This window comes from Stegostoma tigrinum, chromosome 9, assembly GCF_030684315.1.
Source record: "Stegostoma tigrinum isolate sSteTig4 chromosome 9, sSteTig4.hap1, whole genome shotgun sequence".
Classification (NCBI taxonomy): domain Eukaryota; kingdom Metazoa; phylum Chordata; class Chondrichthyes; order Orectolobiformes; family Stegostomatidae; genus Stegostoma; species Stegostoma tigrinum.
The window spans coordinates 47,145,104-47,263,714 of NC_081362.1; the positions used below are offsets into that span (position 1 = coordinate 47,145,104).

The 118,611-nt window shown below is 40.5% G+C and overlaps 1 protein-coding gene across 11 annotated transcripts; it reads left to right on the forward strand.

The window, feature by feature from the left end:
• Positions 1 to 23,309: 23,309 nt before the first annotated feature.
• On the forward strand, positions 23,310 to 114,384 carry LOC125454627 (reticulon-4-like). Of its 11 annotated transcripts, none has more exons than XM_048535590.2 (10): positions 23,310 to 23,902; positions 31,691 to 31,726; positions 44,066 to 44,122; positions 50,323 to 53,229; positions 94,720 to 94,927; positions 95,397 to 95,535; positions 101,524 to 101,593; positions 104,500 to 104,546; positions 111,179 to 111,237; positions 113,409 to 114,384. In XM_048535590.2, exons 1-10 carry the CDS (start codon positions 23,572 to 23,574, stop codon positions 113,449 to 113,451), a joined length of 3,897 nt encoding a protein of 1,298 aa, XP_048391547.1. In that variant the 5' UTR covers positions 23,310 to 23,571; the 3' UTR covers positions 113,452 to 114,384. The 11 variants fall into 11 exon arrangements, with proteins under 11 accessions (XP_048391547.1, XP_048391548.1, XP_048391549.1 ...); XM_048535592.2 differs by having other exon boundaries at positions 23,346 to 23,902; positions 53,125 to 53,229; XM_048535591.2 differs by lacking the exon at positions 31,691 to 31,726 and having other exon boundaries at positions 23,311 to 23,902.
• Positions 114,385 to 118,611: the final 4,227 nt, after the last annotated feature.

Genomic DNA, 118,611 nt, shown 5'->3' on the forward strand with positions numbered 1-118,611 from the left:
CCCCCATGGCGAGATTCAAACACAGGTCTGGGGAACATTACCAGGGTGTCTGGAGTAATAATCTAGTGGTAACACCACTAAGCCATCGCCTAACCATCAAAACCCCTGTAGTCTACATCAAGATATATGGCAGAGTTTGGCATCAGGCCCATCGCAATGTTGAGATCATTTCACTCTATTTTTTATGTTTTTCGCATTTGGGCATCGCAAGATTCTTGCTAGCCAGTGGCAAAATGCAAATTGACTGGTATCGATGCTTATTAACCAGCTTGTTAACCCCACAGCTCACCTTATTAACATTTAGACTCCTACCTTATTAAACAAAAAAGCAAGATGTTGATAAAACTTCACAAACAAAGCAGAGCAAGAACCTGGCAGATTCAACTCATGGCATGGTCCAAGTGACGTCCATGTTGGAAACTAAACACCAACACTGCAGACTCCATAGGCACCAGCCATACAACCTCACATTCAGGGACATTGGCTTTCAACGTGTGCTAGTCTCTCAGGACCCTCATGACACATCACTTACAGGAATCTTCTGCATTTCAATGTTACAGCTCAGGCTGAAGTGACAATATTATTGTAACCCTGCAGCAAGGACACTGTGCACTGAGGAACACGTACTTTGGACTGGACTAGGCTGCATCTCTGAGCTCTTTGCTTGCTGTCATAGCATTTACTCACTTTGACTCTACCAAATACTCACAGCGTTCATGCTTTGCATTGCCTTGTCTTTTCATTTTGAATTTTGTCCTGTCAGCCAGAAATACTAGAATCATTTAACTGCAGCCTTGTGGCTTGCCATTTAGTGCAGACACAAAGCCAGGAAGCAGGCCTCAGTACAGTCAAAAGGTATAGCCTACATTCAGGAATCCCACAGGGCAGCCTCCAATACCAGTCTTGGCCCTGCTCAGAGGGTCATGGTCAGGATACCCCTTAAAAGGAGTGAGCAGCCAAATGATGGGCAGCACACCACCTGTCTTGTCCCTTTCTGCACTACTGTTGGGCTACTGTCCTCATTGAATGAAAGAGAGGTAGGTACTACAGGAGATGAAAGTGGGTAGCATAGGTATTGCCGGTGCAGGTTGGGAGGTATCCTGATTGAGAGAGTTTGCATGCAGCGTTAATGGTGACAGGGGTTTGGAGTGGGTGAGGGTGAGTAGGGAACACATTCCAAGTAATTGTGAGAGTGACAGAGCATGAGTTTTGGTGGGAGGTGGATACAGTAGCAGAGATAGAGTGAGAGTGAGGTTTCCAAGAGAAGATGTTGACACTTACGCTGGCAGCGTGGAGAAGGACATTGACCTTCTTCTTATAGTGCTGGGCATTCCTCCAGACAGCTGAGTCTGCTTAAACCAGGTTGGCAACCATGGACCAGGCTGGCAGGTGTCCTCTGCTGCTGGTCATGAAGCAAGAAGTCCGGCATGTGAATGACTCTTCCAGCATGACCTCCAGGTTCCTGCCCACACAATGGGGCACCAATTTCCCCCTGTCTGCTATGGCAATGCAAATGTCTGCAACTCTGCAGGGCAACTCCTAACTGACAATGCTTGTCCAGGTGTACAATAGGCTTTCAAAGATCACATGGGTACAAGGGATGCCAGTGAATTCTGGGATACTCACTGAGTGGGAGTTGTTCTGAGAATGGTGGGGCAAGATGGGGTGGAAATAGATTTGAAAGAGGTCATCGGCACAGGTAGATAATTAATGAAGTGCGTCTGGTAAGATAACATGAGAAAACGCACGAGGCCTCGTGGCAAGAAACACTCCAAAAGCCGCTAAAGAAGTCAGACTTAGACAAACAAACATAAGATTTAGCCTATTGTCCTCAGTCCCACCCCTTCCCAAGCTTCTGATTCTATTGGCTTCTTGGACCACTGTCTTAGGCTGAAATAAATTGTTTAAAAGAGATAATAGGAACTGCACTTGCTGGAGAATCCGACATAACAAGGTGTGGAGTTGGTGACCTGCTGTGTTCATCCAGCTCCACACCTTGCTATCTTAAATTGTTTAAAATCTCGGATATCCTCTCCACTATAAACAATGTGTACTTTCACTTTTGGAACAAGCCTTTCTCTGTCTCTACTTCAGATGCTGAAACTCTCATCCTGGGGAGTGTTTTTGAACAGAGAAACTTAGGAGTGAGGGTACATAGTTCCTGGAAAGTGGCATCAGAGGTAGACAGGGTGGTGAAGAATAACTTAGCACGCTTGCCTTCATCAGTCAGAGCAGTGAGTACAGGAGTTGCAGGTATACAAAACATTGGTGAGGCCACATTTGGAGTACTGTGTACAATTCTGGTTGCCCTGCTATAAGACGGACGTTTTAAAACGGGAAACAGTGCAGCAAAGATTTACAAGGATGTTATCGAAAATGGAGGGTTTGAGTTATAAGGAAAGGCTGCAGATGCTGGGACTTCTTCCCCTGAAGTGTAGGAGGCTGAGTGGTGACCTTGTAAAGGTTTATAAAATCATGAGGGACATAAATAAGGTGAACAGCCAAGGTCTTTTCCCCAGGGTAGGGGAGTCCAAAGCTAGAGGGCATAGGTTTAAGGTGAGAGGGGTAAGATTTAAAAGGGACCTGAGGGGCAACTTTTTTTATGCAGAAGTTGGTGTGTAAGTAGAAACAGCTGCCATAGGAAGTGGTAGAGGCAAATACAATTACAACATTTAAAAGACTTTTGGATGAGTATATGGATAGGAGGGGTTTAGATGGATCTAGGCCATATGCAAGCAAATGGGACTAATTCAGTTTAGGAAACTTGGTTGGCATGGGTGAGTTGGGCCAAAAGGTCTATTTCCATGCAGTATGATTCTATGACTTCAACACTCTAAGACTATCTGACACAAATAAACTGCATCCACTTTTTCAATGTTCTCCTGGCCACCTAACTATATTCTATTCAATAATTTTGACCTAAACCAAAATTCTGCTGCCCTATTCTAACAAAGGCCCTTTCGCTCATCTCCAAACCCAGCCACTGTTTGCTGATCCATATTCGCTTCAGTCCAACAAAATATTTCCCACTTTGCATTCCCCACTTCTAGCCTCTTGTGCATATTCAATTTGGTCTTCTGTGGATTGCTATACCTTAATACCTAACTTTCTAACCTTCCACCTCTTCATTTCACTTTCATCCTTTAACATGTAAATTGTATCCAATCTCTTTAAATACTAAGAATGTAAGTAGTAAGAGCAGGAGTAGATGATACAGTCTCTTGAGCCTATTCCGCTATTTTATCACGTTCATTTATCCTCCACCCCCACTCTGTGTCCCTGCCTGCTCCTATTCCCTTTGACTCTGTTAGTCTTAAATGTATTCAACAATGCAGAATCCACAATCCTCTGGGATAGGAAATTCCAAAAGACTCCAGATCCTTTGAATAAAGATATTTATCATTTCAAACTCTTACGTTGAGCCTGTGTTCCCTTGTTCTATACTTCACCCAGGGGAAGCACTCTCTTTATGTTTACCCTATTGAGCTTCTTCTGAATATTGTATACTTCATTGAGATCACTTCTTGTTCTTTTAAACTCCAGAGGATAAACACCCAAGGTACTCAACCTCTTATCATAGGAGAAGTCTCTTACTTCAGAAGGAAAAAATAATTTAGGAACGAAAACAAAGTGGCTGGAAAAGTTCAGCAGGTCTGGCAGCATCTGCGGAGGAGAAAACAGAGTTAACGTTTCAGGTCCGGTGACCCTTCCTCAGAACAGTTCTGACGAAGGGTTACTGGACCTGAAACGTTAACTCTGTTTTCTCCTCCACAGATGCTGCCAGACCTGCTGAGCTTTTCCAGCAACTTTGTTTTGGTTCCTGATTTACAGATGAGCTGTTCTTTTGGTTCTGAGAAAATAATTTAAATGGATTGGTGAAAATAATTGCTGAGCAGTATGTAAGAGCAGTTGGGCACCGTCGATCCTAGTTGCCGAACAAGAATGGTTTCTGCCATTTGGACATGGTCAACATTGGTTGTGCCTGGTCAAATAAAAATCAAAACAATTGCAGAGGCTGGAAATCAGAATAAAAACAGAAATTCCTGGAAAAGCTATTGGAAATTGTTGTTGCTGGTTGTGTTCAGTCAGCGATTACAGTTGGTAACAACTGATAATGGTTGGCTTTTCCAGGCCAAAAAAAATTGCCTTGTCTTTTGTGCTTTTCTACTACTCTGGTTGAATGCAATTTATTAAAAAGGGAATCAGTGAACTCACCATTAACGAATTCAGGCCTTGTTTATCAGCGTAACACATTATCCTGAAAAATCTAGTTAAAAAGCCAAAAGGAACATCAACTGTAGGTGTGATCAACACGTCTTTCACAAAATCTACATACAACCCGACTGATCTCCAGGAAAATGAAATGTGAGGCTGGATGAACACAGCAGGCCCAGCCTCACATTTCATTATTTTGGATTCTCCAGCATCTGCAGTTCCCATTATCACTGATCTCCAGGAAACTTTATTTCTTGGTGATAATGTGTTTTATTATAGAAACAGAATTCTCTTTACCTCTGTTGTTGCATTCTTTACGTTTACATCCTGGGTGCTAAAATGATAGATGAAGAATATGGTGAGTAGAGAGAAGAAAAGAATAAAACAATGGTCTACTGAATTTGTCCAGCAAAGCAAAAATGGCATTCCAACAAAATTGAAGACCAATCTCAACTGAACCTAGGTAAACCAGTAAAGCAAAAGCATATTTGTCACTGAAATTAACTACTGTCAATAGCTCCTTACTCTGCATTTCTCCACAAATTTCTACAAAGAAAATCAAAGAAAATAAAAATAAGTTCCTTAAAATGCCTAATAATTACTTGTCTGCAAAACCTTAATGGGTTGTTAACTGCAGAATGAAATTTCTATCATTTTAGTAAATAAACAATGATGGCTTAGACAGACCCTGTTGGAGCACTGTATCAAACAAAAAGATAAAAAGATCAAGACATCATGCTCAATCCCAGAAGTAGATCCATGAGGAGGTCTTATAACCTGCCTATCCCTGTCGACAGGGACTACCTATTGGGCTCAAGCTCATCCAAAATTTTAAAAACAACTCCTTTAAATAGCTAAATAGGGACTGGTATTGGAAATAGTCTACGTAACTATGAAACACTGTTTTCTCCAGGCCACATAACCTATATGTGGCCCAGATACCAGTGAATCTACTTAAATCATTAAAGAAACTCCTCCACACAATTTTAAAGGGCTCTAAGGAAATTTCCTCAAGATGGCTCAAATTGGGAGGCACCAGATCCTAAGGGATAGTTCAGTCTCCCGGGGCCAAAGCCAAATTCTAGACAGATGGAAGTCAGTTCTTCCAAAAGATCACTGCAGGCTTAAGCCACTTCAATCCCTATATATTCTCAAGTACCAGAGTCAGGAGGTTCCAGTTGGCTTTGGTAACATGCTAGATTTTAACTTAAGGCATAATGGCTATTTGCACCAACATCATTCAACATGCTTCTCTGCCAGTCAACACATCCCTGAGTCTGATCACTCCAGTATCCCGAGCTCTCTCTTCTGCCAACCACTCAAAAACTCATTGACAGAAGTCCCCACTTTTGAGCAGTGGTTCCCTTAAAACATATACCACCCCTAACAGGCTCCCCTCCAATGTGAGGTGGCCATGTAAATTGTGAACAGGTCCATGCCCAGTCTCAATAAGACAACATTTGGAGCATCTTGTACAGCATCCTCAGTGAGTGGTTGATTTGGCTTCCATCCCTTAGCAGAGCAAATACAGAAGAGATGAATGGTATTCCATGTGAAGTACCTACGTTCTTCTGACAAAGGGTCTGTGTGCAGAGATTAGAAACTCAGAACATATATTTCAATTGACTCTTGCTGTGTATGTTATAGAATAGATTTCTTGGCATTTGCACATCCTCTAGATGTCAGCTGGGCCCTATGACATAAGGAGCACATCATTAGTGTCAGCCAAAAGGATTATCTCTGTGCCTGGCCCATGCAGAACCAAACCTGACAACTTCTTACATAAGAGATGCAGGAATATTGGGAAAATAGAGGGAAAGACATGAGAATTTAAAGAGTCAAAGTCTAAACCTGCCAGATTAATAGAGGTCAGGTAGAACTCACAGGAACTTACAAGGTGAGGAAAGAGTCTATAGAATTGAAAATTCTCACTGTGGACCCAAGGAGACAGCCCAGAGAAGCTGCACTTATCAAAATAGTTTTAACAGAGTTCTGCAGGTTGCAGAACCCTGGAAATTGTTCAGAAACCCTGCAGGAGGTAAAGGAAACTATGAAGGCTCAGATGTCTCAGGGGAAGCTATATAAATGTAAATAGTCTGAAATCAAGAAGAAATAAAAGAGGTCAAGAAAAGACCTGTAAATTTCAGAGATGAAGTGAGTGAGCCAAAATTTGAATGCAAACAGCTTCCCAGCTGAAGTAAACAGGAAACGAGACAGCTCCCATGCAGGTGAACAGATTGTGAAAGAGATATTCTGGAGTTGGGAATACATCAGACAGAAGATCTGATCAATTCATTTCAAAATTACCCCTCCCCTGTCTTGTAAGTTGCCTTTATTTGGATATTAAAATCCCCACCCATAGCGATCTAGCCAACATTCATCCCTCAAATAAATCAACTGCACCAAAATTTATTATATTTCCTTTTGCTCATTCATTTTCTGTTTGTGAGGCCTTGGTATTCAGGAAATAAATATGACATTTCTTAAACAACAATGAAAAAATGATGAAGATAAATTAATTGTGTACAAAGCACTTTGGAGGATTCTGAATATATGTGAAATGAGTTTAGTCAGAGCCATTTGCTTTAATTCCACATGAGCTTTTAAACAGGCACCATTTGCTAGGTCAGATCCACTTATCCAAATTTGGCAATACATTTCACTTGAAGTGAAAGCAGCTGATGTGCGATATAAGGGAAATCATTTTGGAGCGGTGATATTGCAATTTATTGCAGTGACCACATCACCATCTCACCGGAGGAACTTGATCAAGCTTTTCTGCCATGGCTGTTCGCTCTGGAATCAGCCTGGATAACCTCTTTTCTCTTCACACAGCAACCGTTGAAAGACTATTAAGGATATGCAAGAATGTAGAGTTGAGGTTAAAATCAGATCAACCATGATCTTATTGAATGACAGAGCGGGCTCAAAGAGCCTTGAGGCAGGGTGACACTGGCATCAGCTGCCCACACAGCAAAGGCAGATAGCTAATTATCAGCACTGCTCACTTGAGGGCAACTGATTGATGCTATCAGAATCTCAACAGCAGCAAATGTACTTCCTTGCAGCTAAAACCCAGCTGATGACCAGAGGCAGCATCCCAAAACTAGGCTGGGAAGTCAACAAGGCTTCTTTATGTTCTGAGATAACAAAGTGCAGAGCTGGATGAACACAGTAGGCCAAGCAGCATCATAGGAGCAGGAAGGCTGATGTTTCGGGCCTAGATTCTTCATCAGAAATGGGGGAGGGGAAGGGGGCTCTGAAATAAATAGGGAGAGAGCGGGAGATGGATTTAAGGTGGATAGAGGAGAAGATAGGTAGCGAAGAGACAGACAAGTCAAAGAGGCGAGGATGGGGCCAGTAAAGGTGAGTGTAGGTGGGGAGGTAGGGAGGAGATAGGGCAGTCTAGAGAGGAGTAAGTTGATGTGGCTGTAGAACCTGGTTTGCTTCAGGACATGGTCGAGCAGTTTCAAGGCCAAGGACATTGCAAGACAGTTGTCGTGGGAGATCTATACCTTGTTATCTTGGATTGTCCAGCATCTACAGTTCCTATTATCTCTTCTTTTTATTCCACTCCAATCTCTGTTTCATAGGTGTCAGAGGGCCATAACTGCAGACACAGGGCTGAGAGGCTTCTCCCCACTCTGATGGCCTGCTAGCTACACTTTTAAGTAATTAAAAGCCTTCAGAGATTTCCAACATACCGTCCACCAACAGTGACAGCATCAACTCCTCTCCCAGGCCCTAAGCGCTTATAATGGCTGAGAAGACTCCTTACTGTCCCTCATTGGAACGGTTTCCTGGAGACAGTCTGTTAATTAGTTGCCTCTGGCAAGACTGAACTGGGGGACAGACTTCAGACCCATTGGGATCAAGACCTGGAAACTAAAGTGGTAATATTCTGCCCTTTCAAAGCTTACTGTTCTTCTTCAAATAATGCCATAGGATCTTAGGTCTGCCTGGACAATGTAACACTTCAGGCAAAAGACAGCAATTCTAACAATATAGTATTTTGCTTGGTGGTTGTTGCGACAAATTTTGTTTTCTTTCAGATAAGGCTTGAGATAAAAATATATCCACTATCCCATTTGGATGTAAAATATACTATGGTTAAATTGATAAATGAGGAGGGCAATCTCCCAGTGTCCTGCTCTTATTTATCTCTCAATCAATCATGCGATCTGATTATTTAAATTTATGACATTACCATGTTCCCTGCACTTCAGTTCCTGTTAAGTCAAAGTCATAGGAATTTTAAGCACAGCCACTTCTTACTCCACTATGGAACATTTTATAAATATACAGTCAAATTAAAGCTAAAAGTTTTATTTTAAAAATCTTAACAACCTAATCAATGTGAGAAGAGTAGAATTAAAGATAAAACTGAAACAAAAGCTTATTCTGTTAAGTTTGTGCTTCAATATTTTGCCAAGAAGTCGGATGTAACTGTTTTAATTCAATTTTTCCAAATGCTTCTGATCTCAGTATACTATCAGAATGAAACACTGAAGGTTGACACATGCCAGACTTCTCTCAGAAATGTGACTCAAGATGGAAATAGCAGATGGCTGAAGCAGTTATTTCATTATCTAGAAAATGACGAATGGTGTGAAGGAACACGAGAAGTAAGGTTAAGGGCCAATGAAAATCCACACTGAAAAATTCAGACTCTTATTAGCTGCAAGTACAATCCATATGAGAAATGGTTCTGTTATGCTCTATTACTTCACTTCTAGATAAACTTACAAGAGGCTGTTGCTGTTTTGGAATGTTAAGGGCCCTATGGTATGTTAAAGTATAGCAAAACTATTATCTGCAACAAATTAATGGACTGTACGGGCTAAGTTTTTAAGCTACTGATTAGACATAAAAATGTAATAAATTTAGTACAACAGTACCTTATTTAGTTTCCAAGATTTTGTAAACAGTCATGCATGCTTTTATAAAATGCTGCTTTCAATAAAAAAAACTTACATTGTCTACTATTTATTACATGTATATTGTGTTACAAATGATAAAAACATCTTTTCAAAATGACCTTTCTTGAAATCCCTTCAGGAAATATTTATTTATTTTGAATTTCAAAACTATAGTAATACTAAATTGTTCAGAAATAAGCTACAAATATTACATTTCTATGTATGGTGAAAATATCTTTTTATCCAATATCTCTGATTTGTAATATATCAAGAAAAGAAAAATAAATTTATGTATATAGCAACATAAGGTGACTTGGAAACAGTTAAATTTTGGAATACCTTTATTGCCGTTATTTTGTAATTAAAATGTTTATGTAATTGGGTGAATTGAAATATATACAATAGCGATACTTTTTATCCTATTACCTTTCAGACCATTAGACAAAAACTGGCAGCAGCTGAAGTTGGGACACTGACTGAGAACCTATAACTATCAATATGTGACTTGGCTTATCTGCATGGCTTTTAGCATGACATAATTCCTCAAAGATGATGATACTGACTTTTCTGGCAGTGGCATTCTGGGTCATTTTCCTTTACGTTGAAGTTAAAGTATTAATGGTAACATTAATTATGATGAACTAATTTGATGTATGGATGCTTTTAGTTATCTCTGCATGACATTACATTTGGGATCATGGAAAACCTTTCCACTATTGGCAACCTGTTTTGCCAAGAAATTGTTAACAAGGCATGAATTTGTGAGCAATTCCAGGAACCTGACTGCGGCAATAGGCAGACACTGCAGGCTCAATACGAAAATTGTGTCAATTTAATGCACAAATCGAATATCTCTATTATGTGGTATTCAAAAATCAAAAATGTATTATGAGGTTAAGATTTCATGCGATGAGTACTGTGTATAAATTGATTTAAATGGAAGGGACAAATTTGAAGTAAAATATAAATCTTACCTTTTTCAGATTCTGGTTTTTGAAGGCATTCTTGCCATGAGACCCAGCAAGATCTTTCACTATATCTAACCAAATGTGCCAACACCCAAACGATGTCTCTTACGTCTGACTTTCTCTCCATCTTACCACACATTGTTACACAACAATTCACAATTTGCTGGATAGCCACCAAGTAATCAGCTTACTTAGTGGCTGCAAAATCTTTAAAGACCTGTTGGTCACCTGTACAAGCACAAACCAGTCCAGAGTTGACAAGCATGGTTTCTGACATTTGCCCTGAATGTGGCAAACAGGGACAAATTTATGCCGTGCTTTGCAGGCAGGGAGTTGGAGATCCTGCAGGATGGGAAGGGGTAGTCCCATGACCAGCAGCGGAGAAACCACAACACCAGGCCTTGTCAGCTTGGAGCTGAAGCTGCCACTGTACCCACCTCCAATCAAGGACCATGCTTCAGAGCACTCTCTGTTGCATGCAATATCTTTCCCATTCACTCTCACCCACACTAACTGGCAGTATGAAGCCTGCATGCCCTCTGTACTGCCTACTGACTCACTTGGGACATTTCCCCAACCGCACCAAAAGCTGTGCCACCCACTTTCATCTCCTGTAATTCCTGCCTCTCTCATTCTGGGATGAAAACAGCCCACAATAGGGCATCCTGACTCCAATCACCCTGAGTGGCTGACTGAGTGTGTCCAAGCCCCTGGGCTGGTGTCAGAGTCCGGTCTTGACTTACTGTGCTAACACCCTCTGTGAGAACACTACTTCCCTTGACTGACTGGGTCTGCTGCCATCCATGACTTCCATCTTGTGAATTCTTGATGTCCAGCTTGTTTGGCATGTTTAGTAAGAAAGGAAGCTGAATATTAATGAGGATGACAACCTTGAACTGGCAATCAAACCAGAAGTTTGTACAAAGGGCAACAGGTTCAATGTTTAGGGCTCTTTTCATAGCCCACATTCTCCTAAACACAGCACAGCACCAACATTTCTAAACCACTCTCTTGGCTAAATCACAATAAAGCATATGATTATAGAAATTAGAACACCACAGGAGGCTATTTGATTCCCAACACTGCTAATGTATTGAAATGGAATTCCCCCGATCTTTTGTTTTCATTTTAAAATATTAATCACTTTTTAAAATAAATTTGTCCTAGTCCCTACCCCTCAATAACCACGTGGTGAAGAACCATATGGCTTACTAGCAAAGTATCTTTATCTTCCATTTCCTGTTGACCTTTCCACTGAAAGTCCTTGTATTTATTTCCTGAGTTCCTCATTCACCCGTCAGTGGAAATATCTTTTGCAGTTTGCCCACAGGTAAAACACAAGGTTTTATTTACCTCTTAGCGGCTTAGCTTCTATCAGTGCCATTACTACTTACCATGGTGTTGCTGCTGCTCTGTATCCTGCAGAAAATGTTGATCATTCCCATCCTGTTTGAGCCCCAATCTCTTCTTGTTCACAAGTTTTCAATTCCCTGAGCTCAACCTGCCTTCCTGTCTCCTGGAGTCCTATTCATAAGTCTCTACCTCTTTTTGGAGTTCCCTTTGTGTGACTGGGCAGACCTTCAAAAAGGGGGGCTCTTGTGGCACAATGGTAGTGTTCCTGCTCTGGGCCAGGAGGCCTAAGGTCATTACCCACCTGCTCCGGAAGTGTGTCTGAACAGGTTGATTATCTATCACCATTTCGTTCCCCTTATTATAGTTATCCAACTTAAACACATCAATGCAATTTACCTCAACTATTCAATGAGGTATGTATATTTTTTAAGTAAATAGATTTCTCCCAACTTCTTTAAATGTAAGCAGGAGGATACTGAGGTACCCCACCAAGTGTTCAATCACTCCTATTTAGAAAGCTGTTGCCTCAATAAATTAGAATATCTGAACTGAGAGATGGTGCAATGATTCAAAATCACCAACATATTGTGTTTCTGATTATTTTCTGGGGTCAGAAAAAAATGTTGCAAGATATCAGTCCATTCTTGAGCAGCTGAAGTGGTCCCAGATAATTTTTGTGAAGCATGTAGTTCTGTTCCTCTGTGACTTACAGAAAATATGCATTACTTACCTTTTGGTTGCTCTTGGCAGCAATGGCAGCTGAAATTATGTTGAGTATGTGTGACATATCCTAGACCCAGAGTAGATTGGTTAGCTCAGCTCTGGGTGATTAGTTTGTGGTGCAGAGTGATGCCAATACAGTAATTCCTGTACCAGCTGAGGCTACCATGAAGGTCCTGCCTTCCCAATCTTGCTTCTCACTTGAGGCACAATGACCTTCAGGCTAAACTCACCACCAGTGGTCTCTCTTTACGAGAGAGCAGCCTGATGGTTCTCTGGGACTATGGCTACTTACACACATTTGAACTCTAAAATGCCAACGTCAGTCCAATGAAACAGTGCTATTTGCAGAATCAGAGGAGACCTACAAAATATTGTAGATCAAAAAAAATATATAAACTGAGAACATGGATAATGAACATCAAAAAGACAGAAACAATCGTAGTTAAAATTAATATTAGAAGAAACTAGAGTGAAGATTAAAGTCAATGGTGTCACACTATCTATTTGTCTATTTAAGACAAAGAGTAAAGACAATGGCTGACCTAATGAAAAATTAAAAGGACAGAGATAAAAAGAACTAATTTTGTGAAGATGAAAGGTGTGTTAACAACAAGAAAAATCATGGTTTTAATAAGGAAAATACTCATAAAATGCTAGCATTATGGAGGGGGGAAAAGTCGGTTAAACACCCATTGATAATTAAACTAAAATAGAAGCTCCAATCTGTTATGATGGAAGCAGAGATTCTCTTCTAATAATTAACCCTGAAACACCCAGAGGAGCTTGCCTTCCCCCTCGTAATCTCTTAAAAGTGATTAAAAGAAAGAAAATCTCTGATCCGCTTTATACATAATAAGAAACAATTTATTTATTTAACCCTAACAATGAACAAATTAACAGAATTATTAAAAACCAAACAATTCCCCCCAGTCTAACTACTCCCTAACTGGCCTAAATTCTATTGGAATGCTGTTCAAATAAACACAAGTCCCACTTGTATAAATCCAATTAATAAGACAACCATAACTTGAAACTTAATCTCTCCAAATTCACATAGACTATGTTTTCTGAATGCTCTGCATTCTCCATTACTCCACAAGTGCCTTTCTTCTGCTGATTCTGTTGTCAGGAATGTTTTCTCTGCAATTGCTTCTGAGGACTTTTGGCTAGAAATGCTGTGGTACCTTTTTAGGAACGATTGTGCTTTCTCTAATACATAGATGACTGTGTGAGCCAAGTTCTCTCTTTCATGAGAGCTAAGGGCTGTTAACCTGGGCAAATGGTGGTTAGCTCTGAGGCCTCTGTCCAACTGACTCCTTCTTTATACCTGTGATGACATTGCAATATTTCTTATGTAAGATTGGTTCGATGTTGTCAACACTATCAGATTTAAATTTGATAGGCTTTAGTATGTAAGGGTTTGGTTTAAATTGATTTGCTAAATTTGAAAACTATTGTCTTGGTGAAAAAATGCTGCTTCACCTTTCAAAATAAATAGATTAATTTTGGGTACGTTCTGTACTGGCAACTTCTAACTGCTGCTCACAGACATACATTTTAAAAGTCTCTAAGCATAGAAAAAACACCTCACCTCTTGAAGAGACCAGGCACTCTTTCTCCCTTACTATTTTGACAAACACATTCTAGCTTCCTCCCATCCAATGAAAGCAGGTACAGCAGGCAGTGAAGAAAGCTAATAGCGTGCTGGCTTTCATAACAAGAGGAATTGAGTATAGGAGCAAAGAGGTCCTTCTGCAGCTGTACAGGGCCCTGGTGAGACTGCACCTGGAGTATTGTGTGCAGTTTTGGTCTCCAAATTTGAGGAACAACATTCTTGCTATTGAGGGAGTGCAGCGCAGGTTCACGAGGTCAATTCCCGGAATGGCAGGACTATCATATGTTGAAAGATTGGAGCGACTGGGCTTGTATACACTTCAGTTTAGAAGGATGAGAGGGGATCTGATTGAGGCGTATAAGATTATTAAGGGATTGGACACTCTGGAGGCAGGAAGCATGTTTCCGCTGATGGGTTAGTCCAGAACCAGAGGACACAGTTTAAACATAAGGGGTAGGCCATTATAACACAGAGTTGAGGAAAAACTTCTACACCCAAAGAGTGGTGGATATATGGAATGCTCTGCCCCAGAAGGCAGTGGAGGCCAACTCTCTGGACACTTTCAAGAAAGAGATAGATAGAGCTCTTAAAGATAGTGGAATCAAGGGTTATGGGGATAAGGCAGGAACAGGATACTGATTGTGGATGATCAGCCATGATCATAATGAATGGTGGTGCTGGCTCGAAGGGCCAAATGGCCTACTCCAGCACCTATTGTCTATTGTCTAATTCATGGCTAAGCTACACAATTTTGTAACACTATGTTCTATTAACATTCCTGTATGCCTCACAAACTCAGACAATAAGTAAAGATCTGAGGAAGTAAACAAAGGCCTCTTAAATGTGGATACTAAGACATATGTTAAAAATTATTTATGCAGACCATAAGAAAACTGAAATGAAGTTCATATTGAAAGTACAAAATAAAAAGTGACATCCAGAAAAGAAAATGTCAGTATTTCGGCTATTTGGCCAAAACGGAAAAGATACAGACATCTCTTCTGAATGACAAAGTAGAGGTCAGTAGAAAGAGGCATTGGCCTCAGTGTAGATGGATGAAAGATGCCCTTTGATACCAATTTTGAGAAATTGAAATAAAAAAAAATTGTAATGGGCTGCATGAAAAGCTTCAAAACAAGGTCGGGTTTTGTGGTATAGGGTCGACAGATTCTAAGTTGGATCAATAGCTGACTGCACTACAAGGAATGAACAGTTACCAATGGCAGAGAGCATGTGCAGGAAGTGGACACTGCAAGCATGTTGCTCTTTGCCATTTATATCAGTAATCTGCATATAATGATCAGAAGAATTAACCATGTTAATGACACTGTGATAAGTGCATGTATGTTTGCAAGACCTCAACTGCAAACTAAATAAACTGCAGGCATATCTGGATGGAATAGAAGAATTGACTGTGACTCCGCTTATTTTAGCATGCAGAACTCTACAGTTTGTATATGTGTGTGGAGAACTAGAAACATACATATCCCATACATGATTGAGTGCTCAAGGCTATTTTCTTATCCTCAGCCACTCAGGTTATATAGTCTTTGCTTCTAATCCTACTCTATGCACTAATCAGATGCTCAGGGGAGTTGATACTTGATGTAAAGAGATAAGACACTTCTTATCAATTTCTGTGCATAGCTTTTTCTGGTGCTTAGGCCTTGTTTTGACCAATGATTAGTTTACCAACTGCATGATCAACTCCATGTATGGTCAAACATGATATCACTCCTTGTGTTAAAGTCCCTTTTCTGGGCTGATACTGTCACATTCGGACAGGATCCCCTTTGGGTTATTACAAGAGCTCATAATGAGGTACATCCTGTAAATGTTTTGATTATACGCATCCAGGAAATCTATTATCAGGGCATTATCATCAGATTACTTTCAGAAACACAATCTGGTGAGCACTTTGCTAACATATGTCTGCAGTCGCTGAAAGAAGAAGTTGCTGAGATTTCTGACTCTCAGTGTTGTATATGAATTTACGAATTAGTTGCAGAAACAGATGATTGGCCCTTCAAACAACTCTGTCATTATAATAAGATGGTGGTTGATTTGAATGTATTTCAAATCCAAATGCCTTCGACCCCGATAATCCTTGAATTCCTTGCCTATCAATTATCTAGCTATGTCTGCCTTAAAAATATTCAATGGCTTTGCCTCCATCCGAAAGAATTCTCATCTCTGTCCTAAAAGGGTGATGTCTAATTTTAAAGTGCCCCTAGATCTGGAATCACTCACAAGGAAACATTCTTTCCATGTCTAACTTGTTCAGGATTTTTATACACTTCAATCTAGATACCCTTCACTCTTCTAAACTCCAGTAGAAACAAACACAGTTTGTCTAATCTTTCCTCATAAAACAACTCACTCTTTCCAAGTATCAATAGAGAAAATCTTGCCTGAGCCACCTTTAATGCATTTACAATCTTTCTTCAATAAGATCACCAAAACTACACACGATATTCAAGGGATAGTCTTATCGATACCCTGCATAACCAAAGCAAGGGATCCTTACTTTTACAAAAACAAAGTTGCTGGAAAAGCTCAACAGATCTGGCAGCATCCGTGAAGGAGAAAACAGAGTTAACGTTTCGGGTCCGATGACCTTCCCTTTTTATTTATCCTTACTTTTACATCCACCATTTGTCATAAAAATGGACAGCATTCCATTAGCTTTTTTTGTTACTTGCTATACCTGCTTTTCAACATTCTATAACTCACACACTAGAATACCTACATCCCTCTTCAGCTGGAATTCCGCAGTCATTCTCTATTTAAGTATTATCCTAGTGAACTGACAGATTTTTGCCTACCCACTCAGCCTATGTTAGTCTGCAACCTTAATTTGTTCTCTTCATAACATACTTTCCTACCTACTTTTGTGTCATCTGCAAATTTAGCTACTATGCCATTATGCTTATCTTCAAATAACCCATTAATTTAAAATGTAATAAGTTGATGCCCTACCACATACCTCTGTGAGACCTGACTTTTGACACCCACTATTAACTCCCAATCCCACTATCTAAAGGATCAACACTCACTTTACTAACTTTTTTCCTTTCAGAAAGCTGTGGAAATGTTTGCTTTTTCTTCAGTTGTAGCTAGCTTACCCTCATACTCTAACTTCATTCTCCTGGTGAATCTTTAAATCATTCTCATCCATTCTTTTTATTCTGATCATTCATCTGAGCTGCATCTTACAGACAAAAAAAAAGTGACGGGCATGAACAACTAAAGAGATAAGCGACAGCGTTAAACTAAAAGAAAGGGCTTACAAAAATACAAAGAAATCACAGATCCTGCTGACTGGGAGAGATATAATCACGAGCAAAGGGCCACAAAGCAGCTTAAGAGCTACTGAAGGGGATTATGAAAAGAAACTTGCAAGGGACATCGAAATCAACAAAAAGAAATGTTGTTGTAACATAAATGGTCAGGAGCAATGTTGGCTGACTAAATATTAAGAGTGGGGATATTGTCAATGACTTTGGGGAAATGGCAGACATGTTGAATAATTCCTTAGTTTCAGTATTTACAGCAGAAAAGTAGGACAGCTTGCTAGAAGTCCTGAAGAAATTAATAGTAAATTGGAAACAGAGGCTGAATAAAATTAATGTAAATAAAACATAGATAATGAGGAAATTAATAGAATTAAAGAGTGACAGATCACCAGGACCTGACAGTTTCCATTTGAGGGTGTTAAAGGAAATAGAACACTTTGTAGATGCCCTAACACCAACTTTTCAGTTTTCCCTTGGGATTGGAAAACTGCATTTCTCACTCTGCTTTTTAGGAAGTGTGAAAGAGGAAAACCATATCATTACAGACCAGCTAGCCTAAAGTCATTGGTGGGGAAATTATTGGAGTCTATAATAAAGAATGGGGTGACTGATAACCTTGAAAATTTTCAGTTAATTAGGGACAGCCAGCATAGATTCATGGCAGATAATTCCTGCCAAATGTCAATGAATTTTTTTGAAGTGGTGACTGAGGTAGTGGACAGAGGGGTATATATGGATATTGTTTATATGGACTTCCACAAGGCATTTGATAAAGTCCCACATAAGATACTGTTACCTAAGGTAGAAATCCACAGAGTTGAGGGCAAATTACTAACATGCTGGAGATTTGGTCAAACGGCAGGTGCCAGAAAGTAGGAATAATGGGTAGGTACTAAAATTGACAGGATGGGACCTATGATGTCCCACAAAGATCTGTGTTCGGGCCTCAATTATTCACATTATTTACTAATGATTTGGATAATGGTGTAGAAAGTCACACATCCAAATTTGCTGATAATACAAAGATAGGCAACATTGTAGACAGTTTAGAGGACAGCATAAAATTACAAAGGGCTATTGAACGGCTAAGTGAATGGGCAAAACTGTGACAGATGCAGTTCAAAGTAAGCAAGTGTGAGGTCATCCATTTTGGACTGAAAAAGGATAGATCAGAATACTTTCTAGATGGTATGAATTTAAATACTGTGGATGTTCAGACAGACATGGAGCTTCAGGTGCAAAGATCTCTAAAATATAATGAACAGGTGCAGAAAATAATGTAGAAAGCTAATTGAACACAGGCATTTATATGTGGAGGACTGGAATATAACGATATAGAAGTTACGCTGCATCTATGCAAAACCCTAGTTAGACCTCACCCGGAGTACAGTGAGCAGATCTGGGCACACCATCAAAAGAAGGATATATTGGCCTTAGAGGGAAGATACAGGTTTACAAGAATGATACCTGAACTTTAGGGATTACATTATAAGGACACACTACACAAATTAGGCCTGTTTTCTCTAGAATTTAGAAGGTTAAAGAGCCAGCTGATAGAAGTCTTCAAGATAAGACAAGGAGAAGACGATGTATTCTTGTTTTCAAACTGGGTGTGAATTTCAATCACAGATAACAACGTGTGGAGCTGGATGAACACAGCAGGCCAAGCAGCATCTTAGGAGCACAAAAGCTGACGTTTCGGGCCTAGACCCTTTTGTTTCACTGCTACCTAAAGGATCCTTTACTCTGAGATCTTTAATTAATCCTATCTTAATACCAAGTCTAGTATAACCCATGCCCTTGTTGACTTCAGAATGTGTCACTCTAAGAAATTATTTTAAAAGCATTCTATGAATTTTTCATCCAAATTATCATTGACAATCTGATTTGTCCATTTATGTATAAGCTAAAGTCATCCATGACAATTTCCCTTTATTATAAACACACAAGTATTTTTGCTAGTATATTTTGCAGTTACATTAGAGGAACTGAAGACCACTCCCATTAATTACTCCTTTTGCCTGCCACTCCCCATTTCGGTCCAAGCTGATCTCTTCAACCAAACTCTAACGATTATACCAGTGCTATCTTTGATTGAGCGCTATCCTTCCACCTTTGCTGAATTTCCTATTCTTCTTGAAAGCTTTATAATATTTTGGACTTAATCTTGTCATCCTGCAACCACTCTCTGTAATAGCTATCAGATCATTTTTATTCACTTCAGTGTGTGCGATTTTCTTTATTGTGAATTCTGCATGCATTCAGATAAAGTGCTTTTAGTTTTGTTTTCTTGTTATGCTTGTAACATTTAGCCTTTACTGTTAATGCATTCAAAATACATAATGACTGTCAGTGCATTCCAGAGACCTGGCACATGCTAATCCCAAGTAAACAATTTACTTCAGTACTTGGCCATAACCAACATATTCAATCAAAACATAGAATGTCAGGTAGCGACACCAGAGGCCCTCACTAGGCTGGATGAAGATGGAGGAGTTCATCTGTCTTCTGTGCTTGCTCTGGCATATGAACAAGGGGCTTCCTCAATGAAAAAGTTGGCAGATGCTTTGGCACATTGACAGCAGAATGTTCAGTGGCTGCTGAAAATTCATTTGGACTTGCAATGCCTTTGGATACTTAATATCAATGACAAGACGATGGCATGATAAATCACCTCAATCTCATTCCAGATTTCCTGTCCTCTTAAGGAGATAGGATGGTGCCAGCAGGCACCCACAAGGAGACGACACCCAGGAACTCCAGGAGCTTCAGTCACAACACTTCGGAAGAGTCCTGCCCCTTCCTCTCCCCTTTGTCAGTTAACAGAATTGCCTATAACAGCACTAGCCAAAGAGGATACACCTGCATTTCTGTAGGAGATTGTCAGCAGGATGCCCTGATCTTCCTGGAGATGCCTGTCAAATTCTTCAAGGTTACCAGTACAAATGACTCAGCAGGCTCTTTCCACCCCAGTTGTGGAGTCAGGGCTGTGCCAATAGGAAGTAGGAAGCAGAGAAAGGGAAGAATAAATATTTGAAGGCACTTCGGTGGCGTAGACATTTCACCACTGTATGTATATGCAATTGACACATGTAAATATATACTCAATTGCACTGTTCTAACAGCTACATTGATCTCATATCCTACTAGATGCTTACATGTTTGGTTGACGTGAAAGCAGTGTACCATCTCCACCATTACAAGAAGATGCTGTTCTTCCATCAGGGCACTTTCGATTGTATCACAGCAACAGGAATGTGTGTATCTCCAGTGTCTCTCATGACCCAGCAAACTACAGACCTAGAATTTGGGCAGTACAGTCAAAGCTCCAGAAGTAGCATTCAGAAATGTACATTTTGTCCAGTCAGATCGATGGAAGAATATTGTGCTGGAAACAGCCACGTAGTGGACTTTGAACAGGCAGTTAATGGGCGTGACGCAGGGAAGTGACTGGCGTCTATAGAGTGCAGGAAGCAGTCTTTTTTCCCCTAGCTGGAGTGTCATAGCCAGGATAAGCGATTTCAGCTTTTGAGGTACACAATGCATACCTGAGAGATGACTCTTCATATTTCTTAGTGGGGAATAGTAACACAGTGTTTCCATGCATTTACATAGATCATAGTAGTGGAAGCTCATTCCCGGAGAATGATCAGTCATTGCAATAGTAAGGTGTAGGATTTTAACATTCTACGGGACAGTAGGGATGATGAGGCAAGTGAATAATGACATTAGGTAGGATATCACAGAACTGAGGATCTTTCTCCAGGGTGAAAATTCCCTGTTCTGCCTCCTTGATGGAGGAGTAGGCTAGAATAAGGTTGTCCTCCATGAATATGTATTAGCTGGGTGTAGCTACTGTGAAGCAGCTGCGGGTGCATGCGGTTACTGAAAACCCTATGTTTCTCACTTAAGCTTCCATTTCAGGAATAGGTCACATATCATATGTGATGAAAAGTAAGAACACAGCCTTTATTACAAAAAATACTGCAAAACAAAACCTTTCTCAGTCAACGAGGCGTCTTGAATCAAGCAACAGTGGCCTTCCAGCTAGCTGGTCCATAATAAACAGAACATTCAAAGAAACATATCCATGTAGCTCTGCACTACTGAGGTTTGAGGCTATGAGGTTTTTCACACTTCTCCGGCTTGTCAGATCATAACTCTTTCATTTTGACATCTATGACAGCCTTCTTGGGCTATCTCAGGATCTCCACCTTTGCAGAAGCATAGGATATAGGAGCAGACATAGGCCATTCAACCCTTTGTGGCTGCTCTGCCAGTTGATATGATCCTGGCTGCTCATCAAGTTCACTGCCAAAATCCAACCCTCTCCAATATCCCTTGATTCCTTTAGCCATAAGAACTAGCCACTTTTCTTTAAGCCTGTTGAATTCATTTTTCTTCCATTCTCAAGTTATCATGAAGAGTCTAGAGGGAAACATGAACTTACTTTATAAAATCATAGAAACTCTACAGCATGGAAAGAAGCCACTTAGCCCATCGAGTCTGCACCAACCCTCTGAAGAGCATACCACCCCAACTCAGCTTCTCCACCCTCTCCCTTTAACGTCACATTTACTGTGACCAATCCACCTAACCCGCATATCTCTGGACACTACACGGCAATTTGCCTTGGCCAAATGATCTAACCTGCACATCTTTGGATTGTGGGAGGAAACTAGAGCATTCAGAGGAAATCCACAAGACATGGGGAGAAAATGCAAACTCCACTCCAGATTACCAGGAGACCCTCTGCACCTTCACAGAGCATCTCTTTAGTTGTTTACAAATGAGACCTTTATAGAATAATTACAGCATCGAAGGCCATTTGGCCCATTAAATCTCTGTTGACTCTCTAAATGAACATCTCACAAAGGAGCACTCTCCTGCCTTCCCCTGTCATCCTTCACATTGTTCCTATTCAAATAATCGCTCTGTCGAATGCCTTGATTAAGCGCACCAGCCTTTCATTCTCCAAAGAGAATGGTTCTGACTTCTCCAATCAAACTGATCACCAACATTTCTCATCCCTACAATCATTTCATAAACATCTTCTGTACTCCGTCTATTAGCCTCTTCATCCTAAAGTGCAGCTTTCAGCTTCGGTCGCAATATTCTGGTTCAATCTAACATAACCTCCTGACATTTGTACTGCATTTTACAATTACAATTCCCCTATCAATAAAGGCTAGGGGCCATATCTTGTAAATGTTTGTTGCCGATGGAGAGATCTAGAATGTTTTGGGTAGTTTCACTGTCACTGATCTTTCTTGCTGGCACAGGTGCTTGTTACTGTCACCAAGTAGGCCAGGATGGCCACCTGCACTCTCCATTAGAATAGGCTCAATCTTGATGAACAAAAAATAGGTTTTTTTCAATGCCTATTACTTAGTAGCTATTTAGATTAAATACATATTACTCTTTAAGCTAATTGCTGCTAGCACTAACAATTAATGCATAACTCATTGGACTTATAATTTTAACGAACTCCTCCAAGGCGCAGTCCCTTACATCCCGATGGTGCACCTTATTGAATGTTAATTATCCCTTTCAGGTATAAATGTCTTGGAGAACACTGCATATTTCATTAAATACTGTCTCAATTTGTCCAGTAACTCTGCTCTTGTAATCCTATTTCAGTCGTAACTTCATCATATATTGTCGGTGTATGTTCTTCTTCCCAAAGTGCACGACCTCACAATTTACGTGCATTGAACTTCAAGCAGCTATCTAACCTCTCCAGCAATTTGTCAATGTCTGAGGCCTCAATTCTCACTAAGACGTAAAATGAGGTTTTCCAAATTTCGTTTCTACAAAATAAAATCTCAACAAATTTGACAAGAGTTTAAAATTTAAAAACATAGCTTATTGAGAAACATACGTTTGTTTCCCTTAAAGCGGACGTGATACTTTTCTTCCAAACTACTCACTGAACTGCCTATTTTTTTGAGTGATGTGCATTGATTATGATGATTTGCTGACCCTTTTGCACCTTAAACTGCGGAGCAAAGTAATCCTCTTCAATTATGGCGCAGGATAAGACTTTGCGGACAACAGTGACAAGTCTAACCAATCAGATTATAACCTCAAAAACCTTGATCTTCATTGGTCCAGACTGTTCCAGCGGCGCCAAGTCTGACGGCCGCCCGCTTCGTTGATTGGCTGCGCACCACATCATTCAGTTCATTCACCACCTCAAGGTTGGGCTGGTCTCCGGAGTTGGCGGCGTCAGGTTTCTATGAATCACGGCAACGCCATTTTCTATTATTATAATCACCGCGCAAGGGGAGTGGGCACGGAGGGCTGGTCTCTTGCCTCCTTACTCAATAGTATCCGCCTCTGTCTGGTGGCGCACTTCTCAACCTTTCAAACAGGCATCAGCGACGCTTCTGCGTTTTAAGTCCGTTAGGTGGGAGAAGACAAATAGTTAAATTTGTTTTAAAAATAAAGCCCGACGACTTCAAAAGAATTAAGTCAGAACCATGACAGACCCCGAGTGGCAGTCTCCCTCTGTCTCATCCTCGGCTCGCTTAGACGACATTGTTGATCGTACCGCCGAAGGTACAGAGAAAATACTGGATGATTCGGATCCTCTCAAGCCCGGGGCAGGCGACGCACCCATCTTTGTTCCTTCGGTCTCTGTACCTGCGGCTCCAGGCGCCTTCGAGCCGGCAGAAGGCACGACCGTCGGACACGAGGATCCCCAGCACCCTGCGCCTCTGCCCGCCAGAAGCCGGCCCGAACCGGACTCCACCTCGGAGTCGGCGCCTGCTACATCCACCGTGTCCGCCAAGACTCGCCCAGAATCTGTTGGTAAGTTTTAGGATTACCAGCTTCACCCATCACGGTTGCTTATAACAAGATGTTCTGGTGACCAACTCAACCAGGGAGGATGCGGCTCTACAACGTTGCCCTGCTTTTAGTTCGGCATTCTTGCGATTTTAACTAGAATTTGCATTTGAAAGTAAGTTAACACGTCCGGTACATTCCTTTCGGCCAGAAGTGAACAAGCAGATCGTTGTGTGGTGTATTAGACATTTTGTATTTAAGTTACGCAGAATTAAGTAACTGGCTAAAGGAGAATGAAGCCAGTGAGTCACGATCTTCGAAACACTTAAAAGGGCGGTGGTTGCAGATCCAATAACTTAGGGAAATTTACAGGACACAAAACAAAGGAGTTAGAACCGGCAAAGGCCAGACATGATGGACTGAATGCCGCCGCCCACCTTTTTTAAAAGGTTTGGGTGTTTAGACTTTAAGGTTTAAAATAGTGAGAATGCTTCAGTCGGGATGATGTAACTGCTGTTCTCGGTGGGTGTTAGACAGCCTGAGAAAGGGAAGTCAGCCGGCGGGCCCTTTCCTACCGGTTTCATTGACTGTCGCCGGGGCCCCTCCGGTGATTGGTCAGAGCCAGTGCCATTCACAAAGGTAGTGCCGGTTGTAGCTCCAATCACGATTTGTGAGGGCGGGCATTGTCAGGCGCGGCTGGGCTGTGCAGCATGATGTCTGTTGTGAAGAAGGATCACTAGACCCGAAACGTTAACTCTGATTTCTCTTCACAGAAGTTGCGACACCTGAGATTTTCCAGCAGTTTGTTTTTGTTTCAGACTGATGCCACCTGTGTCTGTTATGTGATCCAGTTCACACAATGGAATGTTCATTTTAAAAAAAAATTCACAAGGAGGCCAAGTTAATTAAACGTGGGCAAGAATTGGTTCATTAATAATAGCAACTGTTGACTGCTGAAGTATTAGGTCACTTTTTTTCCTTTTGATCTGCTTTGTAGTCCCTTTAATTTCTGGAAACGATATGGGAGCAGTGACTGCGGCTGACTTAAAACCAAAATGCTGCATTATGCCCTGTTAGTGCCATTCTGCAACATAATGTTTGAAAACTGGTTCCACTTGAAGTAATTGCTTCCTTACAGGTGCCAGGAGAAAGATCTATTAAGTACAAATTGAATTTTAACCTCTTGCCTCTGGTTCATGAGCTCTTCACACATAAACTTTCCAACCAGAGGTGAAACAGGGATAGTGGTATTTATGACAACTAATTGATACTGCCTAGGCTGCCAGAGTGAGTGTGTTTTGGAAAAACTTCCAAGTGACCTATATATCTCATGTTGCTCCTTAGGCATTCTGAAGTTTTGCTATGTTCAGCGACCAACCTGCCTGTCCCTTTTAAGTCACAGCTCAAGTGGTCTAAATGGATAAATCAGTGTTGAACACATGTAAGGTTCCTTGGGTTAATCATTGAGGAGTTGTGGCTGATTCATGGAAACATGGCAAGTTTTACAATAATCTTAAAGTAACTCATTAATTTGATGGCACAGAGCTTCAGAAGCTGAATACTGTGATTCTATCTTTGACTCTTAGATTCTCCACTAACACCATTCATGATGGATCTTTTTAAATCTGTGGATACTGTCTTTAATTTTTGAATCTTATACTTGGGGTCCCTGTTGTTTAGGCCAATATCTGAGATCACTACTACTTATGAGATATTACTACTTATTTATCTTCTATGTTTTGGACCTAATGTCTTTGTCCAGTCACATGGTCTGTCACCCTTGACTTGATCATCTTTAAAGTTGTTAACAGGATATGTGTTTATTACTTCACTCTTCTTTTTCCCGTCTTATGGGAGATGTTTGCTGCTACGCGGTCATCTGTGCTTGACGCCCTGCCTACAAGTCAGCTTTGGGTGATGTTTGTTCTTTTCCTACTGATTTTGTTACTATGCACGTGTATAGAATGCAATTCAGTGTTTTTTTTTGTTTTGCCTCTTGCAGATTAGAGTTTGCAAAATTTTAACCTCAGCTGCTGCTGGCTCTTCTATAGCTGTACCAATTTGTTTCATGACCATGAATATTCTTATGACAGATGTTTCAGTGGCTCTTTTCACTTGGGGCTCAGAAAGCACATAAGTGTTGCTTATTTTACCTCTTTCTTTTAATATGAAGCACTTGAAAAGGAGCCTCAATGAGTCAGTGAGTAAAAATTAAAATAGCAGATAAACATCGCAATACTTTAGACACTAAGCTTTCCATGAGCAGGGTAATAGGGGATGGCAAAAATTCACTAACGTGCAAAGCAAACCTACAACCACATTAGATACGATTATTAAAGTTTAAATGTTTGATCCATGGGCCGTGTTGTAGGTATCAGATGGCTATGTAAGTTATAATTCCTTATGATAAGATAAATGAATAATGAAATTGACAGTGTGATATCTTTGACCCTTTCATTGGAAAACCTCTGCACCTCTGTTTTGGTGAATAATAATTGCTTTAAAAAGTGCCTTCAGCAAACAAACTTTTCCCAAATATACTGGAACTGATATTGCAAAGAGTTGTGATCTTTTGCAAGTGTAGTTCATTTTTTAGTCTCGAGATGACTATGGAATGTGACGTTTGTAAATATTGGATTTCAGTATCTTAGCTTCTGTATGTAACAATTGGATTAATAGCATTGTTTAACTAAGCCACTGCTTACCACTGTAACATGGTACAACTCCATTGCAATATAATTGTGTCAAATGGCAGATTTCCACTTTTTGGTTTGGTGGGGGTGACTACCCCTGCTTGTTGACAAATTAGTTGAAAGGAGCAGTTATTCTTGGAGATGAGATGATTGCAAATTTGGGAAGAACTGCTTGAAGGAGAACATACTGATGAATCTAGTTGTCATTTTGATGCTTATTCATAATTTGAAGACACCAGATTGGGGGAGAATGGCTTTAACAGGTACGTGAAAAGACTTGTTGAATGTGGGTGTAATTGGTAAATGACCTTTTTAATATTAGGTAAGTGAAGTTTTTATTAACACTTTTGAGGAAGAATACGTAGCTAACAGTTGGAAGGTAAATGTCTAACATTGGTAGAGGAGCATTGGGGTCTAATAATTCAGATACACAAAGAAACATAGAATGTAGGAGCAGGAGTAGGCCAAATAATCTTTTGACCCTGACCCATCATTCAGTATGGTCATGGTTGATCATCCACCTCTGCCCTTTCCATGCTTTCTCCCCATACCCTTAGATATAGCCCCTAGGGGTAAAGGGATCAAACTCCTTGGAAACATCAAGTTTTGGTCTCAGTTGCTTACTGTCGGAGAGAGTCCCTCTGGCTGAAGACATTTCTCCTCACCTCAATCCTAAGTGGCTTACTCCATTGTTTCTAAACCTCGACTTCTGGTTCTAGATGTCGGGAACATCATTCCTGCATTTACCCTGTCTAGTCCTGTTAGAATTTTAGAGCTTTCTATGATACTCCACCCCATCAGTGGATATGATCCGAACTGATCCAGCCTCTCTATATGTCAGTCCTATCAGTCTGGTAAACTTTGCACTTCCTCCATAACCCGAACATCCATCCTCTGACAAGGAGGCCAAAACTACATAAATGCTACTCTTAGATACAGTTGCAGCAACACATCTTTGCTCCTGTACTCAAATCCTCTTCCTATGAAGGCCAACATACCATTTGCCTTCTTTGCTGCCTGGGTCACCTGCATGCTTGCTTTTAAGTAAACAATAGGTGCTGGAGTAGCCATTTGGCCCTTCGAGCCAGCACCGCCATTCATTGTGGATGAACAGCCATGATCATAATCAGTATCCTGTTCCTGCCTTATCCCCATAACCCTTGATTCCACTATCTTTAAGAGCTCTATCTATCTCTTTCTTGAAAGTGTCCAGAGAGTTGGCCTCCACTGCCTTCTGGGGCAGAGCATTCCATATATCCACCACTCTCTGGGTGAAGAGGTTTTTCCTCAACCCTGTGTTATAAATGGCCTGCCCCTTATTTTTAAACTGTGTCCTCTGGTTCTGGACTCAGCCATCAGCGGAAACATGCTTCCTGCCTCCAGAGTGTCCAATCTCTTAATAATCTTATATGCCTCAATCAGATCCCGTCTCATCCTTCTAAACTGAAGTGTATACAAGCCCAGTCGCTCCAATCTTTCAACATATGATAGTTCCGCCATTCTGGGAATTGACCTCGTGAACCTGCGCTGCACTCCCTCAATAACAAGAATGTCGTTCCTCAAATTTGGAGACCAAAACTGCACACAATACTCCAGGTGCAGTCTCACCAGGGCCCTGTACAGCTGCAGAAGGACCTCTTTGCTCCTGTACTCAATTCCTCTTGTTATGAAAGCCAGCACGCTATTAGCTTTCTTCACTGCCTGCTGTACCTGCATGCTTGTTTTCATTGACCGATGTACAAGAATACCTAGATCTCGTTGTGCTTCCCCTTTACCTAACTTGACTCCATTGAGATAGTAATCTGCCTTCCTGTTCTTGCCACCAAAGTGTATAACTGCTCATTTATCCACATTAAACTGCATCTGCCATGCATCCGTCCACTCACCTAGTCTGTCCAAGTTACCCTGTATTCTCATAACATCCTCCTCACGTTTCACATTGCCACCCAACTTTGTGTCATCGGCAGATTTGCTAATGTTACTTTTAATGCCTTTTGTCTATATCATTAATATGTCGTAAACAGCTGCGGTCCCAGCACCGAACCTTGTGGTACCCCACAGGTCACTGCCTGCCATTTCGAAAGGGACCTGTTTATCACTACTCTTTGCTTCAGTGAACAATGATCAGTCACCCAGGTCTTGTTGCACCTGAGAGAATGGGAACTGCAGATGCTGGAGAATCCAAGATAATAAAATGTGAGGTTCTCCTTTGCCAATTTCTTGCCATTCAGATAATCTGCCTTCCTGATTTTAAGACCCAAAGTGGATAACCTCACATTTATCCACATTTACTTCATCTGCCATGAATTGTTCACTCACTCGGATTGTGCAAATCGCACTGAATCATCTTTGCATCCTCCTCACGCGCACCCTCCCACCCAGCTTTATGTTGTCTGCAAACCTGTAGCCATTGGCTTAGCTTCCTTCTCTAAATTGTTATTATATATTCTGAGTAGCTCCGATCCAAGTACTTTATTTGAGCTTTATTTTTACATGCTAATTTCTTACATGAGACCTTATCAAAAGGCTTCTGAAAGTCTATTAAACCATTTCTGTTGGTTCTCCATTATCAACTCTGCTAGTTTGTGTTGCAAAATTCTGGTAGATTTGACAGTCCATACTGACTCTGTCTGATCTCGTCATTGCTTTTCAAGTGCTTTGCTATTAAATATTTTTAAATGGCCTTGTAGCATTTTCCCCACTGCCAATGTCAGGCTACAGGTATATAGAACTTAGAACAGTACAGCACAGTACAGGCCCTTTGGCCTGCAATGTTGTGCTGACCTATTATCCTACTCTAAGGTCAAACTACCCTGCATACCCTACATTTTACTATCCTCCATGTGCCAATCCAAGGGTCACATAAATGTACCTAATGTATCTGACTCCACTAGCACAGCCGGCAGTGCATTCCATCACCCCCCGACTCTGTGTAAAGAACTACCTCTGACATCTCCTCCGTATCTTCCTCCAATCACTTTAATATTATGCCCCTCATCTCACCATTGCCAAGGATTAGTGTTTGATTCCAGCCTTGGGCAACTGTGTAGAGTTGCGCATTCTCCCTGTGTCTGCATGGGTTTTCTCCCACCATTGAATGATGTGAGGTTTTGGTGGACTGGCGTGCTAAATTGCCCATAAATGTCCAGGATTTGTCATAGAAAATACAGGGTTGTAGGAAAGGGGGCATGGGTCTGGGTGGGATGCTCTTGCAGGTTGGTATGGACTCGAAGGGCTGAATGGCCTGCTGCTACACGAGGGATTCCATGACACTGCTGTACTAAACTAACCTTTTTATTAAGAGCTAACCACCATCTTTCCCATAACTCCCACCTTTTCTGAAATATCAAATGCTGTTAAATAGTCAGGTCCCAGCTCTGGTCTCTGTGATCACGATAATTACATTTCTTAATGTTGTCAGTTTATCTGTTGTGTGAATGCTGTGTGTTCAGGTAGAGCTTCTAATTGTATTTCTATTATTCTTCCACACTGCTCTACCTGCTGGTGTGTTATTGTATTGCATGCTGTACTTCTGTTGTTATTGCACTGATTACATTTTGCTGTATTGCCTTGTCCTTTCTTGTTAACTTGCCAAATCTCCTGTCATGATTCCCTTGCTAACCCTGTCCCTAAAGCCCTCTCTCTAAGATTAGACACAAATTGTGTTTTTGGGTTTGTTTTAGTCCCTAAATACTGCTCATCCCTGTTTGGAACCTCCTTTTTCTATTTCTATTTATGTTGCAACCACTTGATACATTTCTTCCCTCTGCATGTTCCTCTTCAACCCCAAGCAGATGAGTATTGGGTAGGCAACTTATACTCAGCTGCAGAAAACAGTGCACATCCCATTAACCATACTGCCTTCTACAACTGAATTCCTTTGTTACTCCCTCTATTTGAATGGCTGTTTGCACTCGTGTCCTGTTCAGTTTGCTCACCCACTCTGCAGCCCTGACAGTTGGCCAGTCAAACTGCAAGAGCCTCACACCTCTTAAACAAGAGCAAGGCTCCTTCTCTTCAAATTCCTTGATCCCCCATGTGTGCCTTGTGGGCCGTCTGATATCAACTTGAACATGGGTCAATCTGAAGAACTAGCCGAAGTGTTGTGATCGTCTCATGAAACTGTGTGCGCGTAACATTTACCATCCCTAAAGTATCAATTGCAGTACCCTCAGCTTTGACTGAATTGAGTTGAAATTGCTTGAGCTGCAAACACAACTGCAGATGTCGCTGTGGGTCATGTTGGCCTCCACTGCTTCCACATGCTTTATCATCTGCCCTTCTTTGTAATTATGTTTTATTTAACCAATTAAGGTTCAAATATTCTTAATTTTGTAGCTCTTCACTCAAACAAAAGAGAAAAAAAGTACTCAAGGGGTCAACTTGCCTGTTTGTCATGGTTTGACCTTTTTTAAAAGAACATTGGTCTGCTCTGAATCTATAGATCGAATCCTTGTTAAGATTTGCTGTTTTTCTAGAAGATGGGCCTAATGAGAGACAAGTCAATAATATAAAGCATTTTTAAAAAATATTAATTAGTCCACATTGGGAATCCTAGGAACAATTCTGGTGTCCTGTTATGCAATAGATATAGAAGAACTGGAGATTAAAGATATTTACTATAATGATACCAGAGTTGGGAGGCATATTCTGAATGGATCTCTTGCTTTTTTCATTAAAGTGAAGACTAAGGGATAACCTCAAAACTTACAGAAGTTTATGAAAAGATTTAACGTAGATGCAGAGATTTCAAGGACTGGGTGAAGTTGACGAGAGCGTTATGTTCTAATCCCTGTCTGACAAACACCCAACAGGATGTTAGTGACCATCTTTGATTTTCTCCCAGTCACAGAAATATCATCTCTGCATCTACATTAAATCCTTTTATAACCTCAAGTCACTTGGAAGTTTATCTCCTTTACTGATGTTAGGCAAAGGGAGAAGTTCGTGTAGAGTGTGAAAACCTTTTGGTGTGAATGGCATAATCATGTAACTGAATTGAGTGTGAAAATAGATATTTTCCCTATTTGGTTTGATAATTCTTTGTTTTTCTCAATGTTTGGCTTTTGATGTAGTTTGGAACTGATCACCATTTTTTTCCTCCCTGCTCTGCTTGCAGGTTACACTTTCCTAGAGCAGAAGCTAGATCCAAAAGGTAACAACACAGTGTGGTATTTGTTATTTTGGCCTTAAATCATTAATTGGTTACTTTTGATTTTAAAAGTATTTTTAAACACTAAATCACTTTGAAATTGTCTTTTACCTTAATCATCAATATTATTGGGGTGGAGTGATTGATTTATATTTATGTAGTGCAGGAACAGTTTTAAACCATATTGCAGAGGGATCTCTTGTATAGTGGTAATGTCCCAGGAGGACTGGGCTCAAGTTGCGTCTGTCCTAGAGTTGTAGTAGCATGTCTGAGCAAATTGATTGAATGCATTGTGCGTTGATTAAATGAAATTAATGATATAAATTTGGTTGTTTATTTAAACCTAATTTCCTGAATGTGTGCTACATTTTAAAAAAACTTTTAAAAGAAACCACAACACACGTTAACGAAATGTAGAATATTTTGAAATTTCTGTGATAGAATTTAACTTTCCATGTTGGTTTCACTGGTAGAAATAAAAACTGATTATTGTTTGTAATGTTTTCTTCTGGTATTGGGGAACTGAAGAAACTTTCAGATACTAAACAGTCTTCTATAAATGATACTTTATAACTTAACACTATTGACTGTTGCATGTATGGTGTGGAATGATTTTGTAACTGCCTTGAGTTCAAGCATTGCATAATTGATTCTGAAACTCAAAGTACTTGATGTTTTATTTCAACAAGAATGCCAAGATATTGCTCTCGATAACAGAAATTGCTGGAGGAATTCAGCATGTATGGCTCCTTCTGTGGAGAGAGAAGTTAATGTTTTGAATCTGGTGAGTTCTGAAGAAGACTCACTAGATTAAAAAAAATAAACTCTGTTTTCTCCCCACAAATGCTACCGGTCCTGTTGCGTTTCTCTGGTAATTTCTGTTTATATCTCAGATCTCCAGCACCCACTGATCGTTGTTTATTTGTGGCAGTGCTCACAATTGTTTTGTCCAAAAATATTTCTAACAGGGTTGTTACTAGATTTTTTTTTATTTGCATCAAATGCAGTGAATATTTTATTCTGATTTCTTTCTTTGTTTTCTGTGAATTTATATTAGTTTACCAAGTAATCATCATCACACGAAGGTTTTGTTTGGGGAAGCTGTTCCACGCGTGACGGATGCCTTGTTTCTATATCTGAGTGACTGATCATGTATTAGTTGATTTGAATATGGGAGAATAGAAGCAAGGATCAACCTTTTGCCCTCTGGAAAGTCAGAAAGGTCAGTAGGGACTGGTATGATGGACAAATGGAACTTGGTTTGAGACAGGAAGGAAAATATTCTTTTATTTTGTGCCTTTCATGAACCAGGATGCCCCAAAGAACTGTACAGTGAGTGCAATACTGAAGTTAATTTTCTAATATAGTGTAGGCTGTGCACAGCCAGCTTCAATGTGGTACGTTCCACGGACAGCAAAATAAGTGACCAGATCATCTCTCTCGGATATTGTCGACTGAAATGCTGAACTCCTTTGCTGCTCAATTGGGTTCACAAAACAGGAACTTCTAACTCACCGCTCACCATCAGACTGCAGGTAGTTCATTGAATACCACAACAATTATCTCCAGTGTGACGACATCTGCATCCAGTGTATTTCTGGTGTTGCATTTGCAGTCTGTTTCCCATTGGGAAATTTTAAAAGGGAGCCATGCTATAGACAGCTGTACCTGTGAAGGTAATTAGGAATACAAAAAGTGAAATGAGAATAGCTAAAAAGAATATAAAATAATATTAATGGCTAACGTTAAAAGGAATCAGTAAGTGCCTTTATAAGCATATTTAAAAGTAAGATAATTGGAGAATGTTGGATTTCAGCCTGACTGACACAATTCAGTATTGTAGTTGTGTTAGACAACAGTGAAAATGGTGTCAAGAAGAAATTGTGGAACTGATGCTTGAGGTATCTGAAGTAAAGGAATTTATTTTGAAAAATAGGACTGTTGCTGCACATTCCAAAATATGGAAAGTTGGAAGCACTAGTTGCAATTTTAAAATCCTCCCTGAATAAGCAAATACATAATCCTGATTTCAAGAAGAAGGGAATATGTCTTGAAAATATACCAGTTAATCTAATGAGTATTGTAATTAATTAAGATGTGGAGGTGCTGGTGTTGGACTGGGGTGACAAAATCAGAAGTCACACGATTCTAGGTTATAGACCAATAGGTGTATTTGAAGTCTCAAACTTTCAGAGCGTAGCCCTTTGTCAAGCGAAGTGACGAAGGGGCTATGCTTGAAAGTTTGATTTCAAATGAACCTGGTCTCCTGTGGCTTCTGATGTAATTAGTTAAATTAGCTTTGTAAAAACTACAGATCAGGCAAGGGATAGTTAGCATCTTTTTGTTAAAGACTAGTCATAGATGGAGAATGTTGTGAATGAAGAGTGAGATTTTTTTGGAGAAAACATGTAATATATGAGGATATGGGCTGACTGGCACAACAGTCTGGCTAAGACATATGTGGTCAGATAGTGGTGGGGGGAAAAAAATGTTTAACAATAAACTGGGGATTTTGTACATAGTAAGAATTTTAAAGAATTTCATGAAGACAAATGGTTTGAGTATTCATCTGGTAGGCAATTTAATATTGGTATGTTTGAGATTATACATCTTGGAAGGGCAATTGTGGAATCGGGGAATTAAATCAACAGTTTGAAAGATTCCTGACAGCTGATTGACAAAGTGAACTGTGCAATTTGATATTTAGCTAGCTGGCCATGCTTTCAAGCCAACAATGTTTTTAAGCTGGAGTACAGAACCTATGCAGATGAAAGTGGGTGTGGGCCATCTTTGTTATTGAAAAATTGAGCATACTAGAGTTAATGTCTACTCTTAAATGAACCCTGCTTGTTGAAGGTTTATTTGACTCGTACACGTTCAAAAAATATTTCTTTTTAATTTCTAACTTTCTTTTCTAAAACTGACTTACTCTTCAGGGTTAAACTATACAAACTTGACTTCTGGCTGGATGAAACTAGGTCTTATTACTCCAGATTCTCTGGGCTTTTGAAGCTGTGCCTTGGAAACTAATGGAACGATCATATTTCTTGTTGCCCTACAGTGTAGAAGATGGCCATTCAGCTAATTGCACTTGTGTCTACTGTGTCAAGTACTGAATCTTGTTACCACGTTTAATCCTTCTCCATGCTGTTTTAGAATAATTTATCAACTACGTGTCATAATATGCAGTGTGGTTTCTGCTCTTTTGAAACTAACCAAAAATTATGTTGTCCTTCAGCTATCAATGCTTTAGCTAATGGAAGTGCTTTGATTTAATGCTCTCTATTTTGAATATGTCTATTAGATCTATCTTTGACATTTTCTCTAGCAAAAGTCATTCCTAATGCCATGTAACAAATTTTGAGGGTGGACCTGGCTCAATTGACAGTGCTGAGTTGTGAAGTTCTGGTTTCAAGTCCTACTCCAGGGATTTGAGGAAAAAAATCCAAGCTAATTGCAAGAGTGAGAATGTACTGAATTTAGTAATTCAACTGAGACTGTACACTAATTCCATTTGCCAGTTTGTTTGGATGTAAAAGATTGTATTGTACTCGTTTGACAATGAACACAGCATTTATGAAGTATCCTTGCTAATATTTATCTTGATTACTATCTCAAATAATCTGGTCATTGTTACACTGATGTTTGTGGGAGTTAGGCATAAATTATCTGTCACGTTTTCCTACCTTGCAGCACTGGCTGTAAAGTGCTTTGAGATACCTGCCCCTAAATAGATGCACATCTGTTTGTAACTTTTATACTCTTTTTGTGGTTTTTTATTTTGAAAGGAAGAAAGTGAAAACTAGGCACACTGCCAATTTGCAAGGTTTGTTAAAAGTAGTGGCCAAGGAGATAAAACTAGGGAATTAAACAGATGGCTAAAGGAATGGTGTGGGAAAGAGGGGTTCTATTTGTGGGACACTGGCATCAGTGTTGGTATAGAAGGGATTTGTACTGTCAAGATGGTCTTCACCTGGATTGATCTTGGGACCAGGATCCTGGTGGTTACAGGGATTTTAAACTAGTTTAAAGGGATGGGAGCTCAAGAGTTGTTGAAGTTTCCAAAACAAATAATAATACACTGTATGGAAATGGTCAGGAATCTAACTTCAGGCACAGCATATAACGGGACTGGTGAAAAGGGGACGTGGCCAATGCAGGACAGAGGGGGGTGTTCTTAAATGCATGCAGTAAACAAAACAAGGTAAATGAGCTCGTAGCACACATTGAAATTGGATGTGATGTTGTAAGCATCACAGATGTGGCTGCAAGGGGTTCAGGGCTGGGAATTGCAGGATGTTCTGATATAACATGATTGTTCCATTCTTGTGCAATCTCTCATAAGAAAATTGCGCAGTAATTGAAGTGATGTGGATGACATCAGGTTATCAACAATACAAGTAAGGACAGTTTGCATTCTATAATTCTTCAATCACATTAAAACCAATTTGTGTTGAAGTTCTGATATAACTTGTACTGACTGTAAAAATTGAAACACATGTGCCCTATTGAAAGGGCTTGAGATTACCTTTTTATCAGTAAGAAATAAAATTTAATAGATTGCAAGAAGTGATGCAGGATTGGAAAGCTTTGAATTTGTGTTGCTGGAATTGAGAAACTAGAAAGAGAAATGCTCTGATGGGAATTATGTACATGGCCCTAACAGAAGTCAGGATGTGAGGCAGAAAATAAATAGAAAATAGAAAAAGCATGTAAGAAAGGTACTATGTAGTAATCCTGGGGGATCTTCAGTATGGAGGTGGACTGGGATAATCAAGTTCCTACTAGATCCTAAGAAAAGGAGTTGTGGAATGTTTGAGATGGGTTTTGCTTTGGAACGGATTTGTGATGGAGCTTACTGGGGAACAGATAATTTGGATTTGGTGTAATGATGATGATGTATAATGAGGTAGCCTTAATTTAAAGTGAAGCAACTCCCAGGGGATTGTGACCATCATATTGATAGAGTTCACCCTACAGCTTGATGTGGGGAAGCGGGAGTTGGATGTAGTTATATGACAAAAATATGAGGACTTTTAGTGAGATCTGATTGAAAGGGAAGATGGTGGAGCAGCAATGGCAGGAGGTACTCTGGTAATTCAGGAGGTACAGGAGAAATTCATGCCAAGGAAGAAGAAGAAACATATTAAGGGGAGAATAAGGCAACCATGGCTGACGAGGGAAATCAAGGACAGCATAAAAGCCAACAAAAAAAAGTGAAGATTAGTGGGTAACCTTTAAAAACAACAGTGGACAACTACAAAAGAGCAACAAATGGGAAGAAGATGAAACATAAGCATAAGCGTAAGCTAGCTGGTAATGTAAATGAAGTTTAAGTATCTAAAAGGTAGAAGAGAGGCAAGAGTGGACATTGCCACTTCTCCAGCTTCATTTTCCAGCAGTCTAATGGGGAATGAAGAAATAATTAAGGGACCAAATAGGTACTTTGCATCAGTCTTCATGGTGTAAAGCACCAGTAGCATACCAGAACTTTGAGCGTTGGGACTGAAGTGAGTGTAATGACGGTTGCCAAGGAGAATGAGTTAGGGAAGCTGATATTTATCCAGCCTGGAGGCCTGACCTGAATGGGATGGATGACACCCTGGATCCTGAAGAAGATGGTTGAGATTGTTTATCTTTTAAGAATCCTTCAAGTTAGGGAGAATCCCAATGGACTGGAAAATGATTAAAATAACATCCCTGTTTAAGAAGGGAAGGAGGCAAAGATGGGAAATTGTGGGCTGGTTAGCTTGACCTCAAGTGTTTGTAAGATTTTATAGTCCATTATTAAGTATTAGATTGAAGAGTACTTAAAGGTACCTGGTAAAATAGGGTGAGTTAGCACAGTTTTGTCAAGGGAAGGTCAAGCCTAATGCGTTTATTAGAAATCCTGGAAGTAACACGCATGCTCGGCAAAGAGCTAGTAGACATGATCTATTTGGATTTCCAGAAGGCCTTTTGCCTAGGAGGATGCTAAATAAGATAAGAGCCCATGGTGTTATGATGAAGGAACTGGGCATGGATAGAGTCTGACTGGCAGAAGGCAGAGAGGGGTACAAATAGGTTGTTTTTTCAGGATGACAGTCGTTGACTAGTGGAGTTCTGTAATCTATTGTGTTGGGACCACAACTATTTACGTTATACATTAAGGATTTGGACGCAGGGCCTTGTTGCTAAGCTTGTAGATGATGCAAGGGTAGATGGGGGAGGCAGGTATTGTTGAGGTAATGGAGACTATTAGAAGGACAGACTAGGAGAGTGAGCAGGGAAGTGGCAAGTAGAATACAGTGGGAAAAGGAGGTTATACACGTAGGAAGAACAGAAGTGTGGACTATTTTCTAAATGGGGGGGGGGGGGGGGGGGGAAGCTTCAGAAACCTGAAGCACAAAGGGTTGTAGAAGTCCTGGTCATCGTTCTCTTAAGGTTAACATGTATGTTCAGGTTGCAGTTAGGAAGGCAAATGCAATGTTAGCATTCATTTTGAGAGGACAAGAACAGTTGAGCAGGGATGTGCTGCTGAGACCACATTTGAAATACTGTGAGCGGTTTATGGCCACAAATCCAAGAGAAGATGTGCTAGCCTTGGAGGGGGCCCAGGGGAGGTTCAGAAGAACGATCTGGGGAATGAAGGGCTCTCTGTACTCTGGAGTTTAAAAGAATGATGTGAGGGTGGGGGGTGGTAGGGGGGTAGTGGTCGCAGGGGAGTCTTTGAAACTTACAGAATTCTGAAAAGCCTGTATACAGTGGACGTGGAGATTTTTTAGGAGTCGAGACTAGGACACAAGGGCGCAGTCTCCAAATGAAAGGGTAGTGCTTTAGAACTGAGATGAAGAGGAATTTCTTCACTCTGTGTGTGAATCTGTGGAAGGCTATGGAGGCTATGGAGTGTCTTTTAAGACTGGGCAAGTTTCTTGAATAGTGAGGGGATCAACAGTTATGGGGAGAAGGCAGAAGGAATGGGCTTGAGAAACACATCAACCCCTGTGAATAGTGAAGCAGATTCGATAGCCCACATCGTTTAATTCTGCACCTGTATCCTTGGCCTTTATTAAACAAATGAATGAAGTTTTTTTAAATTTAACGTTGAGTATTGAAACTCCTCAAATCTCATCAGTTCCTGTGTTTAGAGAAGTTAAAACAGAAAGTAATGCAACTGAGAAAAAATTCGGATGGAAAGTTTTAAACAGGAAATGCAAAGAGTATGAAAACAGACTGGCAGCAAGTGAAAAAGAGACCAAGTAATATATAAAAGGAATATAAATGTGCTTATATAGGCATGTAAATAGTGAAAAAAGGATTGGATCACTTAAAGATTGAAAAGGGGATTTATTTGAGAGCCCAACTGACCTGTTTACTGAGACCCATGATTCCACTTGGCTCATAGAAGGTGTCAGTGTAGTAATTGTGAAAGATTAGATGGTCAATGTAGTAGATGTAAAACAAGATAGGCTATCTGTGCTAATACATCAGGGACTGAAGCGATGCAGCTAAAGACAAGGTCGGATGTAAACGTAGAAACTGGAGGCACTGACCCTAATCTTCCAATCCTGCTTGGATGCAGAGGACTGGAGAATTGTATATATTTAAATCTTTGTACAGTAACTGTAGGTCTGTGACTTGGAAAGCTTTGATTGATGTCAAAATAATTTGAGACAAGGTTGAGTCACTTGGACATATGTGGATTAATTGACGAATACCAGCATGGTCTTATTAAGGACTAATGATAAACTTTGCTTTTCATTATTGGGAATGTAATGAAGGTCTTAGTTCATGTAGTATACATGGATTTTTTTTAAGGTATTTGCTAAAGTTTCATTGCACAGCTGAAGCCCTTAGGTTAAGAGGGGTGCTGGCAGTCTAGATATGATGTTAGATGTGACAAGCAATAATAGTGGTGAACAGTTGTTTAATGGTTTGGAAGGTTGCATGTAGTGGACTTCCCAAGGGTTGGTATTAGGATCATTGCTATCGTTAATTTATATTGTATTAATGGCACAAAAACTAAAATGTAGACTGCAGCTCCTCTGGCTCCTTCAGTAACACCTTCCAAACATGTGACCTGAACTCCCCAGAAGGAATAGAGCAGCAGATGCATGGGAACATTTGACACCTTCAAATTCCCCTGTGAACCACGCACAACATTGTACTGGAACAATATTGTCATTTTTTTCACTGCTGGGACAAAATTCTGAGTCTGAAATTCCCTTCACTGTATATACAGTAGTGTTTCTAGAAGGCAGTTCACAATCAGTTTTTCAGGGACAATAAGTATGGGCAGTAAATGCTAGCCTATTCAGTCATGATAACATCTTATGAATGAATGTTCAATATGTGTGTTTAGGAGTCGACAAAATTGATCAGATGTTTGCATAGTAGTCAAGGCATGATAGTTTGAGAAAAATGTTGATACAGGATCTTGGCCTTTATAAATATGGGAATAGAGACTATAAAAAGCAAGAAATTTGTGCTGAAGGTATATAAAAACCCTAGTTCAGCCTCAGCTGCACCATTTTTGACTTCTAATGGCAAAGCAATTCAGGAAGGAATCATAGAATCCTTACAGTGTGGAAGCAGGCCATTCAGCCCATCAAGTCCACACTGACCCTCTGAAGAGCATCCCATCCCTTATCTTATCCCTGCACTTTGCACCTTAGACACTATGGGCAGTTTAGCATAGCAATCCGCCTCAAATGCACATCTTTGGACTGTGGGAGGAAACTGGAGTACCTGAATGAAACCAACACAGACAAGGGGAGAATGTGAAAACTCCACACAGTCGACCAAGGCTGCAACTGAAACTGGGTCCTAGGCTGTCTGAGGCAGCAGTGCCAACTACTGAGCCATCGTGCTGCCCCAAATCAGATTATTTGATCATTCAAAGAACTCCTACAATGTGGAAACAGGCCATATTACCCAACAAATCTACACTGACCATCTGAAGTGCATCCCACCCAGACCCATCCCCATCCCCATCCGTTTACCCTATCCCTGTATTTCCCATGGCTAACACATCTAACCTACCCATCCCTGAACACTGGGTACTTTAGCATGGCCAACCCACCTAACTTGCACATCTTTGAACTGTGGGAGGAATATGTGAATCCACACAGTCACTTGAGGTTGGAATCAAACCTGGATCCCTGATGCTATGAGGCAGCAGTGCTAACCACTGTGCTGCCGTAAGGAGTTACAGGCTTTAGAATGGTTGCCGGAAACATTCATAGGAATAGTGCTAGGGATAAGAAACTTCAGCTACAAGGATACTTTGGAGATGATGGGGATATTTTAGTTTCTGATGATAAGAATTTGGAGCATGTTTGGAGGTATTATGAAATCATGTTACGAAATAAAATTATGAAAGATCTGGACAAAGTAGATTGGGAGAAACCATTCCTGTTGGTAGAAGGGTTGAAAACAAGTATACATCAATGCAAGATGATGAAGAGAATTAATATACAGTATGTGGTTAGGATCTGAAATACTCTGCTTAAGCATCTGTTAAGGCAGATTCAGCCAAAGCCCTCAAATGAAAATTGGATAACATGGGAATACAAAATTGATGTTGCAAAAGGCAAATATGAAATACTGTAGGTTTAGTTGAAGTAGGGGAATAGCAGTGACTTGGAATATTGGTCCCTTTTATGTTAGAATTGAGGGCTGACTGTGAGGACATCTTTAAGATTATGAAAAGTTCTATTGCAGTAAATACTTAAGTTTTTCTCCCCACTGTTTGCTTTGTGGGTAACAAGGATGAACATAGTGAAGAGTTGAAGGTTAAAAATATTTCTACTCATATTTGTGGTTAGAATAGCATTCTCTGCCAGAAACCTTTGAAGTTGACTCCATCGGTATATTTGTTAATTTTTGTTGAACGCCCTTTTGTATCAAGCCGTTAGATTTCTTAGACTGCACAAAGCCTATTCAGTAACTTTGACTCTTGTGACTGTTTTGAGGCATTTTTGCTAAAATAATTGAAATTCCCTTTAAGCGAAATTGAAATTGGTATGTTTAAAAAAAAAACTGGCATTCATTAAGTACTAAACCTTCTACCTGTGTTCTAGCATGTTAGCATCTTCCAGCTGCAGCTCTTTTATGAACTATAATATCGTTGGTATATTTCCTTAGACTTTAGACTGTAGGAATGTGGGAAATTGGAGCAGGAGTAGACCATTTGGTGTTTTTTTTTTTCCAAGCCTGCTCCAGCAATCAGCTAGGCCATGGTTGAATTTTTTTTTGCATACGTACCACAATGCCATTTTATACCACTGTATCCTCACTCCTTGATGCCATTGTCTAAAATCTATCAATCTCTATCTTGAAAGTACTCAGTGACCAAATCTCCATAGTAGGAGTAGGAAACTCTAAAGATTCACCACCCTTTATTCTCAGACTATGCCCACTGATTGTAGAACTAGCTATGGGAAGCATCCATTTTTCATCAACCCTATTGAACCCTTTTAAAAATAGATTCCACGAAAGTACCTCTCATTTGCCTAAACACTATCCTGAATAAGTTTGACTTTTCCAAAAATCTTGCCATATCCTAACCAAATGCAATTTTAGCTTCTTCTGACTGTCTTTGCTTGGGCTATGTTCCTGTGAAGGGCTGTATTGGATGTTTATCATCAGTTTGAAGGCTTGGGGACATGGAATAGATCTGATGTTATTATGTAACAGATACGTTGTAATTGAGTTAATTTCAAATGTGGCTAAGGAAAAGCTTATGTACAGGTGCTGCTTGATTTATGTAAGAAATGAAAGTTATTGTGGCTTGTTTGTAGTGTTTGGATTTTGAATGTTCTTGGCAGAAGCGCTTTAAGTGTTATGATTTTTAAAGACGTAGATCTTTGTTCAAAAACCAATGCCATAGGTAAAATTTTAAGGGTTCCCAAGTATAATCTTGCATCTTCCTATCTTGCAGTACAGCTGGGAGTGATGACTGGCTGGGGCAGGGTTCAGTTGTTTGACTGAGTGGTTTTTATTTAAACGACACCTAACTTCCCATAAGGTTTTTGGGGATGGGGTTCAGGTCTACAGATTGGGCAGTTAGTCTACACCACTAGTTAAAAAGGCCATACAGATATTAGTAATTGGTTGCAAATCCACAGCAGCTTTTGCAGTCCCAAAAGTTCGATGGACAGCTCCACTGGGCATCTCAACCCATGGTTTAGGAAGCTGTCTTGTAAACCTTTTGAATTTGTAATTGTTTGCTCAGTGGAAATGTTTCATGAAAGTTATAATTCTTCAGTAATGTTAAACCTCTGCGGAAGTATGGTACTTCTGAAGTTAAAAATAACCATTCTCAAAATTTTTTATTAAAAATTCAACTAATTTAGGCTGTTGAGATTCTTTGCCTCTTTAAACTTATATAACTAATTTTGAATTATCCCTGACAGTATTGTCATGCGTTTGCATTAAATCCAATTCAGTTTGCACAATACTACTGTTTGGTTTAATTTGCTGTTTTTATCAAGGTTGCACTTAGCAGTTGGTGTCTGAGTAATTTCTTGCATTTGGAATACTGTTTTAAAGTATAGGAAAATGCTGAGGGACTATTGTCAGATTTACAATCTTCGTGTTAATTTTTTTTTTGTTTTTTTTGTGCTACAATCTTCTTTCCTCTTCCCTCTTTCCTGTCTCCTCAACCAGAAGGAATTTATTGGTGCGGGTGTATACTCTTAAGGTGCTGAATTCACTATGTATGATACCTTGTCCTTTTGGGCTAATTCTTTCTGAACCTGCTGTTTTGCTGAAATCTTTCACAGCTTTGCCTGTTCACAAGCAGGCTTTCCACTAGAAGTATACTTAGACAAATGGTGAGCAGCAAATGATTCCCCCCGCCCATCCCCTATATGAAGAGATCAAACTTCAGGATGCATTTTTTTTAAATAACCGATTCTATATACGGGTCCTTTTCCCTCCTGAGTAGCATCTTAGTTAGGCCTTGCCAGGGTAGATGATGGGACCCCATGAGAGGTTGTGAGCTCAAAAGCACCACATAGCTTGGTCATTTTTCTCTCACTATCTCAGATGTTACACCTCCTGCCCTCAGATCTCTGAGGGTTGTGACAATTTTCAAACCCCCAAAATCAGTAGCAGTGGGAAAAGATTTGGACAACATTGATCTAAATATTGTGATTGATCTACATTGACATTTGGACGAGACTAAAATTGCAGATTGTGAATTCATTTCATGGTCACTTGCTTAATTTTGATATTTTAAGATCAAAATATTGCTTAAAATCTTTTGTTTACTAGATTTGAAGGACTTTATTTGAGCCATCTGATATCACTTAGCTAAATTGCTTTCCCTGCTGAGGTCCTGTCGTATTTGTTTTTCAGACGAATCCTTTCTTTCTCCTTCCGTTGCACCTGAATGTGTGATGCAGTCCTCTGCAGGCAAGTTCCTTCAGCTTTCCTTTTATTCTTATCTGCATCTTGTGAATCTAATCAATTGCTTAAAATAATTTGACTTTTGATTTTATTCTGGTCACTTGTTATAGGCTTAATTACCAGATGATATGCTGGCTTCCTGTTTCAAAGTATTCCTATATCAAAGTCTTACATTAGTACAGAGTGTGACTCTCAGAGCTGATTGCAAAATTTTTGGTTCTGAAGTAAAAATTGTTAAAGCAATATAAAGTTCACATTTCATCCATGGTTAATGCTGAGATTGTTGCCTGTGATGTGAAGAACTGTTTGGCAGTTTCCAAAGGGCGCACTTCCTGATCGCATGATTATTGCACTTCAAATAGGAATGTGTTTAATTTGGAAACAGTAAATTATGATGGCCTTCATAGACTGATAATCTGCATTATCTATTTGCATTAGATTCTGGAAATTGACTGCTGTCTGTTGAGAGAGTCAACATACTCAGCAGTAGATAGAGATAAAATAAGAATAATATAATTGCTAAAATATGTAGACATTGAACTAATTAATATGTCATACTCTGCACTTGACAGCATCTTATTATCTTTTTCTTGCAGTAGCTGGCCTTTGTTAGTTGCTAACAAAACTGTACAATGTAGAAAATACTGTTCTCTGTAATATACTTTTTTAATCCCCTTATTTTGTCTCTGGCTTCTTTATTTGTATGTAATATCTCTTCTTTATCCTTTCTATTTTATTTGTCCAGATTCTGTAGCTACACTTCATCCGTTTCCTAAATGCAAACTAATTTTCCACTAGTAAAGGGACAATCTTCATATTCAAGGACCACTCTGGAGTACCTGAATGACCTTTTTTGTTCTAAGAACGTAAAACATGCTCAAAGTCATGAGAGCTTTTGAGGGGGTGGGGGGAAGCTTTTAAAGTACTTTACTCACAATAAATGAGGGGCAAATATCCAGAAAGTTCCAAAGGGTTGCTTTACGTTGTCAACTTTGGTATTAATTATTATGCTGTCTTGGTTTTACCTTGTGGGAAGAAAATCCAGCCAGAAGGGGGATACATACTTTAGGAGTATAACATATTGACAAGGAAGGGATGGGTGTGTCCATTGAAATGTTTGAAGGTTGGTGTGTTCTTGACTTCTGTTTGGGAGGGGGGAGCAATTTGTTAAAGATGGGAAGCTTGACACTAATTTGAAGCTGGAGAGCCAGAACCCTTTCATAGAATCGCTAGACTATGGAAGCAGGCCATGGGGTCCATCAAGTCCACACTGACCCTAAAGAGAATCGTACCCTATCCTTGTAATTCTGCATTTCCCATGGCCAATCTGCCTAACCCGCACATCTTTGTTATTTTCGGAGGAAGAGCACCCAGAAGAAACCTCTGCAGATGTGGAAGAGAATGTGTGATCTCCACATAGCCAGTTGCTCAAGGATGGAATCGAACCTGGACCCCGGCAGTGCTAACCATTGAACCATTGTACTGCCCTTTTGTCATAAATTTTTTTTCTAAATATATACCTATTTTGTCATAAATATTTTGAGGTTTGGGCAGTCTTAATATTTTGAGTGTTATATTTGTTTAGTCTGCCCTTAGCGGTGTGAAAGTATGATTTAACAACCTTGAAGATAACACAATCAATATAATTGAGCCTAAGGACGTTGTCATACATTAAGTTAATAAATAACAGCAACTGGCCTACTGCCTTGGAAATTAAGATCCAGAATTTTAGCGTATTAATACTGTATCCAGAAGAAATCATTCTGGAGTTTGACGCATGACAGAAATTCCCCAAAAAGTATTTGAATTTAGATACCCAACAGGTTAGGCAAAGTGTCTGCCAAGTGCATGTCACATCTCTCAGAATTGTCAGTTGGTACTTTTATAATTAAACAGTCACATTCATTTCTCAACATTTATGTACATTTACATATTTGACCTTTGCATACTGAACAAATGAGTGATATTGTTTCTAGAAATTGCATAAAATTATTTGGAAATATTTCAAGTGTCCATCCCATCCAAAAACATTCACTTATGCTGTTTACTTTCCATGTTATGTGTTTAAACCCCAGCTTGAGAGAATCTTTCTCATTCTATTCTCTACTTGTTGTAACAGCGTTGTTCTTTTGGTCTTCCGAGTCATCAAAAATTCAATCTATTTTAAATTGGAAGTCTAAATTTCATTTTAGTGTGATGTCTTAGATTCATAAGCATTACCATTTCAATGTTGGTAACTTTTTCCCTCTGACTTTTTGTTCAAGCTGTATATTTTGAGGGAGCATCCAGAGGCCAAAGGGAGAAAATTCTTAGCTTTGTTTTCTCAGTAATTTTCAAAGTTGTGTTTTGAATGGGCAGGATTCTTTGAGTCTAAATATTTGTCAATGAAAAATTGACCATGGCTGATGAATTGCAGTGGAAATTACTAAGATCCTTTTCTTCTCTTCATGGTGTTAGGCTTCTTGGGGAAAGTCATAAATCTTGCTTTTCTTTATTTCCCTCTTCCAATTGTTCAATTCATATAAAAGCTCTGGATTTGGATGTGTTTTGTCCATGACCACCTTGTGGATGAATAATCACAAAATACTTTATTAGGTGCTTGTTCACATCAATATTGCTTGATGACATTTGAGTTCAACCTAAATTTTGTTGATTTGCTGTTTGTTTGAATAGGAGCACCCTTTGCCATCCCTAATATTGAAAAGGAGCCAAGTGGAATTTTGACTAAAGGGATTGAGTATAAAACTAGGAGTGTTGCTGCAACTGTACAAAGCATTAGTGAGACAACATCTGAAGTTTTTTTTACAGTTTTGGCTCCCTTACTTGTGGAGGGGCGTAGTTGCGTTGCAGGCAGTACAGAGGAGATTCAGTAGATATTGGTTCTAGAGGTTGAGGGGTTTGTCTCATGAAGAGAGATTGAGCAGTTTAGGTCTGATATGGACAACTTCGACACACTGTTCTGATTTTAAAATCTGTGCAATCATCTATCCTGTCTGGTAACTGACCAGAATTGCCAATACTTCTGTTGTTTGCTGCTTCGTGTGGAATATACTCATTTCTCGTCCAGGTCTGGACAAAGGAATGGAAGAGATTAAGACTGTTTAGGAGAACACACATTATTCTAGTTTCAGTGAACGTTATTCACCCTGAAGGCTTCACAGCTGGGCAGGTACCGTTCAGTGTCCAAGCCAGGAAATATTTAGTGTTAAATTCGGTCATTTACAGTGCTTGCAAACACTGGCCAGGGTGCAGTCATCAGTTTGTACTAGTAGAAATTGGTAACTCTGTAATGGTCAAGGTTTGAATCTAAACACTGAAGCAGAATGTAATATCTGCTAAAGTTGTTTGCTAGATTTCTGGATTATGATTTAATAAGAAAATCTGAGAAGAATTTAGGATTATCCTGAGCATTTGTCCTTCATGTTTCTGAGCAAGCGTGTGGGATTTAGAAACAGTAAAGGCAATACATCTTCCACCTTTAAATTTCATTAGATTTTGCAGAATTTTTTTAAAACATTGGAACTGGTCAAGACTATTGCTCTCCCTTTCTTATTATATAAAGGTTGTTGGGATATGAACAATAATTGCTTTGAAGTGAGAGATGATTAACTACTGTGACTCACTACAGTCTTTGTGGTGATTCTATAGTTAATCTGGCAATAAACAGCGAATTCCTGGATTTTAAGCCAGAAACGAAAGGAAGCCCGTTTTGGGATGAAAATGAAATGAAAGACTTGAAGTGCCTGTTAGTGATATTCCCATTATATTGGTGAAAGGAATGGAGCTGGGAGGTATAGTAAAGCGAGGTTAAGAGCTTTCTGCACTCCCGTAGAGAATAGAGCCATATGACTATTTTGTTCTGGATGGTGTTGAATTTCTGGAGTGAAGTGATTGTACCACCCTATCAGTATGCCATCATTGTTATTTTAAGATTGCTGCAGTCTGATCTCTTAGTAAGCTGTTAACAATTGGTTTAAAGCAGTCATTTGGCATGTCTGCTATTGTCATCTTTCCATCGGCCACATCATTATTGGCTCTTTGGTAAAGATAATGTTGCTATGATGACCCTTCATCCTGATTTGCATTGCAGAGGACTTTGCTGTTGCTTTTCATATGTCTTGTAAGGTTCTTTTCAATCTCTTCTTGCATTTCTGCTGTGTGTCTTGTTAACCTTTTGTAGCTCCATCTTTCTCATGTTCCAGTGTCTGCATTTTTGTATTTTACATGCATTGTCTTTGTGTTATGGTTTTACTTACCTATTCTGTTCTCTATGGTAGCCTTTTGTCTGTTTTTCTGCCATTTGTAGGTTTAAAAAAATCAGTTTTTCAATCTTATGAAATGCTTTTTTGAACATCTCACTAATTTTCTGTTGTTTTATCCACTAAGAGATTGTCCAGTATACCACGTGCATACTTTGTCTTATCCCATTCAAGTCAGCATTCCCTAAATGTAGAAATCTAATAAAGCCTCTCCCTTCTTCATTCTATGACATTTGTTACAGAAAATGATCTAAGGAACATTCAAGAGAGCCAGTAGCTTTCTGACTTGCTAACCTGTTTATCTCCATGTGTAGAGATAAAAGTTCCCACCACTTAAGTTGCAGTGCCATTGTTATAGATATTTTCTAATCACTCTGTTCAAAGATGTTATTACATAGCTCTGGAACTATGGGGCAACCTAGGCCCCCTAGTCTAGGTGCACTGTCACTGCACCACCAGCCTTTAGCTCTAATTGTGAATTCTTTTCTGTTTAGTTTTATTGTCCTGGACGAATTGAGTTGTAAAACTCATCTCATCTCTTCCATGTTTTGACCAGCTGTGTGCGAGCAGATTGTTCTATTTTCTTTTTACAAAACAGTGGGGAACTTTTTCCCACATTGGGTTCTGACTTTTCAAGGACTGCAATTGTGATGCGACTTAAACCCCACTTCTGGGTTTTATTTCAAATGCTTTGAAATGGAGACGGGGTGGAGGTAGAATGTTTCTCAACATGAGTCTGCATACAGGCGCACTGAGAACAGCAATAAGGATGGAGGGACTATTCAATTGGCCTTTAGTACAAAGGAGAGCAGCAGTGGGATACCAGTTTGACAATGTTCTCATTTTACATTGAGTTCAAAGTCCAACTCCAACATTGATCTTGGCAGTTTGGAATTTCTTTTGCAGGGTGGTTGTTTAGATGGCTGGTGGTTGAGGAGATGTAGGCAATCTTTTCCATTATCTTTTGCATTCGAACTCCAGTCCCAGACTGGTTTGTCAGTCATGTGACAGTCATGGTGAATAGGCTCCTTTTGTCTTGGTGTCATTATCCCATAAAATTGAAACCAAACCCCCTCAACTCAGCATTCCTTTAGCCACATGTTCATCCACCTAATCTGATCTCTGTGCCTGTTTGCGTGGGGCACAGGTAGCAATCTAGAGATTATAATTCTCTGAGCTGTCTTTAGTTTAGCACTGTACCAGGAGCAAAATCAGAACAAAATCTGCCAACTTGTTTTTTTCGTCCCAACATAGATCACGGTTGATAAAACAAAACTCTTGTTTGCTATTCTGTTAAGTTCATTTGAGACGTTCATCCATCTGGCAACAGAACCACTTCAAATTTTATTGGATGCCATCTGTTCTTCCTAATTATCTGATAAAGGTTTACTTGTAATATATTTGACATGACCCAGTGAAGTTTTCAGTAGAATTTAGAAATGAAACTTGAGTCATGTAGCAGGTGAGAATGTTGGAAATGTATGTTTATGCAATTTCAGTGAAAAACTCAAGGCATGCAAAAATTAGGGAATTGAAGATAGTGTGCTTAACTGTGTAGAGACAGTACATTCACCAGTTGCTCAAATTGAAATGTACAAGCATGATTTCAAATGGATGCATGGAAGATTTAGATACAAACACTATTTGTTGGAATTTCTTCTTTAGAAGCTGATGGGGCAAGTGAGTGGAAATGCTCATTTTTAATTGATTCCAAATTAAATGACTTAGTAATTACATGCAGTTTTACCATTTGAAAGGAAATGAGTAGAAATAACAATGAAATCATTCAGGTATGTTTGAGTGGTCCTTTTTAGTCTGCTTTAAAATGATGAGAATTGCTTTTATATTAAATTTGTATATGAATATTTGTGTGTGTGTGTGTGTGTATGGCATTCAATTAAAACAAAGACTTGACTTTTCTCATTTCCTTTCTATCCATGATCACAGACTTTTCTGTCAACTTGAAAGATCAGCCAGCTAGTGCCGAACCTGTGGGCCCACAGGATGCTGCACCTATGCATGTTGAACCTGTTCCTGTCTCCTCTTTGCCCCCCTTTTCTTCTGATTCTGTAACTGAATTAACAGTGTCCACAAAATCAGTCCACAGTGATGATCTAATACAGACTGAAGTTCCTGTTCCTTTAAACACAGAATTGCAAACAACCCTTGGCTTTGCGGAAAATGCAATGGACAAACCAGTAGCAGAGCACTTAGAAAAAGCTTATTCTGTTGGTGAAAAGGCACGAGTAAAGCCAGCACTTATAGAATCATCAGAGATAGACAATCTAAATTTTGTTGATGGAAGTCCATTTCAAGCCACAGTTGATCAGTGTGTAGCGCCAAATCGAAATGAATTTAAAGGGACTACACTCTTCATTGAAGAAACCATGCCAGAACAAGTCATTGCAGATATGGGAGAACTGAAGATTAGTGAGGTCATGAGAATAGAAAATGTTCACTTACCAGAGGACCGCAAAGTTGAAATGGAAACAAATAACTTAGGATTCATTAGTGAGTATGCTGGTGCATTAGGGACTGATACGTTTCCCCTAGGCAGAGTTGTTGAGGAGGAGGAGTCCATCCAGAATACATTGGATTCTATTGATCAAACTATAAAACCAGAGGACAGTGGTCTTAACTTTTGTTATGGGGATATTTTGGAAGTAAAGGAGAAAAATGAACTAATGAGTTCTGATCCAACAATTAATCAGATGGCTGTTATTGATTCTAATATCAGAGATGCCATTAATGTAACTGATAAGCTTGAGGAAGATGTGTTTCAAGATCAAGAAGCATCAAAGACACTATGTGAAATTGAAGAATCAACTGTGGCCAGAACTACTGGAATGCTAGATTATGCAGACTTGGAGGACCATGTAGAGCGGTCCTCTGAACAAGATGACAAACTGTCTGCAACTGATGAAGCCTACTTTGCTGTTTCGCAAGTTCTAGTTGTAAGTGAATCTCAAGCATGCATGACCTATGCTACATTTGATTCTTACAACATGTTGGAGTTTGATTCCTCCAACACTAATGAAATGGCTCCTAAAAATGAAGAAATCACAAAAGGAAAGATTGAGCTCAAAGAAACATCGATACCATTGCAAGTAGCTGCTGTTGAGTTAGAACTAAGCGATAAGGTTGAGGATCCAGAAATAAAACCTGAGGCACCAGTATTTGCAGAAAGTAAACTACCTATTAATATAGATGCAACATCGATTTCTGAAATGAATCCACAACTGCTTAGTAGTTTTGCAATCCATCCAAATCAGAGTGCACAATCTGACTATTTGAATGAAATCATTAATTCAAATTGGACTAGGCAAAATTTTGCCCCATACCATATGCAAAGCACCTCTGAAATCACATCCCCGGGCTTAACACAGGTAGAAATGACTGAATGTGTATTTGATACAGAAATAAGGACATCTCCTCAAGAATCTCTTGATCAGTGCAAACCACTACTTCGCACATCTGAAGAGTGTGTTTTAGGCAAATCTGATGTACAAGATTTAATAGACACTATTGTGACGGCGCCAACTTTCATAGGGAGTGAGCTCGTTACAAATCTCTCGGATCCTGATTGTACTCCATATGTTGCTAAAGAGAAAATTGCATATGCCCTTCAAGAACCACTTACTGCTGGCAGTGGTATTCCAGAGTTAACAAAAACACAGTCTTTCCTTGAAGAACAAAAGGCTATTACAAAGAAAGGAATTGTGGAAGAAACTGTAAATGTTTCGGAGGATGTTCTGGTTTCTGGTAAGGGTAATATGCTGGAGAGCACATTAGATTCTGTTATAGGAGTAGAAGATAATAGTAAAGATTTATGTGTACGCTTGGGGCACAGTGAGCTTGGTGTCTCTGAAAAAATAAACAAGCTTGTTGATCAATCCAGGAAAGAAGAATCATTGCCAAGTAAGACTGTGGAAGAAACAAGTTGTTCTACGTTGCTTTATCAAAAACCAGACGTAATGGCTGATAGTTCAGTGACAGCAATGAGCCTAGATGTGATTACATGCAAAGAAGTTGCCATCAGTAAATCTGAACCAATTTTGGGAACACGGGGAGCTGCTACAATTGGAATGAAACCTGTTGAAAGGATTTTAGCTGATTACAAACATGTTGAGCAGTGTTCACTTCCTCCACTTTCACTCCAAGATGAAACTGAAATCCCACCACTGACTAAAAATATAACTGACGATGTGCTGACTGACCTATTAAACGTCAGAGAGAAAGATGTACCGGAAATTAGTTTGTGTTATCAGGAAACTTCTGAGGAAGTACTGTCTAGTGCAACAATAAGTGAAAAGTATGCTGCAAAACAATCTAACTCTGTTTTGATTGCTGACAGAGGATTTGGTTCACAAGTCTTGGCTGAAGAGACTAATTTGACTGCTTCCCAGTCAGTTGCTGGTGATGTTGCTCCGTCTTTGCAGAATACATTTCCAGACAATTATTTGGAAGAATTTGATGAAATGAAAACCAGAATTGATGACCATTCTGAAAATTTGGAGACTGTGCAGGCACAGATGAAGACCCAAAATGATGCTTCATTTCCCATAAATGAAGAAGTAACTAAGGCTTCAAAAGAAGTGGTTACAAAAATTTTAGAAACCAGTGTTGCTCTAGCAGAAGTTTTGGGAGGGAAGGAAGGAACAATAGCACAATCCATATCTCAGCAAGAAACAGATGTAATATTTCCTTCCACTGTTGGAGAAGATGTAAGCAAAAAAATTTTTCCTATAGAAGCCCTGGTGCCAGAATTGCTTCCTGTGGCTGAGAGCACTAAAACATCTAAAGATGCTGCTGCTGGTGTTGAAGATTTTTCTGTAAAACCGGACAAAAAATCAGGTAAAAATGTATACATCGTTACTTCAGAAATGCACCTTGACCTGCAGATAGTTTTATCACATCCTATGTAAATTGAAAGCATGCTTATATTTGTTAGCTTTTAGTGTCTTAAATGCATGACTGCTTAATCTTTACGATATTTTGTCTTTACAAATGCTTTTTAGTCTAAAGTTCAAGTCCCTCAGTCTAATTCCCAAGTAATACTGGTGAATGCTCGATTATGCCATGATTTTTGATATTTTAGTGCATTTTCAAATGACCTATAAAATTTAAATCTAGGGATTTAAGGTAAGATTAAGATACATTTCCTTAGGGTGTGCATGCAAGTTTAGATACTGCACAAATTTGTGAAACAATCCTTTGCAAAATTATTTGGTTAAGGATATTTTGATTCAGCTCGTACCTGGTGGAAAAGCTGTCAGGTTTACTCCTTTTGAATTGGTAAATCATAGAACTAGATAGCTAACATTGCTGGAATAAACGCTTTTCTGCAGTCCGAAACCATTTAAAAAACATTCCTTCTAGAAATGCAACCACTTAATTTATATTAACATATGCTGTTCAAATTGACTATTGGAAAATTTGAGTCCTTTGTGACTTTCAAAACAAAAGTATATTTTTCCTTGCATGGGTGGTACGGTGGCTCAATGGTTAGCACTGCTACCTCTCAGCGCCAGGCTTCGATTCCACCCTCGGGCAACTGTGGAGTTTGCACATTCTCCCCTTGTCTGTGTGGGTTTCCTCCGGTTTTGTCCCACAGTCCAAAGATGGGCAGGCTAGGTGGATTGGCCACACTAAATTGCCCATAGTGTTCAGGGATGTGTAGATTAGGTGGGTTTGTAGTGGAATGGGTCTCGGTGGGATGCTCTGTGGGTCGGTGTGGGCTTATTCGGCCGAAGGACCTGTTTCCACACTATTAGGGATTCTGTGATACTTATTTCTAAATTCAGTTTTAAAACTTTTCTTATATAAATTTGAATTGTTCAACACAGATGTTGAACTCATGAAAATTGAAATAATATTTTGTTCTTTGTCTCCTTGAAATGTGTGTACAGTATATGTAAACCTCCTGGGGGAGGAAATACAATTTGAGCTGTTACTGATGAGATCAAAAACCTATTTGTTTGGTTAGAACCTTGCATATTCTCTTCCTGCCACTTATTACCTCATCTTCCTAGGCACTGTCCTACTTCTTATATTCTATATGTCACCAGATATCTAATCAGGCTCCCTGTGTACACCCTTGCCTTGTTTGTCCTTTTTTTTGCTGTTGAACAGCCTGTTGGACATTCAGTATCTGATTAAGCTGTAATTTCCACTAGTAAGGGTTTGAGTCCAAGGAATACATGCTTGAATTTTTGTTTATGCCAGACATTTGAACTCTCTTTCTTTTTTTTTTCGCTGTTCCTTTCCAAGTCTGGCTGGAGCACATAGAACGGAACAGGTCCTGAAGCTCCCAAACTGCTCATTGTCAAATTGTCATAGAATGTAAAGATAATCTGATTTTATTTTTACCCCCCCCCCCATACAAATTATTATTTAAACATTCAGCTTGTCTGTGTTATTTTTTGAAAGCCTGAAAGACCACCGAAGATTTATGATCATTTGTTCAGCTGTCGTTACCTTTGCTTCGCCAGATTCCCTTGCCAAACACTTTCAGTGGCTCTCCTTTATGCTATCTCCAAACTTGCATCTTGCATTTCTCTTCCCATTTCCTGTCATGCCCTCTCCAAGTTTATCTTGATGAACCCCACCACCTGCTGCCTCAACATTATTTCTACTAAACTGTGAAATCAGTTCCCTTCTTCATGTCCATTTTAGCTGATACTAACAATTCTCTCTCCTTTGAATTCAGACTTTGTCTCTTTCAAACTTGCAGTCATTGTTTCCCTCTTCCTAAATAGTATCTTGACCCCTCTGCTCATATGCCACCTTCTCTCCAGTCTCCTGTTTCCTGTCAAGTATTCGAATATGTCATCAACCAACTGCCCATCTTCCTTGTAATTCTTATTTGAAACTTTCCGTTCAATTTTTGCTCCCCTGACAATACTGAAATGGTACGAACTAAAATCACAAATGATATCCTCTGACTTGAGACCCTGCCAATTTAACTGTCCTTACCCTTCATTGTGCACTTGCAACTCTATTACCTTGGATAATCACATGATCTTCCTCTGTATACTCTTCCTTCCAGCTAAGATGGACTGTCCTCGGTTGTTTCTGGTCTAATCTATGTAGCCGTAGCTAGAGAAGCACATGCATCAGCTTCTCTTCCTGTTTGCTCATTTATCTCCTGATATACTCTAAGGATCTTTCCAGGACTACTTTGTTTTTCATCTGTGTGCTGCTTCGTGGTGACCTAATGTGAAAAAACAGCAGTGCATTCTGCACGTTCTGATGAAGAATCATTGGACTCAAAACATTAACTCTGCTTTCTTCTGACAGATGTTGCGAGTTTCTCCAGAAATTTTTGTTTCAGTAGTTTTTCTTATCTCCTGCATTGTCAATTCTTTGATTTATATTATGTTCTGCATGTATGCTGACTTAATCTGTTTCATAACCGCCCGTCTTGACATTGATGTTTGATTTGTCATACTGTTTATTTGATATGCAGTCCAACGACATGGTCCCCATTACAAGCTCCGTGAATGTTGCCCTCTTACCTCACTCTATACACTCTGAGGCTGAACCAGACTTTTCAAAGCCTTAGTGTTAAATTTGACCCCAAGATTTGATGCTGAGTGTGCTATTTTGCCATCAAAGCTACCTACCTAAATCACTGTTGTCATTGTCTAAAGTTGCTGGGCTTCAGCTTATTACCAAAACACTTATCGAAGTCTTTTTAATCCCTAGATTGACTATTCCACTGCTCTCCTGGTCAGTCAATCGACTACCCACAATAAATCGGAATTTATCTAAAGCTCTCCTTGAGTTAAGACAAAGGTGGCAAAGTTCTCTGCCTGTCACCCGTGTAGCCTGACCCCACTGGCTTCGTCTGAAAATACCTTTTCCAATTAACAGCTTTGTTTTTATATCTCTACGTGGCCTAACCCCTCTTGGCTTCTATGCAGTCATATAGCAAGATATCTGTTCCTCCAGTTCTGGGACCTTTTTTGTTTTGTCCCTGATTTTTGATTTAGCCACCATTGGTGGTCATAGCTTCAGCTGTTTGGGCTCTAACGTTGGCATTCCCTTCCCATTCCACTTCACATTTTAATTCTCTTCCTTTTAAGACATTGAACCTTATTTGACTAAGCTTTTAGCCGTTAGTTCTAATATAGTGCTGTATTTATTTAGGAATCTCTCTGTGGAAGGACCTTGAGAATGCCTTACAAATGGCTGACTATAAATGCAATATGTTTTATGATCCTTTGTATCTTTATGGTTTCTTTTAGTGTTTTACCTCAAATGAAACTGTCAGCAAGAGCCACGTGGCAACCACTTATGGGTTATGTTAATAATAGAGGGATAAAGGGTAGGTTACATCTGGCTTCCACCCTCCTCCATTGGAAGTTCTCAAGTTTCCCAACTGCACAATGAAAAGAGAGAAGCTTTATGAAAAGATGAGTTAAACTTACTAGGTTTAAATTTAGGTCGCTTGGATGCCTTTTTGCTAAATCTGTCAGTGGCAAAAAATTCAGCTGCACTGTTGTTTTTTATTAATTCCCCTCACTTTTCTGCCAGGTGGCACGCCTACATCAAGAATACCTGTGGTAATGTATGCTCATGGCTAAGCATCTGAATTCCATTCCCAATTCCTCTGCCTCTGCCGCATCTGCTCCCACGATGAGGCATTCCACTCCCTCACATCCCAGATGTCCAAGTTCTTCAAGGACCGCAACTTTCCCCCCACAGTGGTCGAGAACGCCCTTGACTGCGTCTCCTGCATTTCCCGCTACACATCCCACACACCCTGCCCCCGCCACAACCGCCCCAAGAGGATCCCCCTCGTTCTCTCACACAACCCCACCAACCTCCGGATACAATGCATCATCCTCCAACACTTCCGCCACCTACAATCCGACCCCACCACCCAAGACATTTTCCGTCCCCACCCTTGTTTGCTTTCCGGAGAGACCACACTCTCCGTGACTCCCTTGTTCGCTCCATACTGCCCTCCAACCCCACCACACCTGGCACCTTCCCCTGCAACCGCAGGAAGTGCTACACTTGCCCCCACACCACCTCCCTCACCCCTATCCCAGGCCCCAAGATGGCTTTCCATATTAAGCAGATGTTCACCTGCACATCTGCCAATGTGGTATACTGTATCCATTGTACCCGGTGTGGCTTTCTCTACATTGGGGAAACGAAGCGGAGGCTTGGGGACCGCTTTGCAGAACACCTCCGCTCGATTTTGCAATAAACAACTGCACCTCCCAGTCGCGAACCATTTCAACTCCGCCTCCCATTCTTTTAGATGACATGTCCATCATGGGCCTCCTGCAGTGTCACAATGATGCCACCCAAAGGTTGCAGGAACAGCAACTCATATTCCGCTTGGGAACCCTGCAGCCTAATGGTATCAATGTGGACTTCACCCCCTTCAAAATCTCCCCTCCCCCCCACCGCATCCCCAAACCAGTCCAGTTTGTCCGCTCCCCCCATTGCACCACACAACCAGCCCAGCTCTTCCCCTCCCCCCACTGCATCCCAAAACCAGCCCAGCCTGTCTCTGCCTCCCTAACCTGTTCTTCCTCTCACCCATCCCTTCCTCCCACCCCAAGCCGCACCTCCATTTCCTACCTACTAACCTCATCCCACCTCCTTGACCTGTCTGTCTTCCCTGGACTGACCTATCCCCTCCCTACCTCCCCACCTATACTCTCCTCTCCTATCTTCTTTTCTCTCCATCTTCGGTCTGAAGGGTCTAGGCCTGAAACGTCAGCTTTTGTGCTCCTGAGATGCTGCTTGGCTTGCTGTGTTCATCCTGCTTCACACTTTATTATCTGACTTGTTCTTGTTGAGCACTGGATGGAGTGTGACTAGAAAATGCTCACTCATTGTTAAAAGCATTGCACTGCAGCTGGTAATGCTATACGTTTCTCAATAAGTGATTGCTGTTGATACTAACATTGTCTAGCTCTGAAGTTATATTGTCAATGTGTTACAGAAAAAGAAAATTCTCTCAACTTGTATTAAGGATTATGTAAAATAGATATGGCAAGAGATTATGCTATATGATTTCAGCCAGCCACTTGGACTTGATGGGCAACTGACCCATTCGTTCAGTAAGTTTTTGGTTGAGGAGGAGAGAGGGCAAAATGTAGACAGTTATACCACTCGAGCATGAGTCATATTACCAGATGACTAAGAATACAAATCTAAGCATGGAATAAGACCTAGCTACAATAAATGGTGGAATTTGTGGCATTTAGTAGCAGCGTAGTGCCTCACGTTTTTCTTTCTTGCGTTGAACAAGATCAAATTTACATTCCTTTCTGAAGACAACTATGCCATGAAGAATAGTTGAGCCTTTTACATACCTTCAAACCATATCATTAAAACTAGTGAAGTGACTATTAAATGTTCATATTGATCATAATTTTTCTCTGAACTGAATTTGGCAGAAATCAGGTGGAAGAATTTGTATTTAAGAGCAAGGTGAGAGGTCAAGTTGAGAGAAAATGAGCATGTGTGAGAGTTTTAGCAGACCGGATGAATTGTTAAGACTGATAACTTCATGAAGGTGGTGGTAGACTGTCTTTGTGATGGAGAGGCTATGTGCTGAAAACTTGTCTCTGGCTAATTAGGATCCCTGTGGCTTGAGGGGTCTGGATCAATTTTAGACAATGGTGTTAAAAAGGAGTATAGTCGATCAGCTGTAAGGCAGTGGAGTTCAACTGTGGTCTATTGGCCTTGGTCATTGCAATATTTAATTCAATACTGTTTTTGTTCTTCAGCACTGGTTATTAGATAAGCTGTGTGAAGTTCCTGTTATTGAAAATATTGTCATATTATTGTACAGCTGGAAATATTCAGGATGAGGAACTCCAAGCTCAAGCATGCCAAGGTGAAACTGCCTCAGACTTTCTCATATTTAGGAATTGAACAAAGCATTACCAGCAACTTGAGCGTGGATGTTTTGAAGTGCCATAAGTGATATAAATTGGAGCAGGAAGTTGCAAAAGGGCATATTTAAATGAGCTGGTAAAAATTTAGCAAATGAAGTTCATTGTAGATGTTTGACTTTGCAGTGGAGAGAGATAAATTGGAGAGTTTTCTTAATGCTGCTAAACTGGGATTGCAGAGGAGCAAGGATGCAAATAATTAAAAGTTGGATTAGTTGAAAAGTACTAATGGGAATGTTGACGTTAGCCTTACAGAGACTGAAATATTGAAGGGAAAGAACCACACTTGAATTATGTAGCGTCTTGTTCAGGCTGTAACAGCATGAGTTCTTTTGGTTTAAGTGCAGTACCTCAGAATTGTTACAGCACGGGGGAGGCTTTTTGCCCGTTGCCCCTGCGTCATTTTTATTAGCTAGTGCCAATAATCTTAAGACCACAAGACATAGGAACAGAAGTAGACCATACAGCCCAGTGAGTCTATTCTGCTATTCATTGACACCATGGGTGAGAGAACCCTTCATTGTGGAAGGAGGCCATTCTTCCCATCGAATCTGCGTTGACCCTCTGAAGAGCACCTGACCCAGACTCAGCTCCTACCCTATCCATGTAACTCTGCATTCCCCAAGGCTTACCCACGCAACCTGCTCATCCTTGGACATTGAGCAGTTTCGTGTGGCCAGTCCACCTAACTTGTGCATTTTTGGACAGTGCAAAGAAACCAGAGCACTCAGGGGAAACCCACACAGACATTTGGAGAATGTGGACATTCCACACAGGCAGTCGCCCGAGGCTGGAATCAAACCCTGGTCCCTGAAGCTGTGAGGCAGCAATGTTAACCACTGAGTCACTGTGCTGCCTTTGTTAGTCTGCTAACCTTAAACTCCACTTTCCAACTTTTATCCCATAACCTTTGATTTCCTAAATGATTAAAAATCTCTCAGCCTTGAATATACTTGATGATGAAGCTTTGACTGTCCTCTGTGATAAAGAATTACATTCTCTACTCCCTTGGAAGAAATTCCGGCTCATCTCTCAATTAAAATAGGTGCACCCTCACTTTGAAATTATGCTGTTTGATCCTAGACTACTGCCAGGGGAAACCACCTTTCTGCCTCTATCTTGTCATGTCTTCTCAGCATCCTGCATGTTTGGTTAAGGTCACCTCTCATTCTTCTAAACTCCAGCAAGGACAGGTCTCCTGCCTTTTCCCCATATCCCTGAATGCCATTGCTATATAAATAAGCTGCTGCCCTCTCAAATGTTTTAATTGGTCGTGCCTCCATTGGATTTCTAGGCAGTGCATTCCATAACCTAACTACTTGGCTGAAAGATTTTTTCCTCACATCACACTTACTTTATTTGCACATCATTTTAAATTTACACGCTCTGTACTCTGTCCATTGCATTTGTCTCATGTCTGTAATGTAGTCCCCACAACTGCGCGCAGTACTTCAACTAAGATCTGCCGAGTGTTTTATACAAGAATAACATCACCTTGGTGTTGTACTATGTGTTCGTATTAATATGTTGAAGACATTGTGGACTTTATTAATTGTTGTCCTGCAACCTTCAATGATCTGTGCATGTGTATACCCGGGTCCCACTGCTCTTGCACTCATTTTTGAATTGTACTCTCTATTTTGTGTTGTCTTTCAATGTTCTTCCTACCAAAATGCACCACCTTGCACGTCCTCGCCACTGTTTGTCCACTCCAATTTGACAGTGCCCTTTTTGGAATTTCAAACTGACCTCCAAAAGCTTACAGTTCTTTCAAATTTAGTGTCATCTGCATCACTTCAATTAATATAATAGAACATAGAACAGTACAGCACAGAACAGGTCCTTCAGCCCACAATGTTGTACTGACCATTGATCCTCATGTGTGCACCCTCAAATTTCTGTGACCATATGCATGTCCAGCAGTCTCTTAAATGACCCCAATGACCTTGCTTCCACAACTGCTGCTGGCAACGCATTTCATGCTCTCACAACTCTGTGTAAAGAACCCGCCTCTGACATCCCCTCTATACTTTCCACCATCCAGCTTAAAACTATGACCCCTCGTGCTAGCCATTTCTGCCCTGGGAATTAGTCTCTGGCTATCAACTCTATCTATGCCTCTCATTATCTTGTATACCTCAATTAGGTCCCCTCTCCTCCTTTTCTCCAACGAAAAGAGACCAAGCTCAGTCAACCTCTCTTCATAAGATAAGCCCTCCAGTCCAGGCAGCATCCTGGTAAACCTCCTCTGAACCCTCTCCAAAGCATCCACATCTTTCCTATAATTGGGCGACCAGAACTGGACGCAGTATTCCAAGTGCGGTCTAACCAAAGCTTTATAGAGCTGCAACAAGATCTCACGACTCCTAAACTCAATCCCCCTGTTAATGAAAGCCAAAACACCATATGCTTTCTTAACAACCCTGTCCACTTGGGTGGCCATTTTAAGGGATCTATGTATCTGCACACCAAGATCCCTCTGTTCCTCCACACTGCCAAGAATCCTATCCTTAATCCTGTACTCAGCTTTCAAATTTGACCTTCCAAAATGCATCACCTCGCATTTATCCAGATTGAACTCCATCTGCCATCTCTCAGCCCATCTCTGCATCCTGTCAATGTCCCGCTGCAGCCTACAACAGCCCTCTATACTGACAATGACACCTCTGACATTTGTGTCGTCTGCCAACTTGCTGACCCATCCTTCAATCCCCTCATCCAAGTCATTAATAAAAATTACAAACAGTAGAGGCCCAAGGACAGAGCCCTGTGGAAGCCCACTCACCACTGACTTCCAGGCAGAATATTTTCCTTCTACTACCACTCGCTGTCTTCTGTTGGCCAGCCAATTCTGTATCCAAGCAGCTAAGGTCCCCTGTATCCCATTCCTCCTGACCTTCTGAATGAGCCTACCATGGGGAACCTTATCAAATGCCTTACTGAAGTCCATATACACCACATCCACAGCTCGACCCTCATCAACTTTTCTAGTCACATCCTCAAAAAACTCTAAGGTTTGTGAGGCATGACTTACCCCCCCCTCAAAGCCGTGTTGACTGTATTTGATCAAGCCATGCTCCTCCAGATGGTCATAAATCCTATCCCTCAGAATCCTTTCTAACACCTTGCAGACGACAGACGTGAGACTTACTGGTCTGTAATTGCCGGGGATTTCCCTATTTCCTTTCTTGAAGAGAGGAATTACATTTGCCTCTCTCCAGTCCTCAGGTACGACTCCAGTAGAGAGCGAGGATGCAAAGATCTTCGCAAGTGGCGAAGCAATTTCATTTCTCGCTTCCCAAAGTAGCCGAGGACAAATCTGGTCCGGGCCTGGCGACTTGTCAATCTTAATGTTTGACAAAATTTTCAGCACATCAGCTTCGTCTATCTCTATCCATTCCAGCATGCACACCTGCTCTTCAAAGGTTTCATTCACTACAAAGTTCGTTTCTTTCGTAAAGACAGAAGCAAAAAACTCATTTAGGGCTTCCCCTACCTCCTCAGACTCCACACACAAGTTTCCTATGCTATCCCTGATCGGCCCTACTCTTTCTTTGACCATTCTCTTATTCCTCACATAAGTGTAAAATGCCTTTGTGTTTTCCTTGATTCCTTCTGCCAAGCCTTTCTCGTGCCCCCTCCTGGCTCTCCTCAGACCTTTTTTGAGCTCCTTCCTTGCCTGCGAGTAATCCTCTTTAGCTGAACTTGACCCTAGCTTCCTCCACCTTATGTAAGCTACCTTCTTCCTTTTCACAAGAAGCTCCACAGCTCTCGTCATCCAAGGTTCCTTTATCTTACCCCTTCTTGCCTGTCTCAGAGGGACATATTTACTCATCACTCGCAACAACTGTTCCTTAAACAGTCTCCACATGTCTATAGTTCCCTTCCCATGGAACAATTGCTCCCAGTCCATGCTTCCTAACTCGTGTCTAATCGCGTCATAGTTTCCTCTTCCCCAATTAAATATCCTCCCATTTTGCCTAATCCTCTCCTTCTCCATAGCTATGTAGAATGTGAGGCAGTTATGGTCACTATCACCAAAATGCTCTCCCACCACAAGATCTGATACCTGCCCCGGCTCGTTTCCGAGCACCAAGTCTAGAATGGCCTCTCCCCCTCGTCGGCCTGTCAACGTACTGCGTTAGGAAACCCTCCTGAACACACCTTACAAATACAGCTCCATTCAAATCTTCTGCTCGAAGCAGGTTCCAATCAATATTAGGAAAGTTAAAGTCACCCATTACAACAACCCTACTGCGACCACACTTTTCCAAAATCTGTCGACCTATGCTTTCTTCAATCTCCCTGCTGCTATTGGGGGGCCTGTAGTAAATCCCTAACGAGGTGACTGCTCCCTTGCTGTTCCTAATTTCCACCCATACTGACTCGGTAGGCAGATCTTCCTCGACAATGGAAGCTTCTGTAGCTGTGATACCCTCTCTGATTAGTAGTGCTACACCCCCTCCTCTTTTGTCCCCCCTCCCTATTCTCTTTAAATGTTCTAAACCCTGGAACATCCAGCAACCATTCCTGCCCATGAGAAACCCACGTCTCTGTTATGGCCACAACATCATAGCACCAGGTACGGATCCATGCTCTAAGTTCATCACTTTTATTCCTGATACTCCTTGCATTAAAGCAAACAGACTTTAACCGATCCCTTGGTTCCTTCCCACTAGCTGGTCTAATGATGTGGGATGGGGATTGCCGGAAATACATCAGAATGTCAGGGCTTTGAATGGCCAGTGGTGAGAACAGGTAGAAAAAACTTGACTTGTAGTCCTTCAAATATAACATTGGTATTTGCGTATTATCAAGGTGTTTAAAATGGTTTGGTAGACTGGATATGGAGGTGAGAAAATGTCGTAATCTGCTGTGGTTATAATCTTCAGACTTACAATTAATGCATTCGGTTGTGATATCAGATATACTTTTTGCATGTTTTGCCAATCTAAAATTCTTCCTTCTTCCTGTTGTACCCACCACATGTACACCAACATGTGTACTCAACAAGGATAAAGATGATCGCAGGCAAGTTGTTGGAGCTGCAGTCTCTCAAGACCCTGTGTGCTAATGACTTTCCTTCTAGGTTTAAAAGAAGTTATTAATGAAATAGGTAATAAAATGTGAGGCTGGATGAACACAACAGGCCAAGCAGCATCTCAGGAGCACAAAAGCTGACGTTTCAGGCCTAGACCCTTCATCAGAGAGGGGGATGGGGTGAGGGTTCTGGAATAAATAGGGAGAGAGGGGGAGGCGGACCGAAGATGGAGAGAAAAGAAGATAGGTGGAGAGAGTATAGGTGGGGAGGTAGGGAGGGGATAGGTCAGGCCAGGGAAGACGGCCAGGTCAAGGAGGCGGGATGAGGTTAGTAGGTAGATGGGGGTGCGGCTTGGGGTGGGAGGAAGGGATGGGTGAGAGGAAGAACAGGTTAGGGAGGCAGAGACAGGTTGGACTGGTTTTGGGATGCAGTGGGTGGAGGGGAAGAGCTGGGCTGGTTTTGGGATGCGGTGGGGGAAAGGGGAGATTTTGAAACTGGTGAAGTCCACATTGATACCATTAGGCTGCAGGGTTCCCAGGCGGAATATGAGTTGCTGTTCCTGCAATCTTCGGGTGGCCTCATTGTGGCACTGCAGGAGGCCAATGATGGACATGTCATGTAAAGAATGGGAGGGGGAGTGGAAATGGTTTGCGACTGGGAGGTGCAGTTGTTTGTTGCGAACCGTGCGGAGGTGTTCTGCAAAGCGGTCCCCAAGCCTCTGCTTGGTTTCCCCAATGTAGAGGAAGCCACACTGGGTACAGTGGATGCAGTAAACCACATTGGCAGATGTGCAGGTGAACCTCTGCTTAATGTGGAATGTCATCTTTGGGGCCTGGGATAAGGGTGAGGGAGGAGGTGTGGGGGCAAGTTTAGCATTTCCTGCGGTTGCAGGGGAAGGTGCCGGGTGTGGTGGGGTTGGAGGGCAGTGTGGAGCGAACAAGGGAATCACGGAGAGAGTGGTCTCTCCGGAAAGCAGACAGGGGTGGGATGGAAAAATGTCTTGGGTGGTGGGGTTGGATTGTAGACGGCGGAAGTGTCGGAGGATGATGCGTTGTATCCGGAGGTTGGTAGGGTGATGTGTGAGAACGAGGAGGATCCTCTTTGGACGGTTGTGGTGGGAGCGGGGTGTGAGGGATGTGTTGCGGGAAATGAGGGAGACGCGGTCAAGGGCATTCTCGATCACTGGGGGGAAAGTTGCGGTCCTTGAAGAACTTGGACATCTGGAATGTGCGGGAGTGGAATGTCTTATCGTGGGAGCAGATGCGGCGGAGGCGGAGGAATTGGGAATAGGGGATGGAATTTTTGCAGGAGGGTGGGTGGGTGGAGGTGTATTCTAGGTAGCTGTGGGAGTCGGTGGGCTTGAAATGGACATCAGTAACAAGCTGGTTGCCTGAGATGGAGACTGAGAGGTCCAGGAAGGTGAGGGATGTGCTGGAAAAGGCCCAGGTGAACTGAAGGTTGGGGTGGAAGGTGTTGGTGAAGTGGATGAACTGTTCGAGCTCCTCTGGGGAGCACGAGGCGGTGCCGGTACAGTCATCAATGTACCGGAGGAAGAGGTGGGGTTTGGGGCCTGTGTAGGTGCGCAAGAGGGACTGTTCCACGTAACCTACAAAGAGGCAGGCATAGCTGGGGCCCAGGTGGGTGCCCATGGCCACCCCCTTAGTCTGTAGGAAGTGGGAGGAGTCAAAAGAGAAGTTGTTGAGGGTGAGGACGAGTTCGGCTAGGCGGATGAGGGTGTTGGTGGAGGGGGCTGGTCGGGCCTGTGGGACAGGAAGAAGTGGAGGGCCTTGAGGCCATCTGCATGCGGAATTCAGGTATATAGGGACTGGACGTCCATGATGAAGATGAGGTGTTGGGGGCCAGGGAATTGGAAGTCCTGGAGGAGGTGGAGGGCGTGGGTGGTGTCACGGACGTAGGTAGGGAGTTCCTGGACCAAAGGTGAGAAAATGGAGTCCAGATAGGTGGAGATGAGTTTGGTGGGGCAGGAGCAGGCTGAGACGATGGGTCGACCAGGGCAGGCAGGTTTGTGGACTTTGGGAAGGAGATAGAAACGGGCCGTGCGTGGTTGGGGAACAATGAGGTTGGAGGCCCCCTGAGGTGATGAGGTCATGAATGGTGTTGGAGATGATGGTTTGGTGCTCGGATGTGGGGTCATGATCGAGGGGGCGGTAGGAGGTGGTGTCGGAGAGTTGGTGTCTGGCCTCGGCGATGTAGAGGTCAGTGTTCCTGACTACAACTGCGCCACCCTTGTCTGCGGGTTTGATGGTGAGGTTGGGGTTGGAGCGGAGGGAGCGGAGGGCTGCCCGTTCTGCAGGGGAGAGGTTGGAGTGGGTGAGAGGGGTGGAGAGGTTGAGGTGGTTAATGTCTCGACCGCCGTGGGAGATGAAGAGGTCGAGGGAGGGTAGGAGGCCTGGGGGTGGTGTCCAGGAGGAGGACTTGTGTTGGAAGCGGGTGAAGGGGCCAGTAGAGGGAGGGTTAGGCTCCCGGTTGAAGAAGTAGGCATGGAGGCGAAGACGGCGGAAAAACTGCTCTATGTCCAATCGTGACTGGTATTTGTTGATGTGTGGTTGTAGGGGGACAAAGGTGAGCCCCTTACTAAGGACTGACCGCTTGTCCTCAGTCAGTGGGAGGTCTGGGGGGATGGTGAAGATGCGGCAGGGCTCAATGTGGCTGTCTCCTCTGGGGTTGCTGGCTGTTGAGGCTGTGGGCGGGGTTCCGTCGGCGGTTAGATAATCGGGGTGGGCTGCAGCAGCTGCGGTGAGGGTGGTGTGTGAGGTGTTGTACCTGGAACGTATGTTGTACCTTGAACCTGGAATTGCCCGCAACACATCCCTCACACCCTGCCTCCGCCACAACTGTCCAAAGAGGATCCCCCTCATTCTCACACATTACCCCACCAACCTCCGGATACAACGCATCATACTCCGACAGTTCCGCCATCTACAATCCGACCCCACCACCCAAGACATTTTTCCATCGCCACCCCTGTCTGCTTTCCGGAGAGACCACTCTCTCCGTGACTCCCTTGTTCGCTCCACACTGCCCTCCAACCCCACCACACCCGGCACCTTCCCCTGCAACCGCAGGAAATGCTACACTTGCCCCCACACCACCTCCCTCACCCCTATCCCAGGCCCCAAGATGACTTTCCACATTAAGCAGAGGTTCACCTGCACATCTGCCAATGTGGTTTACTGCATCCACTGTACCCGGTGTGGCTTCCTCTACATTGGGGAAACCAAGCAGAGGCTTGGGGACCGCTTTGCAGAACACCTCCGCTCGGTTCGCAACAAACAACTGCACCTCCCAGTCGCAAACCATTTCCAGTCCCCCTCCCATTCTTTAGATGACATGTCCATCATGGGCCTCCTGCAGTGCCACAATGAGGCCACCCGAAGGTTGCAGGAACAGCAACTCATATTCCGCCTGGGAACCCTGCAGCCTAATGGTATCAATGTTGACTTCACCAGTTTCAAAATCTCCCCTTCCCCGACCGCATCCCTGAACCCGCCCAGTTCGTCCCCCCCCCCCCCCCCACTGCACCACACAACCAGCCCAGCTCTTCCCCTCCACCCACTGCATCCCAAAACCAGTCCAACCTGTCTCTGCCTCCCTAACCTGTTCTTCCTCTCACCCATCCCTTCCTCCCACCTCAAGCTGCATCCCCATCTACCTACTAACCTCATCCCACCTCCTTGACCTGTCCGTCTTCCCTGGACTGACCTATCCCCTCCCTACCTCCCCACCTATACTCTCTCCACCTATCTTCTTTTCTCTCCATCTTCGGTCCGCCTCCCCCTCTCTCCCTATTTATTCCAGAACCCTCTCCTCCTCCCCATCTCTGATGAAGGGTCTCGGCCCGAAACGTCAGCTTTTGTGCTCCTGAGATGCTGCTTGGCCTGCTGTGTTCATCCAGCCTCACGTTTTATTATCTTGGATTCTCCAGCATCTGCAGTTCCCATTATCTCTCATTAATGAAATAGGTGACGTGTTGATTTTTAAATTTTCAAAATTTTCTAGATTAGGGAAAAGTTACATTAGATTCAAAAGTAGTTAATTTTTCCAAAAAGGGAAGGTGACAACAAGCAGGAAATGAATTGACTTAACATCTGTTGTAGGGAATTCATTGGAAGCTATTATTAATGATGTGAAAATAGGTCATTTCGATAAATTTCAGGGTATTCAGTCAGAGTCAACATGGTTTTGTGGGAGGGAAATCATGTTAAACCCGTTCTATTGGTGCTGTTTGAAGAATTACCATGTACTGGCATAAGGTGGAACCATTGGATTTATATTGTAATTTCTAGAAGGCATTGGGTGGGGTGCCGCCTCAAAGGTTATTGTGGAAAATAACTCGTGTTGGGGTAAGGTTCTGGTATGGATAGGACTTCGCTTAATTATCAAGAAACAGTGCGGATGTTGAGTTATTTTCTGGCAAAATGAAACAGATGTTGTGCCATAGGGATTAGTGCTGGGGCTTTGCTTCTTTACAGGTTTCGGAAATAATTTGAATTTTGGAACCAAGGCATGGTTACTAAATTTGTTGGTGCAAAGATAAATAAGGGTGTGAGGTGTAGCCTCTTTTATATCCTTTTGTGAGCAAGTCACAAGTCTAGTAGATAGGCAAAGATCTGGCAAATGGAGTACAATTTGGGAAAATGTTCATTTTGACACAAAAGTCTCTCACATTCAGAGAGTAGAACTCTGAGATGCAGAGGGATCTGGGCATCCAAGAGCATGAAATTCAAGAGGTCAGCTTGAAAATACAAATAATTAGAAAAGCCAGTAGAATTTTATTTATTGAATGAAATGGAGTACAAAAGTTGTGAGGTTATGCTTTATTTGAATAGGGCGCTGGTGACAACACATTTTGGAGTACTGCATACTTTATAGATTTCTCTATTTAAGGAAGCATGTAACTGTTGAAGTTCAGAGAAGTTTTGCTGGATTAACACCTGGAATAGGTATGTCATCTTGAGGAAAGGCTTTAGGCTTGTATCATTGGAGTTTAGAAGAGTATGAGATGACTTGTTTGAAATATGCAAGATCCTCAGGGAGGCTTGACAGGGTGGAAAGGATGTTTCTTCCGATAGGACAACTTAGAAATGGCTATTTTAAAGAAATGAGTCATTCATTTAAAACTTGAAATAAAGCCAAATCTCCTCTGAAGGTCATGTGCTTTGGAACTATTCCATCAAGGTGATGGAGGCAGAATCTTTGAATATTTTTAATGCAAAAATTGGTAGGCTGTAATATGGATTTGAGTTTAAAATCAGACCAACCTTGTCCTTTTAAATCGTGGAGCAAGCTTGAAGGTCAAAAATACCCTACTGCCGTTCCATATGTTCATACGTGTGATCATTAAACTTATAAGACTGGGTTTTGTTTTTGTTAGATTTTTGTACTGGGGACAAAAGACCAGTAAAGAGATCCAAAACTCATCACTATATCGTGATCTAATTGAATTGTGGCACAGCCTTGATTTGAGTAACTTGCTTCTCATATCTTAATACTCGTATCTTTTTAGATGCTAACATTTGAGTTTCTTGGCATGAGGCCTATTTCTCTACCATTTGGAACCTTCAGTTATAGCCTTAAATAGTTTTGTTGTTATTATAGTCTCTTAACAATTATTTGCACCAAAGGCAATTTTTTGTAACAGATCATGGTTCCTTGATAGGTGTGTCTTGCAACCTTGAGAATGATATGCATGGTATACTGTGCTGTAGGACTAACCCTGACATAGGATGCACAACACAGAAACGGACTACTTGACCCAACTAGTCCTTGCTAATATTTATGCTCCTATCTTGTTTTCTCGCTCATTTGTTTTTCTAAATCTTATCTCTGCAATGCTTTAATTCCATCTCCCTTGTGTTGTCAGGTCTCCCTTAAATATAGCTTTACTATTCACTTCAATCCCATCCCTTCATCAGAATGTTATCAACCTGAAAAATTAACTTTCTCCACAGGTTATGCCACATTGATTAATTAGTGTTTTGTATTTTATATTATTGATCTTCAAATCCTCCTTGTTTAAGTGTAAAGTAGGATTTAAAAATGCAGAAGTTTTCACTGTTGGCCTGATTTACAATTTATATAGATGATTTGGAGTTGGGGACCACATGTAGGGTGTCAAAGTTTGCAGATGACACTAAGCTGAGTGTCGGAACAAAGTGTGCAGAGGACTGAAACTTTGCAGAGAAACATAGATACGTTGAGTGAGTGGGCAAAGGTCTGGCAGATGGAATACAGTGTGAATAAATGTGAAGTCATACATTTTGATAGGAGTAATAGTAAAAGGGATTATTACTTGAATGGCAAAAAGTTACAACACGCTGCTATGCAGAGGGACCTGGGTGTCCTTGTCCATGAATCACAAGGTTGGACTTCAGGTACCACAAGTAATTAGGAAGGCAAATGGAATTTTGCCCTTCATTGCTAAAGGGATTGTGTTTAAAAGCGGAGAGGTTGTGCTGCAGCTGTACAAGGTGCTGGTGAGGCCACACCTGGAGTACTGTATCCAGTTTTGGTCTCCTTACTTGAGAAAGGATGTACTGGCATTGGAGCGGGTGCAGAGCAGGTTCACTAGGTTCGTTCCGGAGTTGAGGGAGTTGGTTTATGAAGAGACACTGAGTAGATTGGGATTATATTCTTTGAAATTCAGAAGATTGAGGGGGTATCTTTATAGAAACATATAAAATTATGAAGGGAATAGATAAGATAGAAGTAGAGTAGATGTTCCCACTGGCAGGTGAAGCTACGACAAGAGGGCGTAGCCTCAAGATTAGATGGGGCAGGTTTAGGACTGAATTGAGAAGGAACTTCTTCACTCAGGGTTGTTAATCTGTAGAATTCCTTGCCCAGTGAAGTAGTTGACGTTACTTCAGTAAATGTTTTTAAAACTAAGGTAGATTTTTTTTGAATGATAAAGGAATTAAGGGATACGGTGAGAACGTGGGTAAGTGGATCTGAGTCCACAAAAAGATCAGCTATGATCTTATTGAATAGCGGAGCAGGCTCAAAGGGCCAAAGAGCCGCCGCCTCCTAGTTCCCATGTTCTTATGATCTAAATCTGCCTTATTGATTTCGAGTGTCTTCATATGATTTATCTTTTTCTTTAATTTGCAATTGCAAGCTTAATTTTAAAGTGTTTTCTCATAACATCTTAACTTTTCAGACTTCACATTCTCAACTTTTTTGGTGATATCCATTTAATTCATGTGAATGTTTGTTTTTTCTATGGCCAAATGCCCTGTATCACTGATTTACTCATCTGTTCATTGAACTTCTTGAAATGATCCTTTTTTTTGTTGTACTTGGTCTCTTGCAGTTTTTTGGGATGCTCGCCACATATTATTTTTTCTTGCTTTTATAGGAAGTGGGTATCGCTGTCTAGGGCAGCATTTCTTGCCTATCTCTCTTGTTACCCTTGAGAAAGTAATGGTGAACTGCATCCTTAAACTGCAGCTGTTCACTTGCTGCTTGTATACTCATAATTGCATCAAGGTGGGAGTTCCAACACTTTTGATCCAGTGACACAGAAAGAAACATATCATCCTATGTTAGGATGGTGATTGGCTTGGGGAATTTGCAGGGGGTGATGTTCCCTTGCATTTGCTGCCCATGTTCCTTTAGATGGTAGTGGTTGTAGGTTTGGAAGGTGCTCTTGAAGGAGACTTGGAGGATTTCTTCAGTATATCTTGTACATGCTGCTACAGTGAGCATTATGATGGAGGGATGTGGTGTCACATGACTGGGCTACTTTGTCCTGAATGATGCCAAACCTCTGTTGTTTGAACTGCACTTATCTAGGCAAGTTGGGTTTACTGTGTCACATTCTTGACTTGTGCATTGTAGATGGCAAATAGGTTTTAAGGGGTGAGTTTACTAGCTGCAGGATTCCTGAACTCTAACCTGACAAACTTGATTGTGTTATTTAATAAAGTGATTGGAGTGGTGATGATGCATATATGGTGGTGGACTATAGACTTTGCAAAACTGAAATCTCTGGGATTTGAGGCCAGTAGAGCTAGGGATGTGAAATCGGCTAAGATGCAGAAAACAAAACTAATATTTTAGGAAAGAAAGTGGCAAACTTGAGGGTGAAGAATGGTAAGATGGGCAGTTACCTATCATGAAGTTTAATGCAAAATGTTGTGACACTATGCATTTTGAAAGTCAGACTGAGGCTACGTAAATTTTGAAGGGGTACAGAGGGATCAAAAACCTAAGTATTTGGGGCTAGGAGAAGTTGATCAGGCTTAAAAAGCATGGGATCCTCGTCCTTATGCACACAGCTATAAGAGTCTAAAAGCAAAGCAAAAAATTGCACCAATATTTGTAATTCACTGGTTACTGAATTACTGCCCTTTGGGAAGGATGTTAAACAAGGCCTTGAAGAGCAAGTCATGCGAAGAGATGCTGGCATTTGCCAGGGCACCGTACAGCTGCTTTGCCATTAGAGAGAAATGACTGGTGGTTTAAACAGAGGATGATCACACCTCAAACAAGAGGGTGTTTGAGAGGCCGGATCTTCACGCAGACCTCAGTCAGTATGGTAATTGAACTCTGGTATCACACTGCATTGCAAATTAGCCGTTCAGCTAACCAACCCCAAACGTGTTAAGGGAGTCATTTAATAAAGGTGATAAATGTGAGGACAAACTGTTTCTACTGGTAAATTGATCAATAGCCAGACAGCAGAAACTTCTTTGCAAAAGAACCAAAGGGAAATGAGAAGTGGTGGAGTGAGCAGTAAATTTCTGGAGAATTGCATAATCTTACGAACTTATTTGGATAACTACAAAAATGCATCGGTCTGGTGAAAGAGCTTGGAATGTAACTAATTGGCAAGCATAAACATCGTGGACAAAGGGCATCATGCATGCTGTATAATTTTATAAAATTAATAATTGTTCTCTCTACCCCCCCCCTCTCTGTTTCATCCCTGTTCATATCCCCCCCATAAAGTTTTGAATGATTGTAAGCTACTCCAGCTGTGGCTTATGTTTGAGTCAGAAAATTACCAGGTTTTTGGTGTTTTTCTCTTTTTTTTGCATCTTTTGTAAACCTCTGGTATTATTGAACAGGCAAATCTGATTGTTAAACTTCATTTTTCTTGCTTGTTGTCCTGACACATCATAGATCTGATCTAACTACGAATTAAAGTAATTCATCAGTACTGTTCATTTGTAGACTGCCGCCTGTATATTCATCACATTGATTACTTGTATGGTTTTTGGATGTTGATTGGAAAAAGTAATGCTATTTGTGAGTATCATGTAAATGAGCTGTTTCTTTTTAATTTTTAGGCAAATTTTGCCAGAGCAGTGGAGTATGCTCGAGAAGGAAATAGAGTAACAGGGCTACCAAGTTCTAACAAAGTCAAAGGATGGTACCAACCGATGCTGTGAACCCTGGATACAGGGGATATACAGGATTGGATAAAGAGAAAAAGGGAGGCTTATGACAGATACCAAGGGCTCAAAACAGCAGAAGCCTTAAAGGAGTACAGAATATGAAAGAGGAAACTTAGAAAAAGGAAATTAGGAGAGCAAAAAAGGGGGCATGAAAGAATAATGGTAGGTAAAATAAAGGAAAATCCTAAGTTGTTTACAAGTTCATTAAGGATAAAAGGATAACTAGGGAAAAGAGTAGGGCCCATTAAGGGACCATAGTGGTGTTTTGTGGTTGAGGATGTTAGTATGGTTCGAAATGAAGTGTTGTTGTTAGATCAACTGGCTTGCAGTTTCCTGGTTTAACCCTTGCTCCTTTCTTAAATAACAGTAGGACATTGGCTGTACTCCAGTCCTCTTGTGCCTCACCTGTGGCAAGAGAACAAATGAAAGTTATTGCCAGTGCCCCTGCTATTTCCTCCCTACTCTGCTATTGTGACACTACTATTCAAGTAGGAAGCCAGGGATAAACCAGGAAACTAAAGAATTGTTTCCCGACTGGCCTTAGGCACAGAATTAATCGTTATTTGGAGAGGCAGAGATTAATCAAAAATAGTCAGCATGGTTTTGTTAAGGTGGAGGTCATATCTGACCACTTGATTACCTTTTTGAAAAATTAATCAGGTTTGTGAATGAGGGAAGTGCATTTGACCTTGTGGACTTAGACTTCAGGTGGAACCTTGTCGGAAGCCTTGCAGATGAACAAAAGGACCCTGTGGGGATAAAATGAGGATCAGAGGGACCTTGGTATATATGACCAGCAGTCCCTTAAGGTAGTGGGACAGGTAGATAATGGTTAAGAAGGTATATGACAAACTTGTTTTCCTTAGCTGAGGCTTACAGTTTGAGCAAGATGATTATGCTGGAACTTAAATGGTTGGTTAGGTCACAGCTAGAATATTGTGTGCAGTTCTGGAATCCATTTCATCGGAGGGATGTGATTATATTGGAGAGGGTACGAAGGCGATTTACTAGTATATGATAATGGTCTGGAAAGTTTTAGTTATGAAGAGTGATTGGTTGTTCTGATGTCGCTTTCCTTACAGTAGAGTGAATTGATTTGAGATGTGTAAGATTGAGGGGCAAGAACCTCTCCTTTGAAGGAAGGGGCAATGTCTGTGATCATTATTTAATTTAAGGTAAGGAGTGGGAGACTTCGAGGGTATATGAGGTGGGGAGAAAGGTCCATTGAGAGTAGAACTCGCTGCTCGTAAGAGTAGTAGTGGCAGAAATGGTCGGTGTTTAAGAAATATTTAGATGTGCTTTTGTGATGTCTAGGCATACAAAGATGTGGGCCAGGTGTTGCAAACTGGGATTAGAATACTTGGGTCATTTTGTTTTTGACCAGCACAGAGTCAGTGAGCTGAAAAGACCAATTTCTGTACTGTAGACCTCTGATTCTAATGCTGTGGGAGTTTTCATATCTACCTGTACAGCTAAAAGAGAGAGTATACCTGTGAGAACATCAACTGGTTGTACATAACCCAACATATTTGGAATTTGCAAAATATTTTCAAAAATTATCCTACCTGGACAATTTAACTAGGCATTGCATGTCATTGGACTTGTCTGTTCTGCCAAACTCTGCAAAGGCATTAGTCCGAACATTGTGATTTTTGTGTGCCTGTATTAAGCTAGTTTGTGTGCAAACTCTAAAATGAGTTCAAACATTAGTGCATACAATAACTAGGCCTGTTTAGGCTTGGTGAGCACCCAACGTATAACTTCAATGAGAACTGAAATCTGTGCAGCTTTAAATTTGAATATTACCATTCAGTTGGCAACCTGTTCATTGATAGCAACTCAGTATTTTCAAATGTAATTCAGGCTTCAAGCTTGATATGTACAACTCTAAATCATTTTCAAAAATCTACCCAAGATGGTTATGTTACTTTCAATGATTAATCATCATGTTTTAAAGCTGTAAAATGTTTGGTCAGAAGGTGGATCTATGAATTTGTTTTGATTCTTGAAAGCACACGTGCAAAGCCAATGAGTTGCAAATGGAATGTAAGTTTCATGCCATGGAATCTGTAATATCTGATGAAATGAAGATGTTTGGACAGGTACATAAAAAGGAAAGGTTTACAGGGAACGAAAAAAAGAAGTTGCTGAGACATCTCTGGTCTGGCAGCATCTGTGAAGAAAAAAATCTGTTAATGTTTCGGGTCCACTGACCCTTCCTCAGAACTGTTGAGGAAGGGTCACCTGACCTAAACGTTAACTGATTTTTTGTTTTTCTTCAGATGCTGCCAGACCTGAGCTTTTCCAGAAACTTTGTTTTTGTTCCTGATTTACAGATCCACAGTTCTTTGAGGTTTTTATCAAGATTTAGAGGGATATGGGCCAAATGCAGACAATGGGGCTAGTTTGGTTTGGAAAGCTGAGATGGACCAAAAGGTCTGTTTCAGTGCTGTATGATAGTGCACAGCACCTATGTTGCACAATGTAAGCTTGACTTTTTTTGGTTTTTGTTTTAGCATGGTTCAAAAAAATATATATACTTTGGTGCTTTATGCATTCAAGGGATGTAGGTGTTGACTGGGGCACCATTTATTGTCCATCCTAGTTGTCCAAGAAAGTGGTGAGCTGTCACCTTGAACCGTTGCAATTCATTTGCTGTAGCTTTACCCTCTGCTACTGGGGAGAGTTTGAGGATTTTGACCAGGTGATTTTAATGATGTCAAGGGCAATCATTCGCATCCCATTTTAATACTGCATGATTCAGTTCGAACTTTTTAAAATCACTTAATTTTTTGTGTAAAATCTCCTTTAAATAATTGGCCTTGTCTGCATTCGATACATTGTTCCATACAAACATGGAATTGCTACTGTGCGGAAGGAGGCCAATTGGCCCATTGGGTCTACACCAACCCCCTGAAGAGTAGCCCACCTGTGCATTCCTGAACACTGAATAATTTCAGTAGGCCGACTTACTTAATCTGCATACCTTTGAATATACTACATAACTAAATCAGGTTGGTTTTGGCTTGTGGCTGCCAATTGTGTCTACAGTCTTATCAGTATCCTTCCAACTTTGAAAAATACTTGCTCTGTTGATGAATTGGACTGATGCCTGCTGCAGGCAAAGTCTTCAAATTTATTTCAAGTTAGTGAGTACTGATATGTAGGGGTTTCATTAGGCTGTCCAGAACAGCTTGTTGAGAACATTTCTTCATTTATGAAAGAAATAACTGATCTTGTGTAAAGAAGAGAGACAGAGTATGCAGAAGATTGACTGGAAACAATTGTTTGGAGTTAAAGGGTGTTACTTGGATGGAAGAATCGTCAAAAACAGTGCACTCTGCACTCCATGCTGAGTGCTTTCATCTTATGCTGAAGGGAAGGTAGTTTGAAATAGCCTAAGATTCTTTGGTCAAATACTTTATTGAACTATTGCAATGATATCCTGGAACTGAGTTAATCAGTTTGTTAACTGTAGCCATATTTCTTTGCATCATCTGTGATTCCTGCGTGAGAGAAATTGAAATGTGCCCTCCCCTTGCACAAAGGTTGGACAATCATGTAGCAGGTCAATGAGAGTATTACAGAATGTGTATGATAGTGATCTAAAATCAGAAGGATTTCATCATAAAACAGATTGACCTGAGTTAAGGAAATCAAGATGAAGCAGCAGTTTGCTTAGAAATGAAATGAAAAAGGCAAGAAATCTCATGGGGAAGTGGTGCCTACACGGTAGGATGGAATAAAAAGGAAGAAAGGTGATTTGAGGGATTTTGATTTGCATATCAACTGGAAAAATTAGACAAGTATAGGCAGCTGATTAGAGTATTGTTTTCCAGGTAATTTCTTCGAACAGCATGTTCTGGACCCACCCAGAGAGCAGGCAATTCTTAGACTTGGCATTGTGCAGTGCAAAACTATTTATTAATCACCTTACAGTGAAGGCACCCTAGGTGGCCGCAACTATAACACCATAGCATTATATGTTTGGTTTGAAGGGGGAGAAGAGTAGACCTGAGACTATTGTTGTAAAGTAGGGGCCTGCTGTGTAAATTTCAGATGTATGAGGTTTTACACAACAGCAAACATGAATATTTGTAGAAATTGTAGAAAATTCCAAAGCAATAAATTAATAACTTAAATGAGTAGTTAATAAAAGTGAGTTTAAAAACCAAAAGACCTCAGGATGCTGTAAATCAGGAACAAAAACCAGGTTGCTGGAAAAGCTCAGCAGGCCTGGCAGCATCTGTGAAGGAAAAAGTTAACATTTTAGGTCCGGTGACCCTTCATCGGAACGGTCATTGGACCCGAAATGTTTACTCTGTTTTTTCCAAAAAATGGGTTAGTGTCACATTTTAAAGCTAACATTTCAGTTAAGCAGGATGAGAGAGCGAGAGAGAATGCAAACATGAAAGCAGAGCCAGCTAAAATGAACCAGCAAATTAAGTTGAGATAGGTCAATAGAGGTTGTTTCAAGATATGTAGAATAGATGCATTCTAACAGAATAAAATTCTGAAGAGGGAGCCACCATTTATGGTTAACTTTTCTTAAAAAACAAAAAAAGCAGTTTTAAGCTTAACAGAAAAAGCATATTATTGGGCAAAATGAGTGGCATGTCAAAGATTAGATATTATTTACTGTTTTTTATTATGTTCAAAATAACACGAGGGAAATATTTAATTGAGTGCCAACAAGGAATATAAAAACAAATTTTCCATAAGTATTTTAAAAATAATAACTATTTTCTCCCAATATATTTATGGACACATTGTTTTTATAATCCTATTTGCATTCTCTCAATGTAAGTGTTAGTCATATAGAAAGTGAATTTGCAGAAGTTCATAATTATTGAATCCCTATAGCATAGAAGCAGATCATTTGGTCTACCTAGAGCACACTGATCCTCAAGACAATTCCACTTAGAACCACGTCCCTACCATATCATTGTCACCTTGCATTCCCTATTGCTAATCCACCTAACCGGACATCCTTGATAATGGGAACCGCAGATGCTGGAGAATCCAAGATAATAAAATGTGAGGCTGGATGAACACAGCAGGCCCAGCAGCATCTCGGGAGCACAAAAGCTGACGTTTTCGGCCTAGACCCTTCATCAGAGAGGGGGATGGGGTGAGGGTTCTGGAATAAATAGGGAGAGAGGGGGAGGCGGACTGAAAGATGGAGAGAAAAGAAGATAGGTGGAGAGGAGAGTGTAGGTTGGGAGGTAGGGAGGGGATAGGTCAGTCCAGGGAAGACGGACAGGTCAAGGAGGTGGGATGAGGTTAGTAGGTAGGAGATGGAGGTGCGGCTTGGGGTGGGAGGAAGGGATGGGTGTGTGTTATACTGCATCCATTGTACCCGGTGTGGCCTCCTGTACATTGGGGAAACCAAGCGGAGGCTTGGGGACCACTTTGCAGAACACCTCCGCTCGGTTCGCAATAAACAACTGCACCTCCCAGTCGCAAGCCATTTCCAGACCCCCTCCCAGTCTTTAGATGACATGTCCATCATAGGCCTCCTGCAGTGTCACAATGATGCCACCTGAAGGTTGCAGGAACAGCAACTCATAATTCCGCTTGGGAACCCTGCAGCCCAATGGTATCAATGTGGACTTCACCAGCTTCAAAATCTCCCCTTTCCCCCACCGCATCCCAAAACCAGCCCAGTTCGTCCCCCCCCCCCACTGCACCACACAACCAGCCCAGCTCTTCCCCTCCACCCACTGCATCCCAAAACCAGTCCAACCTGTCTCTGCCTCCCTAACCTGTTCTTCCCCTCACTCATCCCTTCCTCCCACCCTAAGCTGCACCTCTATCTCCTACCTACTAAACTCATCCTACCTCCTTGACCTGTCCGTCTTCCCTGGACTGACCTATCCCCTCCCTACCTCCCCACTTATACTCTCCACCTATCTTCTTTTCTCTCCATCTTCCCCCTCCCCCCCCACCCCCTCCCCCTCCCAAATTTATTCCGGAACCCTGACATCCTTGGGCACTATATGGGAAATTTAGTATGGCCAATCAACTTAACTTGCACATCTTTGGACTGTAGGAGGAAACCCATGCAGACACTGGGAGAATGTGCAGATTCCACGCAGACAGTTGCCAGAGGATGGAATCGAACCTGTGTCCTTGGTGTTGTAATGCACAATGGTAATCACTGAGCTACTGTGCAACCCAAGAGTGTGGAAAATATGGTGATGTAGATTAATTGTCTATCTCTGTTCACACCAAAACACACAGATTCATTACCTTATTACTTACAAGAATTTTTACAAAAGCTCCCTAAAAACAATCTACTTCAAAAGGATTGACTTCTCAGGCTAAGGTCATATAATTAAACGTATTGGTTGAATGAAGAATATAAGATGAGGACAATTGAAATAGGTTGAGAAAATAATTCCTGTTGCATTGGCGCCGAAGGCGTAATGGTCCAAGTGACTTTGCTTTCGGTGTTACAACTTTTGTTTAAGACAACAGACAAAACATGTCTGTCAGTGTGAATTCTGCAAGGCTAAACCGTTCTTAACAACTGAATTTGTTGGAAGTAACGGAATGGTCAAGTATAATGTAGTAGATGTCCTATGTTAGATTTTCAAAGGACCTTTACAATACCACAGACTTGAGAGAAATTTTGACATGTGAGAAGTAATGGCATAATTTGCTAAGTAGATAGCATTATTGGGAATGAACATTTATATTTAAGGACTAAGTCAAAAACTGAGGGATTTGGACCTGTTTGGAGTTTCGTGGATTGAAAATTTACCATGTGATTTCTTGGAATTTAAGTCAACAGTTTAGTATGTTCTCTGGTTTACCTGCTGTTTACTGAAAGTCAAATGGTTTTTGAGAAAAGATGAGCAACATTTGGAGAGAAATTCCATATAGGGTTCATGGTAATTGTTGGAAAAACTTGTGGATCTTCAATGCTAATGGTTGCCCCAGCAGCAGTTTCTGGACTTGTTTCTGCTTTCTAAACTTCAGTGGTTAGTAAGGAGGAAACACCAGGAATTGGAGGTATCTCCTGCTGTCAGTAGAAATTCTGGGAGCCTGATGAAGGTTCCAAATATCAGGATGTATGGTTATCTTAAACCCTGAGAAGCTGAGCTGTTGCCACCTTTCTGAAGTCTCTGATCCAGCTGAACATCTTCCATCAATTTTGTCGCTAGGAAATGAGGTGAAATGTGAGAAGTCATTGAATTTTCTTCTTTGGTTTTCAGACCCTTGGCCAATAGTGTTCTTTTCTCTTTGCCTTTTCTTAAGTGTCATCTCTGAACCCTGTTGTGTTTTTGTGCCCGAGTGTGTCTGCTTTTGGGATTAAGGCATTGTCCCAATTTCCAGATTGAAATTCATGTTTTGACCAGGTTTTGTGTCCTCTTTCAAGAATAAGGTTGATGTTTTAGTAAACAGATTATATTAAGTTCATTAAAGACACCAGCTGAAAGACTGTAACTCTGGATACCATTCCTGCTACGAAAGAGAATCAGTTGGCCATTTTTTGTGATTCAATCAATGGTGTGACTGGAGTATTGAGGCTTTGTTGTCAGTGCATTCTCCCACACTCATTCCTCCCATTACAGCTGCAATGTAAAAATATCTGAAAATAGATACAAAGGGCAGCTATTCAGATTAAGTGTTTAAGATATTCTGAGTAATACAGCAAAGGGTGTTCCATAGTATTCATAATGTAAGTTCATAGTTTGGAATTTGGGGGAAAATAAATCTACTAAATAGCAGATAATAGCAAATTGGAGGGTATAATTCATAAAGAAAAAAGCTGTAGCTTAATACAAAATGATGTTAGATAACTGTCCCCAAATTTATGGCAAATGAACTTGAACTTGTAATGAAAATGAGATAGATGATGTACTCAGGTAATGCTTCTACTTTTCATACCAATCGTTTAAAAATGAAACTGACATAGCTGAGCAAAGTGCTTTTAAATGTGTGAGTGAACATTTCATTGAAGGCAGTATTTCAGGTACGAAAGTGTTTCACAAGCATTTCTGAATCATGAAATTTATTTCTGGGGGAAGTTGATTCAAAAGTGATGTTTTCTAAACTTATACAAGACACTAATCAGGTTGCACTTTTAAGAATTACAGCAATCTGGAACGATTGAATAGGTTGGACCTTTTTCCTAAAAAGAAATCTTGGAGGTGACTGAATAAAAGATTTTTATGAATGGCTTAACAGGACAAATATTCAGAGAAATTTTTTCCGCTTGAGATAACCGAAAACTAGGAGACTATAAATATATATTGGTTTTTAATAAACCAATTAGGGAAAGGTGAAAACTATTTACTTAAGTATCTACCACCTACAAACTGGCATTTACTTCAGTTGTTTTCAAAATGAAATCTGACAGGAGGGAATTGAAAGATATATGCTGAGATGTTTTTCTCTTGACCTAACAGTACAGGCCAAGGGCAGGCCCTTTAATCCACCGTGTGTACACCAGCCATGATGCCACTTTAAACCAATCACATCTGCCTGCATGTTGTTCCTGTGCGCCTCTTCCCTGCCTGTCAATATTTGTCTAAATGCTTCTTAAGTGTTGCTATCTTTATCTGCTTCTACCGCCTCCCCTGGCAGTGTGTTCCAGGCACCTACCACCTCTTTTTTTTCTTAAACAATATGCCTCGCGAGTTGAAACATTTTTTGAAAACCACCTCCCTTTCACCTTAAACCTGTGGCCCCAGGTATTTGATATTTCCACCTTGGAGAAAGACATTGACTACCCACCCTATCCAAACCATCTCTAATTTTATACAGAGATAGTAGGAACTGCCGATGCTGCAGATAATACTGTGTGAAGCTGGATGAACATAGCGGGCCAAGCAGCATCGGAGGAGCAGGAAAGCTTGACGTTTCTGGTCAGGACCCTTCTTCAGACCCTTTTTCTGAAGAAGTGTCCTGACCCGAAACGTCAAGCTTTCCTGCTCTTGCTGCTTGACCTGCTGTGTTCATCCAGCTCCACACCATTTTATCTCTGTAATTTTATATACTTTTGTCAGGTTGTGCTCCAGCAAAAACAGTCTAAGCGTTCCCAGTAATCTCTTCTCTAGCTTGCCAAAAGTTCTGGGAAACATCCGATCAGGTCCTGGGGATTTATCTACCTTTTAATGTGTTTTAAGAACTCGACACCTGCTCTTCTGTAATATGAACTCTGTTCAAAACATCACTATTTATTTCCCTGCATTCCCTAGCTTTTGTGGTTCCACATGTTGATGGCCACTTTGATCTTTAAGGGGCCATATTGTCTCCTGAGTTGCTTTTTTGCCCGTAATGTACTTAAGGAGAATTCAAAGTCACTCTCTAACTCTATTTGCTGAGGCTATCTAGGGTTTCTGTTTTGCCCTCCTGATTTCCTTCAGGTATACTCCTATTGCCCTTGCACTCTTGGGATTTGCTCAATCCCAGCTACTTATAGCTCTTTTTTTTTCCTCGATCAGTCTCTGTTTCAATGGGTCATCCTGCCTCCAGCTTTGTCCTTCCAAGCTAACAGGATCATCGTATCTCTGAATTCTCATTGTCTCATTTTGAAAGGCCTCCCACTTCCCAATCTTCCCTTTTATCGGTAAATAGCCTCCCCCAATCAACAAGTTTCTGAAACCATCAAAATTGGCCTTCCTTCAGTTTCGAACTTTAAGTTCTTGGTTAGTTCTAACCTTTCCACATGATCACTTTGACCCAATGAGCTCCCCCACTGATACTTCAGTCACTAGCCCTGCCTTTATTTCCCAAGAGAAGGTCAAGTGTCGCTCCTTCGAGCAGGTACGTCCACATACTAAATAAGAGTTTTCTAGTATACACAGAAAATTCCTTCCCATCCAAGCCCTTAACAGTATGATGGTCCCAGTCTACATTTGGAAAGTTAAAATCCCCACCATTTATAACCCTGTTATTCTTTCAGATATGTGAGATCGCTTTACCTATTTGCTTCTTAATTTCCTGCCGACTAATAAGGGGCTGTATAATACAGTCCCAAAAAGGTGATTATCCCTTTCTTATTTCTCAGTTCCAACCATCTAATTTTACTGGATGATCTCCCAGGAGTATCCTTCCTAATTACAGCTGTATTGTTATCCCTGATCAAAATCACCATTCCCCCTCTTGCATCCCTTTCTATCCTTCCTATAGCATCTATATCCTAGAATATTTAAGCTGCTAGTTCTGTTCATTCCTGAGCCACATTTCTGTAGTAGCTTTTATATCCCAGTCCCATGTTCCTAACTATGGCCTAAGTTCATCTGCCTTATCTGTAGGACGTCTTTCACTGAAGTAAATGCAGTTAAATTTCTCAATCTTATCTTGTTGTCTGCCTTGACTATTTGACTTGCTCCCCTTATCTACAGTACCAGCCTCAGCCCTTTCCTACTATTGCTTTTGCCTATCACCACCACCCCCCGCCCCCTGCCCCCCCGGAAAAAAAAAACACACGCACACGGTTTAAAGGCTCCCAAATGGCATTAGCAAATCTCTTTAAGGCTACTGGTCCCTTTCCATTCAGGTGGAACCCATCCCTCTTGTACAGTTCCCAGTGGCCCAAAAATGTGAATCCTTGCCCTCTGTCCAGATATTATTACCCTCAAAGACCTACTTTTTAATCACCTATTTTCCTCCAAGTTTTCTAATTGATCCAAATCCTTCTGTAACCTTTTGAAAACATTCTGCACTATCCACTACTCCACCAACTTTTCCCTTCTGCAAACTTCCTAATCCTACCACAGACACTTTCATCCTACAAATTATGAACAACACAGGTACCAGCACTGATCCTTATGGAACACCATTAGTCACAAACCACCGGTCAGAAAAATACTTTGTGAGCTCTTTATTTTGTGACCGTGCTAATTTTGTATCCAACTTTCCAGCTCACTGGATCTGCATTGTTTAATCTTCTAGACTGGCCAACCATGAGGAACCTTGTCAAACGCTTTACTAAAGTCCATGTTGACATTTATTACCCTACTTGCTTCAATCATCTTTGTCTTTCCTCAAAACACTCAAATCAAATTTGAGACATGATCTCCCTGGGATAAAGCCATGCTGACTATCCCTAACAAGTCCATTCTTTTCCAAAAGTGAGTAAATCCTGCCCCTAAGAATCATATTCAGTACTTTCCCCATACTGAGGCTCGCCAGCCTATTGTTTCTTAGATTATCCCTGTTGCCCCCCCACCTTAAACAAAACAACACCATTGTCTATTCTCCAGTTTTCTAGGACCTTGCCTGTGGCTGAAGAGGACACAATCTCAGTCAAGGTTCCAGCAAACTCCTCCCTTGTCTCCCTCAGTATCCTGAGAGATCCCATCAGGCCATGGGATTTATTGTTTTTAATGTTTTTCATGACATCCAACACTACAACCTCCTTTAATATTGACATGCCCTGGAATATCAATATACCCCTTGTTAATCTTACCATCATCCATGACTAACTCCTCGGTTAAAACTAATGCAAAGTAATTGAGTCCACGCATGCTATGCTTTCCCTAGCTATCCTCCTGTTTCAAATATATGTATAAGATGCCTTGGGATTCTCCTTTAATCCTACTTGTCAGGACGTTTCATGGCTTCTTTTTAGACTTTCTAATTCCTAATTTAGTTTATATTTATCAACAACCTTGACCGATTTCAGGTTTCTAAACCTTAGGGATGTTTCGCCCTCCGTTTTGACTAAACCTTCAATATCTCCTGTTATCTAGGATTCTGGAATCTTGCTGTTTATATCTTTTACATCCTCGCAGGAACATGCTTGTTCTGAATTCTGACCAACTGGTCTTTAAAAGACTCCCACATGTCATGTGTGGGTTTGGCCTTTGTTGTAATTAGCATTTCCCCAATTTAGCACTTTCGCCTGAAGACCAGTCTTATCCTTACCAATAACTATCTTAAACCTGTGGAAGTATGATCATTGTCCCCAAAGGCCTGGTAAGACACCTTGCCCACTTGGCCTGACTACATATTGTTTCAAGGAGCTCTCCTGGATGCACCTAACAAATTCTACCCATCCGAGTCCCTGACAGAGTCAAATTGGGAAATAACTCACTAGAACAAATCTGCCATTTTACATCCTTCCCTGATCTGTCTACTTATCTGTTCCTCTATCTCTTGTTGGCAATTGGCAGGCCCATAGTATAACCGTATTATTGTGATTGCACCTTTTACTTTTTCCTGAGTTCTGTTCATATGGCTTTGCTGGACGTGCCCTTCAAGATGTTCTTTCCTGATGCAGTTGTGATGTTCTGCTTAATCAGTAATGCAACTCACCTACTCCTTTGCATGGTGCCCAACCATGCCTGAAACATTTAAACCCTGTTGAGCTGCCAGCCCTGCCCTCTCCTCTTTCAACCAAGTTTCTGTAATGGCTGCAACATAATTCCATGTACTAATCCCAGCTCTAAGTTTATGTGCATTACCTGTTAGACTACTCGCACTACAATAAATACTCTTCACTTTAAAACACCAACCTCACCTGTGTTCAGTGACCTGGCCCTCCCTAGTTCTTCATAGTAGACTTATGTGCCTTAATGTCTGCAATCACAGCATGTGCTGACTTCTTACTTTGGTTCCCACTCCCTTGCCACACTAATTGAACCCGTTCTCTCCCACCTCCCCCCCCACCCCCCCCAAAAAAAAAATGAACATCCTTGCAAGGATATTGGTGCAACTTGTTATCCTGTACCATGGAAGTTACAAAGATACACACAAATAAGGCAATGGAGGTACCTGAAAATAAGAGTGAGAATTTCAAAATCGGATTGCTTGATTGAGAACATAGGTCAGCCCACAAAGGTTGGTAATCAGACTAATTAGACAAAAAATAGGTTATTTAATGCCTTTAATGCAACTCTATGCAAATTTGAATGCTAAAAGCATTTTCACTTTTGGAAATTTTGAGATTTGTATAAATATCCTCTGTGAACTGGAAACTTAGAGGTGTAAGTATATTGATTATCTTGTTTTGGAATTCATAAAATCTAAACTTCTTTGGTGTATGAGAAATTATTTTCATCCTATTAAAAACCTGAGTCTAAAAAGCTTGAATTGATCAACATGTTTACAGCTCAGAGGGTCTAGGCCTGAAACATCAGCTTTTGTGCTCTTAAGATGCTGCTTGGCCTGCTGTGTTCATCCAGCCCCACACTTTGTTTACAGCTCAACTACTTTGATAGATTGTATATTACAACCAATGCCTGGTATTAAAATGGTCAGGTGACTTCATTCGTTGTACCAATCCCTTGTCTTTGCAGTTAACCGTTTTGGACTTGATATTTTAGTTAAGCCTCCATGCAGTTGCCTCCAGTGTCTGAATTTGAAGGCCCTCAATATCTGTCTCTGGACTAGAATTTGTAATTGAGAGCAGCTGTAGGTTGAATTGCTTTTGTGTTGGGAAATGGAGTGTTGGAGTAGCAACTGGAAGAACAAGGGTATTTACTGTTTAAGACTTTTGTTCAGTTAAAGTCACATCCTCCTATTGATGAATTTCTCCTTTTGTCTATTTTTTCTCAGTTGATTTTCATCCCCCTCGGTGCTGTCTTGTGTGCTGTTGCATTGGATTGAATCAGTCAAGTCAGAAATTTTGGTTAGGTAGTTGTCTTTCATCTAATCACTCTTTGTTTATTTTTGTTTTTACCCTTGTAGCAAATACAAACCATAATATTCCTTAATCTTGTCTGTAGCAAATATATTGGAAATATGGACATTACTAAAATCTTAATTCTCAGGTTTCGGGCATTTTTATGTTGCACAAGTTCCTAAACAGTCATTGATTTGTTGTAGATTTCAGTTGCGCAGTCAAATACTGCACAAAGACTAGATCTGCTATTTGTGCAATGACACAGCAGACGGCTACGTATGTAATTTAACCTCTATACGACCTAGCAGGAAGTAAAAGGTTGTAATCAGCTGTGCCGGAGCTCAGTGCATGTGAGCAGCTTCAAGATGGATGCCAAAATGGGTTTGTAATTCTTTAAATTATTTTCATATGCTTCAGTTGAGATCTTTTCCCCTGGTTTGATTTCAACAGAATGTGTCATCTCTGCTTTATTTTGATTTTGAAAATCGGTGTCTGAATTGCAGTTCACTATTATGGGCAGAAGGACAAATGAGGTCAGATTGTGCACATTCTGGAAAGATTACATAAAAGGTAATGAGTATTTTCAGCATGAGAATACTTCAGTATTAAACATTCTTGTTTTAAAATCTAGAGTGGTTTGAGATAGATTGGTTAAAGGTGGAGGGTTGTAATTGGATGAGATCAGCATGCTTGTTGCAGCTTATACTATTTTTAGGCATGGCAGATGCCAGCAGTTGCATACCAAACATTGCAGTATTTTATATGGTCTGCTCAAAGTTTACACTGTTGCACGGCTTTGAACTGATTCTAAGTCTCGGATACGAGAAACCAAGCCTTTAATTTGGAATATTACCACAAGTAACAAGTGAGAATGAGTCATTGGCAGTATTGTAGATCTTTAACTGCTTCTGAACTGAACAATTGAGGTCTGTTTGGAAAAAAGCAATTTTCTTGTCTTCACACCCAAAATGCACCTTTCATTAAAGTAATGCGTCTAATGTTTTTAGATTTATTATTTTGTAGGTACATATCAAAAAGGTAGAACAATACGAAGCTTAACTAATGCCCTAAAGCTGTGTTTCAGAAATTCCAAATCTCATTGTTGATCATGTTTTTAAAAAGTATTGGTTTGGCAGTTTCAAGTCTTAACCCACAGAATGTGGTTATTTAATACAACATTTTAGATATGTTTAGTGTCTGGCCTGTAGTATTTTTAAAGCAAAATGAATATCTGGAGACATGAACAATTATAATCAAGTTATAGGTGAGTGAATTGGAATTACCACTTGGGCATCTTTATAAAAAGGAAATATTAACTAGAGCATTAAATATGATCTGTTTAAAAGAAGAAAAGCAATCAGGGTTGAGCTAGGAAATCCATTAAAACAAAAGAGCTGATAATTGAAGTTCAGCGCAATATTTTCATTGATAAAAATCCTAGTGGGTCGGAATAAATAGACTGGTGGGCAAAAAAGAAGCAAACAGGCCTTGAGCTATATGTGTATCTCCAAAAAAAGTTACAATTTTTCTCTCTTTTTAGATGCATTTTGGGGAGAAAAAGACACTAAATCTAGTTCTAGTTGCTTGTATATTTGTGTTGTATGACCTTTGGCTGTTAATAGATTTACAGTCACTTTATATGGGATTCTTGCGAATGATCCTTTTGGAGGTGGTGTGGATAACCAGTGTACTAAGTGCACAGTAGTCTAATCTCAAAACTTGAACTGACGACCTAGAGATGTGGGATTGAAAACCCCAAAACTAGTATCAATCATGAAGCTAATAGATGGTTAAGGATCTGTCTCATTCACAAATGTCTTTTAAGGAACAAATTTGCTGCTTTACAATGATATGGCTGACGCATATCTCCAGCAATATAGTTGACTGAATCACTCACTAAGATGACCTAGCAAACAACTCAGTTGATTGAGAGCTCCAGCAAAATTGATTTAAGAATAAAATTGGATGGACCACTCATTAACAGTTTAACTGGCAGAAATAACAAAAACATCCCGCCCAGTAGCCCATATAAAATTTCCCTTGGTAATGTTTAAATATATTGCAAAATTGGGAAAGCTGTTCCACAGACTAATCAAGCAATGACCTGACATTGACAGTAAAATACGAATCAGTGAGTGAGTCCTTTTTAATACAATACCTGGGAGTTCTCCATTTTGACTACAGCTCTGAGGTTTTGTGACATTAGGTTGAATATGAGCAAGGAAGCCTGCAGATTATCTGGCACAGGCATGGTGGCATAGTGGTTAGCATAGCTACTTCACAGTGCCAGGGTCCCAGGTTCGATTCCAGCTTCTGGTGGCTGCCTGTGCGGAGTTTCTGCTTTCTCCCTGGCTGTGTGGGTTTCCTCCCACATGCCAAAAATGTGCAGATTATGTGGGTTGGCCATGCTGATTTGCCTATAGTATGCCGGGATGTGTATGCTAAGTGGGTTGGCCATTGAAATGTGGGCTTGCAAGGTTAGGGTAGGGGGTTGGGCCTGGGTGGGATACTGTTCGGAGGGTCAGTGTGGACTAGATGGGCCAAATGGTCTGCTTCCACGCTGCAGGGATTCTGTGATTCTATGATGATTATCTGACTTCGGGTGATAAATCTTGAGTGCTTCTTCTGTACAAGCTCTTCCTTTTATGTTGAATACTACTTGAAAAAACACTGAGCTTGGATACAGAGATTCTGAGTTGGGCACCGACAGCAAGTGGCTCAGTAGCACCACTGAGTGAGCTCGCCAGGTTCTGAAGGACATATTTTCTTGATTAGGCAATGTGAGGCTGAGACAGAAACAAGTTGTTAAAACCTACTTGACATTGTTTTCACTTATCTGCATGACAGGTGTATTTGTCTATCAGCATATTGTCAGGAGTGACACATGTATGATCCAAATGGAGATTAAGACTTTGGTCTTGGTGTTCAAGTTAAATCTGTGCTCCTGTAGTTTTGCTGAATATGTCAATTATCAGTTATAGTTGCAGCCTGACAGGAGTGCTCTTACTAGTTAACTATTCCATTCTTAACTGAGGCAAAGGGTAAATTGGTGTTTGTAGCTTTAACTAAGCATATCTTTTCACATTTCTTCTGCTCACCTGCTAGGGGAAACAGTGAGAAAATATGCCCCAAGTATTGCCAGCTTTACTCTAAACCTGCCTGAAAACAGTTATGTCCAACTCAATTAACAATCACCTGGTTGGTTGACAAAAGTAATCGGTGAAGGATCTTAGGATATGAGGACAAGAATCAATAACTCAAGGAATCAAGAAGCGGTCAACAACTGTAGCTCGCTGAGTTCACATGTGCCAATAAATTGTGAGAAGACCATAAGTCTAAGTCAACTTTGTTGTCAAAAATGAATTCCTGATGGAATTGACATTATTTTAAAGCAGTAAGTTTTTTTTAACCTTTTTGTGATTGTTATAAATTTACTGTAGACTGAGGCCAAATTGAAGAAAAATCCTTTTATTCAAACTTGGGCATAGCTTTACTAGCTGTAGAATTCTACTCGAATATTTTAATTCCAAGGAGAGGGGTAACCCCATTTTTTTTTTAATGAAAAGAAAGGTTAAAAAGTGTGACAGCAGATCCTAGGGATTAACTTTTACTGGGAAACTCAACTGAATCAGTAACAACAAGAGGTCAGAAGCTAGAAGTACTGTGGTGTGCAAATCAGGATTGTGTTGGGATACTCATACTCATCCAGACAAATAATCTCCAATAGTACTTAAGCTCATGGTCAGTTGGACCAAAACAGTCCTCTTGATCGATTCAACATCTGCTTAATCATTAATGCCCTCCTCTACTGTAAATTGGCAGTAATGTGAGACCTCTATAAGATGCACTGCAATGATTTGCTAAACCTCCTTTGAGAGCATCTTTCAAATTTGTAACTATCATCTAAATGATCGAGAACAGGAGAGATTTTTGATAGGGGGCTTACAGGAAAGTAAAATCATAATTATTACAACAGAATACAGCCTTTAGGCTCATGATTACACTGGCTTTCTGAATGACCATGTCTCTCTGTGCCAGTCTCTTGACTTTTTTCTGTAAGCCTGCAAATATTCTGAAAATAAACATTTCAATTCCCTTTTGAAATTATTCAGTTGAACCACCTTTTACCACTGGCTCTGGCAGAGCATTCCAGACCATGACTACATGCTGAGTGTAAAAGTACTTTTTCTTCCAACGTTTTTGCCTATTACTTTAATTATCTTGATATGAAACATGTTACTTCCCACTCTTTCTTAATCTTATTGGATGATAGAGCAGGCTGAAACTGTTAAAAAGACTACTTGTAATTCCTGGTTCCTAGATGCATGGGAACATCACTGCTTTGCTTTGCAAGGTTCTCTCCACATCCCATGCCATCTTAATTTGGAACTATATCATCTGCTGTTGCTGGATCAAAAACTGGAACACTCTTACTAACGTTGTGGGTGTAGCAAACCATGTGAACTGTAGTGGTTGAAGAATGTGGCTTGCCATTAGCTAATGGGGCAGTTACAGGAATGCACAGATTGATCTAGCCAACTGCTCACATTCCACAAACAGAATGGTATTCACATCTTTTGGAAACAATGAAATTCAGTAGTTATGGGGGTCACTGCCACAAGAATGCTATCATTTTTGAAGAGTTATTTCAGGTATGTTTCCATTGTTAGTCTGAATCTCTTCTTTCCCCACCCCCTCTAAAAACGGGAGCATGAAATGCGTCTACAAATATAAAAAGTGGGCTTTAAGAAGTTTGCAACTGCCTGGTCTTACTGAGGCACTGTCAATTAATCATAACTTTTAGTTTGCCAACTGTCAAAATTTAATTGCTATTAACACATGGAGAAGAAATGTTTTAAGTTGTTTTTGTAAGGTTGCCTTCTGAAAAGCTATGGAACAGTAGCTTCTGGGATCTCTGGCATCTGAGATTAAGTGATTATTGCACATAAGCAATTCACACTTATATAGTGCATTTAAAAAGAACATAGTTTCAAGATGTTTATTGTGATGCCTTTTTATAAAGGAGATACCTGGGTTGGACACTAAACTCTGGATCAGTTGCAACACTGAACAGCCTGTTTCAGTTTCTTTGCCTGGCTAGCAAGATGGAAATGATGGCACAGATATAGAATTTTAGCATGGCAGTAGAAGCTGTTGACATCAGTGGAGTTGGTGCATACCTCTTTGAAGCTGACCTCGTACCTTGAAATGATGCCTATTTGATTTTGTAAAAGAAACAAATATGTAAATGGTGTTTTTACATTTTTTGAAAAGTGTTGTCAACTGTGTTGGATGGTGATTTCCTCCTCCATTTAAGAACTTACTGGATCATCTGCCATTTAGCATGTTCAGAGTTGACAGGCTATTCCTGGTGACAACAGGCGGCAGCGAGAACAAACCTAGGTATCTTTGTACCTAAGATGGTTCCCTAAGTGGCGACTTCATTAATTGTCACTGCACTCGTGCATACATGTGACAATAAACCTGATACAGCTCCTGTTGGAAGCCTTCACAATGGTGATGAGTTGCCAGCAGCTTTCTGCCAATCAGAGGTCAGCAGTCTGTGGTAGCTTACTCTTCACCCCTGGATCTCCTGAGAAAGTAAGATTTTATTCCTCTTCCTGCAGGCAGAGACAGCCCAGGGAGTAAGAGGCCAGGGCAAGAGCTGGCTTATGGAGGATCCCGGTCCTGCCCACTAGTCATTTTGCTTTCTGATTAGGGATCAGGCGAGTTAAAACCTTTTAGATGTCTTTTAATTGACTGCCTCAGGGCCTCAGTTGCTGGTGAGTTGAGAAAATCACCCATGAACTTGCTCACTCAATAATAAATTGGCGTGGCACAGTGGCTTAATGGTTCTCACTGCTGCCTCGGTGTCAGAAACCCGGATTCGATTCCAACTTCTGGCAACTGTCTGTGTGGAGTTTGCATGTTCTCTGTGTGGGTTTCCTCCCACAGTCCAAAAATGTGCAGGCTAGGTGGATTGACCCTGCTAAATTGCCCATAGTGCTCAGGGATGTGTAGATGGGTTTATAGAAGGATGGGTCTGAGTCGGATGCTCAGCGGGTTGGTGTGGACTTTATTGGGCCGAAGGGCCTATTTCCATACTGTAGGGATTCTATGAACCTGTCTAACTCTCTATGAAATTGCGGAGTTGGTGAGGAGGTACATTTTCATTTCATTCCAGGGCGTCGTCTCATTCTTTCTCCTTGCCACCTCTTGGGTAGGGGGGAGTGGTGATCATTCCCATGGTTTCAATATTTGTTTTGATTTTGTTATGACTGGGGACAAAGAACATCAATGTTAATTTTAGGAAACTATAAATTCTTGTTTTAAATGGAAATTGTCATGTTTCCATTATTTAAATCTGGAGATGTGGGCTGACTGATATAGACAGTAAACATCCATTTTTAATGATTCATTTGTTTTCTGTCTGGCTTTACAAATACCTTTGATTTTGGTTATGTATTTTAAAAGCATTTTATTTATGATCTTCATGCTGTAGTAATAGCTGCAGTGCATTTATCGACAATAGCTCTATTAGAATAAGCTTGTTGATCTGTTATCAAGCGGCAACCATTCAACATGGTTAATATGTTCTTTGTGTAGAATGGACCAAAAAATAAATCAATAACAGATTGATAGAATTGTCTTATTGAGCTTTAGGAAAATTGTAACTTTAAATAGGTTCCACAAATTCATTTTAATTGGCAGACAGTTTGTGGGCTTACTAAAATTTTTGTGCAGTTTAATATTCTTCCCAAAATGGAGACTTTTAAAAGATTTGATATTCACCATTATTGTCCTTCAACATGCCTTTCACTAGATTGTGTGAATTTTCCAGCTATTCAGTGAATGGCTGAGGGCAGTGCTACTGATGGTGAAATTGGCAGGTCTAGTCGTGCTATGCCCTTCTGTCCTTCATCTCTTTTTCCCATCTTCCAAAACCGAACACTTTTAGCAGCAAATAAAGCTGGTTTACTGATTTCTTGGGCCATCTAGTAATTTTAAATTACATTTTAAAGTTAAGTGTCCATAATACAGTTTAGCAGTTTTGTTGGATTTGTAATTTTGTGTCTTAGTTTGATTTACTGATGTGGCGAAGAAGAGCACACCTGAGAGCTAGTAACCACAAGATCTGGGTATTGGCTTGTCAGGGTGTGTGTTTTAACACCTACCCAGCACAGTTTGCAAATGATGTTTACACATTAATTTGCAGTTCTGTTCCAAATACAATTGTTGAACATAGTTACTGACTTGATTTTAAGGTAATCAATAACTACATGACACATTACATTGGATTATGCTGCATGTTATGCAATGAAAATAGTTGACGTGATGTGCTAACTCATAGTTCTCCCCCTTTAATTCTGGCAGTGGTGGACTTAATCTACTGGCGTGATATTAAGAAGACTGGATTGGTGTTTGGTGCGAGCCTGTTCTTGCTGCTGTCTATGACAATTTTCAGCATTGTCAGTGTAATTGCATACCTTGCCCTGGCACTGCTTTCAGTTACCATTAGTTTCAGGATATACAGAGGTATTCTGCAAGCAGTGCAGAAGTCTGACGAAGGGCACCCGTTCAAGTAAGTATGATTTAAATGATTGGAGTTACTTAACCCTGACGCGTATTGTCATATTAATCTATAATATGAAACATTAAGAGCGTGTGAAGAAATTGAGCAATCGTTCTCGACATTAGTGCATTTCTTTTTGCATGTAACTCAAAACAAGACGTATTACCACTTTAAGGTGAAATTGTTATCCTGCATTATTTTGTGGGCATTTCATTGTTTTTAGAAATTTTCTTGACTAACTTAAAAGCTGTTATAATGAACTGCATTTGTATCTTTAGCAAAAATTAATATTTTTACAAGGCATGCTGCCATTCCCATTCTGTAGTGTTGGAAGTTATCATAATTAGCATTTAAGATAAAGGCAAAAAGTATAACTTAGATGGTTTTTAGTTTATCAATATAGCTAGTTCACAGCAGGATTCCAATTAGTTGGTAAATTCCTGTTTTAGTTTTGTACACTGCCATAATTTTTTTTTAGGGCCTGTTTGGAGACAGACATTGCTGTATCTGATGAACTAGTGCGCAAGTATAGTGATGTTGGGCTAAGCCATATCAACCATGTGATTACTGAGCTAAGACGACTGTTCCTTGTTGAAGACCTGGTAGATTCTTTGAAGGCAAGTAGTTGTTATTTATCTTGTCTTAAATGTTACCATTTTGCTAATACAATATTGCAAAAGTAGGATTTGAGATTTTGGGTTTTGTGAAAGCTTTTGCAACATTTGAGTGCTAATATTCAAGGAGATTTGTTTAATAAATGACTTTTTTTTTAACATGCAAACAAAGAGCTTTTACCAAAGCCAAATTTCACAAATGGATGTTAATGAAATTTTGGGCAGGGTGAATAAAAGCTTGACCAGGAGTGGGTTTTGGGGAGGATGAGGGGAAAGTGTGTTTAAGTTCTATTTCTGGTCACCAATAGCAATATTTGAGTTTTGAGTTCTGAAATGCAGGATGGTTGATCTCGAAAGTCAACATGCAGCTTCATTTCTATCTGCAGAATGTGATCTACCCATTTTCTGTTTGCACTAGTATGGCACACTATAAGTGTACAGACAATTGAAAGAATAGTTAAACCCATGTCAGGAAAAGTTCCTGGATATTCTGAAGGCAGATAATCTACAGGCAACCATCTCAACGACTATTCATTTTTGCATTACTTTTGCTGTTCTTTTGATACTGTCTGTGGATTTAAAGTAATCTTATTTTTCCGTTTGCCTCCAATTGTCCAGAAATCCAGTTGAGTCAATAACGTTGCTGCATGTAGGCCAAGGACGGCACATTTACTTCCCTGAAGATATTAGTGAATCCCTCCGTTGTTCTCTCACTCTCCCACTCGTCCTGTCCCCACCCCAACTTCACCAGTCATAAGCAGAGATTCAAAATAAATTAGTGCCTCAATACATTGTTCTCCTGTGACTTTCCTGCCCACCCACTCAGGATACCTTTTGGCACAAAAAACATTACCTTTGCAACATCTAGTAAAATGTAGGAATAATATGAAGTTCATTTCCTCACATCAAACTGATTTAATTGAGACTGTCAATCTGTGAAACCCAATGCATTGGATGGTTTTCATAAACTCCCTGCAGATTGATCTTTATAACAATGTATTGAGGCAGTGGTCTCAGACCCTTTGTTCTTGTGCTAGAGAGTTTGTGAATTTAATTGACAGCAGGTGTTGATTTTGAGTGTCAATATCCTGGGAAAAAAGCTAATCTTATTTTGTTCTAATTACTCATGCTTTATTTATTGCTAAGATGGCTTTAAAGTAAACATTCAAGGAAAGTTATTGGTGCTGGAATGTTTCAATAGAATGTTTCAATAACTTGAAATTCAAACATAATTTCCTGTCTTTTGCTAGGTGCATTAGATCTTTACGTTTGCAAATGTTTTAATGCAAACAAGTTCAGATACTTGAATCTTAAATCCATGTTTGTACAAAATGTTGGCAAAATTCTCTTTAGTTCTTTGCACAAATTGATACCTCAAAAAGAACGTTTACTGTTTTTAGAATATTCAATCCAAACTTTGTACTATTTTGCTTTGAATTTAGATTCATAAAAAGAAAATTGTTTGAAAGCAATGTCATCATGACTGCGAGTGATTTATTTATTTGTTGCGTAATATGTTCAGTTAATTTTGCATGCTAGCTAGAGATGTTTTAGTCATACAATTTATGTGTCAGTTTTATTTTACTATCCAAACAGATTTGACACCTATGCCATTGATATTTTGTACTAATCGTACTTCAAAACTTACTATAGACTGGTATAGCTAACTGGTCATTTTGCTTTGAAATTGGGAGGAGGATGAGTACTGTTAATTCGAAATGGTCTCCTAATTAGAACTCAAGAGCAGGTGAATGGCAAAATTTGTGGTGTTGAACTTGAACCAGACAACTGCTGTGCTGACAGACAACAAAGTGTGAAGCTGGATGAACACAGCAGGCCAAGCAGCATCTCGGGAGCACAAAAGCTGACGTTTCGGGCCTAGACCCTCCTTCAGAGAGGGTCTAGGCCCGAAACGTCAGCGTTTGTGCTCCTGAGATGCTGCTTGGCCTGCTGTGTTCATCCAGCTTCACACTTTGTTGTCTTGGATTCTCCAGCATCTGCCGTTCCCATTATCATTGCTGTGCTGACAGCACTTCTGTGCTTTTGCGCTATAAAATGGTTCACTGCTTAGAACAGACTTTGGGAGAATAGAGTTATTTAGGATGATTCGAGTATGATTTGTCTAGACTTATTTACATTTACAGTTTCTACCATTGTAGATTTTAGTTTATTTTGTTTGTTTTTGCTCCTCCAATGCAATCCTGTCTGCATTCACATGTCAGGTGAAGAAATAAATTGTTCAAGCAAAATTATAAGCAATGCCAGGAGTTTTTGAATGCCCTGGTGATCTTTGGCGTAATTTTGAAGTGATTTTACAAACTTAGCTAAATTGGATTATGAGTATTTTACTGGTCATTTCTGATGGCAGAATTCAAGTTAGTCAGTTTTACAGACACTTAATTTTGGGTTTGTAAGATTTAGACAACCACCCCACAGGAGAAGCTAGCCAAGAGTGTTACTGTCATCCAAATAACCTTTAGCTAAATCATATGCTGTAAATTTCCTAGATATTTTAAGGCTCTCTTCAGAAAACTAATTTCCCTACTTGAGGAAATGCGTAGGATATTGGTGTTTGTTCCAGTTTTTACAAAATCTGAAATGAGACTATATTTATGAATTTTACAATATTATTAACTAAAATTAAGGCAGAGCTTTTCCTTAAAACCCCAAGCAAGTTCAGTATCTTTCCTGTTTGGAGAGTGTTTTTTGGGAGGTATTATGAACGTTTCTAATATGTGAGGTTTCGGTGAAATGATCTTTTTAAAATATTCTTTTGGGTTTCCTGTGCTTTGCAAATATGGGTGTCAACTCTTCATGGATTTCCTCACAATATCACATGGAAATGGATAATTTAACATTATTCTTTAATTGGAAGATTCCTTTATGAAGTTGAACTACTACCTAGTCAGTATGATCATTTGTACTCCTTTCATCCCTTACTTATCATTTTAATCTGAAGAGAATTCTTTAAAGGTTTGTCTGTCAAGATGTTTTATTTTATCTGTCTTTGAATGTTGTTTTATCCTAGTTTCTAATGATATTCATTTGATAAGAATCTTTGGATTTCTCATCAGTCGGATGATTCTAATAGGTCTCCTGTAATCAATATTATTGTTATGTCCAGGTGTGATTCTTTTTTGCTCTTCCCAGGCCTTATTGTTCAAACATTTTTGTTGTTTCACCTGAACAGTAATTTAATTGTTAGCGTATAAAATTGCTGAAGAACTTCAGGACTGTGTACCTGTGGTGACAAAACAAGGTTAACATTGAGCCTAGTGACCCTTCTTCAGAACATGATGTGGAAGTGCAGGTGTTGGACTGGGGTGGACAAGGTCAGAAATCTCTCAACACCAGGTTATGGTCCAACAGGTTTATTTGAAAAATTCGAAGCTGAAGAAGGATATTTTAAATAAGCATGTTGCACTGTAACGTGGTGTATGTGATTTCTGAACTTCTTCAGAACTGATAGTTAAGAAGGAGTGTTATTTTATGCTGATGATAGGGGTAAGGGGTGCCGAAAAGGAGTGAGCAGAGTGTTGGAGAGAGAGCCCAGAGAGATTGTTCAGTCTGTAAAACTGACTCCGAGCTTAGAGTTGCCTGCCAACTCAACACATCAGCATTGCTGTGCCAGCATTTCTGACTTGGCCTGCAGCAAGACTCAATGCATTCGAGAAGAGTGACACCTTGTGGTTGGTGCCATACCTGACGACAAAGGAAGATGGTCATGGATGTTGGAGGTCAGTCATCTCAGCTCCAGGACACATTTGCATCACTGAATCCCTCGCTATCAATGTCCTGGGGCTGTCATTGGCCAGAAACTCAACTGGACTCACCACATATGCACAGTGACTGCAAGTGCAGGTCAGCAGTTAGGAGTACTGCAGTGGATAACTCACCACCCGAATTCTCAAAGCCTGTCCACTACCATCTACAAGGCACACATCAGGATTTTGATGGAATACTCCACTACCCTGGATGAGTGCAGCTCCAACAACACTTGAAGCTTGACACGATCCAAGACAAAGCAGCCCACTTGATTGGCACTATGTCCAAAAGCATCCACTCCCTCCACCATCGTCGTGTAGTAGCAGCACTGTATTATCTGCAAGATGCACTGCAGAAATTCACCAAAGATCCTCAGCCAACATCTTCCAAACCCATGACCACTTTGATCTAGAAGGACAAAGGCAGCAGATATACAGGAACACTGCTACCTTCAAGTTGCCCTCCAAATCAGTCACCATCCTGACTTGAAACTTTATTGCAGTTCCTTCATTGTTGCTGGGTCAAAATTGTAGAACTCATTCCCTAATGGCATTGTGGGCAAAACCACAGCAGGTGGACTACAGTTCAAGGAGGCACTCACCACGACCTTCCAAAGAGCAACTTGAGACTGGCAATAAATGTTGGCTGGTCAGCCAGCAATGCCCATGTCCCACAAAATGAGTTTTAAAAACAAACCTTCACCTTCTGCTTGGGGACCTTTGCAACCCTCAGGGCTCAATATTGTGTTTAACAGTTTGAGTATGACCATCTCCTAGGTTTATTATTCACCTCCACTCCCTAGATCTTGTCATAACATTGGTTGCTTTCAGCGCAGCCAAACCATTTTCATCTACTCACTACTCATTATAATATGTCGAGCTTCTCTTCTTCCCTGGCTTACTGTCAACAATCCCTTTTTGTGTGGTTAATCTTTCTCCCTGTCTAACTCTTAATTTTCCTCTGGGCTCCCTTTCCACCTATCTATTCCCTCATCCCAATCCCAACCCCACTCCATCAGCATAAATAATACTACTTCCTAGCTGCTTCTGTCAGTTATGAAGTCACCGGGCTTGAAGTGTTCAGTCTGCTTTCTCTGTACAAGTGTTGCTAGAGTTTCTCCAGCAATTTCTGTTTTTGTGTGTTTTGAATCTTCAGCACCAAAAGTTCTTTGTTTTATTTTAGGTGTTAGTATATGTGTTATTTCTGTGGCCCCTTTTAGAGATAACCTGTACATTCCAGCTGCAGTTTGAGTTGTTCATGATTAATGATGAATCTGCATGTATCTTTTAATTATAAATGTTTTTAATGTCTATGTGCATTGTACAAACTTATTTCTCATTCGAGCTTTATTTCCAACCCGATACCTTACAATTCCGGGGGTTGTATAAATAAATTGCCAAAGAGTAAACACCATTTGGGGCGGCACAGTGGCCCAGGGACCCGGGTTCGATTCCAGCCTTGGGCAACCGTGCGGAGTTTGCACGTTCTCCATGTCTGCGTGGGTTTTCTCCACGCACTCCGGTTTCCTCCCATAGTCCAAAGATGTGCAGGCTGGGTGGATCGGCCATGCTAAATTACCTGTAGTGTTCCGGGGTGTGTGGGTTGTAGGGGGATGGGTCTGGGTGGGATGCTGCAAGGGGCGGTGTGGACTTGTTAGGCCCTTCAGCCCAACGTTTCCACACTGTAGGGAATCTAAACTAATCTAATCTAAAAGATGCTGCTTGGCCTGCTGTGTTCATCCAGCCCCACACTTTGTTATCTTGGATTCTCCAGCATCTGCAGTTCCCATTATCTCTAAAGTACTGTAGTTACTATGTTTAATCTTAAAGATTGCCCCACTATGCTATATACAGGGTAAATCATTATTCCTGCTGAAGCATGTAGGCCTTTTACTTAGATCAGATTGGCATGTGGAATATAATTTTTTGCCCAGTTTACAGTTGGCACTCATTTACCCTTTTGATCTTAATTTATCATTGTCTTGGTAAACAAAAGAACAGAATGATTATAATTTTGAATTCTTTCCCTCTATTGTTAGGAATCATTTGAGGACTTGCCTGAAATAGTTTCCTTTACTTGGTTTTACTTTTATGGATTAGGCAATTAATTTGCCATTTTTGGGGACTTAATGATTTATAAAAGACTCATGGGGGGGAGAAAAGGTTGCTCAGTGTAATTCAAAACGTGAGCTTTGAGTTGTATTTCAATTCATGTTCCTTTTACTAGTTTTCAGTGCTGATGTGGCTGCTCACTTACGTTGGTGCCTTGTTTAACGGACTGTCCCTGCTGATAATAGGTAAGTGTAAAAAAGACTCTGGTTTGTATTCCTGTTCCATTCACGATTTGCACTAACTTGTAACTTGCATTTTTAAAAAATCTTACATTGATGAATATATGCATGTTAAAATTCTTGGCTGGCACGTTGACTTCAGTTCTGTTCCACTTTTACTGGACCTGTCTACTGACCTGTAGATCTGGGTTACATCTACTTGAGACGTATGTCGAAGTATTTTATTTAGTTAGCCATATGTTCCTCCTTTCAAAGATGCATTCTCAAAATTTTGCAGAAACCTCAAGATATGGTTATTTGGATATTGCAACGCCATTTTAAGAATGGTCCCAGAATGAAAGCTGAAATAGTTTTAAAAAATGCAATATTTTGACACCTGCCTGTCAAATTTATAGAAGTGATACACCCATAGAGAGCAATTAACTTTTGAAAATACATTTGAATGCTAAATGATGGGATTGCATGACAGCGTTTCAAGTTTGTCTTGTACTGTACCATGCCAAATTTAATATTGACTAAGCTCAATGTACAACTAACATTGCAACTGCAGTCTTCTCTCTGCACCAGCTGCAGCCTTTGCCACTGTGTAGTCTCTCCTTAACAAAAAGGTGACAGTCCAGCCCAGTTGCTCCTTCCTTTGTCTTCAGTGCGAGAACATTTTGCAACTTGCTGTTCAGTAGGTTTCAGTCCGGGCCCCTAGTCTCCATAGTAACCAAGCTCTGCAAGTTAGTTGCCTAACAGAGCTCATAGGAGATCAAACTCTTTGTTCTTCAGTTATATGTTGAATTAGAGATCATCAAAACTGTAATTTTCTCTAAAAAATACTTTCTAATCAACCTGTTCAGAGGTGTTATTTACGTACCTCTGAGCAGATGGGACTTGAAACTAGGTGTCCTAAAAAGTCAGTAAAACAAGGATTGAGACTAACTCCCCTTGACATTATGGCTGCATTTGAGTGAATATGGCATGAGACAATAAGACATAGGAGTGGAAGTAAGGCCATTCGGCCCATCGAGTCCACTTCGCCATTTAATCATCTAAGATCCTTAATTAATTTGAAGATAATCGGATTCAAAGTATAACTTTTCGGTGGCTGCAGTCTGTGGCTGAACAAGTTTAAATATAGCATGAAAGAAAAGCATATAATTGTTGATCGGAAGATGTAGGAGCACCATTCAGGGAGATCATGGCTGATCCACAACTTTCCTATTCTTAATGCTAGGTTCCCTTTCTGATTATCACCTCTGTGATGATTCCACAGATTCCTCGTCATCACTGTCCTAACTGGCTGGCTGACTGACTTAGTCTAAGACTATATGTTGTCGTGTCCTAAACTCTCCCATAAAGCAAAACAACTTCTCAGCATCAACCTTGTCAAGGCCCTTAAAAATCTTTAAAAGCAAAACACTGTAGATGCTGCTGATCTTAAATAAAAACAGTGCAGGAGAAACTCTGGCAGTATGTTGTCTTATGTTTCAATATAACCACCTCTCATTCTTCTGATCTGACAGCATACGCACAACCTATACAATCTTGCCTTGTAACAAAGTTCTTTAATGCCTGGGATCAACTCGTGAACCTTCTGAACCTTCTGACCTTCCTCCAATGCCAGTATCTTCCCTTGAGTAAAAGACTGAAACTGTTTACAGTATTCTAGATGTGGTCCAACTGGTACCTTGTATGGTCTTGGCACAACTTTTCAATTATTATATTCCATTCGCCTTGAAATAAAGGCCAACATTACATTTTTCTGTTGTTTGTTGAACTTGTATGCTAGCAGCTTATACGTAAGGACCCTCAAATACTCCTACAGGCTTCTGCAGACTTCATCTGTTCAAACAATATTCAGCTCCTCTATTCTTCCTACCAAAGTGCTTAACTTCACATTTTCCATACCATATTTTACCTTGTCAAGTTTTTGCCTACTCTCTTAACCTGTCTATATCTTCTGCAGATTATCACTCTCATCAATTACCTCCATCTATTTTTGTCATCTGCAAACTTGGTGATAATATATTTACTTTCCTCATTCAAGTCATTATTATCTATATTCTAAATGATTGTGGCCCTAGCACTGATCCTGCTGGTTACAGGTCGTCATCCTGAAAATGGCCTCTTTATTTTACCTCTGTCTTTGACTGTTGCCCAATTCTATCAGTGTTAACATACTGCCCCCAACACCATTGGCCCTTATCTTAAGTAATCTTATGTCCAGTTCCTTACTGAATGAATGCTTTCGACATCTAGATTTTACGTCCGCTGGAGGTTCTTTGTATTGCTTGTTATCTCTGCAAAGAGTTAAAATAAATTTTGAGGCATGATTGCCCCTTCATGAAGCCATGCTGAGTCTGATTATATTAGGATTTTAGCCCCAAGGACAGATGTTAATCAAACCGACCTACAGTTGCTTGTTTCTTGCTGGTTTTCCTTTTGAATAAAGCTGTACTAATGGCAGTGTTCCAGTCTGCCAGGACGTTTCCAGAATCTGAAGATTCTTGGAATCGTGTTGTCGATACATCCGTAGTCTTCGTAGCTGCTTCCTTTAATATCCTGAGATGCAGCCCATCAAGTCCCAGGGCCTGTTGTGATACTTTGAATTGGCGACAGTTTAAGACCACTCAATATGTCTTGGGTTGAAGCTCATGTTCCCACTTCCTTGGCCAATGCTCCACTCTTCTTCTGGAGAGACTAAACTGAACAAGGGAATCCTCTCCAAATTATTACTCCAGCATGTCTTTTCAAGGAGCTGTTTGTATAATTTGTGCATCTAAATTACACTACACTTTTTTTAATATAAAAATCTCAGGTGAGGGCAGGAATTACTGTGGATCAGAAAGAGTTGATTATTTTGTCATAAGAAATGTTTTCTGAATCATTTTGACTTTAACTTTTAATATGTTTACGTTTTGTAGCTCTGGTAGCAGTTTTCAGCATCCCTGTGGTTTATGAAAGACACCAGGTAAGTGCTAATCCTGGGCTGTACTTTGTGCCCCTCCCTTGCTCTCTCTCATGCTGTTTCTCTGCCCCCCCCCCCCCCACACCAACCCCAAACACCCACCATTCCACACAAGAAGAATGAATCAGCAATTTGAATTTGTAAGTTTGCCATATTGATGTCCTAACACTGGGTGGGAAAGTAATATTTTTAAAAATTCTTCACAATTGGGAATGTGGCGATTGCTGGCTGGGCCTGCATTTATTGCCCTTCCCCAGTTGCCCTCAAAGGTGACGGTGAGCTGTCTACTTGAACCTGCGGGACAAATGCAGAAACATTTCTTCACTTGAGTGGCCAACCTATGGAATTCACTACTACAAAAGGCTATGGAGGCAGTGATACAGAGTATATTCAAGAAACATTATAATAGTCAAGAAATTAACTTGTATCCTGGGGTCTGGAAAGAATGCAGGAGCAGAGTTGAGATGGAGGATCAACAACAATCTTATTGAATGGCAGAACAAGCTCAAGGGCCAAAAGGCATGGTCTTGCTCCTAATTTCTATAGATGTCTTTGATTTATCAATTAAAAGTCACATTCAGCTAGTTATTTAGATACAATGCAAATCATCATCGTTAGCTGTTCCTTGGTTCAAAGATTACATATGCTCAGTGTTCATGTTTCTGACATGGATCTTCATGTAACTGAGCAGGCAGTCTTGGCTCATTGAGCAAATGGGGCAAGGCATTCCATGAGTGAAGGTATCTGGAATGGCAAGATTCACTTTTTTTTGTCACCACTGTGCTTCATCATTAAAATATTCTTATTTAATGTAATCCAACTTGATGGACAAGTTGTTACCATTCTGAACACTTTTCAAACTCCTCCCAGTCTTTAATAACCAAAGAAACAAAGAAACCTACAGCACAGGAACAGGCCCTTCGGCCCTCCAAGCCTGTGCCGATCAAGATCCTCTGTCTAACCTGTCATCTGTTTTCTAATGGTCTGTGTCCATTTGCTCCCTGCCCATCCATGTACCTGTCCAAATATATCTTAAAAGATGCTAACGTGTCTGCGTCTACCACCTCTGCTGGCAACACGTTCCAGGCACCCACCACCCTCTGTGTAAAGAACTTTCCACGCATATGTCCCTTAAACTTTCCTCCTCTCTCTTTGAACTCATGACCCCGAGTAATTGAGTCCCCCACTCTGGGAAAAAGCTTTTTGCTATCCACCCTGTCTATACCCCTCATGATTTTGTAGACCTCAATCAGGTCCCCCCTCAATCTCTGTCTTTCTAATGAAAATAAACCTAATCTATTCAACCTCTCTTCATAGCCAGCACCCTCCATACCAGGCAACGTCCTGGTGAACCTCCTCTGCGCCCTCTCCAAAGCATCTACATCCTTTTGGTAATGTGGCGACCAGAGCTGCACATAGTACTCAAAATGTGGCCGAACCAAAATTCTACACAACTGCAACATGAACTGCCAACTCTTGTACTCAATACCCCGCCCAATGAAGGAAAGCATGCCATATACCTTCTTGACCACCCTATTGACCTGCGTTGTCACCTGGGTGTTCAGGTCCATTGTTCCCTGAAGATCTCTGTTCATCAATTTTCCCTAGGACTTTTCCATTTACTGCATAGTTTGCCCTTGAATTTGATCGTCCAAAATGCATCACCTTGCATTTGCCCGGATTGAACTCCATCTGCCATTTGTCTGCCCAACTCTCCAGTCTATCTATATTCTGCTGTAATTTCTGACAGTCCCCTTCACTATCAGCTACTCCACCAATCTTAGTGTCATCAGCAAGCTTGCTGATCAGACCACTTACACCTTCCTCCAGATCATTTACATATATCACAAACAACAGTGGTCCCAGCTCAGATCCCTGTGGAACACCACTGGTCACAGGTCTCCAATTTGAGAAACTCCCTTCTACTACTACCGTCTGTCTCCTGTTGCCCAGCCAGTTTTTTATCCATCTAGCTAGCACACCCTGGACTCCATGTGACTTCACTTTCTCCATTAGCCTGCCATGGGGAACCTTATCAAACACCTTACTGAAGTCCATGTATATGACATCTACAGCCTTTCCCTCATCAATCAACTTTGTCACGTCCTCAAAGAATTCTATTAAGTTGGCAAGACATGACCTTCCCTGTACAAAACCATGTTGCCTATCGCTGATAAGCCCATTTTCTTCCAAATGGGAATAGATCCTATCCCTCAGTATCTTCTCCAGTAGCTTCCCTACCACTGATGTAGGCTCACCGGTCGATAATTACCTGGATTATCCTTGCTGCCTTTTTTAAACAAGGGGACAACATTGGCAAGTCTCCAGTCCTCTGGGACCTCACCCGTGTCTAAGGACGCTGCAGAGATATCTGTTAGGGCCCCGGCTATTTCCTCTCTTGCTTCCCTCAGTAACCTGGGATAGATCCCATACGGACCGGGGGACTTGAGCACCTTTAATGTCTTTTAGGATACCTAACACTTCCTCTTTCCTTATGTCAACTTGACCTAGACTAAGCAAACATCTATCCCTAACCCATCAGTCATGTCCCTCTCCTTGGTGAATACCAATGCAAAATACTGGTTAAGAATGTCACCCATTTTCTCTCACTCAGCGCATAACTTTCTTTCTTTGTCCTTAAGTGGGCCAATCCTTTCTCTAGTTACCCTCTTGCTCTTTATATATGAATAAAAGGCTTTGGGATTTTCCTTAACCATGTTTGCCAGCAATATCTCATGTCCTCTCTTAGCCCTCTTAATCCCTCGTTTCAGATTCGCTCTACATTCCCGATATTCTTGCAAAGCTTCGTCTGTCTTCAGTTGCCTAGACCTCATGTATGCTTCCTTTTTTCTCTTGTCTAGTCTCTCAATTTCACCTGTCATCCATGGCTCCCCAATCTTGCCTTTTCTATTCCTCATTTTCACAGGAACATGTCTCTCCTGCACGCTAATCAACCTCTCCTTAAAAGCCTCCCACATATCAAATGTGGATTTACCTTCAAACAGTTTCTCCCAATCTGCGTTCCTCAGATCCTGCCGAATCTTGGTATAGTCAGCCTTCCCCCACTTTAGTACTCTTCCTTTAGGACCACTCCTATCTTTGTCCATGAGTATTGTAAAACTTACGGAATTGTGGTCGCTATTTCCAAAATAGTCCCCTACTGTAATATCAACCACCTGGCTGGGTTCATTCCCCAGCACCAGGTCCAGTATGGCCCTTTCCCGAGTTGGACTACATACATACTGCTCTAGAAATGTCAGTGTGGTCACACTTCAAAGAAAGTTTCAATGTCTTTGTAGCATTTTCTTGTACTATCTTGAACATTGACTGTTTGAGAATTTGGGCAACAGGAGAACTATATTGGGAGACTTTTTATTCAGCCATCTGACGCCACCACATTGGACCCAGTGTAGTTGACTTTTTAAGGACATTTTGCCTGAATGCTTGCAGAACTGACTTACAGTAGGACTCCTGCACTTGTTTGGCCCTCCCACTGAATCTGATTGAGATAGCAGGGCATTGTTAATGGAATTTATCATGTGTTGCTGATGCACAATTCAGATCCCTATTTAGTAAAGGAGTAAAATGACGACTGCTCTGTTTACAAGGGCTTTTATTGACTTGCCAATGCTTTTGTCATCAAACATTCAGCATTGTAGTTTGTAAAAGGCTGAGCTGGCACAGCTAATCATCAGCAGACTGAAATTATGACTTGTTATATAAGGTCTGGGTGGTTAATTGTGTAGGGGTAGAGTCCTGTTATCACCCCTTGGGGAACTTCACTACAGACCAACCTTCAGACTGAAAAACAATCCCTTAATCACTACACTGTTTCCTGCCACTCAGCTAACTTTTATGCATGAGGTTATTGAGCCGTTTTATTCCACAAACTATAGTTTTGTCCACATGTCTTTTTATCAAATACTTCTGGAAGTCTGTGAACACCACATTGCCCTTATTGCCTTCTCAAACCTTCTTTGATACCTCATTGTTCACTTAATTTGCTTGTTTTTCACTGAGTCATTAACAAATCTCTCTGGCTTTTCATAATTAACCTGTAGCTGCCCAAAGACTGCCAATTTTGTCCTGAATTATTGTTTCTAGAAGCTTCCCTACTGCTGAAATTCTACTGATTAGACTGTAGTTACTAGACTTTCATAGAGTCCTAGAGGCCAACAACACAGAAAAAGGCACATTTCATATCCCCTCTGAACCTTCTGCCCCTTAAACCTATGTTCCCTAATCATTGATCCCTTCATTGTGGGGAAAAATCTCTTCCTGTCTACCCTATCTATGCCCCTCATAATTTTACATATCTCAATCATGACCTGTCTTGATCTCCTCTGCTCTTAAGAAAAGCAACCCCAGGCAACATCCTGGTAAATCTCTTCTGTGCCTTCTCCAGAGCTATCTAAGATCTGGATTCCAGAACTACTCAATTCTCTAGCTGTGGCCTAACCGACCTTTTATACGGTTCCAGCATTACCTCCCTGTTCTCAAACACTTTATTCACCTGCCCTCATACCTTTCAAGGGACTGGAGTACACACACACCAAGGTCCTCGGAGCTTCCAAGAGTCGTCCTGTTCACCATGTTATCCCTTGCCTTGTTTATCCTGTCCAGGTCCATCACCTCTCATATTTGTTTGAATTGAATTTTACTTGCCATTGGTCGGCTTACCTGACCAGCCCATCTATAGCCTCCTGTGTTCTAAGGCTGTCCTCCTCACTTGACCGCACCATCACTTTTTGGATCATCTGTGAACTTACTGAACAACTCTCCTACATTCCAGTCTAAATCACTTTATATAAACTGTATCAGCAAGGGTCCCTACACTGACCCCTGTGAGATCCCACTGTATGCAGGCTTTCAGTGGTAGAAACATCCCTGCTGGAAAATTGTCACATGTACCTTTAATTTCCATTTCGTCAATTTTTTTTTGTATCTCACCTGGGTTCTTTATCAGCTTAAATCCATACATCTTATCTGAACCATCCATAATCGATTTTATACTTTTCAAGTACCTGAACTACCTCCTTTTACACTATGACCCAGTGCAGTATCATCATACTTGGTAAAAATGCAAAGTATTAATTTAATATCTTAGCCATGTCTCTTCGTTTCCATGCATAAGCCCCCTTTGATCCTTCAGCCCTAGTACTTTTGCAACCCTTGTATTGGTTATATGCCCAAGGAAGGCTTAGAGTTCCTTCTGTATTAGCAATCCACTTCTCTTCCTGCATTTTTCCTGCATTTTCATTTCCCCTGTGAATGTTTATTTTCACTCTGTTTCTGATGTACTCTTGTACCAACATCTATTATAGTCTCTCGTTTTCTTATTCATCTTGACCTTTCTCTTGTGTCATCCAGGTACCTCTGAATTTGTTTGCAATACTTTTCCACTCCATGGGAGTATACCTTTTTATCTGTGCCCAAAACAGTCTTCTCTGAAGGCAGAATGTCATTCAGATGGTGGTTTGCCTGCCAGCCTTTGATCTGTGCCGTCTGGGCAAGATCCATTCTTAGCCATTAAAATGGACTTCCCCAAAAAGCATTTTTATTCTGGTTTGTTTCCTGTTTTCCATAACTAATGTAAGTTTCCTGATACAATGATTAATGAAGTTTGAGAGGCAGGGGAGTAGAGAGGGCCTTTGTGGTTTTGTGCCATCACCACCAGAGGGGAAGGTTTGAGTAAAGGAGAGCCTGAATAGGCTGTGACTTTTTTCACTGGACTGTAGAAGGTTGAGGGGTGAACTTAAGAGGTTTATGAAGTAATGAGGGGTATAGATAAGGTGAATAGCAAGTGTCTTTCCCTAGAGTGTGGTATTTCAAGACTGGAAGTACATTTTTAAGGTGAGAAGGGAAGGGGTTAAAAAAGACACAAGGGGCAATTCTTTTCTACATTGGTTTGTGTGTGGAATGAACTGGAGGAAGTGATGGTTGCAGGTACAGTTGCAACATTTGAGACACTTGGATGAGTATGTGAATAAGAAATGTTTGGAGGGATAGGGACCAAGTGCAGGCATGTGAGACTAGTTTAGTTTGGGATTATGGTTGACTTTGGACTGAAGGGTCTCTTTCCATACAATGGGACTCCCTTACTCTGTTTTCACATTGTACTGTTTAACACAATTAATTCAGGTAATTTTCTTAAATAAAACCTATTTTGCAACCTAAAAAGCTTGAACGCTTGTGGCACTTTCCCGACATACCCCAAGTTACTATTGTATTGCTGCATGTTTCCATTGATAAATTGCTAAGCTAAGACTTGAGCTGAAATTTTTCCCTGGCTATTTTTGAGGTCTTCCAAATTAACGGTTATGATTCTTGAGTTCTGAGAGAATTGGTTTGCTCCAAGTGCAAGATGCAGTTCTGCAATTCAATTACATCAGGTTGTTGTACTCTCTGCTCTCGTTTATATAGGAGGCAGCTTTTCATGGTTGTTCTTGCACATGAATGATTATTTTTCCCCAGACCTCTAACATTAAAGTGGCCATAACTTTCATCGTTACCATGTATTGCTGGTCATTAGGAAGGCTGGGATGTGTTGGAGCAATTTAATGTGCTGTGAGGCATCGTGTAGAATGATATTAAATTTATGAATGCCCATTTACCTGTTTTTTTTATTTCTTTAGGCTCAAATTGATCATTACATAGGGATAGCAAGTAAGCAGATTAGAGATATCACTGCTAAGTAAGTATCCAAAAAGTTGGGACGTTTGTTAAAAACATGGCAATTATTGCAGTGTAACTTTTTGTTACAAGTTGAAGATTGTGCCTCGATGTATATGTGTGCTGAACTGTTCGGTTTCCTTGGGTTTAGCAGACAATTGTGCCTTTAGAGAAAACACGTTGTAAAGCTTTAATGCTTTCTTGTTCTTGCACACTAGAAAATGCTTCTACAATTTTGCAGTCATCCTTAAAGCTTAGTCATGCTCCCAAGGCAGATTATTAAACATGCCATTCCTCAGATTTTTGTCAGATAAACAAATAAAATTGGCATATTAATAATTCTTTAATTTAGTTGCTCATTGTGTGCACCTTTGCATTGCTCTAAAAGGTGTCTATATTGCAGGAGTTGGAAGTTATTTGAAATGATTTTTGGGAAAAAAATCAATTCCAGTAGCTTATCATTCTGTCTACTGAGATGTTGGACTGTGCAGTTCTTGGGCTTGCAAATTTTAAAATTCATAGTGTGGTTACTGTGCCCTTGCTGTATCCATAACTTTTCCATGCAGTCAACTTCTGGTTAATAACATTCTTCAGTTGTGTACACAGCTTGATTTGGAGTACACCTTGGGTTGGCTACACCATGAAAGAAACCTGCACCTTATTTATTGAAATTCTTGTCTGTTTTGTTGTTTATATTGACTAACTTAGACCAGTTCATGAGCTGTTTAGAGTTCTGCTTGTTTCTTGCGGAGGGTGTTGTTTCTTAAAAAAAAGTTGTTGTTTTAGTTTATTAATTGTCATTTGCTATGTAATGTTTGTTTCATGTTGAATTAATTGCATTGCTCATTGGATGTTTTCGCAAAGTTGTTTGAGTTAATTCGTATAGTTCTTGCAAATTTCTGTAATGTTCTGCTGGTGTCACATTGAAGAATGTCTTTGTCTTTGTCTTTCTGGTCAGTAGCTACAGTGAATTTGGTAAGCTTACTTTGGTGTTGCAAGTAGATAAGAGAGCACATTGGGCCCAGCAAATGCTGAGTGCCAGACCACATGTTAAAGCTTCTGGCAGATTGTGAAATAAATTGTTTCAGTTGCACATACCCCATTATGCTGTTTTCAGTGTTGAACTATCATCGGTTTGAGTTGGGTTTATCGAGTTTATTGCTTGAATATTATTTGTAAATTTTAGCCTAACTAATTAGGATCATTATGGCCCTCTGTCATCCTTGCTCCATGTAGTTTCCTGAACCATCTTTTAAGACTTATTGGTTTGTTTCTAGCCTAGCATGCCAATTATTGATTTAAAATTTATATTTTAATGAGAAGTGTGAAGCCAGGCTGCTTGTGATTTTTTTTTTGAAAGTGTTGATTTCTCTTAGGTGCATGGTTGCTGTGGTAGGCTTTATTTTCTCTAGTTTTGTTTAAGTTGATGTGTTCAGTTTAGTGCTTTTTATGAATTGAGTTATTCCTGTTCATGCCATGAGGGCCCCTTTTGAGGCCAGTATTTATGGCTCATCCATAATTGTCTAGATGGGACAATTAGGAATTGAGCATATTGCTATGAGTCTGGAATTGCATGTAGGCCAAGCTCAGGTAAGGGTGGCTGCTAGCCTTTTGCAAAGGATATTGGTGATTTGTCATTTGTTACAATTGACAGTTGTTAGTATGCTATACATTAGGACAGCGTTTATTGATTTGAAATTATAACATCTGCCGTGGTCGGATTTGAACCCATGTCCCATAATATTAGCTTGGATTTTGGATTACTAGTCCAGTGGCATAACTACTAGCCCTGCTATCTTGTAGAGAGTGCTGATAAAGTTTTTCATTATTTGCATGGAATTCAAAACATTATCTTGATTTATATCCTCCAGGCCTCCCATGATCAGAGTTAACTCCAAAATGCCCACAGCTTCAAACAAGAGGAACTGTATTTTCATTTGTTTTCTATTTATGCATGAGTAAAAACCACTAAAAGCGCATCTGTTGTGTGTAATCTTTGACTAAATATTAAGTTGTTTCCATAAAATGTTACTTCACTGCAGTAGTTTGTAGCCTACTACAGAATGTATATGTCTGTCTTAAAACTTGTGAAACTGGCTAATGAAAAGATATAGGCTAGTAAAACTATATAATTTTTTAAATGTGTAATGACAAATTTGTGAATTGTATATTATTTGCATCTTCTCATTCTAGGATTCAAACGAAAATTCCTGGACTGAAGAAGAAAACTGAGTAACGGAGCTTGTCCTGTGCTTCATGGCATGTTTTCTGCTGGGCTGTCTCTTGGATTATCACAGGGAGAATTGGGAAGAACAAAATAGCCTTGGAACTGCAGTGTAATTTGCAAGTCTTTTCCATTTTGGTAGTAACGAAGTGTTTAAGTGTAGTCTATTTCATAATACATTATATCACATGCTAACATATAGGAAGTTTGAATTCAGTTTATTTATGTCATTTGGTACAGAGAACACTGGTTTATATTAAAGATTTGAGAAACTGTACATTGCACGTGTCACGGTAGCGTCTTACTATGTGAAAACAAATCATGGTGCAGTTGGAGCTTTTGGTATTCCCTGCCCCCTCCCCAGTTTGCACACTGTTTGTAGGATCTATGCTGTGAGGTTGGTGCAAATTTCTAACCCTATGTGATCAAAATATTTACTGTTCCATTGTAGTGAAATTTGACGTCTTGCTTTTCTGACTGAAACCTTTCGCTGTATTAAGATTTTACTGTTTTAACGATTACCTGGTTAGTGTTTCACTAAACTAAGGAGTTGACCTGAGCAGCTCCACAGTGCTTGATATTTCAGAGGTAACTGAATTTTAAATATGGAACCACAGCACTGAACCATGCACTAAGATATCTATGATAGTGATACTGGTAAGATATCTATGCCATAAATTGAAGTCTCAGCATAAGTGTTCAACCATCAGATTTTCATCTGTTTCGCCAGAAATGTATGAGCACATCTATAGCAAAATTTTAACTGTACTTTTGATTATTTGTGGACTGTATCTAATGCTATGAATAAATGTAACCTGGAAATTTCAAGCATTGTTTGATGCACGCATCTGAGAGTGGACATTGCATTGTAAATGAATGGGGCTCAGGCCTTTGGGGAATGCATTGTGAAATAAAAATGAGAATGAATAAAGCTTACAAACAGAATCCATATTTTTTGTGCAAACCATATATTTAGACATGTTTAATATAAAATTATGCATGTGCAAATTTTGTGTACATTCAAATATAGGCTGACCTTGCCAAAGTAATTTGAAATTTGTGTTACTGCCCTGTAGTTTTTTCAAATGCTTATAGAATCATAAATGATTGCAGAAAGAGATTTGTCCAGTCTATGACCACTCTGCAAGAGCAATTTAACTAGGCCTGCATACTGACACTTTCCCTGTAACAGTATAATCTTATTGTAAGGGATTGACTCGCGTAAGGAAGTCTGGCAGTTTGGTGTGAGATCACCTGGAAATATGTCTGAAGATTTGGTTTCCTTTTTAAGAATACCAGAACTAAGCAAGTGTAGTCAACATGGCCTGTTGAATGTGTTCCACCACTCAGTTTGATCATAGCTGATATGTGGCTCCAACTGTACTTTCCTGACTTGTCACATATCCCTTGATTCCTGAGAAACCAAAGAAATGGCCTACACAACAAGCCAAAAAATTCTGAACACTTCAGTGAAGTAATACATAAAGTCCTGGTGGTTTGTTGGTATTTAGTCCCTGGTTTTTCTCTGGTACTTTTCCCCTGGTTGTTAATTGTCCTAATTTCTTTCCTCCTTAACTCCTAAATTACTGCCTCTTTTCTGGAATGCATCATGTCGTCTGCTGTAAAGACAGACACAAAATGCTGAATGCCTCGTTTCCCACTCTTGGGTAACAATCCAGAAATGATTGTTTGGTTTATATTTTACATTTGTAGCCTGAATCCCCTCATTCTTTAGTAGAACTAGGAATGATATTGTAAATGATGTTTGTTTCCACATGGACAACACTTGAATCTTGCCTCTTCGACCCCAGTTCATTTTCAGAGTGAGGAGTTTCTAATTGAGGCTGCATAAAAGAACATGCATTTCCTTGATTACTAATCCCTCTCGTCCTGTTTCCTCTTCTTTCCTTCCATTTGAATGGCATCCCTTATAGTGCCACGTTCAGTCTGCTTATCCTCCTTGCAGTCTTTTGCTTCATTCACACAGGTAACAAGTACATTGAACCTGTTGGATAAGGTCAAGGATGGAGTCTTCTCCATGGTGGTTCCCCGTATCTCTCTAGCAGTCATGGCATCCTTTTATGAACTTTAGGCACAACTTTAACCAAATCTAATCTAAAGGATATGTCTGCCTCCTGGAACCAAGTACTAAGGATACACTCCTCCTCCCTGACACTCCACAATGTTAAGTAAAGTCCAGAACTGCTAGGTCTGTGTCACACTTGTTCTAGAAGTTTGCGAAAGCATCTCTGAAAAGTATCAAAAACAAATTGGCTGGAACTATATGCCAATTCCTACATACTGCAGCCACCACCAGTACTACCATTTATAGAATCATAGTCCTACAGCATGGAAACAGCCTTCAGTCCAACCAGTTCATACTGATCAAATCCCAAACTAAATCAGTCCCACCTGCCTGCTTCTAGCCCATACTCCTCCAAGCCTTTCCTATTCATTTATCCAAATGTCTTTTAAATGTCATAACTGTACCTGCATCCACACTTCCTCAGGAAGTTCATTCCATATGTGAACCACCATCTGTGTTTTAAAAAAAAAATTGCCTCATGTCTTTCTTAAATGTTGCACTTTTTTTAAGAAAATGCCCGAGTCTTTAAATCTCCCATCTTAGGGGGGAAAAAAACTACAAATTACTCTCTCTTTTTATAAACTTCTCCTACATCACCTTTCAACTTCCTATGCTCCAGTGGAGGGTAAAAAAGTCCCAGTCTATCCAGCCTTTTTATAACTTGAACCTTCCATACCCAGCAACATTGTGGTAAATCTCATGTGAAAAATATCTTCTGAAAGCTCTCCAGCTTGAGAGTATCCTTCCTATAACTGGGAGACCAGAACTGGACACAGTATTCCAAAAGAGGCCTTATCAAATGACCTATACAACCTCAACATGACTTCCCAACTCCTATACTCAAAGGACTAAGCAATGAAGGCAAGTGTGTCAAATGCCTTTTTAATCACCCTGTCTATAAGTGACGTAAATGTATTATGAATTATGTATCTGTACCCCTAGGTCCCTCTGTTGTACAACACTACCCAAGGCCCTACCATTAACTGTATAAGCCCTACCCTTGTTTGTTGTAACAATGCGCAAAACCTCGCATTTATCCAGACTGAACTGTGTTTCAGCCGATTGACCCATTTGATCAAGACCCTTCTGTAGTCTTAGAAAACCTTCTTCACTGTCTACTATCCCACCAATGTTAGTGTCACTTGTAAACTTACTAACCATGTCTTCTATATTCTTATCCAAGTCATTTATATAAATGACAAGATGACCCAGAACGAATCCCTGTGGAACACTGTTGGTCACAGGCCTCCAGTTCAAGAAGCAACCCTTTAACGTTACTGTCTCCTGCTGTTAAACCAATTGGCAAGTTCACCCTGAATCCCATGTGATCTAACTTTAGATTTTGGTTAAAGTAGTAAAGGTCACAAAGGAGGCTGAGACTGTAAGAGATACAGGGAACTGACATGGAGAAGAGTCCACCCTTGACCTTATCCAATAGGTAGGATGTACTTGTTTTCATGTAAAGCTTTTGACAAGGTTCTGCTAAAATCCAAATAAACAATGTCTACTGCACTGCCATCATCAAACTTTTTGGTAATTTCCTGAAAAAAAATTCAATCAAGTTTGTGAGATGCAATTTTCTTTACATAAAACCATATTGGGGAAAGTCAATCAAGTGCTACAAATGTCCACAAATCCTATGTTTTATAATCACCTTCATCAAGTTACTCACACCCAAAGTCAGACTCGGGTCAATAGTTTCTCCTTACAACTTCCTTAAACAAAGGTACAACATTAGCTACTCTCCATGGGGCACCTCACCCGAAGCTATAGATAATGCAACTATTTCTGCAAGGGGTCTCTCAATTTCCTCCTTTACTTCCCAGAACATTCTGGGATACATTAGATCAGGTCCTGGAGATTTATCCACCTTTATATTCTTTAAAACCTTCTAATCTTTCTCTTCTGTAATGTGAACTGTTTTTAAAACATCAAAGTTTTTATTTCTCTGCATTCTCTAGACTCCATTTCTTTCTCCACAGTAAACACATGCAAAATATTCATTGAGTATCTCTCCCATCTCCTGGGGTTCAACACACAGACTACCTCCTTGATATTTAAATTACCTTACCCTCTCCCTAGTTACCCACTTGCTCTTAATGTATTTGTAGAGTCTGTAGATTTTTAACTTTACCTGCCAATGCTACCTCAAATCCCCTCTTTGCCTCCCTCATTTCTTTCTTAGGAATGCCTGCACACGCTTTATATTGATTGAGATTCAATTGAACGAAGCTGTCTATTTCTAAAATAAGAAACTCTCACTTAATCCTTGTCTAGAACCTCAATATTTTTATTCATCCTTTGTTCCTTAATCTTACCAGCCTTACCCTTCACTCTAATAGGAACATGAAGCCTCTAAACTCTTGTCATCACAATCTTGAACACCTCCCACTTGTCAGACGTCCTTTTAATTATGAACAGTCAACTTTTGAAAGTTCTAGTCTCCCATTATTAAAATTTGCCTTACTCTAATTAAAAACTTTAACTGTTATGGAAAGCTTATCCTTTTTCCATCACAGTTTTGAAACTAATAGAATTACAATTGCTACGCCCAAAGTGTTCCCCCACTTTTACTTCAGTCATCTGCCCTGCCCTATTTCACGTAAGGAAGTCTAGTTTTGCTCCTTAGTTGACAAATTCCTCACTATCCAAGCCTTTAACACAATGGTAGCACTCGCCAATGTTTGGAAAATTTAAATCCCCCATTACTCCAACCTTATTATGCTTACATATAATCAGAGATTTCCCTATACTTTTTTTTCCTCAATTTCCCTTTTGTACAAGCCCAACAAAGTGCTCTTTGTGTTTAATTCATTAATAGTTTACTCAGTTAAATAAATAAAGTAATATTTTAGAAATTTGCACTTTCCAAGCTTGGAGATGAAGAAAAGTTCATAACTGGATTTTAAAAAGGCAGAAGTTGGAGTACCTCCTCTCCTCCCCCCCTCCCCAAAAAAAAACCAAATTCCCACATGAACCCAATTGGCCGTTCATACAGTCAATGTTTTGTTTGGGTATAATCCTACTATGCACAGCTCACAAATCCAAGAATTTCCCATTTATGATTTTGAAGATGTCACAGAGCA

Coding starts and splice junctions, on each gene's coding strand:
- LOC125454627 (XM_048535590.2), top strand. CDS start 23,572: ATGACAGACCCCGAGTGGCAGTCTCCCTCTGTCTCATCCTCGGCTCGC. Junction 94,928..95,396: donor GACGAAGGGCACCCGTTCAA/GTAAGTATGATT, acceptor ATTTTTTTTTAG/GGCCTGTTTGGAGACAGACA. Junction 104,547..111,178: donor TGGTTTATGAAAGACACCAG/GTAAGTGCTAAT, acceptor TTATTTCTTTAG/GCTCAAATTGATCATTACAT.